This window comes from Colossoma macropomum, unplaced genomic scaffold (genome assembly GCF_904425465.1).
Source record: "Colossoma macropomum unplaced genomic scaffold, Colossoma_macropomum, whole genome shotgun sequence".
In the NCBI taxonomy this organism is placed as follows: Eukaryota; Metazoa; Chordata; class Actinopteri; order Characiformes; family Serrasalmidae; genus Colossoma; species Colossoma macropomum.
Window position 1 is genome coordinate 30,985,390 of NW_023494786.1, and position 101,880 is coordinate 31,087,269.

At 39.7% G+C, this 101,880-nt stretch overlaps 2 protein-coding genes across 4 annotated transcripts; one reads left to right on the forward strand and one right to left on the reverse strand.

Annotated features, from left to right (window-relative positions):
• Positions 1 to 1,266: 1,266 nt before the first annotated feature.
• Positions 1,267 to 57,581, reverse strand: LOC118804711 (zinc finger protein 771-like). Of its 3 annotated transcripts, none has more exons than XM_036565320.1 (3): positions 57,196 to 57,581; positions 7,689 to 7,745; positions 1,267 to 5,490 (listed from the first exon to the last, which is right to left on the reverse strand). In XM_036565320.1, the coding sequence occupies exons 1-3, from the start codon at positions 57,487 to 57,489 to the stop codon at positions 4,294 to 4,296; spliced, it is 1,548 nt and encodes a 515-aa protein (XP_036421213.1). In that variant the 5' UTR covers positions 57,490 to 57,581; the 3' UTR covers positions 1,267 to 4,293. The 3 variants fall into 3 exon arrangements, with proteins under 3 accessions (XP_036421213.1, XP_036421212.1, XP_036421211.1); XM_036565319.1 differs by lacking the exon at positions 57,196 to 57,581 and adding an exon at positions 33,976 to 34,339; XM_036565318.1 differs by lacking the exon at positions 57,196 to 57,581 and adding an exon at positions 12,471 to 13,001.
• Positions 57,582 to 65,229: 7,648 nt separating this feature from the next.
• ivns1abpb (influenza virus NS1A binding protein b) lies at positions 65,230 to 84,574 on the forward strand. Its single transcript, XM_036565317.1, has 15 exons — positions 65,230 to 65,423; positions 71,414 to 71,607; positions 71,696 to 71,816; positions 73,706 to 73,878; positions 74,979 to 75,054; positions 75,167 to 75,340; positions 75,960 to 76,085; positions 76,330 to 76,434; positions 77,128 to 77,245; positions 78,243 to 78,467; positions 80,524 to 80,645; positions 80,739 to 80,865; positions 82,079 to 82,210; positions 82,323 to 82,496; positions 83,171 to 84,574. Exons 3-15 carry the CDS (start codon positions 71,706 to 71,708, stop codon positions 83,431 to 83,433), a joined length of 1,926 nt encoding a protein of 641 aa, XP_036421210.1. The 5' UTR covers positions 65,230 to 65,423; positions 71,414 to 71,607; positions 71,696 to 71,705; the 3' UTR covers positions 83,434 to 84,574.
• The last annotated feature ends 17,306 nt before the right edge of the window (positions 84,575 to 101,880 follow it).

The window sequence follows — 101,880 nt, forward strand, 5'->3', positions numbered from 1 at the left end:
TATATAGGTGTACTATTACAGACTGTAGCCCCCCCCTTATTCATCATTGCTCAGTTTCTGACCACAGGAGCACTGCTGACCAGGTATTGGGGTGGTGCACGGTGTTGTTTTTGAACACATCAGTATCGCTTCCCACCCAAATATCCAGCCAGGAGCATCTTTGTGGTCAGAAACTGGTCATTGGTGAAGGGCTAGAGCAGTGGTCACCAACCCTGGTTCTCCAGATCTTCTTTCCAGTTGGATCTAGGTCCAACTACAGTTTGTAAAACTCGCTGCAGCTAATGAACAACTTCAGAAGGCCTTGTTTGGCTGGATGGGCAGGTTTGAACTGAACTCTTTAGGAAAGTAGATCTCCTGGAGGACGGCTGGTGACCACTTGGCTAGAAGATAGCCAGCACAAACAGCTAACTACACCAGCAAGGTGGAGATAGAAGGGAGGGGTTTCTAATAAAGTGGCAGGGAAGCGTACGCCATTCTCATCCTGCTTCTACAAACTCTTAAAAGAAAAAAGGGAACGCTTTCCTTGTGTTATGCTGCCAAAAATGATTTGATTTTGTGCCGTTTTTGCGCTTTAGGGCCTGTTTATCTAGGACCCAGGTCAAACCTCAACCCAGACTAAAAAAGCTTTTCAGTGTCAACTCACCATTGACGTCACAGTTTAGGCTTAACCTGGCCTGGAAACAGACCCTTCATGTTCATGACTGCTGGTTTAGGCTCATTCTTCGTTCGTCAGGATGGGAGAGACAGACTGATCCAAGACCAGCACTCATTTTTGATCAGTTGAGGCCTCTGAGTGTTGTACTGAATGACCATGATCTTCCGTATATGCTGATGACTTTCAAAGGCAGTCTGTTCTCATTAGACTGGTCAGCCTGGAACATTTAAGTTCAGGTTGCTCACGATTGGCCACTGTTTCAAGTATAGTAGATTTAGTGGCCGTCAAACAGGCCTGTTTCACACAGAATGAGCAGTTTTCCTTCACCTGCTGCACTGAATGCTGTAGCTGACCTGAGTTTGCATGTCAGTGGTGTCTCTCGCAGCCTCTCTGTGGCCCACCGAACAAGCCATACTTGATTTAACTGACCGAGGTGGCCACATCCAAGCGATAGTCCGTGTTTGAGAGTTTGCGGCGACGTGCATATCACTCATTTGATTAAGTGCAAATATAACGAACCAGTTTACCAGCTGCCTTATGAAATATTCCTTTTATAATGTGTGGTCCGTTTGGAAGCAATAAAAAAAAAACAAAAAAAAAAACTACGAAACTGATGTGAAACTGGTTTATTTTTCTGCAACAGCTCTGCGTAACAACAGCAATTGCATTAAGTGCTAAAAAAGAAAAATAAAAGACGACTTTTAGTGTAACACCTCTAAGGGAAGTGAATACAGGTAAATCATAACAAATGGAAGTTTAAAATCAAACAGGACAGTTCATAGCACCAATGAAGATCATTCCCCATTTAAACCTAACAGAACAGACACTGTTAATAGAGCAGCTATGAGCAAAGATTACAACATCTCTAGGATATATATAAGCTCATATAATGATTGCATAAACAAAGCAGGAAAGGTATAAAAACGTGTATTAGAGATGCACAAATCTGAATATGAATCATCAGATTTTTTGCTTCAACTGGCCTCATCATTTCATTTTGGCTGAACTTGGCATAAATAATGTCAGGTAAATGCACTCGCGCTGTATTTGAATGCTGCTGCTACAGCTGTACCAAAATACTGTGGTATAATTCTGCAAAATCCATTGTGCTGAAGAAGCAGCAGCCTCTTATTTTTGATGTAGCATTCATGTTACTTAAAAAGGCAACTTTAATTTGATAAAATCAGTTTGGCCTATTAAAAACCAAACAATGAGTGCGTTTACATGCACTTCATAATCCGATCATCAGATTTCTGCACTTATCTGATCATTTAAATGGTCATGTGAACAGCGCACTCCGACTTCATATATCAGAATCCGATCACAAGGTCTAGAAATCTAATAAAGAGCCTCAATTTTAGCTCAGTAGTCAGATTTCTCAGTGCATGTGAACTCTTACTCTGATTTCTTTCGGATTTCTCAGTCTGCGCATGAGGAAAAACAGACTGCAGTACCGGAAATAGGTGAGCAGCGTCGCCGCGAGACAAAGCAAAACACTTTTGGATGCACAACGAAATGAATGACAAATATTCTTCATCTTCTAGATGATGTATGTTCACATTTTCAGGTAAAGTGGCGTGTTTTTTTTAAAAAAAAGTCGCGCCATGAGGTTTGAGTTTTACATTACATTTACATCACGTTCTGAGTTTATTGGCTGGTTGTAAAGCAGAAATCTGATTACTGTCTGACTCATGTAGAACCGGAGTTTCCCCATTATCTGATTACTCGAGTGCATGTAAACACAATCAGATTACTGACGAAATCGGAATTTCTGCAGTTAACGGATTATTAAGTGCCTGTAAACACACTCAATGTTTTTTAATCACAACTTTGGCTAACAAAGTAAGCTACTGAGCTTTTCAATGGTCGTTAACACAGTGCAAGCTTCAGGTTAAAAAACATTAATAAAGGCTAATAAAAATCAGCCTCGGGCCAATATGGCGGTAAAGAATTCAGAATCGTCCATAGAAATTCATGATCGGTGCATCCCTAATGTCAGTCACTGTCGGAACAAAACCTTCTCTCTCCATATCAGCAACTTTACAGAAGAAGGAAAAAAAAAAAAAAACATCCTTAGCTTTCAACAGAAATGAACGTAACGATTTTAATACGTTACTTTGGACCATCTTCGTCGGTCCATTCGTCATGAAACTTTGATACAGTCTAAACAGCAGCTGGCATTTTCAAATTATTTGGGAAAAAAAAAACAAAAATGGAGGTTTTGTTCCAGCAGGGACGATGTGTCACTCACAATTTTACAATCATGAAAGGGAACGGCGTGAAAAATACAGGAAAAAAAACAAAGCACTGAGAAATACTCCAAGAAAAGAGAACTACGAGCGCAGAATGCAAACGTAACTGTTACAAGAGTCATTCTTTTAAGGCCACAACTGATTTACAGTTGAAAGATGGTTAAGAACATTAACAGGATTTCGCATGCAAACTGGAGTCTTTGTGGCACTCAGTAACTGAGCTGGTTGGTCCTCTGACTGATGAAACACTTGTGTAGCAGTTGGCAAAGTGGCTGCATCTCCACAGTATCATGAAACGTCTAACGAATCGTTTTGGGCTCTCCATCTTTGCCCATAATGGTCAGTATAAAAGCAGGACTTCTCAGTCTGCCAGATGACTAAAGCCTCTCCAGTAGAAGAGCTTATGAGGGACGTTTGGCTTTGATCATCCAGATCGGTGAGAAAGCCCGCTTTGTGGAGCAACCCTCAGGTAGGGGTGGTCAATATGACGATATGATATCGTTTTCACGATAAAAGGTCAGCATATTGTAGGTATCACCAATACTTGAAGACAGAAGTACTTCATTTAAGGTCAATTCCACCGATTGGTCAAAATTTCTGCATAAACAAATGGCTAAGGTGTAAACAAAGTCATTCAGAGTGGTTTCATAAGAAAAGCTGCGTTCTGGGTCAGACATATTCACAGTGGTGGTGATAGGAACCAGACGTCCACCTCTAAAAGCTCCCTCACAGAAAGCGTTTACACAGAATGGCCATGAATACGCTGCCCAATGCCTGAGAAACTGGTTTTACAATACTTCTGAGATTTAGTTTTGGCCTAAAATATAATTCTCTATTCCATTCATGATGCAGAGGTACATGCAGGGCATTATAAGTTGGTCTTATAAGAGGTAAATTTGCCTTATTTAACTTAATATTCCGTATAAAACCTGAAAAGACGTTCACTGGTGGTTCTGGATAGTAAATAAAGTGGCTGTATTTGTGTTGTAGTCTTTGTGACCCCTGGTTCCTCTCAGCACCACTGTAAAGACATCTGACTCAGTAGGTTTCTCGATCAACTACTTCTCATCAAAACACTCTGAATGACTTTGTTTACATCGTAACGACTCAATTACGCAGAAATTTGGAAAAAATCCTTGGATTTCATTAAAAAGAGAACAAAAAACTGTCCCATTTAGCTGCATTTCATGATGCACAGTTCATTGTACGTAGCTTTTTTGGTGCAGTGCATCTGTTCCAACGTATAAAACCCCAGAAAAGCCGTAATACAGTGATGCATATTCATGTGTCGCGAAAATGTCGTCAAGTACTGTGATGCTGTATTCCTACCACACTGCTCACCCTTACCCTCTTGGTTTCATTTCCTCTTGAAACTTCACATCATGATTAAGACAACTCGTGGTTTCCACCGTTTTCCTGCTCTTCGTTGGCCAAAACTCGTTTGGGGCGACCCTTGGGCCTGCCCTGGGACTTCTTCCTTGCTTTTGGGATGGAGTTTTCTTGCGCACCTTGAGTGGGAGGTGGCGGAGGAGGAGGAGGAGGAGGAGGAGGAGGAGCAGCTACAGAGCTGTGGTAGCGCAGGACGTGGCTTTTGAGGCTGACGTTGTGGGTGAAGCTCTTGTCGCAGAGCTTACACTTGTAGGGCTTTTCTCCCGTGTGGAGACGCATGTGGGACTTGAGATGGCCCTCCTGGGTGAAGGAGCGCTCGCACACCTCGCATCTGAAAGGCTTTATGCCGGAGTGGATCAGTTCGTGCCTCTCCAACCTGTCCAGGTGAGGGAAGCCCTTTCCGCACGTCTTGCACAAGTACTTCCAGGGGCCTCGGTGGGATCTCATGTGACGATTCCGCTTCACGATGTTGCGGAATTTCTCGGGGCAATCCGGGCACAGGTACGGCTTCTCCTCTTTCGGGTGGGTCTCCTCGTGCTCCAGTTTGGCGGGCCGGTTCCGGAAAGGCATCAGGCAGTACTTGCAGGGGTGCACCGTGTCGCCGTGAAGTTTCCGCGTATGCGCTTTCAGGCCCTTCTCGGTCCGGAACCTTTTGTCGCAGTTCGGACAGACGAGGTGCTTCGTCTTGTACTCGCACACGTGCTCTTTCTTGCCGTTCGCCTCGGTGGGTTTCACGTAGAAGACGCCGCACTCCTGACACAGCACGCGTTTGGTGGTGAGTCCGTGCTCCTCCTCGGCGTGAACCTGAAAGCTTTGGTAGTCGGTGAAGCGGACGAGCAGCTTGTCGAGGCAGCGAGTGCCCATGTTTTCGGCAGAGACGCACTGGGGACAGGCGAAGAGTTTTTGGTGGCGCAGTAACGAACACTGCAGTCTGGCTTCGGTGTCGCAGTCTTCACAGCCCACCACCGGCATGCTGCCATCGTTCTCCAGGCCGTCAGAGTCGTCGGACTCCTCCTCGTCCACGGACATTTCGGAGTTGTCGGAATCCTTGGCGGCTTCTTGCGAAGGGGGCTCCCACTCGTCTGAGCTGTTGTTCTTCTTGCTCTTGTACTTCTTCTTCTTCATGTCCTCTTCCTCTGGACTTTCAGAATCACTTAGTAAATCATCAGATGATAAGGTGACTTCCAGCTCCTCCTGGGAAAAGATTAAAGACAAACCTTATTTACAACGTTGGCCTGGCAAGCTCCAAAGCACACTTACTTTACGTCCATCAAAAACACGAACGCTTCCAACCTGGTGCGTTTTCTTTCATTACAGCACACAAGTGAAGTAAAACCTCCATAGAGATTCAATCAAATTACTCGATCTCACTTTTACAGCACTATATTTAAAATATTTTACTAAACTGAGATCTGGCGGTGTGGTAGTTTCAGAGCAGCTCCTGCGCTGTACTAACGATGTGTGGAGGAGAGACTTCTCTGACACAGAGGCAAAAAAAACAGACCTGCTGTTTGTGCTGTGAAGTCTTCAAGCTGCTGTAGAACTCTTTACAGACAACGGGAGCTACTATTCCCACCTGAATTAGCTACGTGAGGCAGCTGAGGCAGTGCAGACTGCACGCCTGGTGGGACTTGGATTAGGACCACTACACTTAACTACTTGAGAGATATGATAAACCAGCCTCTTACTGAAAATATAAAACAAAGCATTATCATGATCTCCACAAGACTTTCCTTTCTGAGGCATCAGAAAGGCACCGTTTTTTATTTCCGTGGCCGCAGGTGATGCAGTTTGTTGTGCTCTAAGTTGAGTTCATGCCTGCCATAAATTTCTATTGCTTTCAACTAAACCAGATATATAGAAAAATAACTGTTCTAAATTAAAGCATCCAAACTGTAAAATAGAAGACTGAATAGCAATGTAATTAATGAGAACTCGAGTATTTACTCGCACACACAAAATTATTTATATATATATATATATATATATATATATATATATATATATATATATATATATATATATATATACACACATACATACATACATACATACATACACACACACACACACACACACAAAATACACATTCTGTGTAGTAAAGCGACTTTAAAGCAGGCCTAAAGATGACGCTTCAACCAAAAGAAACTGCAGGATCTTCACACAGACATTTGAAGTTTAACCTTTTCTACATATCATGAGTGACATATGATCATGATGCACAGATTATGAGGCGTATGGCCATTTCTGATTTCTTTACGCCCTCATTATCACTGTGATGTAGGGCTACACATATTAGAAAATCTGACATTGCAATAGTTTTTTTTCGGCGATATATATTGCGATATGAAAATATACAGCAATTTTCACCAGATGACTTGTTCTATTTGAAAAGAATCATTCCACAGTGATTGGGCTGATTTTGTAGATTTTGTAGGGCATCTGCACAGAAAACACAAAATCATCCTTTCTTGAATTTTAAACGCTATACAAATGGTTTTAACACACCAAACAAAAGCAGGTGAGTGTGACTGCTCTTTTCTTTCTTACTCTTTTCTCTTTCATAAATGAGCAGCGCTTTCCCACACTATCAAAATCTAACGACATGTAGAGACGCTGACTTTCCTCCATTCCAATAAAAACCATTGACAGAGTGTAGACAGATGGTAGAATGCACAAAGCACAGACTGCACTGTTTAAATTTAAAAGTTAAATTTAGACTGATTTTTTATATACTTGATTCAGGTGATTCTGATTTAGTTTTGCTATAGTTTATTGCTGCTACTCTGCACATCCTTGGTTTTAAATTTTGACAAGAAAAAAAAGATCAGTTTTATTTTTCTTTTGTTTTCAAAGGAAAGTTCATTAAAACAGTAAATTTTTTAATCCATTTTTCATCTTTACTGTCTTGTTAGTTAGCAAATAGCAGCTATTTGACAGCTATTTGAGTTATTTGGCAATTAAGTGATTCATAATCCGAATAATCAATGATACGTTTCAATAATTGATAGAGCACTCGAGTATTAAATAGTCCCTATTCTGAACATCAGCGTAGCCTATTCGGTGATGAGAGCAGCACCATCTCTGCCACGTCCCTCGTGTCCCATTGTGTTAGCAAAGTATAACATCACGTTTCCTCACAAGTAAGAGCAAAACGTTCACACACTGTAGCTGTTAATCCATAAAATTCGCCGTTTCATTAAACTGTTGGTCTGTATATTTCATTCATGTGTTGAATCCTGAATAGTGATTTCAGTATTTGAACCATGCACGTCGCTGGGTGAGACCATGTTATTCTCCAGAACCTTTCATATGATGTACACTCAGACTTATGTTCACCAAATGTGCATGAGCGCTAAAGGAAATCAGACCATGAAGACAGCCGTACTTACATACGCTGGGTGCTCTGAGACCTCCACCTTGGGAGAGATTCCCACAGAGTGCAGAATCTAAAAACAAACAGAGGCCAAATTATAGAATTATACTTATATTACACAGAATTCAGTACTGGAGTAAGCTAGAGCCAGTTCTGATATTCTAGATCATCTCTAAAACCAATATAACTATAAAAAAAACACCACAGAAACTCAGCTTTCAGGAACTGACGGGACACTTCTGTTAAAATCAACACTGATATTAATTGTTGAGTGTTGTGGTGTGCAAACATCATGCCTGCCAACCACTGATACACAGATAATACTAATTTTTCACGCTTTATAGCTACCAAAACCACCAAAAACTCACATTAAAAATACTAAATACTATACTACTATATACACTAAATAAATACTACAACACTACATACTACTATACCAAAAATATGATTAATAAATTATACGCATAAACGTACCTATATTGTCGCAAACAAACAACAATGACGTCAATAAATAAAAACTCAATAACGTGGATCTCAAAGAGTAACGTTGCAGGAAAAGGCAAAAACTTTCTTAATTTTAACATAAATTAATAGAGATTTTATTCCATTTTGACACGTTCATACTGGTCCACTCATTATCACATTACCACCCAATGTAACACTGCTGTGTTCAAATGTAGCAGAAATAAAATACATACACACATACATATATATATATATATATACACATACATACATACACACACACACACACACACATACATATATATATATATATATATATATATATATACACACACACACATCATATATACATATATACACATAATATATACATATATATATATACACACACACACACACACACACACACACACACAGGTCAGTGTGCAGAGGTGCGTTAACTTATGTTAACTTATTTTCACTCAGAAAATCAACACAATGTGTTATTTAACCACATTTTTTGCACACAACTGTATGTATGTATGTATGTATGTATGTGTGTGTATGTGTGTGTACATTTATGTATATATAAAAAAGAAAGCAAGTAGTACTGCACAGGTTATTTCAGTAGGCTGGGGGAGAAGAACATCACAGAAACTCAGCTTTCAGAAACTGTCGAGTGAAACTCCTGTTAAAATCAACACTGCACACCACAGCTCTCAACAACTGATGTCAAGCATCATGTCTGCCAACCACCCATACACAGATCATAATCATTTACGCATCACAGCTACCAAAAACACCACAAACTGATATTCGCATAAATAAAAGTATATTACTACACTCAACCGATAAATGAACAGATAAGTAACTTCACAGGAGAACTGGAGCGTTCATACTGGTGCATTCACTATCACATTACCACCCATGTAACACTGTTGTGCACAAATGTGGCAGAAATAAAAACAAATATGTACATACACACATTCAAAAGACACCCCTGCATTAAACCGTGAGGAAGTCATCTTATTTTCACTTAAATCAACACATGTAATTTAACCAGTGCTGCCCAAACCTTTGCATGCGACTGTATGTGTATTTGTTTATTTGTATTAAACAGGACAACACGTCAAATTATAGAATCATACTTAGATAACAGGGGAATTACAACATGGTAGCTGAAACACAGTAAGCTAAAGCCGGTTCTCATATCCTTTAATATCTCTAAAAACAATATAACTATTAAAAACCACAAAACACCACAGAAACTCGCCTTTCAGGAACTGTCAAGTGAAACTTCTGTTAAAATCAACACGGCACACCACAGCACTCAACTACGAAGGTCAAACATCTATCTTCATCTTCTATCTTCTATCAGTGTCAACCACTGATACACAGATCATACTCATTTTTCATGCTTTATAGCTACCAAAAACACTGAGAACTGATATTAAAAATACTTAATACTATACTACTATATATTAAATATATACTACTATACTAATACTAAATACTACTATACTAAGGTACATGCATTAACACAACTATTTTGTCACAATCAAACTATAAACAAACAAATAAGTAAATAAATAAAAACCTGCATCTCAAATAGTAACTTTACAGAAGAAGGTAAAAACATTTTTTCTGGGGACTTTTTAATGTAAATTATTAGAGATTTAATTTAATTTGTGATCATTCGTATTGTCTGTTTATCATTCCATTACCCCCCAACGTAACATTGCTGTGTTCAAATGCTGCATAATCAGAAACAGAAATATATACAGACAGAAATATATACAGATATATACAAACTTGCTTTTCACTTAGAAAATCAAAACAAAGTGTAATTTGACCAAATTTTTGCATACAATTGTATGTGTGTGTGTACATATCACTTGTCGGAAGAAAACCTTGTATCTCCAAAATGGTAACTTTACAGGAGAAGGGAAAAATCTACTTTACTTTTAATGTAAGTCAATGGAACCAGAATTTTTTCAAAGTCATTTTGAGTCGTTTCATTTTAGTCCATTCATCACGAAATTTACACACAATGTACAGAGTAACAGGGCATTTTCAAATTATGTCAATAAACTTAATGTCAAAAATTAATATTTTATATATATTAGGCAGAACTGTACAGGTGATTTCAGCAGTCTGGAGGAGGAGTTTAAGGGGCACTCCAGCCAGACTGGGAAAAACCCCTTCTGATGATGCATCAAAAGGTGAGAGGAAGTTCTGATAAACGGCGAATGCTGTGGGGTGGATTTCTGAGCGAGGGCTGTTTGAAAACGTGTTTTCTATTCCTAGCAGTAACGTTCGCCATCTGGCTGTCCTCTGCGCTCGCGAGAGAAGGGAAAAAAGAAGCCCACACGTTTTAAACAGTTCCTGTACAGCCCCCAAAAGCAGCTTTTCAGAACTTCCTCCCACCTTTTGATACACCATTTTCCCCCCGGTCTGGCGGGAGTGTCCCTTTTGAGGGGAATTCCACCAATATTTCTAAATTTCTGCATAATACTATCGTTAAAACTTAAACAAAGTCGTTCAGAGTGGTTCGATGTGAAACCCAGCGGTGGTGATATGAAACAGATGTCTGGAAAGTGTAATGTCTCTTAAACATCCCTCACAGTTACTACAGGAAACGGTTATGAATACACTGCCTGATGTCGGAGACACTGATTTATGATAGTTTTAAGCAAGTTTTGCTCCAAAATGTACTTTTTAAAACCCATTCATTGTGGAGAGGTACATGCAGGGCGTTCCAAGTCAAAATAATTTATTTTATTTAATCTATTTTAAAATATTTATTTTTTTTAAATACCATATTCTTGATATAAACTGCAGAAAAACATCTGTAAACATAAGTAAATGTACAATGGTACTTCAATATATACACATCCTCTGTGTGTAAGTTTAAATGTACAGGCTGCCTGATGCATATGCTTCAAATATGTTCATATATTTATAGATATAAAACTCAAAACACATGCAGGTTCACTGGCGATTTTGGATAGTAAATAAAAAGGCTATTGCCTTGCAGACCCTTCAATCCTTGGGTACTATAACCACCACTGTAAAGAAATCATTTTTGGCAGGTTTCTCTACAATGAACCATTTCACACCAAACCCCTGTGAGTGATTTTGTTTATATCTCAATTATTGAAACGCACAGAAATTCAAAAATGCCACTGGAAATCCCCATTAAAGGCATCCAACACATTCACATTCACAACCGCAGTCACAAAGACCCCCAAAAGGTCTGTAGAGTACCTGTCAAAATCATCTCTGTTAGCACTTCTCAGAAAACGAAGGCGTTGGTAAATTAAGCACCACCCTGACCAAGCAACACTGAATGTGTTTTAATCTTTTAAAGAGGGTCTGTGGTCTGCAGGGCCCCAAAACACAACATAAAGGACAAAAATAACATGCACAGACCGGGAAATGTGGGCGGTACAGCGCACACTTAACGAAGATGGTTCCTCAAGGGTTCTTTAGTAAAGAGAATGGTTCCATTAGTTCTATATAAAACCATATGCATGCTTAAATCTCTCTCTGCACAGGGAAATGTTGATCTATATGGTCCTATAAAGAATCTTTAGGGAAATGGTTCTATGTAGCACCAAAAAGAGTTCTGCTATTGTTAAGATGTCAGGCTTGTAACAGAAGAACACTTTTGGTGTTACACAGAACTGTTTTAAAAGTTTCAATATAGAACCAAATACAACACGTTCTCCATCAATCTGAAGAACCATTTCACCATGCAAAGAACCCTAACAGCAGAACTACAATTTATGCATGAATATAGAATTGTATACATAATTCCCCATTCATTTATTTATATTTATATTTATATATATATATATATATATATATATATATATATATATATATATATACACATACACACCCACACACACACCTACATACATATATATATACATACATATATACATACATACACACCCACACACACATATACATACATATACACACACACACACATATTATACACTTACATACATATACACTATATATATACATATATATATATATATATATATATATATATATATATATATATATACACATACACACACACACACACACACTATGCATAAAACGGTCCTATACAGAATGCATGGCTCTAAAAAGAACCATTGCCTTTGCTAAAGAACCACTGAAATTGCTTTTTTAAGACGCGGCTTAAGTTCTTCTAATTTTCCCGTTCCACCTTAAATGCTGCAGCAGTTGAATTCAGGCGCGCCACGCGTTAAAACACATAACTGCTGCACCATTTAAGGTGGAACGGATGGATCTGAACGAGAAGCTGACTTCAGTTTGGCTCGTTTCAACGTACCTCAGGTTCCCTCGTCACGCCTGCTTTCTTTTTCCTGATCAATAAAGACGGGATGGCCGTTTTCTTTACCACAAGTTTGGGCCGACAGCCCATTAACTCGGCCTTCAGGTCCCTCTCGTAGTCCTCCGGTCTGAAGTGCTGGCTGCACACCCGCAGGTACACATAGTTCTTCTGCGGAGTGTTTACATCCCTGCCTATGGCCGCTAACCACTTCTTGCAGAGCTCGACGTCTTTTTCGGGAAAACGGTGAAAAATAACACCTTTGGCTCTCGCCTCCTCATATTTATCACACCCGGGGACGCTGCACTCCGCAGGCATTCTTCCACTACACTGTGTTTCAGACGGAGAGGGGAGAAAACCGCTGCCTCTCTCCGCCGCCAGCGAACAGCTCTAGCGTCGGCGCTAGCTTAGCAGCGCAGATGTGTGTGTCGGGCCCAGAGCACAGCAGTGATTTGATTGGTGGATCGCGGTACGGCTTGTGTGACGTATACGCGCTGTGCACGCTGGGCATTGTAGTTTCACGCCGAATAATTTATTTCAGAATCTTTATTTGCCAAGCACCAGGTGTACAAGGAATCTCTCTGGTGAAAGGTGTCAACATACAATTAAATCCAATAAAACGAGTACAGAAAAAGATATTGCATTCATAAAAAAGGGTTCTTTAGTAAAGAGAATGGTTCTATATCGTACCATGAACACTCAAAGAGGCCCTTGCATGATTAAAGATTTCTTTGCATGGTGAAAGCGTTCTTCAGATTGATGGAGAATGTGCTGTGTATGGTTCCATACAGCACTAAAAAGGGTTCTTCTATTGTTGTGATGTCAAGCTTGACACAATAGAAGAACCCTTTTTGGTGCTATACAGAACCTTTTTCAAAAAGGTTCTATACAGAACCATGCATAGCACATTCTACATCAATCTAAAGAACAAATTTCATGATGTAAAGAACCAGTTAATCATGCAAAGGGTTTTCTGAGGGTTCAGGGTTCTATACAGAACCATTTTCTTTACTAGAGAACCCCTGAAGAACCATCATTTTTAAGTGTGTAAATATAAACATAAAAAATAGCACATAAAACAAACTGCAAGTCATATGAAGGATATGCAATGGGAGACGGTACAAAGTACTGAAGTACTGAGGGACACATACCATATGTACAGCTATAAAAATTGAGAAACAAATGAAAATATAAACATTATTTTATAAAAACGTACATTGCAGCAAGTTAAAAGTGGAAGAAAATAGAATATTGAAATACTTCAGGGAAATTTCACAACACAAAATATTTATCACAAAAACACCAGAGAATTTTTACTTATTTCTAGTCCCTTATTTTTGAAATGAAAAACACACATTAACAATGAACACGAGAAGATGGACATCACAGACTGTCCAACCTGAGCCGGTTTAAGGTGAGTGTCGCCGCTTCTTATTTCTGTCATTTATTACAAAAATATCCACTGCAGAACACCAGAGGGCGCCTCTGGGTGAGACCCAAATGAATGTGGGTGAATGGAGCTAAGCAGCCCAAAATGAAGACAATTACATGTTTCTAACCACTTGTGCTGGAAATTCATTTCATTTTGGAGACAGAAGGACCAACAAAAAAAACTTTACCGCTACAGAGTGCTGAGTGGTTGGCATTACCACTACTGAATGCTGAGTGGTTGGCATTACCACTACTGAATGCTGAGTGGTTGGCATTTCTACTACAGAGCGCTGAGTGGTTGACATTACTGCTACTGAGTGCTGAGGTCTATAACGGGAGTTTAAAGACCCTCAAAAGTTTAACAGCTTTGTTTAAATATTTTACACTGTCTTGTGTTTAAAAAAAAACTGAATTTTTCTACATTAAATTAAACACTGACAATTTACAATTTTGCACAAGAACTCCACAGCAGGCCATTTGATTTGGACTCCCTTGAGAGCGCCCTCTAGTGTCTGACAAACCTGGAAAACAAAAGTGAGTGGCCACTTTCCTCACAAGAAACACTCTGGTACAAACCCAAAATTCAGTTATAATTGACACTACGGTCGCCTCCTCGTTTACCAGCTGAGATCACCTGTTAGTGGGCTTAATCGGATCTGCCCATTATAAACACTGGAGGTGCAGCAATGATGAATTATTACGATTGATTCCAAAATCTTTTCAGCCTACTTTTTTCTTAGCCCTTATATATATATATATATATATATATATATATATATATATATATATATATATATATATATATATATATATATATATATTTATTTATTTTTTTTTTTTTAAATACCTGAAGCTTACACTGTGAGCTAAATGAACACACAGAATACACCAGACTCAGTACTTTATCTTAGATCAATTTGCAACATATTTAAACAGACAGCTAACATTTCATAAAAATAATCACAAAATCAAATGGTACACCGAAAGCAAGAGATGACTGGCTATTTAGCAGAGTCACGTATGATTAAGCTACAGCACATTCAAACACAGCACAAGTTCACTTTCCTGCTCACAGTATTTACAGTATTTACATCACAGAACAGCAACACAATCAAAATAAACTGGCTGATGGCCGAGCCCATGTCTGGGCTCTAATTCCGAAAAGCAATCTGACGCGCTAACAGAAACTAGCATTATGCAAGAGATAGAAATCTGATGAGAAAATGCAAATTATGAAGCAAATTTCTTCATTAAAAACACCTCCCGCATTAAACAGCACGATATTCAGGGCGGGCATGAGTAGCAGCCAGGTTCAGAACTGTATTCACGTTGTATAACTGCATTAATTAATGCGGTCAAGAATTTCTATAACTTTTTTTTATAGAAATTAAGTGTTAACACCAATAACTGCCTTTTCACAAATTATTGTCCCGGAAGCCCAAAATCTCAACGCTGTGTCTGCGGAGCTTCATGCCAAGCGAACGCTGACTGTAGCTCTCTGTTAGTGTTGGGGGGCAGAATGAGACCCAAACAATCCCGACCCAAACCAGAACTAGAGCTGAAAGATCAATCGTTTTTATATATAAATCGCAATTTGAAAGAGTGCAAGAGCGTTAATTTTTATTATGTAATACGGCTTCAACAATGATGAGCTCAGACCCATCAGAACCAACAAAATACCCATGTTCTGTATGTGTGACATCATCACCACAACTAACTGGTAGTCAGCGTTCAAAGTGGATATTCTGGTCTTCTCAGGTAAAAATAGCAGATCCGGAAATTATTTATAGAAAATTTACTGCATTTAAGTCGCAATATTGGCCAGGAAAAACTGCAATTAGACATATTCCCTAAATCGTTCAGCCCAAACCAGAACTAGGCCAAAATCAATAGCAGCAGTTTGAGAATCAGCTGGCAGAACTAAGCAGACGTTAAGTAAGTATTAATTCTTGGAGAGAGTGCAAAACATTTGTTTTCTGCACATTTTGGTTTGGACGCTGCCCCCTAGTGCACATGTTCACATTACATTCAAGCGTGTTGGTAGACACCAACGCAAACACCTGCATAGTATTATCAGACTCCAGTCTGGAGCCTCGCCAGCACAGTTTAAGATTCCCTTCCAACACTTTCACTCCCTCTGGTTTGGAATCGCCCTTAAAAATGAGCCCACTTTACAGGGAACTGCTAGGGCGATTGGAATGCAGCTACTCTCTTTTCTTCTCGCTCGCTAAGTGTCTACAGATGTAGCAGATGATTGTGGCGCTCGCCGATTCGTCAGGCAGAAAGAACGACTGCTTGTAAGTGCAGCGACTGACTGCGTCGAGGCTCCTCCTCCCCTCCTCACCAATCTACCACCAGCCTGAGTGGACTTGGCCTGCTCTCTCCGTGGGTGGTAAACTGGTTATTGTAATATTCTACACCACAATGGCTGTGTAGTGCGCGACTGTGCTCCTCAAGCAATCCATCAGCCTTGAGGCTGTAGGGGGTGGGAGCCTGTTTTCTGTCAGAGTTCCGCCTTTGTTTATGTTAGAGAGTCGGAGTCGTCTGCTGTGTTTTTCTCTGGGAAGGCAAAATTTGTTTTTGCTTGGGGTTGGGAGTCGTTTATTGGGCTATGATCATCCTTGAAGCCTATGCTTTATGAATACAAGAAAATGGCTTTGAAACCAACATTTTTGTGCCCAGTGTAATTGGTTTGGCTGGCTGGAGGCGGTCGGGGTTTGAGTGGGGGAGATGACTTTTTATGCGCAGCCTACCTAGACGGGGTGTAGGAGATATAAACAAAGTCATTCGGAGTGGTTTGATGTGAAATGCGTCATTCCAGAGAAAATCGGAGACCCAGAATTGTTTACAGTTGTGGTGATGGGAACCAGACGTCTGAAAGGTTTAATGCTCCTAAAAGCTCCCTCAGAAAAAGCTATTACATGAAATGGGTGCAGATACACTGCCTGACCAGAACAGAATCACTTTACTGGCCAAGCACAACTGCATTTACAAGGAACTTTTGGTCTTGGTGGAATTCATAAAGGGGAAATACAGAATATAAGCAGTAAACAAACAGCCCAATACAAATAAACAGAAAGATAGCAAAACAGAAGGTGCCTATATATTGTATAATAAGTTACGATATACATATGCCTGGCATAAAAATGCAAAACGTACAGGCTGCCTGGTGCCTGAGACACTGTTTAAAGACAAATGTATTTTTTAAACCTATTTAAAGTGGAAGGGCACATGCAGGGTGTTGTGAGGCAAAATAGTCCTCAAAGAAAACTTATTATTTCAGATTTTCCACTATTTTACCATCAACATTCCATATAAAACTTCAAATCATGTCTGTGTGATTTAATAGCCGAGATATAAACAGTCATTCCAAGTGCTTTGACGTGAAATGCGTCATTCCAGAGGAAATCGGTAGAGCCAGAATTGTTTACAGTTGTGGTGATGGGAACCAGACGTCTGAAAGGTTTAATGCTTCTAAAAGCTCCCTCAGAAAAAGCTATTACATGAAATGGGTGTAGATACACTGCCTGACCAGAACAGAATCACTTTACTGGCCAAGCACAACTGCATTTACAAGGAATTTTTAGTCTTGGTGGAATTCATAAAGGGGAAATACAGAATATAAGCAGTAAACAAACAGCCCAAGACAAATAAACAGAAAGATAGCAAAACAGAAGGTACCTATATATTGTATAATAAGCTTTATGTGTGGGGAATATACATAAATAGATGCGGAGGAATATATCTAAAAAGATGCAAACTTGCAAGTGCATCAAAATATACACATGCCTGGTATGACAATCAAAATATACAGGCTGCCTGATGCCTGAGACACTGTTTAAAGATAGTTTTGGCTTAAAATGTATTTTTTAAACCCATTTAAAGTGGAAGGGCACATGCAGGGTGTTGTAAGGCAAAATAGTCCCCAAAGAAAACTTATTATTTCGGATTTTCCACTATTTTTCATCATCAGCATTCCATATAAACACCCACAAGACTCGTGTAGGTTCACTGGTTTTGGATGGTAAATAAAATGTCTATATTTGTGCTGTAGTCATGGCGACCCCTGATTCCTATCACCACCACTGTAAAGAAATCTGAGTCAACAGTGAACCATTTCACTTCAAATCATGTCTGTGTGATTTAATAGCTGAGATATAAACAGTCATTCTGAGTGCTTTGATGTGAAATGCGTCATTCCAGAGGAAATCGGTAGAGCCAGAATTGTTTATAGTGGTGGCGATGGGAACCAGACGTCTGAAAGGTTTAATGCCTCTGAAAGCTCCATCACAGAAAGCTATTACATGAAATGGGTACAGATACACTGCCTGACCAGAGTTAGAATCACGTTATTGGCCAGTGCATGAGACACTGTTTAAAAATAGTTTTGGCTTAAAATGTATTTTTAACATTTTACAAAGGAAATGGAGAAACTGGTGCATTCATAAATGCACAATACAGAAAATAAATACTAACCAAACAGCCTAATAACCAACAAGCAAACTAAATATGTGGGGCAAATGCACAATATAAATGAAGGGAAAACATCTGTAAACGTGTGCAAATGTACTACAAGACATGCAGATGCTCAGTAAGTAAATTAAAACGTACAGGTTGCCTAATGTTTAAAGAGAGTTTTGAGAAGTTTCTGGCCTAAACCGTGTTTTTAAAACCCTTTCATAGCAGATTAAGTACACTCTGGGTGCTGTAAAGCAAAATAGTCCTCTAAAGAAAACGTATTATTTCAGATTTTCCACTATTTTCCATCATTAACATTCCATATAAAAGCTCAGTAGACATGTGTAGGTTCACTGGTGGGTTTGGATGGTAAATAAAATGGCTATATTTGTGCTGTTGTCATGGCGACCCCTGGTTCCTATCTCCACCACTGTAAAGGGTCTGTAAGTTTCTCAACACTGAACCATTTCACATCTAACCATGTCTGCATATTTGATCCTTGATGTGAAACGGTCTGTTTTAGGAAAACAGAGTCAGCGTTGTTCACAGTGGTGGTGATAGGAACCAGATGTCTGAAGAGTTCAATGCCTCTAAAAGCTCCTTCACAGAAGGTTATAAAAACACTGCCTGACCAGAATCACCGCAACTGCATTCACTAGGAATGCGTCTTAGGGGAAATGGTGCGTATCGCTGCTGTCGGAAGAAAACCTCGTATCTCCATTTTTGTCCTTTTTCAGTTTTTGACAGTTTGAAAATGCCCATTGTCCATTATATTGTGTGTAAATTTCATGATAAATAGAGCAAAAGAAAAAGCCTAAAATAACTTGGAAAAAATTCTGGTTCCATTGACTTACACTAAAAGTTAAGTGTGTTTTTTCCTTCTCCTGTAAAGTTAACATTTTGGAGATACAAGGTTTTCTTCCGACAACAGTGACCAAAAAAGGAAACAAATAATACAAATATATATGCAAAAACATCAACACAGCCGACACAGTAGGTACCTCAACTATGTATTTTAAAATCACAAACGTAAACTAAATGTGTGTGTATACACCGATCAGGCATAACATTCTGACCACCTCCTTGTTTCTACGCTCATTGTCCATTTTATCAGCTCCACTTACTATATAGGTGCACTTTGTAGTTCTACAGTTACAGACTGTAGTCCATCTGTTTCTCTGATACTTTGTTTGCCCCCTTTTACCCTGTTCTTCAGTGGTCAGGACCCCCATGGACCCTCACAGAGCAGGCACTATTTGGGTGGTGGATCATTCTCAGCACTGCAGTAACACTGACATGGTGGTGGTGTGTTAGTGTGTGTTGTGCTGGTCTGAGTGGATCAGACACAGCAGTGCTGCTGGAGTTTTTAAACACTGTGTCCACTCACTGTCCACTCTATTAGACACTCCTACCTCGTCAGTCCACCTTGTAGATGTAAAGTCAGAGACGATAGCTCATCTGCTGCTGCACAGTTTGTGTTGGTCATCCTCTAGTCCTTCATCAGTGGTCACAGGACGCTGCCCACAGGACGCTGCTGGCTGGATATTTTTGGTTGGTGGACTATTCTCAGTCCAGCAGCGACACTGAGGTGTTTAAAAACTCCAGCAGCACTCCTGCGTCTGATCCACTCAGACTAGCACAACACACACTAACACAGAAACAGATGGACTACAGTCTGTAACTGTAGAACTACAAAGTGCACCTATATAGTAAGTGGAGCTGATAAAATGGACAATGAGCATAGAAACAAGGAGGTGGTCAGAATGTTATGCCTGATCGGTGTATACACAATATAAATGCAAAGAAATAGCTGTAAACATGTGAAAATGTGGAAGATATACAGAGGTACAGAGGCTTAGCACATAAATTAAAATGTCTAGGCTGCCTGAGGTCTAACACATAGTGTGAAGATTTTTTTTTAATAGTTTTTTAGTTTTGGCCTATATATCATATATTAACAGCAGTGAGTTACACACAGGATACTGAAAAGCAAAATAGTCCCCCAAATAAAACTTTTATTCCCCCCAGATTTAGCACTATTTTACCGTCATCAGCACTACATATAAAACTCTATGTTTAGATTTACTGGTGGTTTCTGGATAATAAATAAAACGGCTACTGAACCAAACCACTCTGAATGACTCTGCTTCTCAACCAATGAATTATACAGCAATTGTGAAAAATCAGTGGAATTCCCCTTTAAAGGGGGGGAAATTCCACCAATGTCTCAAGACGTGCGCATAACTGAATGGTTAAGATGTAAACAAAGCCATCATTCAGAGCGGCTTAATGCGAAATGGTACGTTTTAGAGAACACTGGTGAGTCAGAACTGTTCACAGTGTTTTTGATAGGAACCAGACGTCTAAAGAATGTAATGCCTCTAAAGGCTCCCTCACAGAAAGCTATTACATGACGTGGTTGTGAAAACACTGCCTGACCAGAATAAAGCGAAAACAGTCCCCAAAGCAAACTTGTTTTCTAAGATTAAACACTATTTCACCATCAACATTACATTCAAAAACTCAGCGGTTCACTGGTGGTTTTGGATAGTAAATAAAATGTCTATATTTGTGTTGTAGTCATGGTGACGCCTGGTTCCTATCACCACCGCTGTAAAGACGTCTGAGTCTGTCAGCTTCTCCACAATGAGCCATTTCACATCAAACCATGTCTGCATAATTAAATCTCTGATGTGAAACGGTCTGTTTTAAAGAAACAGAGTCAAAATTGTTCACAGTGGTGGTGATGGGAACCAGACGTCCACCTCTAAAAGCTCCCTCACAGAAAGCTGTTATATGAAATGGCTATGAATGCACTGCCTGATCAGAGTTAGAATCACTTCATTGGCCAAGTATAACTGCCTATAAGAGGAGTCTGTCTTGGTGGAAGAGGTGCAGTAAACACAGCCTGATGCAAATCAATACAAAGACACCATCAGAGTGGAGACCATAAATATATATTGTTTGACCTGTAAACTGTACATTATGACCACCTCCTTGTTTCTACACTCATTGTCCATTTTATCAGCTCCACTTAATATATAGGTGCACTTTGTAGTTCTACAGTTACAGACTGTAGTCCATCTGTTTCTCTGCATACTTTGTTAGCCCCCTTTTACCCTGTTCTTCAGTGGTCAGGACCCCCATGGACCCTCACAGAGCAGGTACTATTTGGGTGGCGGGTCATTCTCAGCACTGCAGTAACACTGATGGTGGTGTGTTAGTGTGTGTTGTGCTGGTCTGAGTGGATCAGACGCAGCAGTGCTGCTGGAGTTTTTAAACACCTCAGTGTCGCTGCTGGACTGAGAATAGTCCACCAACCAAAAATATCCAGCCAACAGCGTCCAGCAGCAGATGAGCTATCGTCTCTGACTTTACAACTACAAGGTGGACTGACAAGGTAGGAGTGTCACAGCACTGCTGTGTCTGATCCACTCAGACCAGCACAACACAAACTAACACACCACCACCAGGTCAGTGTTACTGCAGTGCTGAGAACGATCCACTCTCTGTTATAACTGTGATAACTCTGTTTGGAGTCTCTGAAAAACCTCTGAGGGACCATGTAGCCCTAACACTTCGCCCTACCCCTCTATCGCAACAAAAATCGGGACACCCTACCCTTTAGACGTGAACGTGCAATACGGAGGGTTAGGGCTAAGTGGAAGGGGCGAGGGGTGAAATGGGACTGGGCCTTAGTCATTAACTCCACTTGAAAATTGTCAAAATTGACAATGTAAAAACGTCGCAAAGTACACTGATGATGAAGATGGACATGCAGGGCATGCTAACACAAATTTGCACCAAAGGAGAAGTCAGTATTTAGATTTACTGCTATCAACATTACATATAAACCTCAAAAGACTTCAGTGCTCATCTGGAACACCAACAAAACAGCTGTATTTGCCCTGCAGACACCCTTCACCACCATTATACAGAAATCTGAGCTGCTACGTTTCTCTACAACGCGCCATTTCACATCAAACCACCCTGAATAACTTTCCCTGCATAATTCCTGCAAAATTAAAGCTTTAGGATGTAAACAAAGTCATCCAGAGCGCTTTGATGTGAAACAGTTCTTTCCAGAGAAAATTGGCAAGCCAGAATTGTTCACAGCGCCGTTGATAGGAACCAGACATCTGAAGGGTTTAATGCCTCTAAAAGCTCCTTCACAGAAAGTTATTAAATGAAATGGCTGTGAATAAAAGCTGCCTGATCAGAATCTGAATTGCTTTCTTGGTGAATGTAGTGTGTGTCTTGGAGGAACTGGTGCATTTTTAATGTACAAAGCAGAATATAAATACATATTTTATGATTGTAAACATGTGGTATATATTCACAACATACATATAGAGAAATATCTACAAAAATGAGCCAATGTGCAACGGTATTGCAAGACATACACATCCTCTGGGTGTAAATTTACAGGCTGCCTGATGCATATGCTTCGAATATACTCATGGAGATGGACATGCAGGGTGTTGTGAGCCAAAACACTTCAAAAGAAAGATTTTCCACTATTTTACCATCATCAGCACTACATATAAAACTCAGAGGACACGTGTAGGTTCCCTGCTCAATTCTGGTAGCAATTTAAATGGATATATTTGCATTATAGACCCTCTGTGACCACCACTGTAATGCAATCCGAATTGGTGCTGTATCACCTCAAATCACTGAACGACTATCTCTAAATGTCTGCATAATGAAACCTTTAAGATATAAACAGTCATTCAGGGTGGTTTGGTGTGAAATGCGTCATTCCAGAGAAAACTGCGAGCCAGAATTGCTCACAGTGGTGGTGACAGGAACCAGACGTCCACCTCTAAAAGCTCCCTCACAGAAAGCTATTATATGTAATGGTTATGAAAAGCACTGCCTGACCAGAATAAGAATAATTTTCTTGTCTGAGTAGAACTGCATATATGAGAAACGGTGTATTATAAAAGGACAAAACAGAAATATAAGAAGTAAACAAATAAGACAAACACACAAGGCATCACAACTATATATGTTATATAATTGTAATGTAAACTAATTAAGCAATAGAACACGAGAGGGAGTGTGTTATGGCGGAATAACATCACGGCTGTGATTTGGTCACCGTAGATCATCACAGCCGTGATGTTATTCGTGATAATACAAGACATTTCTATTGACCTATTGCTTTTATACAACAGTTAAATAAATAAAGTAATAAATTAATAAACTGGGTCGTGAACGCGGCGTTTAATATGTTTTAATGTTCGCAGTTCCTTCACCAAATTATAGTTCCTTAACGAGCAGCTTGTTGCCACGTCAGAGTAACGAGCTCCGCCCACTCGCTGCACAGCCGGCAGTTCGTTCTCCAGCTCCTTACACTAAATTCCCAAACTGTCATCACCACTGAGCAGCTTTTCAGTCGGCAGCTGAGACAGAAGAACAGCTAAACAACCTGGAATCAGCCAGAAATTAACCCAATACCATTCGCCAAACGTCTAGTCTGACAAATCAGACTGAGCCATAAAACTGCCACAATATCAAGTTCAGCTCAGTTTTTGCCAGATCAGTATTAATGTTGTTTTGTTCCAGCCAGTCTGTAAAACATCTTACAGCCCGTTTAGTTTGGCGAATGGTGTTGGGTTCATTTCTGGCTGATTCCAGGTTGTTTAGCTGTTCTTCTGTCACAGCTGCCGACTGAAAAGCTGCTCAGTGGTGATGACAGTTTGGGAATTTAGTGTCGTCTCATCTTCAGAGTCTGACCAAACACTGATGCAGAGAAATATACGTAAACGTGCAACAGCACTGAAATACATAGACATGCTTGGTATGTAACTTAAATTGCACAGTTTGCCAGATGCCTGAGACACGATTTAAAGACAGTTTTGAGACTGTTTTGGCCTAAAAAGTAAGCATAAATTACATTAGTGGCAGAGAGGTTCAACCAGGGTGGTCTGAGATAAAATAGCAACCCCCCCATCTATCATCATCATTTTGGAATTTAAATAAAATGTCTATATTTGCTTTGGCGCCCTGTCACCTCCACTATGAGCAATACTGAGTCAGCAATGTTTTGTACAGTGAACCATTTCACATCAAACAACGTCTGCATAATTTAATCATAAAGATCTAAACAAAGTCGTTCAGAGTCCTTTGATGTGAAATGAGTCACTGCACAGAAAACACAGTGGTGGTGATAGGAACCAGACGTCTGAATGCTTTAATGCCTCTAAAAGCTCCCTTCACAGCTATTATATGAAATGGCTGCCTGATCAGAATCAGAATCAGAATCAGAATCGTTTTCTTGGCCAAGTACAAGTGCATGTATGAGGAGTCTGTCTTGGTTGAACTGGTGCATTCATTTTTATGATAATTTTGATTTATTTTACCTTTATATAACCAGAGTATCACAATGACCCTGACACTGGCCAAGAAGGCAGCACACAAAACAATCAACAAATAAACAACATGACCACAACCAACAGAATCAAATCAGAGTCAAAACCAAAGTAAAAACAAGAACAAATATCGATGCATTTCTTTAACAATCATCTTAAAATCACTTGCGGAAATAAACTTCTCCAGTTTTAAATGTTTCTGCAGATCATTCCACGCAGATGGAGCTCCGTTACTAAAAGCAGCCTCACCATATTCAGACCGTACTACCGAAACGTCCAGCTGAACGTAACTATTAGAACGCAAACTGTTGATATCAATGCAGACAAACATGAAGGAAGCTGACCAATAATCGCTTTGTAGACAAAAATTATCCAATGAATTTCACAATGGTTTTTTTTTCGTACTGAAAGTGAAGACCAACCAACCATCCTTATAATCCATTAATAACCCAACTAATAGCTCAAATATAATTTCTATCCGATTGAATGAGGTGGGTAATGGTGTAAATAATTATAAAAATAATGTTAAATAGAAGAATAATATCCGTGTAAACTCCTGTATCTGATTACATTCCCTATCGGAAAGTTTAAGTCCGTTCTGATCATGTTCGTCACGTCAAAGTGAAAGTTTATACCGTTCAACATGGCGGAGCAGAAACTGGTCTGCAGAGGAGACGAAGCTTATGCTCTGATCTTTAAAAGACGGCGGTGTGACGGACGTCCAGCTTGTGAGTCTCAGAACACGATGTCTTCCTCTCGGCCTTCTTTAATAAGGACATGTGAAGGACGTTTTCCTGAGTCTGACATCATTTTAAAGTAATTAGATACACAAGCACTGCTCACTGCTGCTCGTCTCACTCTGACTGGACTCACGTGATCCAAAGTGATGCACATGCATAGAGAACCGCTTAGTAACGTCTACACTAAGCGGTTCTCTATGCATGTGCATCACTTTGGATCAGATTACTTGTAGTGAGCATGTAAACTGGTGTTGTCCATCAGATTCCTGAGTAGAGTGAGAATAAACACCTCAGTCTTAATATATAATCCGAATGTATTAAATCAGATTGGGCGACATCTTTGCATGTAAACACAGACAGTGATGAGCTGAATATCTAGCGCCTGTTATAAATCTTAATACAGAATGATGAACAGAGCCCAGTGAATGTAATGCTGTCTTTGTAGTATACCTATAAAAAAAATCATAATCTAAAATAGGTAAAAAGGGAGCTTCAACTAATTCAACTAAGTAAAAACTTCCTAAAATAAAATCCCAACTTCAACGTCTTCATCAATTGTTAAACATGCAATGTAAAATAGTTTTCCTTCATAAATGGACTATACCAAAAGTAAATAGTAAACAAATAACCTAAAACAAAATCAATACAAAAACACCACCACAGAGGGACCACCGAACCATGTCTGCATAATTAAACTGCTGATGAGAAATGATCTGTCTTAGAGAAACTGAGTCAGAGTTGTTCACAGTGGTGGTGATAGGAACCAGACGTCCACCTCTAAAAGCTCCCTCACAGAAAGTCATTATATGAAATGGCTATGAATTCACTGCCTGATCAGAATTAGGATCGCCTTACTGGCAAGTACAACTGCCTGTAAGAGGAGTCTGTCTTGGTGGAATTGGCGCCTTCACAAACTGACTATACAGAATATAAACAGTAAACATACAGCCTGATACAAACACACCACAGTGGGGTCCACAACTATATATTAGGCTGCGTTCACATCACAAGCCTCATTGCTCAAATCCGATTTTTTGCTCAAATATCTGACACAACGGTTCACACTCGTTTAGGTGACTCAAATCTGTCATTAATGTGACGAACCGGCGTCCTGAACTGACCCTCATGAGCTCATCCTACTCAGTAACGTCACGTGAATGAATCACGTGCATCATCAGCACAAACTAACGAGCAGACAAAGGAGAAAAAGGTGAGATGAGCTGCTTTTCCACTGTTTACAGGCTTTAACTTCTGTTCGGCGCTGCTGCCATGGTAACGCTGAATGATGGCACACGCGCAGTGGAAAAAAAGCACAGGAATTCCGATCCGAGCGTCACATTGAGGTCACATGGCCACGAATCGGATACGTATCCAATCTAGGACCACATATGATCGTGGCTCAGGTCAGATTTGAAACGATCAGATTTGTGTCCACACAGCTCTGAAAACATCAGATCTGAGTCACATTAGGGCAAAAAATCAGATTTGTGCCACTTCAACCTGGTAATGTGAACGCAGCCCTATATCATTGTGACTGTAAAGTAAATGTGTGGTATGCATTCACAACATAGATGCAGAATTCATGTGCAAATGAACAATGGTATTGCAAGACATAAACAATGTCTGTGTGTAATTTAAATATACTGGCTGCCTGAGACGCATATACGCTTCACATATATTCACGGAGACGTACTTAGGTGGTACTGTGAGGCAAAACACTCCTAAAGAAAATGTTTTTCCAAATTCAGCACTATTTTACCACCAACACTGCATATAAAACCCAGAAGACACGAGCAGGTCCACTGGTTATTTTCTGATAGCAAATAAAACGTCTGTATTTACACTGTAGACAGTCCATCACCACCATTATAAAGAAATCCAAGTGGGTAAGTTTCTCTACAACGTACCATTTCACATCAAACCCACTATGAACGACTTTCTCTGTATAGTTTCTGCAAAATTAAACCGTTTTGAATGACGTTCAACATTTCTGCATAATTAAACCGTGAAGATGAAAAAGTCACAGAGGGCTTTGATGTGAAATGCGTCACTCCAGAGAAAACTGGCAAGGCCGACTTGTTCGCAGGGGTGGTGACAGGAACCAGACGGCTAAAGAATTTAATGCCTCCAAAAGCTCCTTCGCAGAAAGTTATTACGAGAAATGGTTATGAATTCGCTGCCTGATCATAATCAGAAACACTCTTTCTCAAGCACAAAATGCTGGAACGAGGAATCTGTTTCGGCTGAATTTGTGCATTCAGACATGCACAATACAGAATATATAGAGCAAACAATTAGCCTAGTACAAATAAATACAAAAGACAACAACACAGGAGAGTGAAAGTCTAATAAATGTGGTGTATTTATACAATACACGCAGAAAACTCTCTCTGAAAACCTGTAAATATGCAGGAGTACAGATACACATGCCTGTGATTGTTTTACTATAGTTTTGTGATAACATTTCTGCCTAAAATGTTTGCTTATATTAACTGTAAGGAAAAATAGATTACTATCAAATATTACTATTTTACTAAATTACTATCATCAGCATTATTCACTGATCAGGCATAACATTCTGACCACCTCCTTGTTTCTACGCTCATTGTCCATTTTATCAGCTCCACTTACTATATAGGTGCACTTTGTAGTTCTACAGTTACAGACTGTAGTCCATCTGTTTCTCTGCATACTTTGTTTGCCCCCTTTTACCCTGTTCTTCAGTGGTCAGGACCCCCATGGACCCTCACAGAGCAGGCACTATTTGGGTGGTGGATCATTCTCAGCACTGCAGTAACACTGACATGGTGGTGGTGTGTTAGTGTGTGTTGTGCTGGTCTGAGTGGATCAGACACAGCAGTGCTGCTGGAGTTTTTAAACACTGTGTCCACTCACTGTCCACTCTATTAGACACTCCCACCTTGTTGGTCCACCTTGTAGATGTAAAGTCAGAGACGATAGCTCATCTGCTGCTGCACAGTTTGTGCTGGTCATCCTCTAGTCCTTCATCAGCGGTCACAGGACGCTGCCCACAGGACGCCGCTGGCTGGATATTTTTGGTTGGTGGACTATTCTCAGTCCAGCAGTGACACTGAGGTGTTTACAAACTCCAGCAGCACTGCTGTGTCTGATCCACTCACACCAGCACAACACACACTAACACACCACCACCACATCAGTGTTACTGCAGTGCTGAGAATGACCCACCACCCAAATACTACCTGCTCTGTGAGGGTCCATGGGGGTCCTGACCACTGAAGAACAGGGTAACGAAGTATGCAGAGAAACAGATGGACTACAGTCTGTAACTGTAGAACTACAAAGTGCACCTATATAGTAAGTGGAGCTGATAAAATGGACAATGAGCGTAGAAACAAGGAGGTGGTCATGATGTCATGCCTGATCGGTGTATTTTAATGTGCTGCTTTTGCAGCATAGTTTCCAACTTTGTTTACGTACTACATCTAAGCTGAACTCTCCAACACCACGCAGAGCCACGCCTCCCACCCTGCCCCCTCTACTGAGGTAGCCAATGAGAACAGTGGTGCTAAATGTACAAAATAAACACCCAAAAATTGCCTTTTCTTCCCAGAAGAGTAAATCAAAGACTAAATTAAGGTTTTATTTGCTTTATATGCTTCACTGTTGCCTCTCAGAGCACAGCGAACTATACTAAATCAGAAAAAAGGGGTAAAATGTGTTCTTTGAATAAAATGACTGTATTTGCATTGCATACACGCCATCATCACCACCGTGAAGAAATCAGAGAAGGCCGAGTCTCTCTGCAATGCACCACTTCCCGTCAAACCATGTCTGCATAATTTAATCATTAAGATGTAAACAAAGTCATTCGGAGAGGTTTGATGTGAAATGCGTCATTCCAGAGAAAATTGCAGAGCCAGAATCAGTCGCAGTGGTGGTGATGGGAACCAGACGTCTGAAGAGTTTAATGCCTCTAAAAGCTCCCTCAGAGAAAACTATTACATGAAATGGCTGTGAATACGCTGCCTGACCAGAATCAATCATTTTCTCGGTCAAGTATGTCTGCATGCACAGAGATTCTGTCCTGGATGAAGTGGTGCATTCATAAAACAGACAATACAGAATGTAAGGAGCAAACAAATGGCCCAATACACTGTAAGACACCACCAAAGGAGGACCCACAAAAGTTAATTATACTGTTATAAACACACAATACAGATACAGAGAAATGTCTGTAAACATATGCATTGTGCAAGAGAACTGCAAGATATACACATAATTGGTATGTAAATTATAACGTACAGCATGCCTGATGCCTGAGACGTTGTTTATAGACAGCTGTGTGATAAGGTTCTGGCTTATAATGTACATTTTTAACATATTCAGCCCAGAAAGGTACATGCAGAGCACTGTAAGGCAAAAATAGACCCCCAGAAAATCTTTTCAAAATCATTTTAACCATCATCTTCACTACATATAAAACTGAAAAGGCATATATAGATTCTCTGGTCATTTTTATATACAACCCCATTTCCAAAAAAGTGGTGACGCTGTGCAGAATGTAAATAAAAATAGGACGCAATGATGTGCAAATCATGGAAACCATATTCTTAAAGGAAACTACTACAAAGACAACATATCAAATGTTGAAACTGAGGAATTTTATTGTTTTTTTTTAACAACACTGTGTAAGCGTTTGGGAACTGAGGAGACACTGCTGTAGTTTTGAAAGTGAAATGTTTTCCTGTTCTTGTTTGATGTAGGATATCAGCTGCTCATCAGTTCAGGGTCTCCTTTGTCATATTTTTCATTTTATAATGTGCCAAATGTTTCAGTGCTGACAGGTCTGGACTGCAGGTAGGTCAGTTTAGCATCTGGACTCTTTTAATACAGAGCAATGCTGTTGTAATACATGCAGAATGTGGTTTAACATTGTCTTGTTGAAATAATCAAGGCCTTCCCTGAAAAAGACGTCGTCTGGATGGCAGCATATGTTGCCAAAGCATGTATATATCATTCAGCATTAATGGTGCCCTCACAGATGTGCACATCACCCATGCTATGTGCACTAATGCACCCCTATATCATCATGAATACTGGCTTTAGAACTGTGCACTGATAACAAACTGAGTGGTCTTTAGCCCGGAGGACACAGTGTCCATCACTTCCAAAAAACATTTAAAATTTTGATTTGTTGGACCACAGGACACTTTTCCACTTCACCTCAGTCCATTTTAAATGAGCTCAGGCCCAGAGAAGGTGGCAGCATTTCTGGATCCTGTTTATGTACGGTTTCTTCTTGCCGTTTTAGAGCTTTAACTTGCATTTGTGGATGCAGTGACGAACAGTTTTCACAGACAGTGGTTTTCAGAAGTGTTTGAGCCCATGCAGTGATTTCCACTACAGAATCATGTCTGTTTTTAATGCAGTGCTGTCTGAGGGCCCAAAGATCACGGCCAGCAAATACTGTTTTTTGGCCTCGTCTCTTACACACAGAGATTTCTCCAGATTCTCTGAATCTTTTAATGTAATTATGTACTGTAGATGAAGAATTTCTCAGTTTCAACATTTGATATGGTGTCCGTACTATTTTTAATGAAATATACAGTTTAAATGATTTACACATCATTGCATTTTGTTTTTATTTACATTTTGCACAACGTCCCAACTTTTTTGGAAATGGGGTGGTATATTCAATGCGCAAAAGGTACATGCAGAAGCAGAAACAATCCCTCAGAAAACGTTTTCAGAATTATTTTTACCATAATCAACATTACATATAACACCGAGAAGACATTTACAGGTTCTCTGTTCATTTTTAATACAAAAAATGGCAATATTTGCCTTGTAAACACCCCCATCATCACCACTACTGCAAAGAAATTTGAGGTGGGAAGTTTCTCTTCAGTGAACCATTTCACATCAAACCACCCTGAATGACTCTGTTTACTTCTCAGCGAATGAACTATACCGCAATTGCGAAAAAAGTGTGGAATCCCCCTTTAAAGGGGAATTCCACCCATTTCTCAAAATGTCCGCGTAACTAAATATTTAAGATGTAAACAAAGCTGTTTCTCAGAGCGGCCTGATGTGAAATGGTACGTTCTGGAGAACACTGGCGGCTCAGAAATGTTCACAGCGGTGGTGATAGGAACCAGATGTTCGACGCATTTAATCCCTCTAAAAGCTCCCCTCACAGAAAGTTATTGCACCGAATGGTCATGAGTACCTTTCCATACGCCTGAGACACTCTTTTATGATAGTTCTCAGACCAGTTTTGGCCTAAAAGGTGTTTTTAAAAACACATTCACAGCTGAGAGGTACACACAGGGCAAAACAGCACCTAAAGAAAACTTATTTTGTCAGATTTTCCACTATTTTACCATCATCAACATTACATATAACAACTCAGAGGGATCAGATTGATACGTTTGGGCTGCGAATTAAATTTTCTATACACTGCGACGTCTGGTTCCTATCAGCACCACTGAAAAAATGAAATCGGAGTAGGCGAGCTCCTCTTCAGTGCACGATTTCATGCCAAACCATGCGCTGTTAAATCATTAACATGTAAACAGAGTCATTATTCAGAGTGGGTTGATGTGAAATGCGTCATTCCAGAAAAAACTGGCGAGCCAGAATTATTCACAGTGGCGGTGATGGGAACCAGACGCCTGAAGAGGCCAGACGCCTCTAAAAGCAGCACAGGATCACTGGAGGTTTAGGATAAGTGCTTAAAATGGCTAGATTTGTGCTAGACACTACAAACCCTGCTTCTCATCGCCACCATCTGCATAGAAATCCGAGTCAGTACACTGAACGACGCTGTTACTGCGTCTGAATGACTGAATTGTGCAGAAATTTTGAAAGATCAGTGGAATTCCCCTTTGAGGAAGACACATTCTTATCAGCACTTGGCTGTAACACCCATTCACAGAACATCTGAAGGACAATTCTGAACATTTTTCCAGGAGCTCTGCATATTTCAGACCATCAGGATGTAAACAGAGTGACTCAGAGCGGTTTGGTGTGAAAAGGTTCACTGTAGAGGCTCAGATTTCTTTACAGTGGTGGTGATAGGAACCAGGGGTTGCCATGACTACAATACAAATATAGACATTTTTATTTATTATGCCAAAGCACCAGTGAACCTACACGTCTTCTGGGTTTTTATATGGAACGCTATTAATAGCAGAGCAGTTATGAATCTGGAGAACGGAGGAAAATGAGTTTTCTTTAGGTACTAGCTTGACTCACAAGGTCCTACATGTACCTCTCCGCCACGAATGTGTCTTAAAAACAAGTCCAAAACCAAAACTATCGTAAAACGACGCCTGGGGCATGTGGAAAACTATTGGAAACCATTTTAATTGAGAATAGTTTTCTGCGAGGGAGCTTTCGGTGGGACTGGACGCTCCGTAACATCTGGTTCCCATCACCACAGCTGGGAACAATTCGGACTCGGTAGGTTTCTCTGGAACGACGTATTTCACATCAAACCACTCTGAAAGCCTTTGTTTACATCTCAAAGGGTTCAATTATGCAGAAATGTTTAGAAATGGGTTTGAGAATAAGATAACTTTCTAACTCCGTGGCCAACATTAAAGGGCAACTCCACCAGCTTTCCAAAATTTCTAAACATTTCCGTCCTCGAGACGTAAAGACTCATTTAGAGCCGGTCTGATGTGAAATGGTTAACTGTGGAGAAACTCAGAGACTCAGATTTCTTTACAGTGGTGGTGATAGGAACCAGGGGTTGCCATGACTACAACACAAATATAGACATTTTATTTACTATCCAAACCACCAGTGAGCCTACACGTCTTCTGGGTGTTTATATGTAATGTTAATGATGGTAAAACATCATAAACATGAATAAATAGTTTCTAGGGGGGACTATTTTGCCTTACAGCACCCTGCACGTACCCCTCCGCCATAAATGGATTAAAATAAATAGATTAAAATACGTTTTAAGCCTAAACTTCATCATAAAACACTGTCTCAGTCATTAGGCAGTGTGTTGATAACCGTTTTACGTGTGAGGGAACTTTTAGAGGTGGACGTCTGGTTCCTATCACCACCATTGTGTACAATTCTGTCTCTAAGTTTCCCTACAATGGAGCATTTCACACCAAACCACTCTGAATTACTTTGTTTACATCTCAATCACTGAATTAGGCAGATATTTAGAAAAATCGGTGGACTTATCCTACAATAGGAGAGGCTAGAGTGCGGACAGCGAGCTAGCTTAGCTGGCTATAATCACTGCACAGCACAGTGTAGCCCAGTGTGCAGCGAGCTAACGGCTAACGTTTGGTCGGCTTCCTATTCGCCAGCTTAATGTTCGAATTGTCCCGTTCCACCTTAAATGGTGAAGCAGTTACATTCAGGATCCTGGCGCCAGAACGTAACTGCTGCACCATTTAAGGTGGAACGGAAAAATACAAACGAGAAGCCGCTCGAATGAGAAGCTGACCGTTACACCGCGTTTGTTTTCCTTCGTAGACGCAGCCTTACCTTGATTCCAGCCTCCGTGGGCGAGGAAGAAACGGAGGGGACGGCGGTTTTCTTGAGCAGCCGGCATTTGGTGAAGTCGGCGGTGGGGTTTTTCACCGGTTTCGAGTAGTCGTCCTCGCTGAAATGGTCGCTGCAGACCCGAACGTTGTAGAGTTTCTCGAACGGGGTGCTCACGTCTATGTTCAGCACGACCAGCCACTGCTTCAGCGTCTCGATCTGCTGCACCGGCAGCCGAAAGAAGCGCAGCGGCCTGTACTTCTTCCATTTATTCGTGCAGTGGGGCACAGCGCAGTTCACGACCATCGCGGAAAACTCTCAGCCCGACTTGCCCTCGGCTTCTCTGGCGGAGACTGGCAGCCTCAACTTTCACAGGAGAGTTTTTCAGACACGACGCACCGAAACCCCGCCTATCAGAGCCGGGCAAGGCGGCGCGGAGGAACACAGGAGCCCGGAGAAAAGTAGGGCCGAGTCTCAAATCGCCCCCTACTCCCTAACTCCCTACGTAGTGTACAGAAGATGGAACGGTTCTACTTAGACCAATGAGTTCAATGTAGAAGCATTTCCATGATTAAAGGGTTCTCTGCATGGCGAAAATGGTTCTCCAGACTGTGCTGTTTATGGTTATAGAACCAAAAAGGGTTCTTCTACCATTTTCTAAAAGGTTCTATATAGCATCAGAAAGGGTTCTGCTATTGTTACGATGTCAAGCTTTTATAGAATAGATGAACCCTTTTGGTGCCATACAGAACCATTTTCAAAAAGGTTCCATATAAGTTCTATATAGCATCAAAAGGGTTCTTCTACTGTTACAATGTCAAGCTTGTACACAATAGAAGAACCATTTTTGGTGCCATACAGAACCATTTTTGTAAAGAAGTTCTATATAGGTTCTATATAGCACCAGAAAGGTTCCCCTATTGTTACAATGTCAAGCTTGTAGACAATAGAAGAACTGTTTTTGGTGCTTTTATAGGACCATTTTCGAAAAGGTTCTACATAGCACCTTTCTTTTATTGGTACAATGTCAAGCTTGTATACAACAGAAGAACCCTCTTTGGTGCCATACAGAACCATTTTTGTAAAAAGGTTTTATATAGGTCCTATATAGCACCAAAAAGGTTCCCCTACTGTTACGATGTCAAGCTTGTATACAATAGAAATGGAACCATTTTCAAAAAGGTTCAATATAGGTTCTAAATAGTACTAAAAAGTTCTGCTACTGTCACAAGGTCAAGCTTGTATACGATAGAAAAAAAACCTTTTTGGTGCTGCATAGAACCATTTTCAAAAAAGGTTCTATACAGCACCAAAAGGGTTCTTCTATTGTATAAAAGCTTGACATAGTAACAATATAGAACCATATACAAAACAATCCCCATCGATCTAAAGAACCCTTTCACCCTGCAGAGAACCATCTAAGCATGAAATGGTTCTCTATAGAACTCATGGTTCTAAATAGAACCATTCCCTTCACTAAAGAAACATCATGTTAAAAGTGTGGATCACAAAATAACAGCTTCAGCACCCAAACAGTGTGGAGAGGAACTGAAACGCCATCACTACAGTGGACGAACATGAATGCAGTGCACACATGACGTTACTTTCCCACAAGGTACATGCAGAACGTGAGTCACGATGAAAAGCAAAACCCCTGTCACACTGTTTTCACCTTGCTTGACTTCTGTTTTGTACTTCAAACGTATTTGCCTCACTGAACTGCAACCAAACAGTGAAATGCAGTGCATACGCGAGATTGGACCTCATTCAGCAACCGTTCTTAAGAAGAAAGTCCTTCTTAACTGCGTAAGTGGGTTTTTCACGAAGATTCTGACATTCACGGTGTTTTCTTATTTGGGGTTTGTTCTGATTTATACAACAGTGAGTTCCGGCCACGCAAGCTGATTGGTTGAGAAGCGCTCTAACCGTGCTGTTATTTCACCATAATCGCGGGTTTTTCACAAACACTGTATCACTCCACTGAGACGCGTTTTACGAGTTTGTACTTCTTACTTTGCGTAAGAACAAACAGAAAATGGACACTTTTAAGATCACGTTTGACCGACAGCTGATTTGGTCAGACTCTGAAGATGAGACGACACTAAATTCCCAAACTGTCATCATCACTGAGCAGCTTTTCAGTCGGCAGCTGTGACAGAAGAACAGCTAAACAACCTGGAATCAGCCAGAAATGAACCCAATACCATTCGCCAAACGTGCAGTCTGATCTTCAGAGTCTGACCAAATCAGACTGAGTCATAAAACTGTCGCAATAAAAAACCAAAAAGCTGCTCAGTGGTGATGACAGTTTGGGAATTTAGTGTAAGGAGCTGGAGAACGAACTGCCAGCTGAGCAGCGAGTGGGCGGAGCTCGTTACTCTGACGTAGCAACGAGCTGCTCGTTAAGGAACTATAATTTGGTGAAGGAACTGTGAACATTAAAACGTATTAAACGCCGCGTTCACGGCCCAGTTTATTAATTTATTACTTTATTTATTTAACTGTTGTATAAAAGCAATAGAACACGAGAGGGAGTGTGTTATCGTGAGTTTAAGTAAGAACAGAATTTACACACACTCAGGAGCACAAAGGTGAGAACAGTTCTGTGCTTTAAGAACACGTCATGAATCTGATGTAGACTTTTTCTTAGGACCTTTCTCGAGAACACGTTTGGGAAGATACTGGAGAACGAAGCCTATTATGACTCACTGTCAAGACGTCTCAAGAACGCCTTAAGATGTATGAGTGAAGACGCTGTCTTTGTCTTGAGACATGAAAATTAACATCTTAAGAAGAGGAAGTAATTATTTTGTGTGTCCTGAAGATGAGGCATGTCTTCAGACATCACTTTGTCTTACGACGGTTCAGCTGAGACCAAAGAGTGATCACTACAAAAAGTATACGTCTCGTTTGCATTCAGCCAGAGCTGCACGACTCCTCATCCAACATTCAGTCCTGTTTTTGAGTCTCGAAGCCATCGTTTCATGACCTATGCCAGAGGTCGGCAGCATGCGGCTCCTTCACTGCCACAGCGGAATTAGATTTGTAGGTACAAATAAAATAATCCTCCTTTACAGTAAAATAAAGCTCTGCTGATCGTTCAACACAGTTTAACAATAAACGGTCTTAAACGCTGGAGTTAACGTAGAACTGCTAATTCACCCTTTAACCCTGAAGGTTGGTGCACAGACTGCTGGTCACCATAGCAACAAACAATCTCGCCTAGCTAGTAGCTAAAGAAACGGCAAAGAAAAAGATTTAAGACGAACATCGATAATTTACAGACGAATGGATTTGAGTTTATAATCACTCCAGCTGGTTTCCTGATCTGTTTAATCTGCAGTGAGAAACTGTCAAACACTAAAAAGTCACGAAGCTGAAGTCGCTTCTCATTCGTCAGCTTCTCGTTCCACCTTAAATTGTGCAGCAGTTATATTCTGGCGCCTCAGGCACCATTTAAGGTAGAACAGGAAAATTCGAACAAGAAGCTGGTGAATGAGAAGCGACTTCAGCCTTTGAATGTTGAGAGACATTTTACAAGAAACTGTTCTACTTTTGAGGAAAAGTTTCCTGACAGAGATGTGAGAAAAGCGGCTGTAGCTGAGCTAAAGCTTAAAGCAGAGCAAAGTAAGTCTGCATTACTGGTAGCCTACACTAGTACATTAACACATACTGGGACATATTTACAGCCAAGATGGTGAAATGGACAAAATGTTGTGGCTCCCAAGGTGATTAGATTTTTGTTGAAAGGGTTAAATGGTTCTTCTTAACATCTGGGTTGCGACCCTGTCTTAAGATATAGAGGTTTTGTGTCTTAAGATTGGTCAGTTGAGACCAAAGAGTGGTCACTGCACAAGTGTATGTCTTGTTTACATTCAGTCAGAGCTGCACGACCGCTTGTCAAACATTTATTCCAGTTTTTGAGTGTAGAAGCCTTCGTTTCATGACCTATGCAGTGCACTTTTATAGCCAGTACAGAGGCATTTCGGATTCAGCCTTGTTTTGTCTTGTGTGTGTGTGTGTGTGTGTGTGTGTGTGTGTGTGTGTGTGTGTGTGTGTGTATGTATGTATATGTGTGTTCAGTGTGTGTGTGTGTGTGTGTGTGTGTGTGTGTGTGTGTGTGTGTATATATACACACACACACACACACACACACACACACATACACACACACACACACACACACATTTTTCTGTTCCACCTTAAATGACACCGTAGTTACATCCTGGCACCTGTGCACACTGTACATAACCATTTAAGGTGTGGAACAGGTGATTTAAAGTTCAGCCTTAATACCTCTGGCAAAAGAGGCACTTCTTCAATTCTTCACTGAATTGATAACACCTTTACGTTGAGTATGTGTTTAGGCTACTCTACATGCTTCTGATGGGCAAATAGTAAGTTATCTGGCCCAAACTTGAAGCCAATTAACAACACCAGGTCTTATAAAGAGACAGACATGAAAGAACCAAAGCTGTTCACATTCAGGTTAATCCAACTTTGTGTGTATTATTAGTATTAATCTGTTATATTAATCACTGGGTGATTGACTTCTGTGTGACTTTATAATATCTGTGTACACACAGACACACACACACAGACACACACACACAGACACACACACACACACACACACACACACACACACACACACACACACACAATCACATACAACCCCATTTCCAAAAAAGTGGTGATGCTGTGCAAAATGTAAATAAAAATATGATTCAATGATGTGCAAATCATATAAACCAAATTCTTAAAGGAAACTACTACAAAGACAGCATATCAAATGTGGAAACTGAGAAATTTCATTGTTTTTTTGAAAAAATATATGTCCATTTTGAATTCGACAACAACACGTTCCAAAAAAGTTGGGGCGGGGGCCTGTTTACCACTGTGTTTCATCACCTCTTCTTCTAACAACACTCTGTAAGTGTTTGGGAACTGAGGAGACACTGCTGTAGTTTAGAAAGTGAAATGTTTTCCATTCTTGTTTGTATTTCAGCTGCTCATCAGTTCAGGGGCTCATTTATCGTATTTTTCATTTCATAACGCACCAAATGTTATCAGTGGTGACAGGTCTGGACTGCAGGCAGGTCAGTTTAGCACCCAGACTCTTAATACAGAGCCATGCTGTTGTAATACATGCAGAATGTGGTTTTACATTGTCTTGCTGAAATAATCAAGGCCTTCCCTGAAAAAGACGTCGTCTGGATGGCAGCATATGTTGCCAAAACATGTATATATCATTCAGCATTAATGGTGCCATCACAGATGTGCATGTCACCCATGCTATGTGCACTAATGCCCCCTACACCATCATGAATACTGGCTTTTGAACTGTACACTCATAACAAGCTGAGTGGTCTTTAGCCCAGAGGACACAGTGTCCATGATTTCCAAAAAGAATTTCAAATGCTGATTCTTTGGACCACAGAACACTTTTCCACTTCACCTCAGTCCATTTTAAATGAGCTCAGGCCCAGAGAAGGTAGCAGCATTTCTAGATCCTGTTTATGTACGGTTTCTTCTTGGCGTTTTTGAGTTTTAACTTGCATTCGTGGATGCAGTGATGAACTGTTTTCACAGACAGTGGTTTTCAGAAGTGTTTGAGTCCATGCAGTGATTTCCACTACAGAATCATGTCTGTTTTTAATGCAGTGCTGCCTGAGGGCCGAAAGATCACGGCCAGCAAGTACTGGGTTTTGGCCTTGTCCCTTGCATACAGAGATTTCTCCAGATTCTCTGAATCTTTTAATGATATTATGTACCGTAGATGATGAAAAGCAAAAGTTCTTTGCTATTTTACGTTGAGAAACGTTATTCTTGAATTGTTGCACTATTTGATCGTGCAGTCTTTCACAGAGTGGTGAACCCCTCCTCATCTTTACTTCTGAAAGACTCTCTGAGATGCTCTTTTTATACCCAATCATGTTACTGACCTGTTGCCAATCAACCACCAGGTGTTTTTTTAGCATTACACAACTTTACCAGCCTTTTGTTGCCCCCGTCCCAACTTTTTTGGAACGTGTTGCTGGCATCAAATTCAAAATGGGCAATTATTTTTCAACAAACAATAAAATTTCTCAGTTTCAACATTTGATATGGTGTCTTTGAAGCATCTCCACTTTTTCGGAAATGGGGTTGTACATATATATTTTAAATGAGACGAGTATAGTGTCTCTCTCTCTCTCTCTCTCATACACACACACACACACACACACACACACACAGATCAGGCATGACATTATGACCACCCCCTTGTTTCAACGCTCATTGTCCATTTTATCAGCTCCACTTACTATAAAGTGTGCTGGTCTGAGTGGATCAGACACAGCAGTGCTGCTGGAGTTTTTAAACACCTCAGTGTTGCTGCTGGACTGAAAAAAGTCCACCAACCAAAAATATCCAGCCAACAGCGTCCTGTGGGCAGCGTCCTGTGACCACAGATGAAGGACTAGAGGATGACCAACACAAACTGTGCAGCAGCAGATGAGCTATCGTCTCCGACGTTTACATCTACAAGGTGGACCAACAACGCAGGTGCGTCGAATAGAGTGGACAATGAGTGGACACAGTGTTTAAAAACTCCAGCAGCACTGCTGTATCTGATCCACTCAGACCAGCACAACACACACTAACACACCACCACCACGTCAGTGTTACTGCAGTGCTGAGAATGAGCCACCACCCAAATAGTACCTGCTCTGTGAGGGTCCATGGGGGTCCTGACCACTGAAGAACAGGGTAACAAAGTATCAGAGAAACAGATGGACTACAGTCTGTAACTGTAGAACTACAAAGTGCACCTATATAGTAAGTGGAGCTGATAAAATGGACAATGAGTGTAGAAACAAGGAGGTGGTCATGATGTCATGCCTGATCAGTGTATATATATAACTGCTGCACCAGTTTAATTTGGGATGGGAAAACTGGTAGAAGCAGCTGTGTGATGGGAAGCTGAGTCCAGCTCCGCTCTGTGTAGGGGGGCGTTTACCTCAGCTTTAGGGTCCTCAGCTCTACTGCCCTGTTTAGGATACAGCAGCAGGGCGGGTTTTGGGACAGCTGATTTCTTCAAACACTGCAGTTTGCGGGTGGTCCTCCTGGTGGTCTCTGAGAGGTAGTCTTCCTCAGAGAAATGCGCTCCACACACGCGCAGATCGGCGGCGCGGAGCGAGCGGACCGGAGTGTTTACATCCAGACACAGAGCCGCTAACCACACGCGCAGGACCTCCGGGGAGTGGAAGGGCAGGCGGTGAAAGCTGAGTCCGCCGACTCTGTTATTCTTATTCCCGCAGTCTGGAAAAGCGCAGGGGCGGCCCATTTCCCCGCCGTTATCCCGGTCATTCCCAACAAAATACTGTCTGAGAGAGACCCGTTCCCCGCTCAAGACAGAACCAATCGAGTTCACGCGTGTGCAGAGACGATCATCTTTGTTTATAAATAAACAGGCCTGACAGTCGAGTGCGGATGCAGCGATGAATTAGCTAAAAAGCAAGTTAAAAGTACATAAATAGATAGATACACACCGATCAGGCATAACATCATGACCACCTCCTTGTTTCTCCATTTAATCAGCTCCACTTACTATATAGGAGCACTTTGTAGTTCTACAGTTACAGACTGTAGTCCATCTGTTTCTCTGATACTTTGTTAGCCTCTTTTTACTCTGTTCTTCAGTGGTCAGGACCCCCATGGACCCTCACAGAGCAGGTACTATGTGGGTGGTGGATCATTCTCAGCACTGCAGTAACACTGACGTGGTGGTGGTGTGTTAGTGTGTGTTGTGCTGGTGTGAGTGGATCAGACACAGCAGTGCTGCTGGAGTTTCTAAACACCTCAGTGTCACTGCTGGACTGAGAATAGTCCACCAACCAAAAATATCCAGCCAACAGCGTCCTGTGGGCAGCGTCCTGTGACCACTGATGAAGGACTAGAGGATGACCAACACAAACTGTGCAGCAGCAGATGAGCTATCGTCTCTGACTTTACATCTACAAGGTGGACCGACGAGGTAGGAGTGTCTAATAGAGTGGACAGTGAGTGGACACAGTGTTTAAAAACTCCAGAAGCACTGCTGTGTGATCCACTCGTACCAGCACAACACACACTAACACACCACCACCATGTCAGGGTTACTACAGTGCTGAGAATGATCCACCACCCAAATAGTACCTGCTCTGTGAGGGTCCATGGGGGTCCTGACCACTGAAGAACAGGGTAAAAGGGGGCTAACAAAGTATGCAGAGAAACAGATGGACTACAGTCTGTAACTGTAGAACTACAAAGTGCACCTATATAGTAAGTGGAGCTGATAAAATGGAGAAACAAGGAGGTGGTCATAATGTTATGCCTGATCAGTGTATGTATACACACACACACACACACACACACACACACATATATATTGTTTGTTTACTTGTTTCTAATAGAAACAGAAAAAAAGATGATAACTTAAGCTTCCTGTGACAAATAGAAGAAACTGACACTCAGAAGAAAAGATTATGATGGACTGAATATTGTAGGCTATGAAGAAAAAGTTGACATATTACAGCATATAAGATATTGTTTGAATATTCTATAATTAATTCACTACGTTTTGTTGGTATGTAATCATTAATTCAGACTCTTATTCCCCTGTTTGGCAGGTCTAAATGATCTAAGACTGTTCTCAGCACAGAACAACGATTATTTGTTTAATCTGAACAACAGATTTGATTTATTTTACATTAATATTCCTGTTAAATCATTATACTAGACCATTACTTTTGTTCCTGAGGCCATCAGGTGCGTCAACTACCATGAAATATATTATAAAATATACATACATATTATCCCATAACATTGGTGCATGTCAAGATCAGGGATACATTAGACAGTAAGATGATGAGGACCAAATCCGAAACTGCAAGGCTTGTCTACTGACAGTAGTCTGAGGAGGGACAAACCACAAACCGTATACAGTGTATTGGGGACCGAGGCTTACTGACGTGCAAGGGTAACGAAGGTCCCCTCTTCTGGCCTGAACCAACACTCTGACAGGTCAGAGCAGCCATGCTGACCCCTGTCCACCATCAAAAGTGCCAACAATGGACATACGAGCATCAGAACTGGGACATTGTCATTAGATTAGTGTCACAACATATTTAGTAATTGTATAAAATATTACAGTAACACTTCAGTAACTGCCACTTGCTTTAAACTGCTTCCAGGTCTTCAGTAATATCACACAGACTTTATATAAACTATGAAAACGAACATTTCACCATGTTGTGGAATTGTGGAGTACTGAGAAGCTCCAACTAACACTAAGCTTTGTTTCCATTTGGAGTTTTATGCAAAAGTGTGACCAGCTGGTCAATGACACCTTTAATTGATTTTCTAAGTGTAAGTAAGTGAACACATCCTCTACAGAGACACACTACTGCACGTTTTAATTCACAGTTACTGTTTATTTCCTAAATTTAACATATTGGGGGAAATCTAAAAACATTAAATGCAGCCTGTGCAAAAGTTTTGGCATATTTATATATGTAATGTTCTTAATAAAAAATACATAGAAATTATGCATTAAAATTAGCAGAAAAATGCCCCATTAAACTTTGCTCTTTGTTGAGAATGTTAACATATTTCCACTTAGAAAATCAATTAAACATGTAATTTGACCAGGGCGTACAGACTGGGGGAAGGACTATTACGTTTTAAAGCTTTAACAGTGTTTAAAAACGGTTTAACATTGTTTAACAACATTTACGTCCATTAGACTGATATTGAAAATGGATATTTGATGGTGATCTTGGTCCTGAGCAGATTCTTTGAGAAGAAAACAGTTATCTGATTTAACCTCTTAAACTCCTTGAGACCACCGGTGGTTCCAAAACGCACATCGTCATATTCTTCATAATGTTCATATTTCATAAGCTACATTCTAAAGGTGGGGGTCGTATGAGAGCTGTAACTGTCTTCTTTCCAGTCAAATAGAGGGGTGATGTAATTTTAAACCCTTATAATAAAAGAAGCTGAACTCAATTTTTTGTCTACTGAAAGTCGACCCATTTTTCCACAAATCTGGGCTATAAACTATAAACAGATGGCGTCTCTTCAGTGATCTGCTCTGTAAACATTATTTTTATAAAATAATACAAAGAGCGTCTAAGATTTTTGGCTTTCAGCAATAAATTGTAAGCATATAGCAATATGTGTGATCATAAAACACATGTTCTGTTAATCTGAGGAGAGCTTTTACAAAAAATAAAATAAATAAAAATTTACATTTATTTCATGCACTGAATAATTTGCCTTACGATTTGGTCATTTAAATTCAGATGGACAAACCAAAAAATATGAAATTTAAATATGTTAAAGTATTAAAATGTACTATTTGTTTTAAAATTGTAGAAGCTACATACAGTTTATTTCTATAAGCATGGGCTGTTTCTGAACTTGGCAACCGGGCAGGTGTTGTTGCGGCAGCTAAAAGACAGATGGCGCTACTGTACCAGTTTTACGGCGTCTTTCTTTGGAACAAGAAGGTGTAAATCTTCTACCTTAAATGGTGCAGCAGTTTCATTCTGGGGCATGGCAGGCGTCAGGATGTAACTGCTGCACCATTTAAGGTGGAACGGAAAATTGTAATAAGAAGATAACTTAAGCTGCCTGTGATAAGTAGAGAAATTAGACCTGTTTGGCAGGTCTAAATGATCTAAGACTGTTCTCGGCACAGAACAATGATCATTTGTTTAACCTGAACAACAGATTTGATTTATTTTACATTAATATTCCTGTTATATCATTATATCAGTCTATTACTTTTGTTCCTGAGGCCTTCAGGTTAATGAACTACCATTCCCACTGAGCCTTGTAGACACTATTAGTGCTGGGCCAAATTTTACTGTCAATGACATTTTTTATGAAAAAGATTATGAAAACAAGATAATCGAAATAAAACGATTATTGTGCTGCACTCTATTTTGCAATGATGCTCTCATCAATGATCATCTCATTCACCCCTTCCTCACAGCCCAAACTGACCCTCAGCCAGGCACGTTTAGATTATGGGTGGCCGATATGATATTTTATCATTATTGTGGCAAATTACGTGACAATACTCTTTACTGAGCATCCTGTGGATATCGTCAGTACCTACAGAACACTGACTACGTTTCATTACATACAATTGGATTTAGTGCAGCAGACCACCGTAGTTGAATGGCTTTAATACTGTTACTATTGTTATTATTATCATTAATATTATCTTTATTATCATCCTCATCTTAAACCGCTTGGTCCAGCTAGGATCGTATAGAATCCCAGACGGCCCTGACCACCCGCAGCTTCCTCCAGCTCATTCTGGGGGACCCCAAGCCGCAACTTGGAGAAACAGTCCCTCCAGTGGGTCCTGGGACGACCTCAGGGTCTCGTCCCAGTAGGCCGTGCCTGGTAAACCTCCAAAGGGAGGTAGCCATGAGGCATCCTAATCAGAACAACCTCAACTGGCTCCTCTCCATTCTAATATAATAACAATAGCAATAACAATAATAATAATAATAAAAAATAATAATAATAAATACATACACACATACATATATGTACTACATAATAATAATAATAATAATTATAATTATAATAATAATAAAAATAATAATAATGTAATATTATTATTATACATTATTTTATTATTATTATTATTATTATTATTATACATTATTTTATTATTATTATTGTTATTATTATTGTTGTTATTATTATTATTATTATGTGGTATTACAGGTTACCTTTTGTGTGATCCAACTTCATAAATCTCAGAAAAACTAAATATCCTGATGTCCATCATGTATCATGAAAATGTCTTGAAGTATTGTGATATAATATTTCAGCCATATCGCCCACCCCTAGTGTGGTTCAGCTTGAGCCACGATGATGGAAGGAGAGCGTCTGGTCAACAAGAAAGGTTAAACCAATTCATCTGTTGGAGTCTGACAACAAATATTGAGTAAGGTTTGCTACATGGTGGTGTCTGCACCGCTAGGCCATACGACTAGTTTGTTTAGTCACCTAAAATTCAATATGTTTAAAAAAACTTTTTAAAAGTTTAATAAATGCATGATGATTCCAAAGTTAACACATAATCATGTTAAATAATCACAATCTCAATATGGACCAAAAATAATTGCGATTATGATTTGCACCATAATCGTGCAGCCCTAGACACAATGAACAGTTATTAAATTTCCTCTTTTATTTACGTTTGAGTTTCTTTTTCTTCATCTTGATGTTGACATGCCTATTTACTGATTGCCCCTTGGTAATAAATAAAGTGGATTAAATTTAATTTGTTTCAATTATATATACTTATTTACTAGTCATTCACTTGATAATTTGCTTGTTAAGTGTTTGGTTTGTAAGTGAAAGATGATCTTGTTTTAGCCAATTTATTATGTTTTTGTTTATGTATTTACTTTTTAAAGTCCACATGTCAACAGCTGTTCAGCTGAGACTGGGACGCAACCCAGGCATGAAATAACATCAAAACGAGCCAGCGCAGGGAAGGACACAGGCCTAGTACAGTCAAACTGCGAGATCTGATAATGAAGGCCATTCATTTCCAAAGACACTGTGCATTTATTTATGATTGTACAAGGTATTACTAATGCTGAAACAGTGGGTGTCTAAACAAAGTATATCGATTTTTTTACCAGACTTTGCTGAGGAGCCACTTCTGAGAAACGCGGTCTGGAAATAGCCATTATGAATGCTTTGTAAATACACACAGCCCTGATCTGTGACCTTCAACACAAAGACGACACTACTGACACTTTTAAAGCTCAACACCCACTGCTTTCTTTGGTCTATGAGGTTATCTATGTTGACAGTAGTTCCGTCTTAAGCCTTTATATGATGAATGTAAACAAATTCAATTTAATTCCATTTTCTACTTATGAAATATAATATACACTACCAGTCAAAACCAACTCAGAGAACAAGTTTTCTTTTTGTATTTTACTTATTTTAGCACATTAATGAAGACATCAAAACAAGATAACAGTTTACAGGGAATCACTCCAGTCAGAAACATTGGCCTTCTATCAAACAGGGCTTTTAAGACCCCGCCCACCCTCGTCACAACACAGCTGATTGGCTGAAATGCATCAACAACAGACATTTCACTAATTAACTTAATAAGAATCACACAGTAACTAGAAAGGGAAGGTTGCTGGCTTGGCTTGACAAAGAGAGCTTATAGCACTAAGTTGCTATGGCATTAAAGATTCTTGTTAGGGCTGGGTGATCATTAGGTGGTTGCCAAGGTGTCGCTAGGCCATTGCTGTGCTATTCCAAGTGGTTGCTAAGGTGTTGCTAGCACATTGCTATGGTATCCCAGGCGGCTGCTAAGGTGTTGCTAGGCGATTGCTATGGTATGCCAGGTGGTTGCTAAGGTGTTGCTAGGACATTGCTATGGTATCCCAGGTGGTTGCTAAGGTGTTGCTAGGACATTGCTATGGTATCCCAGGTGGTTGCTAAGGCGTTGCTAGGACATTGCTGTGCTATCCGAGGTGGTTGCCAAGGTGTTGCTAGGCCATTGCTGTGCTATCCCAGGTGGTTGCCAAGGTGTTGCTAGGCCATTGCTGTACTATCCCAGGTGGTTGCCAAGGTGTTGCTAGGCCATTGCTGTGCTATCCCAGGTGGTTGCTAAGGCATGGCTAGGACATTGCTATGGTATCCCAAGTGGTTGCTAAGTCGTTGATAGGGTAATCCAGATGTAAACAAAGTCATTCAGAGTGGTTTGGTGTGAAATAGTTGATTGTAGAGACTCAGATTTCTTTACAGTGGTGGTGATAGGAACCAGGGGTCGCCATGACTACAACACAAATATAGACATTTTCTTTACCATCTAAAACCACCAGTGAACCTACATGAGATTTTATATGAAACGCTGATGGTGGTAAAATTGATTTTAAAATATGTTTTAGACCAAAACCATCTCAAAAATATCATAAAACAGCGTCTCAGACATCAGGCAGCGAATTCATTACCATTTCATGTAGAAACTTTCTGTGAGGGAATTTTTAGAGGTGGACGTCTGGTTCCTATCACCACCATCACCACTCACTTTCAGTTTCTCAAAGAAATCTGCAGACACGCCTCCAAAGTTCAGTCTTAGAAGTTGGTTGCACTTTCTGCTTCTAATGATCCATTTCATACAAATCACTAAGACTCATCAGTGCATAAAACCTTCCTCCACATCTCAGACTGTTTATCTAAAAGGGACAGTCTTGGTGGTCTATCAGGTGTTCCAGGTGGTTGTTAGGAGTCCCATTTTCTCTGTAGCTATTTTCCTTTGACTTTCTCCTTCTTTTGGCAAGTGGGTCACCTTATATCTAATCCTGAAAAGTGAATAATTTGTGCTTGATGGCTGTTTTAACTGGAAATTAAATAAATGAGCGTCTCTAGTCTCTGATTTTGCACAGTACCGTAGCTTGTAACAGGTATCTGTCTGAGATCAGATGTCTTCTGCGCTATAATTCAGAATACCTCATGCTCTATTGTCTTGGCTGTGACGTTGAGAGGCCTCATTATAATTAAAGGATCCAAAGTTTTTTTCACCTGTCAAAGGCAGCTGTGAACTTGACTCGACTGTTATGCTCTTTAAGAGGACCGTCATTGTTTTGTGAGGACTATCGCAACGGCCTTAGTTGCGTTCGCTTGGTAACCCACCATGGAGACGCCAGGAGAGCACAAACCTCACACAATGATTTCTAGCCACTTCATCTCAAACAGCCTTCACAGATCTCTTCACAAAACCAGCCAAACCACTCTCTCACACGGCCACACAGGCAAAGGCAAACACAGACGTGAGAGCAAACAGCCTTTCGCATTGAAGAGGAACATTAAAGGGCCCATATCCCATATTTTCAGGTTTTCAATTTTACTACCACTTTATTTTTTATAATAAACTTTACATCAATATTTTCCAACCTTTTTTATCGCTTATGATTAAAGAGGTTGTTTTGGTTGCTGTGCCTTTAAAACTGATATGTAAATAACCTCTTCTGATTGGCGGTCCTGTATTGCGCCTCAACACTCCTTATAACTTCAGTGTGAACGGGCAGGGCTGTAGGCTGAGTGGGCGGATGTGTGTAAATGCCTTTTGTGACATCACAAAATCAATTCATTCAAAGTGGGCCGTTATTGCAGCTTGGTTTCCATGTATATTCTGTGTGAACGGTACATTTTGAACCTTTAATGAAAAATTAAGAATAATTCATAAATTATTAAAATCAACAGCGACAGCCATATTATATACATATGCAGCAGATATCTTATTCATCATTTAGACTTTACAATTATGATAGCCCCCATATCACCGATGGTTTTTTTTAATAAAAAAGTATGATGTATTATGTCAACACTTAACTTCAAAATGCATCTTTCACTCCCCAGTATATACAGTTTCCATATACAGTCCATATACGGAAACTAAGCAGCAAAAACAGCCCATTTTGGGGTCTCTGTTTTTGTCTGGGATGGCATGGTGGTGCAGTGGGTAGTGCTGTCGCCTCACAGCAAGAAGGGCCTGGGTTCGATTCCCTAGCCGGGTGATCTGTGTGGAGTTTTCATGTTCGCCCCGTGTCTGCGTGGGTTTCCTCCCACAGTCCAAAGACATGCAGTCGGGCCAACAGGACATGCTAAATTACCCCTAGGTGTGAATGTATTTGTCTGTCTATCTGCCCTGCGATGGACTGGTGACCTGTCCAGGGTGTATCCTGCCTTCCACCCAGGCTCCAGCTTCCCCTGGGACCCAGGAGGATAAGCAGCTTAGAAGGTGTGTTTGTGTTTGTTTTTGTCTGTCTCGACACAATTTACATACATCCACCTATTCAGCCCTGCCATAAGGAGTGTTTCAGCCTGGACTTCTTTTTGAATGAGCAACAACACTGTACAGCCAATCAGAACAGAGCTCATTTACATGCATCAGTCTTAAAGGCACAATAACAAAAACAGCCTGTTTAATTCTAAGGGATAAAGAGAGGCTAGAAAATGGTCATGTATAAATTAATGATGCTTTTGGTACATAAAACCACATAAATGTTAAAAGGGAACCTCTGTACAAGAAAACTGCAGGATATGGGCTAAACAGGCTTCATTTCCAGGTGCGCTTCAAAGGCTCTGCATTGTTTGTTAGAGTTATGTGGCTTAAATGGTTAAGGTTTGATGTGATGTCAGAATTGTTCACAGTGGTGGTGATAGTCACCAGACATCTGAAGAATTCAGTGCCTCTAAAAGCTCCCTCACATAAATATTATATGAAATGTTTATAAATAAATGCATTGCTTGATATCTGAGATATTGTTTTATTATAGTTTGACAAATGTTGTGGGTCTAAAATGTATCTTTTAAACTCCATTCAGTGTGGAGAGGTACATACAGGCTGTTGGAAGGCAAAATAGCCCCAAAGAAAATGTCTTTTTTTCCACATTTATCACTATTTCATTCCATATAAAGCTCAGCAGACTCGTGTAGGTTCACTGGTGGTTTTGTATAGTAAATGAAATGGCTATATTTGTGTTGTAGTCATAGCGACCACTGGTTTCTATCACCCCAACTGTAAATAAATAGTGTGTACAATCAACAATTTCACAGCAAACCATTTTGAATTATGTGAAATTTTAGAAATATTGGTGGAATTCCTCTTAAAGTCCATTATTATTGTTTCCCAGTTTTAAAAACAAAAACTCCTCAATTAATCGTCAAAATAACGAGTAGATTACTAATTACTAGCACAATCAATAGTAATAGCCCTGTAAGAGAGACACGACCTTCGCCAGCCAGTTCAAACGTCCATTCTCTGTATGTTTAGTAGGTCTTTTTTTAATGTAAACACGACTGCTGGAGCTGCTAAAACCCAGAGACAACACACAGAGACAACACGCTGCAGTGGGAAAGGCAGGAGCTATTATGAGAGCTCATATACAGTATATTATATAATAATGCTTTGTGTCTGTATATTGGCAGGTTGTTGACTCAGTAAAGCTGGTCAGATCTGCTCAGTCTGATCGCTGGCTTTGTACAGCAGAGGCCCTCTGTAACAGCAGAGCCCTGAAGGACAACAATGAATCTGCTGGCGATGACAGCTAATATCGGGAAGCCGTCACGTGGAAGTCAGTCCAGCAGGTCAAACAGCGCCGGACTCTGAGAAAAATCGAGATTTGAGCGCCTGTAGAACAGTTATTCTGACCTGATGGTCAGCAGAACGCAGTAAAGACAGCACATCAACAGCAGCTAATGCTGCTAAACTGTACACAACAGTAAAAACACAACTGCCTTGAGGCCACAAACCCAATACAAATTATTATTGTTATAATATGTGTAGATCTACCATAGTTCAGGAAATTATTCAGCTCAATTTGATTCATTTTTTTTGATTAACTGATTAAAATGTAAAGGGAGAAACAATTTACACTGCAGTAGAATATAGAGCACTTTATTCATTATATATTATTATAAATCAATTGCAGTTGTATCACTACTGTCTATCTACTACTACTACTATTAAGAGTACTACTACTACTACTACTACTACTAATAATAATAATAATAATAATGAATAAATAAATGAATAAATTAAAAAATAATGAATAAATAAATAAATAAGTAATTGTGTGTGTGTGTGTGTGTGTGTGTGCACAGTAAATAAGTTCACACTTCAGCAAATTTTAATGCACAGTTGCTGTTTATTTGCTGAATGTAACATATTCTGAGAAAATAAATGTGACCTGTGCGAAAGTTATGTCGCTTTTTATATTTTCAGTTGTGTTTTTTTCCCCCCAATATTTTAAACTCAAACACATTGAATTTTTTTACGATTATGTCTATTATTGTTATTGCTGACATTTGCCACATTTAAGTGTGTTCTCTGTAGAGGATGTTGTGACTTATTTTCACCTAGAAAGTCAACAAAATTTGTCATTTGTCCAAATGTGCTTAAACTTTTGCATATGCCTGTAGCACCCAAAGTCCAAAATCTCAAACTGCTTTACATAAAAATCAGATAAGGTATAAAGCCACAATTACAAATCGGAACATAAGAATAGCAAAAAATGTAACGTGCGATATTTTCACTTAAAAGAATGGCAGATAAAGATGGTATACACACGTACGTCTCTCTCTCTCTCTCTCTCTCTCTCTCTCTCTCTCTCTCTCTCTCTCTCTCTCTCTCTCTCTCTCTCTCTCTCCCTCTCTCCCTCTCTCCCTCTCTCTCCATCTTATGTTTTATTTTTTCCAGTATGTCAAATTCAGCAAATAAACAGTAACTGTCCATTAAAATGTGCAGAAATGTGTGTCTCTGTAGAGGCTGTGTAACTTATTTGCACTCTGAAAAAATCAACTAAGCATGTAATTTGACCAGGGGTGCACAAACTTTTACATACAACAATACGATCCAACAAAGGTATGTAAAAGACCTGCCCTCTACACACAGCGTCAGGGTCTGCGCTGGAGGGTATTACATAACCTGCACTCTGCAGCGGGGGGACCAGGTTGATGAGACTGACTGACGAGGCCTGAAACCATGGAGACGGTCACATGACGGGAGATGGGGTCCTCGCTGCTTTCACACTAATTAACATGACCAGTGAGGGGTCTCAGTGAGGGGCAGAGCAATGAAAAAGTCAGAGTATCACAGTAAACCACACAGACGGGCCTGGACTGCCTTTAAGGTTTCTCCATGTGTGGCTGTTATACTAACGGATTACGGTTCACATTCCTGCTTCAAATAAACCTGCGATATTATCATATTCCTCTCAGCAGTCAGCTGTATCTACACTGACTGGCCATTTTATCGGAAACACCTACCATAGAGGTGGACTTTGTAGATTAACAGCCCGTTTTAATGGATTTAACAACTCTTATCCACTTCACCTCACGATTTCCCCTCGAAGGAAGAAACGGCATCTTAACAGCCGTTCCATTACTTCAATATAATGTGTTAGACACTTAACTTTTCCCACCTCCAACTAGAAAAAATGAAGAAAATGCCCCCCACGACAGGGAATTCTTGCATTAGGATGCCGTTCTCAACTCTGAACTCAGCATATCGCTGCTGTCCAAAGAAAAACAAGTATCTCCAAAATAGTAACTTTACAGGAGAGGGCAAAAACACTCTTACCTTTCAATGTAAGTCAATGTAAAGAGGTTTTATTCCTAGTGATTTTAGAGCATTTCTATTGGTCCATTCAGCACGAAATTTTCACCCAACCTAAAGGACAGCTGGTGTGTTGAAATGATGTAGAAAAATAAAAATGGACAAAAATGGAGATACAGGGTTTTCATTGGACAGCAACGATATGACGTCAAATCAACAGTCAACAGTGATAAAGAAGCAGGCCTACTTCTCTACTTATTAACAGATACAGTCGAATGGTTAAATGACATGGTTCATTAAAAGAAAATAAGTCAACACATCCTGTACAGGGACCAAACTTAAATACAACACTTTTCTGTAACTTTTAGTGCACAATTTCTGTTTATTTCTGTTTACATACAAAAATTAAATTGACATTTTATGTTTTATTCCTCCATGCTGTATGTTAAAACAGTAACTGTGCCTTAAAATGTGCAGAAGTGTGTTTTGTGACCTGTTAAGCTTATTTACACTCAGAAAATCAACAAAACATGGAATTTGACCGGGGCACCCAAACATTTGCATACGACTGTATTTGTTTTATAGCAGTTTACACACTACGGGAGTTCTTCAGAGCACACACACCTACAGAAGAGGTGCTTATGTAGCTTTCAGTCTTCATGAGTTATGCTGTGGAGTGTTTGGTACAGCTCGCACTCCCGCTGCCAGAGAGCCTTAAAAATACAGCAAGATCTGTGGACTTTTCTTTTTTAAAGAAAATATTCTGGACGACTTGGGCCCGATGGCACGGTGCATTATCCTGCTGGAACATCCCATCACTGTGGGGGTACATGAAGTCCATGAAGGGCTGCAAGCACCAGAACGTAACTGCCGCTCCATTTAAGGTGGAACGGGAAAATTCGAACAAGAACCTGGTGAATATCTGACTTCAGCTTCATATCACTGAAGAATTAGAGGTGGGTGATAATAAATAATTGCCCCCCTCTTTGAAGGCATATGATGCCCTAAATGTAACTAAAGCCCAGCAGTGAGGAGCTGAACTTCACCCTCCTCTGCTGTCACTGCAGACTGGCAGGGTCGCCTACAGAGCAGCGCTGGTAGCTGTTAATGAAGTGATGCTCTTTTTATTTGAGGGTCCCATTTCATAGGGAAGATTTCAACCACTACCCCTTTTAACTCAGTTCCAAGGGGGCAAGGTGGCACTGGAAAGGGGTAGGGGTAAAAATAAGAAATGGGACTCGGCCTTAGTGTATTACTTCCAGCAGTGCTGCCAACACCACAGTGATTTGCGTTACCATCATTCCTGACAGTGTAAATGTTGTTGGTAATTGCTGTGAAGAGTGCTCGGAGAGAATAAAATGCTGGTAAAGAACCTCAACAACAGAACTGGAGTTATTAGGCTAACATTGCACAAGCAGTGGAAGTCAATAGTCACCCAAACCAGATGTATTTTCCAGAAATACATCTCCAACCCACTCAAACCACATCCAGATCTCAATTTAGGTCACGCCAACACGTCCTTTAGTTTAGAACACAGTATGACTCAATATTAACTATAAAAACAAAAGAAACTTCTCTGTGTACCTGCACAGTCTACATATGACCAAACCTTCATGTGTAGCGGTTCAGCTAAGCATGCTGTGCTTAGTAAGTTCAGCCAGCTGCCCTTGAAATAAAGACCACTCGATTAACTTCTTTAGGTACAGTGTACATCCTGAACGCTGCTGAGAATTGCTGTGGTCTGTGATTTGCTGTAGCATTACTTTGTGAGTCATCTATTCAACAGGGTTGTAGAACAAATCCAGTAGCACAAAGGAAGAAGACAGAGGAGTTGACACATTCATAAACAATGTGTTTTAATAAGCAAGCTGCGCCGTCAGTTTAAGGTTGTCATCATCTACACTCTAAAAAAAGATGCTTCTTCAAAGGTTCTTTAGTAAAGACAATGGTTCTATATAGAGCCATGAACACTCAAAGAACCCTCTGCATGATTAAAGCGTTCTTGGCATCATGAAACTGTCCTTCAGATTGTTGAAGAACGTGTCGTATATGGTTCTATATAACACCAAAAAGGGTTCTGTTATTGTTAAGATGTCAAGCTTGTAACAACAGCAGAACCATTTTTGCTGCTACATAGAACTCTCTTCAAAAAAGGTTCTATACAGAACCACATACACCGATCAGGCATAACATTATAACCACCTCCTTGTTTCTACGCTCATTGTCCATTTTATCAGCTTCACTTACTATATAGGTGCACTTTGTAGTTCTACAGTTACAGACTGTAGTCCATCCGTTTCTCTGCATACTTAGTTAGCCTGTTCTTCAGTGGTCAGGACCCCCATGGACCCTCACAGAGCAGGTACTATTTGGGTGGTGGATCATTCTCAGCACTGCAGTAACACTGACGTGGTGGTGGTGTGTTAGTGTGTGTTGCGCTGGGACGAGTGGATCAGACACAGCAGTGCTGCTGGACTTTATAAACCCTGTGTCCACTCACTGTCCACTCTATTAGATACTCCTACCTTGTCAGTCCACCTTGTAGATGTAAAATCAGAGACGATAGCTCATCTGCTGCTGCACAGTTTGTGTTGGTCATCCTCTGGTCCTTTATCAGTGGTCACAGGATGCTGCCCACAGGACGCTGTTGGCTGGATATTTTTGGTTGGTGGACTATTCTCAGTCCAGCAGTGACACTGAGGTGTTTAGAAACTCCAGCAGCACTGCTGTGTCTGATCCACTCAGACCAGCGCAACACACACTAACACACCACCACCACGTCAGTGTTACTGCAGTGCTGAGAATGATCCACCACCCAAATAGTACCTGCTCTGTGAGGGTCCATGGGGGTCCTGACCACTGAAGAACAGGGTAAAAGGGGGCTAACAAAGTATGCAGAGAAACAGATGGACTACAGTCTGTAACTGTAGAACTACAAAGTGCACCTATATAGTAAGTGGAGCTGATAAAATGGACAATGAGCATAGAAACAAGGAGGTGGTCAGAATGTTATGCCTGATTGGTGTATGTCTATATATTGTCTTAAGTTTTAAGTGTGGACATTCAACCTAATTACACAGAGCTTTCTTGGCACAAAACAAACAGACTTGAACCTCAATTTATAGAAAATAGTCACAATATTAATCAGAAAAATCTCAATTAGATATTTTCCCCAAAATGTTCAACCCTAATACACAAAGTGTTGGATGCTGGACCCACTAGTGACTCTCTGGACCCCGTTTAGCACTTACAAAAGATGGTTCTTCAAGGGTTTATTAATAAAGAATATTGTTCTATATAGAACTATGAACACTCAAAAGAACACTTTGCCTGATTAAAGGGTCATCATAACAATCGAAGAACCCTTTTTGTTGCTATATAGAGCCCTTTTCAAAAAGGTTCTATATGGAACCATCTATATCCATCAATCAGAAGAATGATTTAACAAGGCAAAGAACCCTTTAATCATGCAAAGGGTTCTTTGAGTGTTCATGGTCCTATATAGAACCATTGTCCTTACTAAAGAACCTTATGAAGGACCATCATTTTTAAAAGTGTAGCAGTAGAACAACCCTTTTTGGTTCTATAAAGAACACTTTTCAAAATTGTTGTATGTAGAACTACATAGAACACATTCTCCATCAATCTAAAGAAGCATTTCACCATGCAAAGAACCATTTAATCATGCTAAGGGTTCTTTGAGTGTTCATGGTTTTATATAGAGCCATTTTTTACTAAACACCATTGAAGAGCCATCAGTTTTAGAAGTGTAGCAGTAGAAGAACCCTTTTTGGTGCTATAAAGAACCCTTCCACGGTGCAAAGGGTTCTTTGAGTGTTCATGGTTTTATATAGAGCCATTTTCTTCACTAAAGAACCCTCGAAGAACCATCATTCCAAGACTGTAGCGTTCACAAATCTATGTAGAACCGAGTTTAAAGCTTCGAACGAGTCGACACTCAGCTCACAACCGCGTGTAATCGAGGAGTCGATTCTTTTCGGGAATCGACTGCCAGCGGTAGCAGGAGAGAGAGCGAGCACAACAACAACAAAGAGGGAGAAAAAGTAAACAGCGCCCACCTCGGGGTCAGTTTTTATAGCGGTCATCGGCAAACGGCGACTCGGAACGGCTGTGGGTTTGAGGATATCCCGCTGGAGACCCTCCCTGTAGTCGTCAGGCGAGAAATGATCCCCGCACACGCGGAGATTCCTCACGATAAGTTTGCTGAACGGCTCCGCTGCTGCTAGTCTGTGGTTCATCACCAGAAGCCACAGTCTGCAGGAGTCCGCGCTGGCAGGAAAGCGGTGATACGGCACCGGGCTGCCGGTAGATTTCCTCGTCCTGTTCGTGCAGAACGGAACGCAGCACCTCATTTTCGGGGGCTTATCGTTAACTTACTGTGAGCGAATCTCCCGTTTTTCTCGCAGACCCCAACAACCGTGCTACCGGAAGTGGAGCTGCTGAGACGCTCTTCATTCTCTCCCGTTCATTTTCAGGGTGTCTTTTATTACGTCTGTTTTTTTTTTCTGTGGGTTTTTTTAACAGCTCGTTTTTTTCTGGCTTATTTCATTATGATTGTTTTTATACGGAGCCCCTAAGATGACATGGTGATTATTTTTAATAAGGCACTGCCACATATTAATATTTTGAGGCCACTATTTAATATATTGAGGCCACAAATTAAGATATTGAGGCCACAAAATAATATTAAGGCCAAATATTAGTATATTGAGGCCACACATTATTATTAAGTCCACAAAGTAATATATTAAGGCCATGAATTACTATATTAAAGCCATTTTAACATTAAATTAAATTAACATATCGAGGCCAGCGATTAGTACATGAAGACCACAAATTAATATATTGAGGCCACAAGTTAAAATACTGAGGCCACAAATAATATCAAGGCCACATATTAGTATACTGAGGCCACAAGTTAAAATACTGAGGCCACAAATCATATTAAGTCCACATATTAGTATACTGAGGCCACAAGTTAAAATACTGAGGTCACAAATAATATCAAGTCCACATATTAGTATACTGAGGCCACAAGTTAAAATACTGAGGTCACAAATAATATTAAGGCCACATATTAGTATATTGAGGCCACAAATTAATATGTTGAGGCTACAAGTTAATATATTGAGGCCACAAATTAATGCATTGAGCCCACAAGTTAAAATATTAAGGCCAGCGGTTAGTACATGGAGACCACAAATTAATATATTTAGGCCACAAGTTAAAATACCGAGGCCACAAATTAATATTAAGGCCACATATTAGTATATTGAGGCCAGAAATTAATATATTGAAGCTACAGGTTAGTATATTGAGGCCACAAATTAAAATATTAAAGCCAGCGATTAGTACATGGAGACCACAAATTAATATATTGAGGCCACAAGTTAAAATACCAAGGCCACAAATAATATCAAGTCCACATATTAGTATACTGAGGCCACAAGTTAAAATATTGAGGCCACAAATTAACATTAAGGCCACATATTAGTATATTGAGGCCAGAAATTAATATATTGAAGCTACAAGTTAGTATATTGAGGCCACAATTTAATGCATTGAGGCCACAAATTAAAATATTAAGGCCAGAGATCAGTATATGGAGACCACAAGTTAATATATTGAGGCCACAAATTAATATATTAAGGCCACAAGTTAATCCATTGAGGTCACAAATTAATAAATAGAGGACACAAATTAATATACTGAGAACACAAGTTAATATATTGAGGCCACAAATTAATATATAATTATTATACAGAAGCCATGAGTTCAGTTTCTCTTGTCCACGAATTATTGTCTTGACTTAAGTTGTAGCCTTAATCTGCTAATACGTGGCCTCAATATAATAATTCATGGCCACACTTTATTAAAAATAATCACCACATCTCCTCAGGGGCTCCGTATTTGTGATGCAGTAACTGTCTGTATGAGTCTTACATCATCCACTTCACTCCTCCTGTTTCTCGGGGCAACAGCAGCAGACTGTACGGTCAAACCTCCAGCTGGCAGAACAAACCCCAAACAAAACGTTTTTTGTCTTAAAATCAGTTCATCAGAAATTACATGTTCAGACTACAAATAGTCATAAGACCCCAACAATCACAAACATGGCCACAGGTTTGCTGTAATGGGGGAGAGGGGGGGTGAATGGGCCCATATAGAAAAAATATATTACATATATTTACTCATATTAAAGATACTATCATATCATAAATGTTTAATATATGTAATAGTTTTAAATGTATGTGCTAAACATATTTAACGGTGCCCTTTTGTCTATTTACATGGCAATATGTGCACGTATATATGTCAATATACTGAAATATTTGTAATAGTATCTATTTTTAATAATTACAGAGGTCATACAGAGGTACATACAGAGGTCTCTGTTGTCTGCATAAGGAGGAAAGAGTCTCCATTTATGCCGCAACTACGTGACCATGTTATCGGATTAACCACTAACTAATGACAGTTGATCAGTCAAAAGAATTTGCCAAAATTCACATCCTTAGTTAAGTTACTTTGGCAGTTTTAGGCTAAGAAATCATCATTTATACCATTTATAAGGTACTTTCTATTAGGAGGTGTCTGTCCCAAACTCAAACCCCAGTTGTGAAAATAAAACTTACTTTTTTGTTACATTTTTTAATTTTTAAAGAACTTTTTGGTTTCTTTTGAAGTTGCAAGATTTAGATTTATCATGAGTTTTAATAAAAAAAATAAAAAAAAAAACACCCCGCATTTTAGAGCAGGAAGAGAGGCTGCATCCCTGTCCCTCATGGCCACATGGTGAGCAGTTAGATCAAGTAAATGTGTCCCAAAGTCTGAAAATCAGTGTGGAACATTAAGAACTGCCACTACTGAAACACATAGTTTCTGCAGTTAAGTCACTTTTTTGTGTTTTAATGAAAACATGATTTTATCTTTGTACAGCTGTTCAAAGCTGTGTTTGCTGGTCATGTACTGGCTGCGTTTTTGAGTTCTGCTCAAAATGGGCTAAAATTGTCACGACCGAAACAGTCACTACTGAAACATTGGGTAAAGTTTTAGTGTTATGATTGTTTTGGTAGTGACAAAATGGAATGTTTCATCATTTGTTTTAATACAAACATAATTAATGTTTAGGGTCACTCAAAGCAAAAAGATTTCAGAAAGTCCAAGATCAGTTAAAAGTCTGAAATGTGTTTTCAACTCTGACTTTAGACCAGTTCAGCAGAATCATCCATATACAGTGTTGACATTTCATAGTAGACCTACTGTCATGCAGTGTCATTCATATTTTGACTACTAAACATCCTCATAATTCGGAGAATCCAGTGATATTTGGGGGAAAAAAATGTTCACAGAGCAAAACATATCAGTTTCGGAACATCTTTCTTTACCACAGGGATCAAAAATGTTGTCATTTTTCCGGTAGAGAAAAGCAGCCTAGACCTGGATTCCTTATTTGGGCATGACGCCAACTAGAAAATGACTATGTCTTTTGAAAAAATGCTGATTGTTGTCTCCTCTTCCTGTTATGCTAAGAATGGTCACTTGTGTAACTTGGTTGCTGGCACTTCTGAGTCAGTAAGCGCTGGTTAAAGCAGCACTGAGCCTGAGACTGTGACGTCAAGACCCAACAGCTCTGACTTCTGATTGACTCCCAGCAGTGCATTTTTAGCATATTTTTCCTGTACCACCTCAGTAACGTCACTTCTTTCATTTTTAAGAAAGAAATCTTCCATACAAATGTACAACCCCATTTCCAAAGTGGGGACGCTGTGAATAATGTAAATGCAATGATGTGCAAATCATTTAAACCCTATATTTCGTTAAAAATAGTACAAAGACAGCATATCAAATGTTGAAACGTGTTGAAACAACACATTCCAAAAAAGTTGGGACGGGGCAACAAAAGGCTGGTAAAGTTGTGTAATGCTAAAAAAACACCTGGTGGTTGATTGGCAACAGGTCAGTAACATGATTGGGTATAAAAAAGCATCTCAGAGAGTCTTTCAGAAGTAAAGATGAAGAGGGGTTCACCTCTCTGTGAAAGACTGCACGTGTTTTTGGCATCAAATTCAAAATGGGCATATATTTTTCAAAAAACAATAAAATTTCTCAGTTTCAACATTTGATCTGTTGTCTTTGTAGTAGTTTCCTTTAAAAATATGGTTTACATGATTTTCACATCATTGCACTCTATTTTTATTTACATTCTGCACAGTGTCCCAACTTTTTTGGAAATGGGGTTGTAGTTTGCTTTGTGACTTACATTGCTGCCAAGGTCATGAGCTGCTTTTATTCACAACCCAATTAAGCAAGAGCACATTTTATGAATGCCAAGAGGCCTTGGGGTATTCTGAGATTGAGCAATTTGATTAGAAATGGAAGTGAATCCTGCTGCCCGTGTCCACATAGCTTTTTATTTGTAAGGAGCTCTCACAATTTCACATAAACATCATTTAGTTAACGTTTAGAGCAGAGAACAAGGCTTCAGTAAACTCAGTATAAGTTCTCTTTACAGCTGGGATTTTACAGCATGGCCTTATCAAATCCTCAGAACAATAACCTGAATTAATTATGGGGACAATGTAATAGTGTCATATTTTAAAGGTCCATATTTATACATTTCTAAGCGGTGCTCACTTGTATGCTGTTTTCTCTCCTACTGTTCCTATTCCTGGAAGTCTGTCAATCATTTCAGATTTACAGCCTCACTGACATACTTTCAGTGTAATCTTTTAAAGCGGCAAAACAAAACTGTGGTAAATGTTCAACTTCAGCACTGTTCTGAAGTCTTTGTAGATCTTGATATGGTTGTCACAGTCAACAAACCGCAGTCTGCTTCTAAAAGGGGCTGCGTCCCAAACCACACACACTACTGTACTACACAGACTACACAGATGAAAGCACTGCTAACAGTGATGTAGTACTGTTGACATAATACGCCACCTTGTATCACATCTCTCTGTAAACAGTGGCATTTATCAGACTCGCCCTAGATCACCTGTCAGGTTCCTACACACTTAAAAAAGATGATTCCTCAAGGGTTCTTTAGTAAAGAAAATGGTTCTACATCGCACCCAAAAGGGTTCTTCTATTGTTATGATGTCAAGCTTGTTACAATAAAAGCATATTCATGCATTTTCCATCAATCTGAAGAACACTTTCATGATGCAGAGAACCTTTAATCATGCAAAGGGTTCTTTGAGTGTTTATGGTTCTATATAGATCCATTTTCTTTACTAAAGAACCCTTAAAGAACCATTTTTAAGAGTGTAGAGTTTTACTGAACTGGAAAAATCTGCTTTTAGCTCCAATGCACTCAAATGGAAAAAACATATATATATATATATATGTATGTATATATATATATATATGTATATATATATTATATATATATATATATATATGTATATATATATATGTATATATATGTATGTATTTGAAATACATGTCAAATACATTGCAGTTCATGCTGATACATTCCAAACACTAAAATGTATTTGAGAATATATTGTCATATTAACCAAATCTGGTTAACCCCTGGTTCCTATCACTACATCTGAGTCTCTACAATTAACCGTTTCACACCAAACCACTCTGAATGACTCTGTTTACATCTCAAACACTGAATTATGGAAAAATCAGTGGAATTTGCCTTTAAATATAGGTTTCCTGCTTTTTCCTGTTTCTGAAAAATGAATTAAAAATGAACTTAATGGCTGTTTTGACTGGAAACTAAATAAATGAAGAGTTGTCTTTGACTTTTGGACAGGACTGTATGACTACGCTGCGTTTATCCTTAAAGAAATGTCCTAGCAACACCTTAGCAACCACCTGGGATACCATAGCAATGTCCTAGCAACACCTTAGCAACCATCTGGGGTTACCATAGCAATGTCCTAGCAACACCTTAGCAACCACCTGGGATACCATAGCAACACATTAGAATTATTACACATAGAAATGCACCATAGAAAAATAAATGTATGTCAGTGTATTTATCAAACTCAGAAGACTCGTGTAGGTTCACTGGTGGCTCTGGACAGTAAATAAAATGTCTATATTTGTGTTGTAGTCATGGTGACCCCTGGTTCCTATCACCACCACTGTAAAGAAATCCGAGTGTCTACAATCAACCATTCCACACCAAACCACTCTGAATGACTCTGTTTACATCTTAACCACAGAATTATGCAGAAATTTGGAAAAATTGGTGGCATTCCCCTTTTAAATGATCTGGGTATCTATACTGTGTCTTATTGGGCCGCTTACTGTTTACAAACTGGCATATAAATGCCAGTCTTTCTGCCACCATTAGCTCACTGAACTCTATCTACAGTGTGAAGTTGAGAGAGGCAGCACCTCCCACTCCCTTCCTTCCTAAACCACTTCCTTCAGTGTTATTCAGGAACTGTGTGCCAGCGTTGCCATGTTGTTGTTTTGAAACCTTTTATTTTGGTATGAATTACCGGACGGCATGAATGAGAGTGACCACAAAAATATGAAAGTATCCAGATAGCATCACAGTCATCACTGTGAGTCACGGCTTTGGCTGGTAATAAACTCATAAATTACGTGGTTGAAATATTTATGTAGACACTGCCAGGTCTCATCTGTCCTGCATGAATGGGCCATTAGAGAGAGCGTTGCCTGTGCATTGTTCATGTGGGCTGGGGGGGCTTAGTATAGGATAATGTGCTTAAGAGTCTAGAGGTTTAGTGTTACACAACCACTCCATCACTCTGGGCCTGTGAGGCATTAATGAACTTAAAAATATTCCAGCCTGTGGGAGTAAATGTTTTACAGTAAGTTAATTGTAGGCCGTTCAAAACTGATTCAACATTCAGCACCTTCATCAGAGAGCTGGGGGGCTCGATTTGATGGGGGTCAGGGGGAAACAATCCCTTCAGTCAAAAATAAATAAAAAAGGACAAAAATAATCTTTCTTATAAAACTGCCTCCTCTTTCCATTCCTCAATCCCGTGATGTGAATTCATTTGTTCCATATCAACATATTTAGTAAGTCATAATATAGAGAAGGTTTCTCATAATTATGACATAAGACGGCATAATAATGACTTCCTATCTCAAAATTATGAGATGTTAGGCCGTTATTATGAGATACTAAGCCATAATTATGAGATAGCGAGTAATAATTATGATATACTAAGTTGTAAATATGAGATACCAAGTTGTAATTACGAGATAGCAAGTCATAATTATGATGTACTAAGTTGTAAATATGAGATACCAAGTTGTAATTATGAGATAGCAAGTCATAATTATGATATAGTAAGTCATAATTATGAGATAACAAGTCAAAATTATGAGACACTTTCTCTATGCTATGAGATCTCATTCTTATAAGACAGCAAGTCATAATTGTGAGATTGTCATAATTATGAGATATTATCTCATCATAATTAAATACTTGTTGTAATTATGAGATACTAAGTTGTAAGTTGAAATTATAATTATGAGATACCAAGTCAAAATTATGAGATACTTTCTCCATATACTGAGATCTCATTATTATAAGAGAACAAGTCATAATTATGAGATTATAAGTCATAATCATGAGACAAGATCTCATTATTACGAGAAAGCAAGTCATAATTCTGAGATTATAAATCATAATTATGAGACATTTTCTCGTTATTGTTATTAGATACCTGTGGTAATTATGAGACACTGGGTCAATTATGAGATATTATCTCATTATTATGAGATAACAAGTTATATATAGGAGATTCTAATTCATATTTATGAAAAACTGTCACTCATTTTTATGGCTTAATAACACTTCAACAATAGAAAAACTCCTCACACAAGTTCACCTAGAACTCAGGCTGTGTTCCAATCTGTGTATTTATGATACGATAACTAGAAGACTTAGGTGGTACATACAATTCAAGCCTCCATTGCTGGTGTGTCTTAGACACAGGGGTCTTCAACCTCGGTCCTGCTCCGGTTCTTCTCCGGTTCCGCTTCAGCTCCGAACACCAGTGGTCTTATTAGGATGTGCTAGGGAGTCTACTAGTGTGCAGCACAGTACGTGGTGCGCTAAATGGAACACAGCCCTAAGCTCCTCCTCCTGCTCTGTCATTGGCGGCTCCGCTTCGTTAAACGCGGGCTGCTCCTCGCTTCGCGCTCACAGCTGCTGCTGAAGGCTGGAGGGTCGTGGATTTTCTGTGTTTTGTGACTTTTGACTTTCAGTTTTTTGCAGTTCACTTACATCTTCGAGGATAATTAAACCATGTCCGCCGCCCCAGACTGTCAGAGATACCCGGTAAGCTGCCTTTAAAGCGTTAAACGGCCGTTTGTCTGGCTAACGTTAGCCAGCCAGCGCGTAGTGAAAGTTAACGGGAGTTATCCTGTACTGTCGTTAGCTAAACACGGTAGCTAATATCGTTAGTATTGATCAGAAATCTCAACGGAAATTTATTTTTAAATATATCATTAATTTGAATTGGGTTATACTTCGTTGCGAAGTTGAAATTGTTCGCGTTTACCGTGATTTTTTTGAATTTATCGTTCCACCTTAAATGGCGCAGCAGCCACCGCCTGGTGCTTCACGCGCGCCAGTTTGTAACGGCTGTAGCTTTTAAGGTGGAACGGAAAATTAGAATTAAAAGTAAATTCAGCTCAGTTATTTTGCAGCCAGGGTTTTTTATGGTCGATTTCCCTTAAATTCAAGATAACTCTGTTGTTTAAAGCGTTGTTTTGTGTCAGACTCACTTGCAAGTTAACTACATTTAAAAAAAAAAAGGGTTCTTTAGCTAGTAAAGACATAGAACCAGGAACCTGAATGGTTCTTTGTATGGTGAAAAAGTCCTTCATATTGTTGGAGAATGTGTTGTATATGGTTCTGTATAGAACTTTTATGAGAACGGTTCTATGTAGCGCCAAACAGGTGCATACAGAAGCTTGGCATCGTAGCAACAGCAGAGCCCTTCATGGTGCTATAGAGACCCATATACGACACACTCTACAGAACAGTTTCACCATACAAAGAACCATTTAAGCATGCAGATGGTTCTTTCAGTCTTCATGGTTCCATATAGAACCATTGTCTGTACTAAAGAACCATCTTTAAGAGTGTAGGTTAGGCTCTGTGTTGGTCTGTCACTAGCAGGTTGGATTTCTGAAGGTTGTTTTGTATGGAGAGGAATTGGTGCCACATTGAAAGCAGTGATGGCTGAATACTGAATACACTGTCCTGAATATACTCAGTAATAAATTCCCATTACAATGCATAAAAAGTAATGTGTTCAGAATACATTTGGGATATGTTTTAAATGCATATTGATGAGGAAAAGTGGTGAAGTCATTTTTATTTAGGTCATTCTGTTTCTCTCTGTTGCTGGCGATTACTTCATATAATTCTTCTGTTAATGTGACTCATTAAAAAATCCACTTCTGTTTTGTTTTGGCTCTTCTTACCTACTTTGGTTCACTGCTACTCCCATACTCAGGCTTTAGCAGAGCTCAGTAACACTGAGATTAATAACTGATCATCACACTGATTTATCAGTCTACTCAGGCTTTAGCAGAGCTCAGTAACACTGAGATTAATAACTGATCATCACACTGATTTATCAGTCTATTCAGGCTTTAGCAGAGCTCAGTAACACTGAGATTAATAACTGATCATCACATTGATTGTCGAATAAATATTTTTTTAATTTAGTGGGTAAGTATTTTAAAAGTATTCTAAAAATATAAATGGTCACTATTCTTAATGCTGCCTTCACAAAATGCAACTTGTAATGAAAAATGTCGCTTGACCTCTTTACTGTAAAACAATACATGAGGATTTGCATTTAAAAAACAATGAAATGCAGAATTTGTTAGAATTGAATATAGTCCACCTTAAAATGTAATGAAGGCACGACTATACTGTTCTCCACTCTGCTGTGCAGCACTTTATCTCATTGAAATGCAGTCATAAAAGTGAAAACGGTGAAATACAGTGCACACATGCCATTACGTTTCCATAGTAACATTCCGAATATGAGCCAAAATGAAAAGCAAAACCTCCACTACACTGTTTTCATGTTGCTTGCCTTCCTTTTCTGTACTTTAAATGCGTGAGATGTTCCAAACTGAAAAACAGTAGATCTGATATTGATTTAATGTTGTTTGAAGTACGCTTAAGGTGTAGAGCTGTGGAAATAGCTGTGCCTTCTGTATATTTAAAGGCAGACTGTGTTCAATTCTGACACCAGTTCAGCATTTCTTGTTTTAAATGCAAATCCTCATGTATTCTTTATTTTAGTAAAGAGGTCAAGCATCATGAAAACAACGAGATAGCGGGTTTTTCATTTCGGCACGTATTCTGCATTACAGTATGGGAAAGTAACGTGATGTGTGCAGTGATTGCTTTTCAGTTTGGCACAAATTCTAACCCACCCTGCTGCTGGGAGTGCTAATTACTGTGTGCTGCTTTATTGAAGTAAATTATAATACATTTCCATTAGTAAATTACAGTTGTGGTAGGAAGTGGATGACAGCGGAGATAATTCATGTGATGTGAAATGGAGATTGAACAGGTGAGATAAGGCTGTAGGTTTAGTTGGGTTAAATCCTTTTCCACGTTTTGAGCACATGACAGACAGAAAGGGGGGAACAGGGAGGACAGGTACACACAGAATAAAGGAGATATGAATAAAAAGAGTGTAATATTTCTGATAATATGGTGTAAACTAGTTGAAGATATTTAACAGAGAGTATAATACACTGATTGCATATTGGGCTAGTATTCCTACACATGTATTAAAGGGGAACTCCACCCATTTTTCAAAATTGCTGCATGATTAAATGATTGAGATGTAAACAAAGTAAATTGAGAGATTTTAGATTGTATATAAACGTACTGACTGATTTCTTTACAGTGGTGGTGATAGGAACCAGGGGTCGCCATGACTACAATACAAATATAGACATTTTGTTTCCTATCCAGAACCACCAGTGAATCTGCACGTGTCTTCTGGGTATTCATATGTAATGTTGATGATGAAATAGTCTTTAATCAGAAAAATTTCCTTACAGTGCCCTGCATGAATTTAATGAATTTAAAAAAGGTGTTTTAGGCCAAAAACCTTCTCAAAACTGTAGTAAAACGGTGTATCAGACATCAGGCAGCATATTAATAACTATTTCATGTAATAACTTGCTGTGAGGGAGCTTTTAGAGGTGGACGTCTGGTTCCTATCACCACCACTGTGAACAGATCTGACTCGGTAAGTTTCTCTTGTTGGACCTTCTTAAAGGTTTTCACGGATGCTGTAACATTAGATCTCCAGAGGAGTTTCTCTTGACGGATAAGGGAGGGCGGGAGAGAGATGCTCTGGTCCAGGATCAGAGATGTTGTGGAGAAGAGTGCTCTCAGAGTGCATAAACCAGCTAGTAGGTTCAGAGTAAATGAACGTAAGTGTTGCAGAGAAGAAGACGGTGCTGCTAGATAGGGTCAATTTAATATACGCTCCTGTGCAAAAAAGAAAAATGGCATTAAGCTTTTCATGGTCTTAACAACAAATCATTAAACAAATAGACGCAGTAAATTAATGCGGGAGAGTTTTTCCCTTTGATTCCTTTAACTGTTGAAGTTTTGTAAGTAAACCTGCAGACAGCCTTTTACAGAAAGAGAAGTCAGTATTGTTCCTCTCAGCATTGATTACTTCAGTTAAAAACATTGCCGAGCTGTGTTTATATTATATATTTATATTGTGTATAGGTATTCTCTATATATCCGGACAGCCAAAACTATCAGCAAGAACCATTATATTTTGGGCTTGGTCCATTTTTTTGCAAGGCAGTTTAGATGCCTTTGTAATATGCAAATTCACAAAAAATAAAAAAGGTAGTATTTTTAATGACTAATTTTACTGATTTTTACCATCATTAAGAAAACATTCTTTTACTGTTAACAGGCCTTTATAACCTATTTTCCCATGTTTTTTTTACTCATAATTGTTATATTAAATATTTTTATGTAGACAATGTCATTCTATTGACAGATAATTTGCTTGTTTTAATAATAGTGTTTGAATGTATAATCAGAAACAGACTCTCTTTTACAGCTGACCAATTATTAGTATTTGCATGTACCAGGAATTTGTCTTGCTGGAATTTGTGCATGTGTAAATGGGCAGTTGCTTGAACTCCATTACTTGATTAAAGAAAATCCACCATATAAGATTTAGCTTCCTAATAAATCGACAGTGATTAGTTGTCAGTTTGCATGATGATGAATATTTTAATGCCCTATTTAAAAAGGACCATTTAAAAGCTTCCTTATTTAACTTTTTTCTAGAAAAGTGTTTTGTAATCTTTTAAAAGTCCATGATTTCTATTCATTTCTGTGTGACCTTTTTAAAAAACTGATTACTTGATTTATTGTCAAAATAATCAGCGTATTATTCAGTAACTAATATAATCATTATTAAAAGAGTAAAATGTGTACTGAATTAGCGAAAGTCTACCGTTGGAGCTGTGGGAGGGTGATGTAGTGTTACAGGTAGCGGCCCAGTTAATGCTGTCCTCTGGGTTAAATCCATAAACCAATTGACCCGGATACTCACGCCTCCAGTCGCGTGCGCTGGCTTTCAGCCTCAGCATCTGAATTAGTGAATGAACTGAGTGCCATTAGTGCTGCTTCAGTGAGAGAGTCCTTTCTTTCCTGTTTCCTGTCTTCTGAGACTTAAGCGTAACTGTGTTTACACGTTATTTATATTTGAGTCATTTCTTCAGGACGTTTGGAAAATAAGTAACCAAACCTTGAAATTTAATAGGAAACGAGGTCTAAAAATGATCTACATGATGGATTAAAGAACCCTTCGTTCTCAGAGTTGCTGTATGTGTCTATGACCAGGGCTGCCCAAAGCTGCCCCGTGAGGATGTTTTCATTTGGCCTGCCGAAAGGTACCTTAACCCCACCCTTTCACCCAATGAGAGAGCAAACTAGGAGTGGGTGATATGGCGAATATATGTCATGATACTTAAAAAGGAAGTCCACCAATTTTTCAAAACTTCTGTTTAATTACATGGTTAATATGTAAACAGTCATTCAGAGTGGTTTGGTGTGAAACGCTCTGTTCTAGAGAAACTTACCGAGTCAGAGCTGTTCACAGTGGTGGTGATAGGAACCAGACGTCCACCTCTAAAAGCTCCCTCAGAAAGCTATCACATGAAATGGGTACAAGTGCCGTGCCTGATGCTGGAGACGTTGCTAAATAGTTTTGAGAGAAGATTTTGGCCTAAAATGTACTTTTCAGAAGATGTTTATGGCACAGAGGTGTTAAACAGGGCTGATTATCCTCTCTTTTTAATGAAACATGCCGTTGGTCAGTGTCATTTAAGTACTGACAACATCCACGATTTGCTCAGAAGAGAATATTGTTTATCTTGATAATGAAATTTATCACAATAACAATAAAATATCAAACATTCTCTTCTGTATTTCACTTTTTAAAGCATTTTAGTAACAGAATACAGGTTTGTCTTTTAATATCTGGGATTTTCTGAGCATTTTCTTTCTTTGGTGGGTCAGGGTGGTGGAAGGGGTTGTTAAAACGTGAGATTACAGGTTAAAAATTTCATGCCAGCTGGTGTAAAGTAACATAATAAAGCGGGGCAAAAGTTTTTATATTTCAGTGGAAATATTTAGTTTTTTAAATTATATAATATGATCAGTTGTGTTTAATATAACCTGAAACATTAATCGGAAAAAGCATAATTTTGTATTTCAAAAGTGTCTTTAAACCTTAACTTGGTTTTACAACAGATAACACAAAGTGTGTTAACATTTTTTATGATGTGGTCATTGTAATTGTATTAGTAATCAAGTAATCTGATGATTTTTTTTTTGACAGTTTATCAAATAATCAGTTTTTAAAAACTATTTGAATAATAACCAACCATGTGTAGCCTTTCCACGTCATGCAAAGGTCCCACAGTACCTTAGTGGAATGGGAGCAAAGCCTTTACAAAGACTTTATTGTATAAAAGCATTATGTGGGGGGTAAAAATGCACATAAACGAGTGTTGATAAGACACTGTTTCAAATCGTAAGGGAGAAATTTAAATATGCTTTATCATTCAGCTACCGATTCATTGAAAAGATGTAAACAAGACCATTAAGAAATGTAAACAATTATATATATATTTTTAACCCTACTGATTTTAGCCGTGACGGCCGTAGTGTTTACATATGTAACAAATCCAAATGCCTGTATTGCTGCGAGACCTTTTCCAGCATGTTTCTTGTTTTCTTTTTAGGTCATAATGCATAACCAAAATTCAAGAGGCTGTGTTCTTTAACCAGCGGAGCTTCCTCAAGTGCAGAGCCTGGGAAGTGCTGGTGCTGACGCTGCCTTTGGACCGCTGACGTCGCCTTTTCTGTGCCCTCTGAGAGAAACCTTCTCGCTGTGCCTTCAAGCAACTAAACCACATAAGCTTCAGCAAAGTACTTGGTAAGTGTTCTTGGACACAAAGAAGACCGTCTGTTTGTTGTGCCCTCATTACTAATGTTTGACACAGGCTGTTCCCCCTTCGTTCCAGAACCTTCAGAATGATTCCTAACGGCTGTTTGGTGTTTGAAGATGAGAGCTTCTTGGACTCCACCGTGGCGAAGATGAACGCCCTTCGGAAGAGCGGCCAGTTCTGTGACGTCAGGCTGCAGGTAAAAGAAAACGCAGTGAAAGTTGAAAGAAATAATGGAAAAGGAGCATTAAGGAAGTGCATCAGGCACAGCGGTGTCACTGCTAGATTGAGAGTGGATCATCACCCAGAATCTCTTAACAAGAATAAATATATGGGAAGAACTTATTAAACTTTTGGTGCTAGATTATACCTCCTCTAAAACGCTTACCATTTTCTCTAATATGTACTCTTTGAACTGCTTTAAACGTGAGCAAAATCAGCCAGCTAGCGAAACAGTATCATTAACTCACAATACTGTTTCACTTGTAAAAAGTATTGATTATTTTTACCGTAAGTAATATGCTCTCAGCACATATGACACCCACCTACATGCTTAATTGGAGTTTATAGGGGGCTTTTCAGTGATGCTAAATTACACTAAAACTGTACAACTGTGTACAAATGACAGGCTTATCAGTATGTCAGATGTTGTTGACGAGCGCGGCATCGCCCCTAACTTTGAGCACCACCTTCACGTTGGATTGGTTTAGAACAGTGTTTCCCAGTCTGGTCCTCAGGCCCCCCCAGAGGGTTCATTTTTGCTCCAGCCTAACTTGCAACACACAGGATGAAGGTGAACATTTGTAATTTGGGTAGTGCTTCGGACCCCTTCCCCAAGTGGATAAAACTGATGATTATTAGCTCATGGAAGGAGAAGTTCAGATTTGCTGATAGATGTGGGGGGCAGTCATGGGCTGGAGGTTAGGGAACCAGCCTTGTGACTGGAAGGTCGCCGGTTTCGATCCCCTCAACCGACAGTATGTGACTGAAGTGCCCTTGAGCAAGACACCTAACCCCAAACTGCTCCCCGGGCACTGCGGATAGGGCTGCCCACCGCTCCAAGTGTGCTCACTGCCCCCTAGTGTGTGTGTTCACTAGTGTGTATGTGGTGTTTCACTGCACGGATGGGTCAAATGCGGAGGTGGAATTTCCCTGTTGTGGGACTAATAAAGGTCACTTAATAAAATGTATTAATTAATTAATAATTAATTCCGAGGATGTGAGCGGATTATCTACTGTTGTCATCATATTTATCAGTATAATGTTAATTTTGCATTTGAGACTTAAACTTTGACCCAGACCCTCTTCTTGAACCTGGGCTTGTGGCGTTCGTACAGAAAGATGTACGACGTGGTGTGAGAAACTCCTAACTCAACACCTTTTAACTTTTAAATTATTTTTAAATTGTTCTGTTTTAACAAAATCTTACAGTGCTGCTTTAAATCTGGACCCATGAATTCATCTTCTGGTCCTGAGTTTTGTAGTTAATTGAACTGTTCACTGACCTTGGTGGCTGTCTGGTGTCATGCCTACCAGTGTTGGCAAAATCCAGGACCAAAACTTGATTTTAGTCCCAGAAATTTTGGAAATTTCATACTCTTGTTTGTTCCTACCCACATTTAGACTAGAACTTCTTCTTGTTGTCCTTAGACGATCTCATTAGAAGGAAACAGTTTTGCCGTCGGACAGATTAAAACCTGAACCCATGCACGGAAGTTTGTGCTCATGGATGTGCAGATAGCCGTTCAAAATGCAATATCCTGACAGTTGTGGCAAGCTTGATACAGTAGATAACGGTCAGTACCTCTGTGGTACTACAGTCTCTAATTGGACACCAGCAAGGTGGAACTACAAAAGAGGGGGTTTCTGAAAGTGCTTACAATGTTTAAAAACCCCCATCGTGCCCCCAGCACCTCAGATGCTACCATACAACTACCATTTCAGTGCCACCGCTGTGCTGAGGATTATCCCCCACCCAAAAAATCTGGACAGCAGTGCTCCTTTGGTGGTCCCTTTCCATTGATGGACAGGGGAGAAGGGAGCTGATAAATTGTACTCACTTGTGGTTGTTGATTGTTTTTCCCTCAGGTTTGTGGTCATGAGCTAATGGCCCACCGTGCAGTCCTGGCCTGCTGCAGTCCTTACCTGTTTGAGGTGTTTAACAGCGAGGCGGAGCCTCAGGGGGGCGTTTCTCTGGTGAAGTTTGATGACCTGAACCCAGAAGCTGTCGAAATCCTGCTCAACTATGCTTATACCGCACAGTGAGTGTCTTTACACGCCTGTTAGAGGTATAAATTTCTGACTTTCAGAGGATTTTATTGTAGTGCTTTAGTAAATGATTCAGTTCATAATGAAACATCAAATCTTACCATGATTTTGGGGAAATTCTATTTTGTTCCAATTTTGAATTACACCGAATAAAAAATGTGGAGTGTAGACAATAAAACAATAAATCAAGATTTTTTTCTGTATTGAAAATTTGAGTTTTAGTGCATAGGCTACTTAATTGAATATTATACAGGGAGATTCACTCGAAAGAGGCCCAGAATATTCTGCTGTAACTCCCGTTAGGATGAAGCAATCTGAACCAAAAAAATACGCTTCATACCTCGACGTATGTGTAATTGATTGCATTACATGCGATGCTGGAAGTGATTTTTCTGCCAGACACATTTCGATGCGGCGCTCCATGTTCCTGAACGTATCGGCAAGCATATCGGAGGGAACAGCAGCAATTTCACGTTGGATGTTTTCCTTCAAATCTTTCACCGTGTGAGGCTTGTTCCGATAGACTTTTCCTTTGAGCCCAAAGGAAGGAGTCTGGTGGTGTCAGATCTGGCAACCATGGTGGCCAAAGCCCTTTTGAAATTACCCTGTTGCCAAAGAAGGACTTAATTTCTGCCGTGCTCCTTGTATACTGTATACTGTACACCACCATCCTGATGAGAAGTTGAGTGACTCAGTAAAGGGGTACGGTGGGGTATGCACCCTGAAGTTGCAGAGGTTAAATGCAGCAACGGCTGTCCGGCACCTACCTCATCGCTCCGACGCAGGGGCATCTTGGCTTGTTCGAAGCTCCATATTCTGAGGACCTTATTGCACATTTGTTTTGTTCAGATTGCTTCGTCGTAGCGAGAGTTATTACAGAATATTCGGGGCCTCTTTCGAGTGAATCTCCCTGTAATTGATTAACATTCCAAAATTGACTAAACTTCTTTGCAAACCTTTTTGACTTATTTCTGTAAGTCACTCTTCTTCCATCAGTCATACCTCGTATCATTGTTAACCTGCTGTGAAAACAGCACGCAGTTAGTGCACAATCAGCTTCAAAAGAAACTGTCCTTCTCTTCTCCTTTCTCAGGCTCAAGGCCGAGAGAGATCTTGTGCGCGACGTCTACTCAGCAGCCAAAAAGCTAAAAATGGAAAGAGTCAAACAGGTGAGGCTGACGCTGCTGTTCAGTATGCAGACTCTCAGATTCTGTTTCTGTGAATGTCGCCTTCTTTACCTCAAACCTCTTTTGTCCGTTTTCTTCGTCGTCTTCCATCCAGATCTGTGGAGATTACCTGCTGTCAAAGATGGACTGCCAGAGTGCCATAGCTTACCGTAACTTTGCCAGCAGTATGAGTGATGGACGACTGCTGGGGAAGATTGATGGCTACATCCAGGAACACCTGCTGGACATTTCGGAGAAAGAAGACTTCCTCAAACTTCCTCGTCTTAAGGTGAGTTTGGAAAAGACTTCAAACCTGCCTTTCTCAGTTTTTCTTTCTTTTTCCTCAACTTCTTTCTGTTATTCTCTCTTTTCTCCATTATCTTTTGTTTTTCTCCATTTTCTTTCTTTTGTTCATTTCCTTTTTGGTTTTTCTCTTTTTCTCCATTTGTTTTTCTTTTATCTATTTTTTTTTTCTCTTTGTCCTCCATTTCTTTCTTTCTCAGTTTTTCTCTTTTTCTCTCATTGTTTCGTTCCTCCATTTCTTTCTTATTCTTTTCTTTATTTCTTTCTCAGTTTTTCTTTTTTCGCAGTTTTTCTTTTTTTTCTCTTTTTTTTCCGTTTCTTTCTTACTTCCCCTTTTTTTGTCTCTGTCTCTCATCTCTTTTTCTTTCTCTTGTTCTCTTTTTTTCTGTAGTTACTACTTTTTACGTACGAATTCTAATATTTTCTTGATTTGCATGCCCTGTATTATGTTCATGTACAGTACTGTGTTAAGCAATGAAAATTGTTTAGAACTATTTTTCTGGGCAACGAGTGTTTATACCTGAATATGTTGGTCAAAGGATACAGTTAGACTGACTTCTCTCTGCTCTCCATCAGAAGACTAATGCAATTCTTTTGTTTCCTAGCTGGAGGTGATGTTGGAAGAGAACCTGAACTTGCCGAGTAACGGAAAGCTCTACTCTAAAGTGATCAGCTGGGTTCAGCGCAGCCTGTGGGAGAGCGGAGAGCCACTAGAGAAACTGATGGATGAGGTCAGTATCAACATCCTCAACCTCTGACTCCCAAACATGTCAGGATAATGTAGGAAAACAAGTGATTTACGATTCGCTGTTCACTTTAGTTAGAGTTGCGTGCAACTTGTATGTTGGCTCGTTTGCTGTTAGTCCCATTATGCTGCTCATTATCTTGGCAGCTCGTGGGCTGTGTGCCAACGGCCAAACCAAAGCACTGTTTTTGTGAAGCAAACAGCCACAGGGAGTTCCTGTGTTGTTGCAGGTGCAAACACTGTACTACTCAGCAGACCACAAGCTGCATGATGGCGGAGCGGTGGAGGAGGCTGAAGTGTCTGGCTCTGAGGACGACCACATCCAGTTTGTACAGGTACAGGAATGGGCTTAGGGCTCACAGGCGTAGCCACTGGCAATAGCTCATACACTATATAGACAAAAGTATTGGGACACCTACACATTACACCCACAGGAGCTTCTATGAATCCCATTCTAAATCTGTAGGCATTAATATGGAGTTGGTCCCCCTTTGCAGCTTTAACAGCTTCCACTCTTCTGGGAAGCTTCTACAAGATTTTGGAGAGAGTCTGTGGGAATTTTTGTCCATTTATCCAGAAGAATGTTTGTGAGGTCAGACACAGATGATGGACGAGAGGGCCTGGCTCACAATCTCTGTTCTAGTTCATCCCAAAGGTGTTGGATGGGGTTGAGGTCAGGGCTCTGTGAGGGCCAGTCAAGTTCTTCCACACCAAACTCACCCAGCCGTGACTTTATGGAGCTGCTTTGTGCACTGGGTTTCTGCTGGAACAGAAAAGGTTCTTCCCCAAGCTGTTCCCACAAAGTTGGAAGCATTCAATTGCACAAAATGTCTTGGTCTGCTGAAGCATTATGATTTCCCTTCACTGGAACTAAGGGGAGAATTCTATGATTAAGAGATCCCCAATACTTTTCTCCATATAGTGTAGCTGCAGTTGTGTGTATAGCCAGTGTTGTGGTCAGTACTGTAAATACTAACCAGACAGAAATTATATTACCAGAAAGAACACTCACTATTTTGGTTTTGCAGAAGAAAGCCCCTCGTGAGAGCGTGCAGAAACAGACGAGTGCAGCCTCCACCTCCTCCAGCCCCAGTGGCCAGCCCAACAAACACGAGTGGAAATACATCGCCTCAGAGAAAACCAGCAGTGAGTCCACCTAGCTTTTCCATTTCGTTTCCCAATGCGGTTTCCAGCCGTCCAAATCTCTTAAAGGGATGTCAAACTCGCGTCCTACAGAGCTGCTACAGAGATGTGTTTTTCAGTTCAGATAATTTATCAGATAGAGATGATTCAGATAATTCCTTAAGATTTTAATGGCTTACTGATTTTAACTGTTGATTTGGTACCTTTTTAATTATTACATTTTACTGTTAAGATTTTTATTACTCTTTTATAACATTTGATTTCTTTTTGCTACCCAACTTCTCAATCCCTGATTTTTGTATTGCTTTGCTACATTGTAAATGAGGGTCTCCCTCAATGTATTCCAAGCTTAAATAAAGGTTGAATGATTCTCTTCAAATTGGATTTTAAAGCAGAGAAGATGGTAAATACAACGATCAGGCATAACATTATGACCACCTCCTTGTTTCTGTGGATCCAGTAAGACCAGCGCAACACACACTCACACACCACCACCACGTCAGTGTTACTGCAGTGCTGAGAATGATCCACCACCCAAATAGTACCTGCTCTGTGAGGGTCCATGGGGGTCCTGACCACTGTAGAACAGGGTAAAAGGGGGCTAACAAAGTATGCAGAGAAACAGATGGACTACAGTCTGTAACTGTAGAACTACAAAGTGCACCTATATAGTAAGTGGAGCTGATAAAATGGACAGTCAGCGTAGAAACAAGGAGGTGGTCATAATGTTATGCCTCATCGGTGTATTTCTGCTGTGGTTTTTGGTGCTCATATTTAAATTGATTTCAGATCAGTATCCAATATGTATGTAACAATTAATTGCCTGTGCTGTTTTTGCTCTTGCAACAGAAGTGATCCTATAGTAGCAATTTCATTCTGAGAACATCCATAAAATTAATAAAAATGAAAAAAAATATATTTATTTGTTTTACTTGTTTACTGTTTAGTTTTGTGAACCTGTTATTAATAACTTGTACTTGCCTCCTGTTCTGTGGTTTAGACAGTACGTACCTGTGCCTGGCGGTGCTGCGGGGGGTCTTGTGTGTGATTTCTCTGCATGGCCGCAGCAGCCCCCACAGCTCCCCCTCCACCACGCCCTGCCTGCAGAAGAGCCGCAGTCTGGAGGCCTCGCCGGACGAGCTCACCGACAGGCTACTGAAGCCTATGCACTATGCCCGCTCCGGACTGGGCACCGCCGAACTGGACGGAAAACTCATCGCTGCAGGTAAATGTGCTGCACACACTTGGTTGGTTTGTGTTGGCTGGATATTTTTGGTTGGTGGACTATTCTCAGTCCAGCAGTGACACTGAGGTGTTTAGAAACTCCAGCAGCACTGCTGTGTCTGATCCACTCAGACCAGTGCAACACACACTAACACACCACCACCACGTCAGTGTTACTGCAGTGCTGAGAATGATCCACCACTCAAATAGTACCTGCTCTGTGAGGGTCCATGGGGGTCCTGACCACTGAAGAACAGGGTAAAAGGGGGCTAACAAAGTATGCAGAGAAACAGATGAACTACAGTCTCTCAGGTTCATCCGTGAAGCATTAACTGTTTTTTTTATTAGAAGGGAGAAGGAATTGAAACTCAATGAACTAGTCATTTATACATGTATAGAAATAAATCATAGATTTATTTCTATAGATTTATTTCTGTCGATTGTTTTTTGTGGGTTTATTTCAGACAAAGCTGAAATAAACCCACAAAACAGAAAATCCCTGGCCATATAGATAACAGTAAAACCTGCACTAGCTATCAAAATTGAGCAGTATTAAGGGTAGGAAAGGGACGGTAAGCAATTAAAAAAAACAAAACGATAAATCTGGGAACGATTATCAAACCTTTTTCCCTTCATTATTTAAAACTGAGTATTTTGCAGTTATGTATTCTGCTGTATACCCATGACTGGTTCATATCTGTTTGCGACAAAGCCATAAAGCCTTTTCTTCCTCTGCGTCTTCCTCCCACATTCTCTGTGTTAAATAAAAACACATCAGACTTCATATAAAGGTTTCAGTGTGTTAAATATATTAAGATCTACTTGAGACCTCAACAACTAAACATTAAAATATCAATAAGCATGAAATACTGGCACTTTTCTCTTTGTGATAAATAAGTGTGACACTCCTGGTATTAATTTTTATCTGACCAACATTGTGACTGCGATTTAAATTGCATTTTTTTTAATATATATATATTAATATTCTGGCCAAGAAGACCAGAATACACTTTTTCTAGCTTGAGGCTTGAACGCTGCCATTTACTGCCAGTTTGTTGTGGCTGTAACGTCGCAGCATGTGGGTGTTTGGTTGCTTCTGATTGGTCTATCTCATCTACAGGCAGTTCACAAGTTCAGTGTTGAGTGTAAATTTCCCCACTTAAAACTTAAGACAGCGGTGCTGAGTCTTAAGACTCTTGTGAAGAGCTGAACTGACTGCCTGTATCGTTCAGGACAGATTTTAAAGTTCTGCTACTAGTTTTTAAGTCTCTGAATGACCCTAAAGCACTGCTTACATCACAGAGTGTCTATCTGTTCATGTTCCAGCATGAGGTCTTAGATCTGCAGATACTGACCTTCTACAAACACCCTCTGTAAAATACAGAGAACATGGAGAGACTCGTTCAGTTATTCTGCTTCTAAACTGTGGAGCTCAGTTCACCTTTTATTAGACAGTCAAGCTCAGTGCTCACTTTGAAGAAGCATCTAAAACGCATCTCTTTAACTTAAAACTCTACGTCTCATGGTGTTTATCTTTTAATTCAATCTGTCATTTTCTTATATGATTCAAAATTAATACCTGTAATTTCTTGTATTACTGTTAAGCTTCATCACCTGTCTGTAAAGCACTTTGAGCTGCCACCGGCACTTATAAATAAAGATTATTATTATTATTATTATTATTATTATTATTATTAGTGTGATTTGAACATTTGCAATTTTTTTTCTTCAATTTTTGCAATTTAGATGTAAAAATATTTTCAATCCTAATTAAAAGAGGGGGAAAACCCTGTAAATGCTACTCATAGATTTCATGGTGCTGCATGAGGGCCACTCTGTCCATGCATATAAACTGGTTGGCATTCCAGTGTAACTCATAGTTGCTTATTGAGTTTGCCAGGTTCTAGTTGAGACCTAGAATGAGCAAGTTGACTGTTTCAAATTTGGATGGCTCATATTTGGATTTCAGGTTGTAGATAATTAGTACCTACACTAAGAGAAGTATTCGGTTCCAGTGCTGTTCAGTAGTTAAAACTAAATGGTTGCTCCTCATACAGGTGGATACAACAGGGAGGAATGTTTGAGGACCGTTGAGTGTTACGACCCGAAGAAGGACTGCTGGACTTTCATCGCTCCGATGCGAACCCCTCGCGCCCGCTTCCAGATGGCAGTCCTGATGGTGAGGCCTGGTTCCACTTCATGCTCTCTGATATTAATGGAGCTGTAGATGTTTATGTTTGCTGAGTGTCTGAGACCTTTTCTCTTTTCTCAGGGCCAGCTGTATGTAATGGGTGGCTCAAACGGTCACTCAGACGAGCTGAGTTGTGGAGAGATGTATGACCCGCGGGCCGACGAGTGGACGAGAGTTCCCGAGCTCAGAACTAACCGCTGCAATGCAGGTACATTTCCACACAGCCTGAAGTTTCCTGAAGTTCCTTTATGTTTCTTAGATTAATTAGTGTAGGAATGATCTTTTCAGTACAGCTTCAGATTTCAAACAATCAATGGAAGAAGCTGGGAAGGAAATGTTAGATGTGTCCAGAATGATATGCTATAAAATGACTGAGAAAGTAGTAGAACATCAAGAATGGAGTGCTAATTCAGTTAATATACAGAATGAAGTGCTAATGAAATTATTGTGCAGTTTAATAAGTTCTGATAAAATAAACATCCAGAATGCTGCGTAATTCAAAACTGGTGATCAGATGCTAAAGCAGATGATTTGTTTGCCATTTACATGTGAAAATATATAATAACAATATATTATTTAGCAATAAATACATTATTGCTGAAATTCTGTATATTGAATAAAACCTTCAAAAAATACCTTCAGATGTCCAAGTAATTATTGTATATCAAATAAATTATTAACATGTTAAGGGATGCCGAGCTTTTAAACAATGGTGTATATTTTTTGGAAAATCGTGATTTGAAAACCTACAGAAAAATGTACCAAGATTGAACACTAGGACTTATTTGTTTGTTTCTGTTTGTTTGTTTATCTTTATTTATTTTTAAAGCTGTTTATTAGGTAGTTAGTTAGTTAGTTATTTAGTTAGTTAGTTAGTTATAAAACACCCACCCTTAATTCTTTGGTGATACGAAGCTGAAGTCAGCTATTCGCCACCTTTTTGTTTGAATTTTCCCGTTCCACCTTAAATGGAGCAGCGGGTACATTGTGGTGCTTCAGGTGTCAGTACTGCTGGACTATTTAAGGTGGAACGGGAAATTTAGAAGATATTAGCATACTATCAACTTTTTTTTTTTCTTTTATGCTTGTTATAAAGAAAAGGACCATAATACATTAAAATGACATTTATAAATAATACAGTGGTTATCATAATTTTTAAATAAATGTTAAAAATACTAATTTATGGGTTCCTTTGGTCGCTTTCTCAGTCATTTTGCAGTTTGTTGTTTTTTGTAACCAACTGTTGCAAGATTGATCACTAGGCTTTTTTATTTATTTGTTTATTCATTTATTTATTAATGTATTTGTTTATTTTTAAAGCTGTTGAGCTCTGGAGTTTATTACTCAGTTTCTGTTAAGTCCATCTTGTGAAACCCAGACAGCATTAACTGATACTGATGCTGTGTGTGTGTGTGTTGCAGGTGTGTGCACTTTACATAACAGACTGTTGGTGGTCGGAGGGTCCGATCCATGTGGGCAGAAGGGACTGAAGAACTGTGACTCATTTGACCCGGTGACCAAAACGTGGACCAGCTGCGCGCCTCTCAATATCCGTAAGTCCTTAATTAATGTGATAAAACATACTTTTTTTTTTTACATTTTTTAAAATGTTAAAAACAAGCTGTTCATTATTCTGATGCGACTCTCTCTCTCTGCTGTTTTTAGGGAGGCACCAGGCAGCTGTGTGTGAGCTGGACGGCTTCGTGTACGTGATCGGTGGTGCCGAATCGTGGAACTGCCTGAACTCAGTGGAGCGCTTTAACCCAGAGAACAACACCTGGACCCTCGTGTCCCCCATGAACGTGGCCCGCAGAGGGGCTGGAGTGGCTGTGCATGAGGGTGAGCCTTCAGCAGGAAGCCGTTTGGTCCATAAAGCCGATCAGTGAGATTTAAATCCGTTTGTTTAAAGCTCCAGTTAGGACGATTTGCACCCCTCGGGCCAGCTTTGGGATTACATCAATAGAGGGGTTTTTAACAGAACCCTTAATAAAACGTGAAGGTGTAGCACATGCTCTGTAATGCTTGCAGAGCTAGTTTAGCTGCCTCACGTTGGGGTTCAAAGTGCTACTTTGGCCAAAATATCAAATTTGTGTTCTCATGTACTGGAGCTACTAGGATAATGTAACTAACAGGTAATGGAAGTTCATAACCATCAGTTAGCACCACGCAGACTGCAAAGAAAGTCGCTGTTCTCAGAACAAAACGTCTTCGTCTTCGTATCTCCAAAACGCTAACTTTACAGTAGAAGGTAAAAACCTACTTTACTTTTAATGTAAGTCAATGGAACCAGAGTTTTTTCCAAGTCATTTTGTGTTGTTTCTTTTGGTCCATTCATCATGAGATTTACACAAAATGTAAAGGACAACAGGGAGTTTCAAATTATGTCAAAAAACTGAAAAACAACAAAAATCGAGATACAAGATTTTGTTCCAACAGCAGCGAAGTGGATAAATGCATGTTGATGATCGTGAAGTGTGTATATCTTGCTAACTGGAGGGGTTGTTGATTCACAGGAAAGCTGTTTGTGGTGGGAGGATTTGATGGATCTCGCGCTCTGAGCTGCGTCGAGGTCTATGACCCGGCCCGGAACGAGTGGAGGATGCTGGGAAGTATGACGACAGCACGTAGCAACGCGGGCGTGGCCGTGCTGAACGGGGTGGTCTGTGCTGTCGGGGGTTTCGATGGGAATGACTTTCTGAACACCATGGAGGCGTACGACCCAGAAACAAACGAATGGAGCGCCTGTGTCGAGGCTTTGGCTGAATTGGAGGAGTAGAGGAGCATTACCTTTAATTTCTCCAGTAAACCGGCTCGATGGCATCGTCTTTTTATTCAGGGATGGGCGATATGACAAAAATATGTCATGGTTTTTAAAAACATGGCCACGATACACAGTATGAATCACGATTGGCAGATTTTTCGAGGTTAGAGATCAAAATTCATCTGTAGTGATGCATTTTGATTTAAAATGCTATTAAAACTGAAGATAAAGGTTTTTATTTAACATTTCACATGTTATGGTGCACTGAAGACACATGCACTTAAGTACTGATATCGCACATATTGTGACAATTTGTCACAATAGCAATGATGTCATATTGCCCACCCCTAATGTGGTGGGTTGGGGTTTGTTTTTTTTTCCCCCAAATTTGTTTTTCTTTTCTTTTTCTTTTTTCCTTTAATTTAAAGTGCTGTCCTGTTATCTCTGGAGCTTCTGGGGGAAGTTAGCAGTGGGTGACAGAATCACACAAGGTTGCCCAAAGCAACATTTAAGCCTTTGCATATTGCATTAAATACTGAGCTGTAGATATTGTTTTGTTCTCTATTTTTATTCTTTCTTATTAAGAATGGGGAATATATGGAGTGGTCTTGAGGTTGAAATCTCATCAGAAAGACAGGATTTCAGTGAGTTGCTGGAATTAACTAAAATATTTAATTCACTATATACTCTATAGCTTGCTGCTGTTAGACTAATGGGAAACCTAGTTGTTAGTACATTCAAACTGGGACTAGTAAGAAGGTCTTGCACATTAGAGGAGAGAAGTATGATTGCAGTGAAAGCCTTTTTCAAGTCGTTCTTCAAGAGGCTGTAATGTTGTAGTGTTGCTGTATAAGGAGGTATCTTTTTCCGATTGCCTTTTTATATGATTTTTATATTCTGGTGAGTGACTAGTATGATACATGGACAAAACTGAGGAACGCAGAGACGCCAACATTCAACCTTCCAGTTTGTACTGTATGTTTTTGCTGAGGAACTCAGTACTGATGTTCATTAATAGTTTTTGACTTCGGGCCTGGTCTCTCAGTGCATCTAATTCCACCTGGTTTGACTTTAAGGACTTTTATCTTGAAATGCATTTACAGTTGTTACATACTGGGTTGATCTTTCATATGTAATAAAGGTATCTTGAATAAGGGCTGCTGTTTGTTCGTTTGATCACTTCCATCACCTGCAAAGGGGCCAACAGTCCCTTCTAACAGTTTGAATGGGGATATATTTTATTGTCTGGCTGATTTCCGCTGTTGGCCATTCATAAAAAGACAGGGTAATCCTAATCCGGGATCCTTCCGCTTACGTTAGGCGGTCAGGCTGCAGCAGAGGCTAGTAGAGTGGGGTCAGTCTGGGATCTGGAAGTCTCTGAATATCCTGAAGGGTGAACCTCTGCTACTACACTTAGTCGTTAAGCAGCTAATTCGATCTGTGATGGACTCGAGCAGGAACAAGAGCAGGTCACCAGGGATAGACAGCCGGGATTTCCCGAGCGTCTTTGATTAAGATTGGGGTCTAGTAGTGATCTACACTGCCTGTTAAAAGAATGATAATGATAAATGTTAATACAAATGAGCATTTGCTTTGCTTAAGGGGGAATTCCACCGATTTTTCAAAATTTCTACATGAAATATCATCAGAGTGGTTTGGTGTGAAATGTTTGATTCTAGAGACTGATTTCTTTACAGTGGTGGTGATAGGAACCAGGGGTCGCCATGACTACAACACAAATATAGACATTTTATTTACTTTCCAAAACCACCAGTGAACCTACATGAGTCTTCTAAGTTTTATGTGTAATGTTTATGATGGTAAAATAGGCATAAATATGAAAAAAATTGTCTTCTTTGGGGACTATTTTGCCTCACAATGCCCTGCATGTATCCCTCCACCAAGAATGCATTAAAAAATGTTTTAGTCCAAAACTTTATCACAAAACTATAATAAAACAGCGTCTCAGTCATCAGGCAGTGAATTCATAACCATTTCATGTAGTAACTTTCTGTGAGGGAGCTTTTAGAGGTGGACATCTGGTTCCTATCACCACCACTGTGAACAGTTCTGTTCAATTCAAGTTTCTCTAGATTGAAGCATTTTACACCAAACCACTCTGAGTGACTCTGTTTACATATTAATCATTTAATTATGTACACACTTAAAAATGATGCTTCTTCAAGGGTTCTTTAGTAAAGAATACGGTTCTATGTAGAACCATAAACATTAAAAAAAAAACTGTTCATGATTAAAGGGTTCTTTGCATTGTGAAAGGGTTCTTCAAGTTGTTGGAGAATGTGTTGTAAACCTTTTTGAAAAGGTTCTGTATAGCACCAAAAGGGGTTTCTATTGTAGCAAGCCTGACATTGTAACAATAGAAGAACCCTTTTTGGTGCCGTATGGAACCCTTTTAAAAAAGGTTCTAAAAAGAACCATGTACAGCACATTCATCAATCTGAAGAATGCTTTCACAATGCTTTATACAGAACCTTTTTAAAAAGGGTTCTTTTATTGTTACAGTGTAAAGGGTTCTATATAGACCCATATGCAACACATTCAACATCAGTGTGAAGAGCCATTTTGCCATGCAAAGTACCCTTTAAGGTTCTTTGAGTGTTCATAGTTCCGTATAGAACCATTTTCTTTATAAACGAACCCTTGAAGAACCATCATTTTTAAATGTATAGAATTTTTGAAAAGTCAGTGGAGTTCCCCTTTAAAAAACGTATGAACTGTTATTTCATTGAAGGCAGCAGTAAAACAGTGACCAAGCAATGCTTAGAAAAGTGTCCCCAGACTTTTCATAATGCAGTGTCTGAAATGATTGTACAGTGTTTCTGTCGCCTCATGTCTCCTCATTTCTCCTCATGTCTCCTGCCGTAGGCCTCAGTGTTGTCCTGATGGTGCAGCAGGAGTGACTCTCCAGCTCCTGAATCTTAATGGAAAAATGACGTGAATCCTCTTCCATATTTAGAGCAGCTTCCTTGTGCTTTCGTAATGGCAGCGTAGCTCGCATCACAAATCCTCCTAATCTTTCCTTCATCCTGACGCTGCTGTTTATCTGGCAGGTTACTCAGCAACCCGCCTGCGCCCTCGCAGTAAAGCCTCAGTCAAGCTGCATCATCACAGGAAGACCAACAGAGTCCCTGCCAGTCCACAACTACACCATAACGATTATGATGTAAGGCAGCGGTTCCTGCTCCTGCGCCGCTCAGCTTTATTTTAGTGCTTATATTTTTGGGGTTAGGAAGCAGCAGAGGAGCCAGATTAACATTGCAAGATATGAGTGAACTGCTTTAGAGGAATTCAAAGGGGAATTCCACCGATTTTTGAAATTTTCTGCATAATTAAATGAATAAGATGTAAACAGAGTCATTCAGAGTGGTTTGGTGTGAAACGCTCTGTTCTAGAGAAACTTACCGAGACGGAAGTGTTCACAGTGGTGGTGGTAGGAACCAGACATCCACCTCTAAAAGCTCCCTTACAGATGAAATGGTTGTGAATAGTTGTGGCCTGAAAAAAAAAAAAAAAAAGTAAATATATATATATATATATATATATATACACACACAGTGGCATGTTCATAATGTTTTGAATGGTTAATTTTAGAGTATTAGTTCTGTAGCATTCATTAGCTGGGTTGTTCTGAGAAGGACTTTTATTGTGAAGATGGGGTTAACCCATGCTGTGTTCTGTTAGTTTAGGTCAGGGGTCGCAACCCAAATGTTAAGAAAAGCTATTTTGTCCTTTAAACAAAAATGAAACCACAACATTTTATGTCCATTTTACCATCTTGGCTGTAAATATGTCTCAGTCTGTGCTGATGTACCACTGTAGGCTAAAAACTATAATCTAAACGAAAACAGACTTACTTTGCTCTGCTTTAAGCTTTAGCTCAGCTATAGCTGCTTTTCTCGCATCTCTGGCAGGAAACTTCAGCAAAAGTAGAACAGTTTCTTGTAAAATGGCTCTCAATGTTTGACTTTTTATGAGGCTGTAGTCGGCTTTTCCTGTTCAACCTAAAATGGTTTTAATGGGTGACCAGTGGCTGATTCTAAACACATTTGATGGTTTCTGAAAGGGATCTAAAGCAGTTTGACAGGAAACTAGTGCTCTCTGTTGGAAACCATTAAGCCAATTAACCATTAGGTTTTAATCCTAACGGTTTCTAATGGTCCTTTTTCAGCAGGGATGAAACCAAAATAAGCTGCAGAGCTAAAATTAGTAGCAGCCGTCCTGAGGCCTGATCTTCTACTTGTTCTTGTTAATATTTCCTGTTTCACCTTAAATACAGCAGTTATATCGTGGCGCCTCACGCATTTAAGGTGGAACGGGAAATTTAGTTAGATAGATACCGAGCGATCAGCACTACTACTAGCGATTTGATGCTTGTTATGAAGAAAAGGACCATAATACACTGAAACGACTAAAACTGAGATAAAACAGTGGTTATTGTAAAGTTTTTAACAGAGAAAATTCTCACATTTGTGGGTTTCTTTGGTCTCTTGCTCAGCCATCTTGCCGTTTTTTCTTTTTTTCTCATAACTCTCTGCTTGGAGTCTCTGAAAAATCCTCTGTTTGGAGGGCCATGTAGCCCTAACACTTCGCCCTACCCCTCTATCTCAACAAGAATTGGTACACCCTACCCCTAGACATGAACACACAAAACAGAGGGGTAGGGGTTAGTGGTAGGGACGAGGGGTGAAATGGGGTTGGGCTGTAGAGTTGTGCACCGCCCCGTCTGTTCATGGTTGTGGTTTCTTATGTAAGGATGACTTTTGTCTGAGCAGAATATCCAGTAAATCCTCATCTGTTTGCCACTTTCCAGAACTAGTCATCTCTTCTTTCTGCTTTGCTTTAGTCATGATTCATCAGAAATTCCTCCCTCACATCTGCAGAAAGGCTTCAGATAAAGGAAAAGGGTGTAAACTGGGTGAGGGCAGCTGAACATACAGATACAGATACAGAACTTGTCCTGTTCTTCTGGAGTCGTGTTGGAGTCACTCCAAGCACATGTGCCCTTTATTAAACGTATTCAGTGTGCTGCTGTAAATCACGCATCCGTATTATGTCCTGTTTACTCACCCCAATCATAGCTGTTCAGCCAAGACGTGTTTGCTTTGTTAGTTGACACTGTTATTAGAAATGGACGAAAGTACAGCACAGCATAGCTAAAGAGTAACAGGAGATGTCTTTAAGGCTGAATCTTGTCTGTGTTGTTCATGTTTACAGATTAACAGCCTGTCATGCTGCCTCAGAAAGCACACAGTCAAGTTTATTACCAGGAGAGAAAACTGTATTTAATACTGAAAGGATGAGTAACTGTATCAAAGTCAAATAAAAGTGGACGTATGGAGACAAACGTATAGTGAAAATCGATAATATTTACAATTTAAAGCCTATAAAAATATAAAAATAGGATTTTAAACATTACGTTTGTTGTGATGGTGTGTGGTGGCCAATCGCTGATACTGGTCCTTGCAAATTAGCATATAATTAGCATACATATAAATACCATATTGCTTTTTTTGATTGGTAAGAGAAAAAGTTCTTATATTTGAGCTCTAAATGAAAATGTGAGGAATAAAAAAATGTACTGGAAAGGTAACTGAGTACAGGTGTACACTTTGAGGGTTCCTCAAGGGTTCTTTAGTACAGAAAACAGTTCTACATAGAACCATGAACACTCAGAGAACCCGTTTGCGTGATTAAAGGGTTCTTCGCGTCATAAAACGGTTCTTCAGATTGATGGAAAATGTGCTGTACGTAGTTCTATATAGATTGACAAGATTGACATTGTAGCAATAGAAGAAACTTTTTCAAATAGGTTCTATACAGCACCATCTACAGCACATTCTCCATCTGTTTAAAGAAGAGCTATTTAATGATGCAAAGAACCATTTAGTCGTGCAAAGGGTTCTCTGAGTGTTCATGTTCTATATAGAACCATTATTTTGAAGAGTGTACAGGTATTTCATTTCAATAATACTGGAGTAAATTACACATCATACAAAATAACAATGAACATTTTGTGATCTATCTTGATAAAACAGTGTCTCAGACATCAGGCAGCGAATTCATTACCATTTCATGTAGGTTAGTAACTGTCTGTGAGGGAGCTTTTAGAGGTGGACGTCTGGTTCCTATCACCACCACTGTGAATTCTGACTCTCTAGAACGGAGCGTTTCACACCAAACCACTCTGAATGACTCTGTTTACATCTTAACCACTTAATCATGCAGAAATTTTGAAAGTTCAGTGGAATTCCCCTTTAAATCCCAGCCCAGCTCCACCAATATTTGAGAATTGTTCTCCACGTGTTCAGTCTGTGAGCCTCCTCAGAGCTCCATGTCTGTGGTCACAGTGAGTCCTGCAGTGATGCAGCCTCTGACGTTGCTTGGATACAAAACAAACCTCACTGCCTCTCTCATTCTGCGGCTGTATCACTTCCTGTCCAGCCCTGCGGTCCACTAGCCCGGCATCAACATGTTCCACATTCTGGAGGAGCATTTATTCAAGGAAATAAACAGACGTCTGGCATCAGAGCTCGGTTTCTCTCTCCTGCTGCCTGACGCGGATGGACACAGTTGTATCAGACTCCACTGTTTTTGATTTGTTTGGTTACTAGATGTCTCTACAGAGTGAGGCTGGATCTGAGAGAGCTTCAGTCAGTCGTCTTAAACGGGCCATTTCAGCCCAAAACGAGCACTGTGGAGCAGCATCGTCTCGCTCGGCCTCATCACATTTACATCCATCAGCGTTCTCTCACTACAATACCCAGCATGCATTACACCAATATGTCAAACAACTACACCGTTAGAAATTAAGGTTCTGTGCAGGTACACTTTGCCTTCATCAAGGTACAATCAGTGTAAATGATCCCTCAAAGGTACAACAGTGGTTTTAAGGTCTGATTGTGAACCTTAAATAAGTTTTTCCAGGTGAAAAGTTCGTATTTGTACCTTTTCATAACCGAATGTTTTAAAACAGAACAGTAAAATAAAAGCCTGGAGACGAGACGGGGTGTGTGGAGTCAGCACAGCTTAGAACATATCATTTCAGTGGATTATGGTTCAGTTATGTTCCCTGACTAAAGGTACTGAGATGGACCCTTGAGGGTACCACCCCATGACAGTTTGTGACAGTTTAGTACCTTTTCTTTTCGGAGTGTGGGGCTGAACAGTTAATCGTTTCTATATTGAAATCACAATTTGAGAGAGTGGAATATTCTAATGACGAGCTGTGATTATATTAACTATTTTACAGAATAAGGCAGAGCTTATGAACCGGCAGTTTGGCACTTATACTACATTCAGCATTCAAGCGTCCAGTCTGGAAAATGGCTGCGTAAGTCTTATTTGAAAACAAGGCCTGCAGTTACTTGCATAAAATATCTTAAGTGAATTTTGGCCTCTTAAGTTTTATCTTAAGTGAGCTACACAAAATCTCGGGAAAAATTTGATTGTGAAGTGAAAAACCATCCGTAATCGTTGATTGTTTTAGGCCCTACGCACTTAGAAAAGATGGTTCCTCAAGGGTTCTTTAGTAAAGAAAATGGTCCCATATAGAACTAGAACACTCAAAGAACTCTTTGCATGATTAAATGGTTCCTTGCATCGTGAAAGGTTCTTCAGATTGATGGAGAATGTGCTGTTTATGAAAACAGGCTTGACTTCATAACAACAAAAGAACGCTTTTTGGTGCAAGGGGTGAAATGGGATTGGGCCTACGTCTTGTTGGAGGGTGCCCGTGTCATGGCCTTTGTGTGTGTGCATCTGCCTAGCCACACGGTCAAGCCAGTAGCAGGGCATACAATATCACATTAGTTTTTGGCCGGAATGTCACTTTAAGGGCACTTATTGAGGGTCTTTTTGGCCCAAACGTGATTTAAGCACATGAAAGTTTGAGTGCTGACATCACAACAATGCATTGCCTTTGGCTTTATTCCCAACTCACCACTATCACCAATATTTACACCTGTGAAACCACTACCTTATTTTTAAAAAATAAGGTTAAAGTCTTAATTAGGGAGGCACAGGCACCAAATACAACACCGCAGTGGTTTCTCACTGTAGCTCAGTGAGGTCACTGGCACAATTCAGTTTACTGTGCCTTTATTTGGCAATAATAAAAGCACTATTCTGCCCCGACAGACAGAACACACTGACACACCAAAGCACACTTACACACATCACTGAACTTTGGCTAAAGGTGTTAGAGCCACGTGGTGGAGCACCATATGATTAACAACGCTTCTCAGGTGTGTTTGAGGCTCAATGAAGGTTCACAAAGAAACTGCTGCAGGCAAACCTGTCTTACAGCTCATATACAGCTCATATGCAGCTGGTCACTTGATTAGAAACACCTACCTTTATCCACTCACTGGACACTTTATTAGAAACACGTACCTTAATCCACTCACTGGACACTTTATTAGAAACACGTACCTTAATCCACTCACTGGACACTTTATTAGAAACACCTACCTTAATCCACTCACTGGCCACTTTATTAGAAACACGTATCTTAATCCACTCACTGGACACTTTATTAGAAACACCTACCTTAATCCACTCACTGGACACTTTATTAGAAACAACTACCTTAATCCACTCACTGTTCTCTTTGTTAGAAACACCAACCTTGTAGTTCCAATAACTGGCCACTTTATTAGAAACACCTACCTTGTACTTCCACTTACTGGCCACTTTATTGGAAACACCAACCATGTCCTTCCACTAACTGGCCACTTTATTGGAAACACCAACCGTGTCCTTCCACTCACTGGCCACTTTATTAGAAACGCCTACCTTGTACCTCCACTAACTGGCCACTTTATTGGAAACACCACCCTTGTACTTCCACTCACTGGCCACTTTATTGGAAACACCTACCTTGTACTGTTACAAACTGGCCGTTTTATTAGAAACACCAACCTTGTATTTCCACTAACTGGCCACTTGATTAGAAACACCTACCTTGTAATTCTGCTCACTGGCCACTTTATTAAAAATGTTGAGACTAATCAAAATAGTCTCCAATGCTTCTTCTGGCAAACCACCAACTTGCCTGACTCAAAATGTCATTATTATTCTGACAGATATTGCTTATTAAATCTTGAATGTGGAGTTGAATGAATCTGTCAGAAATATTGTTTCTTGGTAACAAAATATTTGAAATCAAGCGTAAAAAATGTACTGAAGTAGTGGAGAGAAACAGGAAGTGTTCAACACCGGCCACGCTGACCATAAACAGAGAACATCTAACAAGGCTGGCTGACCATCAGCTGTACAAACACCAGATACTCCAGGCCTACAGGACTTCAAACTGTCACCCAAAAGGAGAGATACACAACAAAATACTGAGCTAAATAAAACAGTGAAACTGACCTACATAACGGACAGAGACACTGATGTTTGTCCCGTTAATGTTTCAGTACTTTTACTGGTTTACTTAAGTTTTCAGTCAATAACTGGATCATTCTGAGTTTCAGTCACTAAACCTGGTTGTCGTTGCTGGTTGTGATAACATTTCTTGATTGATATGAATGCATAAATGGTAGCTTTAGCTCTGTGAGTAATAAATAAACAGGGTAATAAATAAACAAGATCATTGCATTCAGAAAGTGTCCAAGGCTGCTACTGAGCACTGAATATGGATCAGGTTCAGAGTCGGAGCTGAAAACACATTTCAGTTTTAACTGATCTTAGACTTTAGACTAAAATCCTTTTGCTTTGAGTGACCCTAAACCTTAATTATGTTTATTTTATTAAAATATATAATTTAACATTCCCTTTTATCACTAAGAAAACAATCAGAACACTACAAAAACTTCGCCAAATGTTTCAGCAGTGACTGTTTCGGTCGTGACAATTTTAGCACATTTTGAGCAGAACTGAAAAATGCAGCCAGTGCAAGACTAACAAACACAGCTTTGAACAGCTGTTCACACAAAAATCATCATATTTTGCAATAAAACACAAAAAAAGTACTAAACTGCAGAAAGTCTGTGTTTCGGTAGTGACAATTGTTAATGTTCACACTGATTTTCAGACTTTGGGACACATTTACTTCAAAACAATGGGATCTAACTGCTCACCATGTGGCCATGAGGGACAGGGATGTCGCCTCACTTCCTGCTCTAAAGTGCAGGGGCATGGCTAAAATAAGACTCCGCCTACAGACTCAAACTCTGTGAGAATTAATTTTAATTTTATTTAAAAATTTAACTCATGACACATAAAAGTATGCCTTCACTTTAAAAGAAATAAAAAATAAGTAAGTGTAAATTTAGGGGTCAGTAAAGTGGCCTATAAATGATGATTTTGTATATATTTAGCTTATTACTGTCTCTATGAAAGTATTGGGTTTAAATAGATTATAATATAATCCTTGTAAATGTCTAAAGTCTGAATACTGAATTGTTTATTAAAATAGTTCATTCACTCTTACTGAAGGTCTTTAATTGGATGATTAATCTAAGCTTTAATTGTTTGTAACTATTTTGGTAAATGCCTTTCTGAGGTGCTGGATCTCAGGACATCATAAGCTTTATGACAACGATGCTTTTATTTTTCAGTGTTTGTATGAAGCACTTTGAATCGCTGGGTGTATGAAAGGTGAGAAACAGATACACTTGCCTTGTGCAGTTTGAGCCTCAAAAAGTCTAAATTGAAAATACTCAGAAACTTCATAACAGACAGCGGCGGTCAGTGATGAATCCACAGGGCAGATTGAACAGCCACTGCTTTTCTTACACTGGAAACAAACAGACAGTGCAAACATCCTGGGCTGGACTGGAGTGTTTTACAGCATTTACAGCTAACGCTACAGCTCACTGAACACGGATGGTAACAGTAGTGCTGTATTTCTATTATAAAGGCTGCGCAGACCTGCAGAGAGGGAACAAACTGAAGAGGAAAATGATGTAATAACAAGGCATTACTGTTGTGTGTAATGTAAGTACCTATATGTAATCAATAATATGCCCCATATGTATTTTATATATATATACATTTTAGTATTTTTATATATATATCAATTTTATCAGCTTCACTGACCATATAGGAGCAATTACAGACTGTAGTCCATGTGTTTCTCTGTTCTTCAGTGGTCAGGACCCTCACAGAGCAGGTATTATTTGGGTGCTGGGTCATTCTCAGCACTGCAGTAACACTGATGTGGTGGTGGTGTGTTAGTGTGTGTTGCGCTGGCACGAGTGGATCAGACCCAGCAATGCTGCTGGAGTTTTTAAACACTGTGTCCACTCACTGTCCACTCTATTAGAAACTCCTACCTTGTCAGTCCACCTTGTAGATGTAAAGTCAGAGACGATAGCTCATCTGCTGCTGCACAGTTTGTGTTGGTCATCCTCTAGTCCTTCATCAGTGGTCACAGGATGATGCTGCCCACAGGACGCTGCCCACAGGACGCTGTTGGCTGGATATTTTTGGTTGGTGGACTATTCTCAGTCCAGCAGTGACACTGAGGTGTTTAAAAACTCCAGCAGCTTGGCTGGAGGGGTGTAAAGCACATCATGACAGGACTCTGGAGCAACGTGTTCTCTGGAGTGATGAATCAGGCTTCACTGACAGTGCCAACAGGAAAGTTTGGTGGAGGAGGGATGATGGGCTGCGGCTGTTTTTCAGGGTTTGGGCCCCTTAGTTCCAGTGAGGGATGATGTTAATGCTGCAGCATGCAAAGACATTTTAAACAATCATACACTTCCAACTTTGTGTCAGCAGTTTGGGGAAGAGCCTTTCCTGTTCCAGCATGACTGAGACCCTGTGTACAGAGTGAGTTCTTGATTTGATGAGTTTGGAGTGGAGAACCTCCAGTGGCCTGCACAAAGTAAACATGAAGCAATTAAGTGTTCAGATTGAGGGAAAAACCTAGAAAACAGATACTTAACAGAAAATTACACAGAAGCCTCAACAATTTTTATATTCAGTTTTTCAGCATTTAGTGTGTCCACTCTTTACCTTTAACACAGCTTCCACTCTTTCTTTCAGCTCCTCAAAGAATCTGCAGACACACCTCCAAAGTTCAGTCTTAGAAGCTGGTTGATCATTTTCTGAAGTACTCAAACACATTCAGTGGTGTTGAGGTCTGGACTCTGGGGTGGTCAGTCCATCATTCAGCTTCTTTGTTTGATGTGTCCGTCTCCTTTTCTCAGTGAGGTTCTTCTTGATCAGCTACACATCCTTTCAGACCCACAGCGCTGAGTCGTCTTCTCACAGTGGAAGGATGGACAGAAACACCTGTGGATGTTTTCAGATCTGAAGCAGCTTGATTTTCTCCTCTCTCTCAGAGATGAAAGCTTTAAGTGCTGTTGATTTGATGGGGTCAGTTTTGGTGTTGACCAGGTCTTCCAGGTGGTTGTTTGGAGCCCCATTCTCTCTGTAGCTTTTAATATTTGTTTGGAAACTCCAGTTTTGGAAAACTTTGATTAACTTCTATCTGATCTCCCCAGAAATGTCTCCGGAAAAATGAATGATTTGCACTTAATTGCGGTGTTGACTGGAAATTTAAGATTGAAGGGAGGTTTATTGCAAATGAATAAAAACAAATAAAAAACATGCACATTTCTGTTATAAACATAGCTGTATGTGAACTTTTGATGGACAGTGTAGCTCATTTAGGTGTGAAATTAAACAGGACGCTCCACCTGTTCCAGGATTAATATCTATCCTCCTCACATGACTGTACACGTGAGTGTCAGCTCAGACATTCACACATATACACACTCGCTGCCCTCTCCCACGGCCACATCTGAGTATATGTGATCAGTGCATTGTAATGGACCGCTCTAATCCGTCTGCTCTCTCGTGCCTGACCAGGCCAGTCTGAGTGGTCTTAGCCCCAGGCTTCCATTAGCGATCAGTCTGCAGATAGAGCATCAGAGCCAGCTTCAGCTCGCTCTCTGAGCCAGCGGTGATGCGCAGTGGCAGGACGATGACGGGAATGTTTACGCAAGTGTCCATCCTGACCCTGATGCTCTACTCTGGGTCTAATGTGCAGCCTTAAAGGGCCCATATCCCACATTTTTCTCGCATTTTAGGTCCAGTTGTAAGTTTATGTGTTAAAATGAGGAAATATAGACCTTTTAAAGGAATGCAGCAGCATCTGTTGACCTAGTCCCCCTCTGCTGTATCTGTAACGTATCGTCTGGAGCGCTTTGGTAACACTTTACACTAAGGGTTGCAAATTAATTGATAATTATATGCTAATAGACTATTAAATACACATGATTTATATATTAGTTAACTGCTCATTAAGCATTAGTTACTGATTCAGTACTTAGTAATTAGTAATTGATGATAATAAGATAATGGTGTGACAGATGCTGTCAATTTGTGCATTTTATATATATATATATATATATATATATATATATGTATAAAATGCACATATGTGCATATATATATATATATATATATATATATATATATATATATATATATATATATATATATGTCTACTTACATCTCTGAATAAGCAGCCTGGGTTTTAGGCCTGACCAGTATGTCCACTTAAGTTTCTGCTGTGATTCACAGTGAAGTGTTTCTAGGCTGCCCTTAATCATGCGTTTGTAGTGTAATCAGTATATTAGTAGTGAAGATCGCCACTTTACTTGGAGGGTCACATGAAGCAGTAATTAATGATTAAGTAACATGAAGTGAGGAGTAATTAATGGTGAAAATGTGGACACAATTCTGAGGACAGAGAAGCAGCTGAATATGGAGGTGAAAGAAAGGACTGAGTTCCATTAAGACTGCACAGTGGAGGAAAATGTAATGCTAGATCAGTAGATTAATTAACAAATAATTAAAGAGATTAACACATAAGCACTTGTTAGTTCTGATGTCACTCATTTACATGAGTAAATACGCTTATCAGTTCATTACCGATGTAACAAGCAACAGTGGGTACGCAGTAAATCAAGCTGTGAACTAATGAACACTCAATTACTAATTACCAACTACTTACTTAGTTAATTAATATATAACTAATAAGTATTTAATGGCTTATTAGCATATTATTATAAATTAATTTGCTAACCCTTCATCTAAAGTGTTACCAGCACTTTTAAGGGGATGCATTTCCTGTTTTTCCCTTTCCTTTAGTGTGTTGAGTAGCTTTTTGTGCATGTAAACAGTCTGCAAAGTCACAAAGTTCACACCAGGGGGAGAAACTCTGTCCCACAGAGGCCACTTTTCTCAGCTGCCTGAAACACCTCAGTTTGGTATTCCAGCCCTTTTTCTATTACAAGATGACATCATCTCATGACACAGTCCTTACTGCACACAGCGCACAGCAGCTACTGGAGGAGGAAAAGTGTGTTCAGTGCTGTAGCTGTGTGGAGAGACGCTGACTGGACTTTAAGGATCGACTCTGGATCAAACTGATAAGGCAGAACCGACACCGCTGGAGAAACAGCCACAGCGGAGTTTACAGCCGCTCAGGAGAGAAGGGTCTGTCTGCAGACTGCAAGACAGGGGCGGAACATGTAGGGGCGGAACTGCTCTGGAGGCTGACTAATCAGAACAGAGTGGTCGAGCTGACCAGTCAGAGCACACTGGGCTCAATGGGAGGCGGGGCTTAAAAGCACAAGCGCTCTAACAGAGCATTTCAGACAGAGGGTGAATAGAGATGGACAGTAGAGAAATAATGTGTTTTTGCAACGTTAAAACATATCTCTATGCTGGTAGACCAAAAAAATTTAATTATGAACACTGAAGATGAGCATAATAGGTTTACTTTAACCTGTTTGTGGGCCCTATGGGTCTGAGTGGATCAGACAAAGCAGTGCTGCTGGAGTTTTTAAACACTGTGTCCACTCACTGTCCACTCTATTAGACACTCCTACCTTGTCGGCCCACCTCGTAGATGTAAAGTCAGAGACGATCTCATCTGCTGCTGCACAGTTTGTGTTGGTCATCCTGGTGGACTATTCTCAGTCCAGCAGTGACACTGAGGCGTTTAAAAACTCCAGCAGCACTGCTGCGTCTGATCCACTCAGACCAGCACAACACACACTAACACACCACCACCACGTCAGTGTTACTGCAGTGCTGAGAATGATCCACCACCCAAATAGTACCTGCTCTGCGAGGGTCCATGGGGGTCCTGACCAGTGAAGAACAGGGTAAAAGGGGGCTAACAAAGTATGCAGAGAAACAGATGGACTACAGTCTGTAACTGTAGAACTACAAAGTGCACCTATATAGTAAGTGGAGCTGATAAAATGGACAATGAGCGTAGAAACAAGGTAGACTATCGATCTATCGATCAATAATTTGAAAGTTGCAGTTGAAATGAGGAAACCTGTGTCAGTGTTCAGCATCAGAAAAATAAACAAATAAATAAATAAATAAATAGGTTTTTCTGATCTGATAAAATGTGACTGCAGTAAATGCCAGGTGTGCACGTGAGTGCGCTTCCAAAATCACCATCCGACTCTTCTGTCTTTGATGTGTTCCAGCTTTTGATCCTTTAAACACTGTAGGAAGCTGCTGACCACCTTTCTGACCTGCCCACTGAGCAGGAGGCCAAACCCCAAACAGATGAGAAATATGTTATAGGCACCTGAAGTTATATTACACCTTGAAATTTAACCAAAGAGAATAGAACAGAGGATTATTATTCTTATTAATATTATTATTGGTGTTGTCATTTTTTATATAAAATATGAAAATAATTATACTAATAAAAACAAATGAACTTGGAATTGAAAGTGTCCACTAGCCCTTTTTACATTAATTCTCATTATATGCATCGTCACACTATCATACGCTGTTTTGTTATTAAGCCGACAGAAAAAAAGATTAAAAGTTTAATAAAAGGTATTTACATTTTATATCTTACATAAAAAAGATCTATTTCTTTATTTAAAGAAAATCTATTATTTATGCCTTGTCAGTATTGAGACATTGCCAGAGAGATCTACTCCGACTGAAAGAGACGCATTTCCACACTCAGCATTATGACTGGTGTGATATAATCTGTGATCTGAGCTGTAAAATCCCACACAATCCAGGCTGGACGTGGGATTACACAAAAAATTTAAACCCAACTGGCAATCTTCACAGATTACACAAGCACAGTCTTCTATGGCAGCTTTATTTGACAAAAATGGTCTGTATCTGGACTCTGCTGAGGTCATGCTCCAGTCAGAAAAGCCTGTGTCTGACCTCACCTGCTACAACGAATAAGTGAAGACACTTTTTAAAATATTTTGCAATAACACAGAATATAATCATTAAATCTGTTTAAAAACAGGGCATATTCCACCAAACCAGCCCACCAGACACAATTTCAGAAAATTACAGTGAACGACAGTGATTGTAGGTTATGTGATTGCGCCCTCTGGTGGTCATCAATAACTATACCGCGCATTAGTCACTCTAAAGAGAGTGTAATGCCTTTCTTTGCCTCAGGCTGTAAACCGTGCCTGCTGTGTTTTCCTGTCACTTCCATTTGTTCCAGGTTTGCATGTTTTCCAGAAGTTTGACAGCTTACGCTTCAGTTCTTTTCATTTTTCAGTTTCATCCTCAAAGGGGCCAGATATCTGTCTAATGTGCAAATGCAGTAAATGAGAAATGAGGAATAATTTAAATTCATCATTGAATTTTCTTTTTTTCTGTTTTTCTTAAACACTACTATGAACACGTCAAAGGGAATTCCACCTATTTCTCAAAATGCAGGCCTAATTATATGTTTATGCGAAATGGTTCACTGGAGAGAAACACTCAAGATGTCTTTACAGTGGTGGTGATAGGAACCAGGGGTCACAATGTCTACAACACAGATATAGACATTTTATTTACTATCCAGAACCACCAGTGAACCTACACGAGTTTTACAAGGAATGTTGGGGACTATTTTACCTCACAACACCCTGCATGTATCCCTCCGCCTTGAATTGCTTTAAATATACTTTTTAGGTCACAACTTTATCCCAAAAGTATCTCAGGCTCAGACATCAGGCAGTGAATTCATAACCATTTCATGTAGTAACTTTCTGTGAGGGAGCTTTTAGAGGTGGATGTCTGGTTCCTATCACCACCACTGTGAACAGTTCTGACTGTAAGTTTCTCTAGAACAGAGCGTTTCACACCAAACCACTCTGAATGACTCTGTTTACATATTTACTATTTAATTATACAGAATGAGGGGTGAGATACGTAATATTTCTAGACTGGTTAAGTCTGCACATCATGATCCTGTTCTCTAATTTTATTGTATTATGGCTGACTGTAAATAAGATTATTAAACATCTCTCTGTCCTAAACCCAACAGCTTTCGCCATCTGTTCACACTGCAGGTTTAAACCGAATTAACATCATTTGGCCATCACTTCACAATTCAAAACATTTTTAAATCCATTCACAGTGGAGGGATACATGCAGGACGATTTAAGGTAAAATAGACCCCCAAGACAACTTGCACTCCTAAAAAAAAAAAAAAGATGGTTCTTCAAGGGTTCTTTAGTAAAGTGTTCATGGTTCCATACTAAAGGGTTCTTTACATCATGAAAAGGTTCTTCACACTGAAGGAGAATGTGCTGTACTCTACAGAACCTTTTTGAAAAGGGTTCTGCCTTAGTAAGAAGCTTGACATTGTAACAATAGCAGGACCATTTTTGGTGTTTTATATAGAACCTTCTACAGCACATTCTCCCTCAATCTGAGGAACCACATTCTCCCTCTACAGCACATTCTCCCTCAATCTGAGGAACCACATTCTCCCTCTACAGCACATTCTCCCTCAATCTGAGGAACCACATTCTCCCTCTACAGCACATTCTCCCTCAATCTGAGGAACCATTTCACGATGAAAAGAACCCATTAATTATGTGAAGGATTCTTTGAGTGTTTATGGTTCTTTATGGAACCATTTCTGTACTGAAGAACCCTTGCAGAACCATTTTTTAAGTGTATGTTTTCAGATTTTTCACTATTTCACCATCATTAATATTTTATACCGCTGCTGTCGGAACAAAACCTCGTATCTCCTTTTTTGACGTTTTCCAGTTTTTGGAGGTGTGAAAATGCCTGTTGTCCTTTACATTTTGTGTAAATCTCATGAAGAATGAAACGGCTCAGAATGACTTGGAAAAAAAATCTGGTTCCATTGACTCACATTAAAAGTAAAGTATGTTTTTTCCTTCTCCTGTAAAGTTACCATTTTGGAGAAACAAGGTTTTGTTCTGACAACAGAGATATAAACACTCAGAAGACTCGTGTAGGTTCACTGGTGGTTTTGGATAGTAAATAAAATGGCTATATTTGTGTTGTAGTCATGGCGACCCCTGGTTCCTATCACCACCACTGTAAAGAAATCAGAGCCTCTACAATCAACCATTTCACATAAATATATAATTATACCCACGTTTTGAAAAACTGGTTGAATTCTCTTTACAACCATTTCACACTGAACCACTCTGAATGACTTTG

Coding starts and splice junctions, on each gene's coding strand:
- LOC118804711 (XM_036565318.1), bottom strand. CDS start 12,788: ATGCCTGCGGAGTGCAGCGTCCCCGGGTGTGATAAATATGAGGAGGCG. Junction 7,746..12,470: donor GCGTGACGAGGGAACCTGAG/GTACGTTGAAAC, acceptor GTTTGTTTTTAG/ATTCTGCACTCTGTGGGAAT. Junction 5,491..7,688: donor TCTCAGAGCACCCAGCGTAT/GTAAGTACGGCT, acceptor ATCTTTTCCCAG/GAGGAGCTGGAAGTCACCTT.
- ivns1abpb (XM_036565317.1), top strand. CDS start 71,706: ATGATTCCTAACGGCTGTTTGGTGTTTGAAGATGAGAGCTTCTTGGAC. Junction 73,879..74,978: donor AACTATGCTTATACCGCACA/GTGAGTGTCTTT, acceptor CTCCTTTCTCAG/GCTCAAGGCCGAGAGAGATC. Junction 77,246..78,242: donor CGCCTCAGAGAAAACCAGCA/GTGAGTCCACCT, acceptor TCTGTGGTTTAG/ACAGTACGTACCTGTGCCTG.